Source organism: Euleptes europaea, chromosome 13 (genome assembly GCF_029931775.1).
Source record: "Euleptes europaea isolate rEulEur1 chromosome 13, rEulEur1.hap1, whole genome shotgun sequence".
Lineage (NCBI taxonomy): Eukaryota > Metazoa > Chordata > Lepidosauria > Squamata > Sphaerodactylidae > Euleptes > Euleptes europaea.
The window spans coordinates 35,388,659-35,531,479 of NC_079324.1; the positions used below are offsets into that span (position 1 = coordinate 35,388,659).

General features: G+C 44.8%; 5 protein-coding genes and 1 non-coding gene across 7 annotated transcripts in view; 3 read left to right on the top strand and 3 right to left on the bottom strand.

Moving 5' to 3' along the window:
• The window catches only part of RBMX (RNA binding motif protein X-linked), a 7,278-nt gene extending 410 nt beyond the window's left edge, over positions 1–6,868 (top strand). The window contains exons 2-8 of the mRNA XM_056859935.1: positions 191–297; positions 2,768–2,936; positions 4,124–4,243; positions 4,977–5,088; positions 5,228–5,353; positions 5,709–5,809; positions 6,278–6,868. Coding sequence (XP_056715913.1) covers positions 191–297; positions 2,768–2,936; positions 4,124–4,243; positions 4,977–5,088; positions 5,228–5,353; positions 5,709–5,809; positions 6,278–6,588 — 1,046 coding nt within the window. The 3' untranslated portion in view covers positions 6,589–6,868. The remainder of the gene's footprint in view (positions 1–190; positions 298–2,767; positions 2,937–4,123; positions 4,244–4,976; positions 5,089–5,227; positions 5,354–5,708; positions 5,810–6,277) is intronic.
• Positions 52–124, top strand: LOC130486640 (small nucleolar RNA SNORD61). The gene has a single exon (XR_008933760.1). It is a non-coding gene; the product is annotated as a small nucleolar RNA SNORD61 (small nucleolar RNA).
• A 9,491-nt stretch (positions 6,869–16,359) lies between the features above and the next one.
• On the top strand, positions 16,360–76,183 carry ARHGEF6 (Rac/Cdc42 guanine nucleotide exchange factor 6). 2 transcript variants are annotated; one of them, XM_056859931.1, is made up of 22 exons: positions 16,360–16,573; positions 21,529–21,612; positions 31,646–31,730; positions 35,971–36,098; positions 37,339–37,540; positions 40,425–40,495; positions 51,142–51,236; positions 52,335–52,430; positions 53,157–53,279; positions 53,892–54,030; positions 54,315–54,374; positions 56,901–57,047; positions 58,012–58,098; positions 61,098–61,176; positions 61,960–62,099; positions 65,200–65,325; positions 69,550–69,570; positions 70,638–70,731; positions 71,696–71,785; positions 74,163–74,262; positions 75,345–75,399; positions 75,952–76,183. In XM_056859931.1, the coding sequence occupies exons 1-22, from the start codon at positions 16,409–16,411 to the stop codon at positions 76,090–76,092; spliced, it is 2,328 nt and encodes a 775-aa protein (XP_056715909.1). In that variant the 5' UTR covers positions 16,360–16,408; the 3' UTR covers positions 76,093–76,183. The 2 variants fall into 2 exon arrangements, with proteins under 2 accessions (XP_056715909.1, XP_056715908.1); XM_056859930.1 differs by lacking the exons at positions 16,360–16,573; positions 21,529–21,612 and adding an exon at positions 27,509–27,530.
• Positions 76,184–82,258: 6,075 nt separating this feature from the next.
• Positions 82,259–94,627, bottom strand: CD40LG (CD40 ligand). The gene is made up of 5 exons (XM_056859003.1): positions 94,472–94,627; positions 90,992–91,138; positions 85,887–85,920; positions 85,022–85,084; positions 82,259–82,641 (listed from the first exon to the last, which is right to left on the bottom strand). The coding sequence occupies exons 1-5, from the start codon at positions 94,625–94,627 to the stop codon at positions 82,259–82,261; spliced, it is 783 nt and encodes a 260-aa protein (XP_056714981.1).
• Positions 94,628–105,626: 10,999 nt separating this feature from the next.
• LOC130486615 (pinopsin-like) lies at positions 105,627–115,289 on the bottom strand. Its single transcript, XM_056859936.1, has 4 exons — positions 114,968–115,289; positions 110,571–110,902; positions 109,426–109,662; positions 105,627–105,770 (listed from the first exon to the last, which is right to left on the bottom strand). The coding sequence occupies exons 1-4, from the start codon at positions 115,287–115,289 to the stop codon at positions 105,627–105,629; spliced, it is 1,035 nt and encodes a 344-aa protein (XP_056715914.1).
• A 14,887-nt stretch (positions 115,290–130,176) lies between these two features.
• Positions 130,177–141,864, bottom strand: VGLL1 (vestigial like family member 1). The gene is made up of 4 exons (XM_056859942.1): positions 141,672–141,864; positions 136,511–136,740; positions 133,430–133,843; positions 130,177–130,267 (listed from the first exon to the last, which is right to left on the bottom strand). The coding sequence occupies exons 2-4, from the start codon at positions 136,728–136,730 to the stop codon at positions 130,227–130,229; spliced, it is 675 nt and encodes a 224-aa protein (XP_056715920.1). The 5' UTR covers positions 136,731–136,740; positions 141,672–141,864; the 3' UTR covers positions 130,177–130,226.
• Positions 141,865–142,821: the final 957 nt, after the last annotated feature.

Sequence of the window (142,821 nt, forward strand, 5' to 3'; positions counted from 1 at the left end):
GGAGACCAGTACGGATCTTGCTTGATGAACTGAACAGATCTTGCTAAGCTTGCTATGATGAACTGAACAGCCCTGATCTGCTGAAATGATAGAGCTTGTTTGTCCTCTAAGAAGTTCTGAGCAAGTTTCTATAAAAGCTTGGTATTTGTCTGTCATGAGCTAGTGGAGTTACACTTTGTTCTGTCTTCAGTTCTTCTCATGAAAGATCGTGAAACCAATAAGTCAAGAGGATTTGCTTTTGTTACCTTCGAGAGCCCTGCGGATGCCAAGGATGCTGCCAGAGATATGAATGGAAAGGTAGAAGCTATTCTGTTTGCTTATGTTTTGCCTAGCTGAGAACAGTTGGATTGCCACAACAAATAAATGCTGAGAAGGTCTGAGCATGGAAGCGATCTCTGGAAATTTTGTGGTGTTTGCCTTATTCAAGCAAAATAGTTGTTACAGTTCTTAATAAGGTTAACAGTCTTATATTGATAAAGTGATTCTCTCAGGATAATCATGACTATTTTCTGAACTAAACTTGGGGGGGGGGAACATAGTATTTTGGGAAGAATGCTCAGGACCTAAGCCAAAACAAAGTTGTGATCTCTTTAAAGTTTTACAGATTTATTGTAGCATGTGCTTCTGTAAGCCAGAATCCATTCCCTCAGAGGCAGTAAATTTTACATTTAGTTAGGAAGTAATAATGCACCACATAGATACAAATAGAAGGGAATGAGGAGGGAATTACTGTAAAGGAAGAAGTTGAAAGGTCCAGTGTTTCAAATATAATTCTAAAAATCCTGATCAAGGTGACTTGAAAAGAAATTCTGTGAAAAGGTCTGTAGAGCTTGTACAGGTATTTAATTTTAAAAGTATGTGTTTGGGCCTCCTTTGAAATGCAAGATTGAAAAAATTACTTGTCTTTAATAAAACGTAACTAAGTAATCACCAAAAAAGGGATGCATATTCAGTTTTCTGTTAGTACTGTGAATACCATTGCATTAGGTAAGTGGCAGGCGATTAGATAGGCAGGTCCTCTATAGATGTCCAGCCCATGCTTCATGCAGTAGTAGCACACTTGAAATGCAGTCCACAAATTGTCAGTTGGCCTAGATTCTTAAATCACTTCAAAGCTTCTAAAACTTTAATCTCTAAGATGATCATCAAAATCCTACTGGACTTTCCTAACTTAAGCAAAAACAGTGACCAAATTCCTAGCCCAGGTTTATATACATTGCTACAGAAATCATGCTCAAGATCCTTGAAAGACGCAGGTTTGTGAAATTCAATTAGGCTTGTTATGAATGCAGGCTGAAACAGTAACATGAAGGTGGAAGAGCTGGATTCGATTACGGTAGCCCCTTGTGTGTGTGAAGCATCGTCAGGTTGCAGCTGACTTATGGCGATCTGGTAGGGTTTTCAAGGCAAGAGACTAACAAAGATGGTTTGCCATGGCCGCCTTCTGCATAGCGACCCTGGTATTCCTTGGTGGTCTCCCATCCAAGTACTAACCAGGGGTGACCCTGCTTAGCTTAGAGATCTGACGAGATTATGCTAGCCTGGGCTATGCAGCACCTTTGAAAACAAGATTTTCAGGGTATAAGATTTTGAAGTCACAGCCTTCTTCATCAGAGCTTTGTCTTGAAAGCTTATACCCTGAAAATCTTGTTTGTCTCTGAGGTGCTACTGGACTTGCACCTAGCCCTTCTACTGCAGAACAACATGGCTACCCTCTTGAAACTATCTTCATGGAGGTGGAAGGTGTACTGCATGGTCTTCAAAGACATAACTCAAATTTAGGAGCCATCCTCATTTTTCAGCCTTCAAGGTATCCTGTTTTAATTATCACACTTTCTAATTACTGGGGTGGGTCCCACCAGCTTTTCTAGTGATGAAAAAGCGGGAAAGGATCCTATTTGGTCACTCAAAAAGGTTATGGTGGAGTCATAGGACTGAACAAGACTCTCATGAGAAAGTGGCTATAGTAATGGGGAGGGGCAGGATTTAGTTGAAAGCTGGTTGGATCCATCCTGCTGCTATCACAAAACCTAACTTTCTCACAGATTCAACATGGATTTTTGAAGAATGGCAGAATTATAGGGCCTATTAATGTGCCTAAAGGGCTATCTTAATTTCAGGGAAACCATTCTCAAGATAAAGCTCTCTTCAGGGCTTTTAGTTTCCATGATTTAGGGTACATTAGCACAATAGTGATGTTATACCTTTTCATTACATAAATTCCCATCTCTCACAATGTGGAGGAAGTTGTCCTTTCCAGTTGTATCAAAGAAGGAGAGTGGGCAAGGACATCAGCAAACAAGCTATGAGAACAGGGTTTTATTTAAAACTATTTTACCTTTTGCTTCTTCTGACCTCCCTTGCCATAATCCGCAGAGAGGCTCTGCTACCTTTGGGAAGCTCTGCTCCATCCTCATTATTAGACTGGAACTTTCCTAAGCTAGCAGAGTCCCATCTCTGATCATGGCTGTAAAGGGAGTGAATGCAAGTTGTTAGAAGTGATGGCAGCTATGATTGTAAGAGACAAAAATACCAGGTGACCTGGCAAACAAGATTTGTCAAGCCTCGTCCTGGTCCTCAGTTACATGTACTAAGGGGGGGCCTTCTCAGTTCCAATCGTATCTAATATAAAACATAACTTTCAAGAAATAGAAGCAATAACTGAATGCAACAGAGATCCCATAAAGTAAACAAAGATAAGGATTAGTGCAATTGTTCTTAAAAGCAAGGTTTTCTTGCCATTAACGTAGTTGAATTCTCTGTTTAGTCTTTAGACGGAAAATCCATTAAAGTGGAACAGGCCACTAAACCATCCTTTGAAACCGGTAGACGTGGTCCCCCACCCCCTCCAAGGAGCAGAGGCCCCCCCAGAGGTCTTAGAGGTGGAAGAGGTGGCAGTGGAACACGGGGTCCTCCTTCAAGAGGAAGCCATTTGGGTATGTCTGAACGCCTGCCTGTATCTAGACAATGTATAGAGGTTGCTGGTTGGTAGTATACTGGAAAAATCATTGTGTAAACAAGGAATGCTGTGCTCACACATTGAAACTGGAGTAACACAAATGAGGAACCTTGTTTACAAAAAGAAATTCATGATACCTTGGTAAGAGATGAGTAATCCTTGCGCAAACTAAAATGGTTGAAGTGTTCCTGTGTTCACCCTGTATCATCCTGGTAGAGCCCAAGAAGAGTATTTGTGTTATGGCAATAGAACTAAGGATTAACCTCATGTTGGTTAGGCAAATCAAAGATGTTGCTTAATACAGTAAACTTCCAAAAACTTGTGGACAGTGCTCATCATGCAGAGTCCTGATCAACTGTAGAACATTGAGTGCTTCTTCATGAAGTTTATTGTGTGTATGTGAGAGAGCTTAATTCCTATAATGCTAAATAACCAAGAGCTCACTCCATCATAACATTACATCACTCAGAATAAACTCTACATGTGCTGTCACTACTTTGGGGGGGGAAGCCTCTTGCACTTACAAACTGTTGACAGATTATGCTGGCTGATTTTCATTCTTCATTACCTGCTATATGCTTCTACTGTTTTGAGCATCAAACTAAGACCCCTGTTTGAATCTGTTCATTGTCAAGTCTTAGAATTGGACGGGGTCTTATAGACCATCGAGTGTGGAATGCAGGAGGGAAAAGCTGTGGACCTGGCCTGGGCTCAGTGTGGGAAATCCAAAGCTGTTCCTAAAAGATGCTGTCTATCTTTTATTTGAAGACCTCCAGCATAGGATATCCCATAACACCCATGGCAGTTGTTTCTATTGTTATGCTGCTCTTCCTGTTAGGAAATTTCTCCTAATATTCAACCCGAATTTATGTTCCTGTAACTTAAGCTCATTGGAGCAGCAGAAAACAAGCCTTTGACCACTTCAGTGTGACAACCTTTCATGCCCTGGAAGAACATCATACCGTCCTCTTCTCAATATTCACTTCCTTTTAGGCTGAATGTACACAGTGCGTTCAATTAGTCTATTGTGTGCTCTGCCTAGTAAATTCACTGTTGCTGCGAGTTTACTCAATCCTAGGTTTTAAGAATAGAATATGTAATTTTGGTGGATTTACTCAGATCAGATTTGTGCTGTATAGTTAACCTTCACTGCCATTGTTCTAGGTTCTTCTAGGGGCCCTCTTCCAATGAAGAGAGGTCCACCTCCACGCAGTGGGGGCCCACCACCTAAAAGACCTGCTCCTTCAGGACCTGTACGTAGCAGCAGTGGAATGGGAGGCAGAGGTAAGTCTTTCCAGACATGCAAGTGAAAGGAATGTAGCAGGGATAATAAAATCTCTCATGGTTCTCTGTTAACTAGTAAAACCAAGGAGCGGCCTCAATTGATTTGATCGTTAGAGGTCCACAGCTCATTGCTGGACTTGGAAGTCCTTGCTTATTCTGTTCCTTCACTTAATTTGGTGGGTGGACTGGTGCCTTCAGTTGTGCTGACCTGTGTAAGCAATCAAACTGAAATTACTTGCTGACTCTAAGAGACTCTGAAGCCCAGTGCAAGATTGGTCCCCACTCTTGTTTATGTATCCCTTGTCCTGGCGAACCATTGTTACCCACTGGAGCAGTAAATAAACCATAATAAGCTACTGTGCTGTTTGGAACAGTCTTTAATACCTTGGAGCAAGCATGGCTTTGGTAGGCCACTTCTCCTATGCTACAAAAGCTTATGCAGCAGCTTTAGAAGTGTTGCAGAGTATAGGCTTGTGAACTTTGTCTCACGTGTATGTTCTGTGGCCCATTTTGGAGGAAATGAAACAGAAGAATGTATTATCTCTAATATGACTTTGTTAACCGCCTTTCTTTCTGACAGCATGGCTATATTAAGCCTCTTCCTTACTCCCCTGTGTTGGTTCAGTGGTTACCTGTTTTCCTTGCACAACATGGTGGCAACGGTCTATCAGTTTTACTATTCTTTTCATAAGGTTGACTTTGTAATGTTGTGCTTCGTGTTTGATTTCTTTAGCACCCCTGTCACGTGGCAGAGACAGCTATGGCCCACCTCGTAGAGAACCACTACCATCACGAAGAGATGTCTACTTGTCTCCAAGAGATGATGGTTACAGCACTAAAGACAGGTAATGTTGGTCCCTGTTAGTTAACATTGGTCCCTGTTAGTTGAATATTTGCAAGTTAACTGAGATCAGTAATCCACTATAGTTCTTTTTTATTACGATTTATTTAATAGCAAAAGTAATTTCATTTTCGCTTCTACAGTTATTCAAGTCGAGATTATCCAAGTTCCAGAGACGCAAGGGATTATGCGCCACCTCCACGAGATTATGCCTACCGTGATTATGGTCATTCTAGTTCACGTGATGAGTACCCCTCAAGAGGTTACAGGTATCTTGTGTTCAAGTGTTTATCTGTGAGAGTCTGTGATATAATGCATCTGATCAAGTTCTTGTAGGCTTGGTAGTCAGCCTTTGCAACACAGTGGGAACAAAGTAGTTTAAATAATGAAAGTTGAGGCCATCATTATACCTCACAATTATTCTTGCTTAAGACCCCATTGATTTGCTAAGTGCAGTTCTTAAGCCAGCCAGAGAATGGTGTGAAGGTACATGATCTGTGAAGTAGTCCATCTGTGCCTGGATAGGATAGTATGAAAGTTTAAGAGAGGGGTGCAAGTAGAATATTATAAGTAAGCATAGATTTGTGACCTGTTCCAGGATCAACTTGTACTAAACCTCAGTAGTTATTCCTCTTACAGTGACCGCGATGGCTACGGAGGGCGTGACCGGGACTACTCGGATCACCCAAGTGGAGGCTCTTACAGAGATTCATATGAGAGTTATGGTAAGTGCTTATTTTTAGGGTCTTAAGGAGGTTTAACATGACTTGTTTTCTACTCGAGGGGGAATTCAAATGCTGGGCTTGCCCACCACAGTGGAAAAAGTACAGTTATTTTATTTAACAGCACAATTGAATTGCAGTTCCCATAATCTATCGAAGCAAAAGTTCAACATTCATGAATTGCATCTATCACTGGAAAAAAATGGCTGAGTTTCTTCTGTAAAATTGCAAGCTGTTCTGGAATAACCCCAAAAAGAGCTGCCTTGGGAAAAACCAGCGTCTTCAAACAGCCTTTTATTTCATTCACTGCCCGATACTCCCCTGCCAAATGTCCCAACATGTGAGATTTATATAATCTCAGTTAATACAAAAAAGTAACAGAAGCCTATGATTCAATTTTTAAACTCAGATGTAAAATTGTGGTGATATGATTTATAGTGTTGCCCTATTACCTGACCATTGAACCTGCAGGTAACTCACGTAGTGCTCCACCTGCACGAGGCCCCCCTCCATCTTATGGTGGAAGCAGTCGCTATGACGATTACGGGAGCACCCGAGATGGGTATGGTGGAAGTCGAGACAGTTACTCAAGCAGCAGAAGTGATGTCTACTCAAGTGGCCGTGATCGTGTTGGAAGACAAGACAGAGGCCTGCCCCCTTCTATGGAAAGGGGCTATCCGCCTCCACGGGATTCATACAGCAGCTCAAGCCGCGGAGCACCCAGAGGTGGCGGCCGTGGAGGAAGTCGCTCTGATAGAGGTGGAGGCCGAAGCAGATACTAAACCTTTTAAACTATTGGACCAAATCAGTTTTTTCCTCAAACAAACGGAATGTGGAAGTTCTATCTTCACTCCCAGAGGACTACTGAAAAGTTGTTTTTACTTTTTTATTGTTGCCTGTTAAGTTCCCCTCCATGACTTATGTTTTTTGTGAGGAAAAAGTAAACACTTGTTGTTTCATTTCAAAATTGTTAATATTCTCTCAAAAAGCGGATGTTAATGTATGACATTTGAGCCTGTATTACTAGTGTTGTAACTTTCACAGTAAACGTTAACCCTAAAATGCCTCACTTCTCACCTCATCAATGAGACCAGCAAACCTAAGGCTCCCCATGCAACGTGCAGCCATCTAAAATGGCCATGGATCATTCTACGTATGCAAACGTGCCGTTTTTCTAGGCACCATTTTAGTTGTTGGAGGGTGGTGGGGATGTGTGCCAAACTAAAATGTTAAGTGCCAAAATGCACACAAAGCTCCCAAATACGAAATTTCTTCAGCCTTGTGTAAAATTCAAGATACCATTCAGTCATTAAATCAAAACAACAAATGGATAATGCTGAATGTGCATTGTGCCTTTCTACGTGTTTCATTTGGGAATTTGCAAGAACCTCATTCCCCTCCCACATAAAATATTAATCTGTAGTAAACAAGCTACAGAGTTCTGTAAATAAAAGGTTTGACCGGTTCCATCAAAGAAGCGACAAAACAATACTTGCTCTTACTGTTTCAAATTTTTGCAACCCTGTAGTGTCTCATTTTTAAAGGAACATCTTTGACTCCAAAGGCAAAATGGAGAAAATAAGATAAGCAAAGAAGTCTTTCTCTCCAACTTCTGAAAGGCTTATGGCTTCATATAAACAGTGAAACTTACAGCATTCCACAACAGATTTAAAGCATCAAATGCCTGTGAAACTGCAAAGATGGTAAGCAAAGCAAACTAGTTTTTCAGTCTAAGTCAAACTTGAAATCAAAACTATCATCTTCCTAGTACGGTAGGATATGCTGTACATCATGGCAATGGAAGTTCTATCTAGATATAAAGAATACAGCACCCAATGGAAAAACTGTGCTGGATAACCTTAGGCGAAGCCTTCCAAATTCAACATAACCTTATCTTGGATGAAAGTGTGTATGGCACAAAGCTTTAGAAAATGACACTTTTAAAAAGCAGCTCATTGTGTAGACAACCGTATTTCTGTAAAAGGGTTGGGAGGGGTTGCCTTTTGCCCAGTTGTTTCAATGAAGATACTTAACCAGGCTCCTCTGTATATTAAGGAATTAAAACCCTAACATAAACAGAAATTGGCTTAAGTTGCCAAAATCTAGATCATCTTGGGGAATTTCAAGCAAGCCATTATTACAAACCTGTTGTTTAGTTGGATGCCTGATCACTTTTTGTATGTAGTCTTGTGTGGGGAGTGTTGATGCAAAATGGCATGACCTGTGGCACATTTTCATGACCCAGGTGCAGCCGCGAAGTTCAAAGATGCTCTTGATAAAACTTGGAAGACCTCCAACTAAAGTTCCACTGTAGTTCTCAAAATATATTTGCCAATCAACCTATGGATTGACCATGAAAATCACCATTGGAAACGAAATAAGAATCCATAAGCCATGCAACTTATCACTAAGCCACCAGTTCATTTCCAAACCAGTGAACCTTCCACCTCAAACTAAAGCATTAGAACTTGAAACATTAATCGGCAAACCCAGGCATACCGGTTTGTTTGTTTTTTGGGGGGAGGTTATGGGCTTGGGCAGCTTGTGCTAGCTCTATTTTTCATATCTCTGTTAACTGTTGCAGGCTGACTACCTAAGAAGATGTGACCTGAGATGCAGCACTTGAATTGATGGTGGACACCATGGGTGCTGGCTGAAACCATGTATCAGGTGAATCCTAGAGTGGAGCTATAGGTTTAAGAGCATTGCAGAGCCTTTAGCTTGAACTTGAGGACTAGCACCAGCTTCGAAGTGGAATTGAAACTGAATCTTGATGCCTAGACAAAACAGAAACAAACCAGCAATCTGTGTTCTACTCCACTAGGGAAAATGTTAATAAGCTGATGATCCATTTTTTTGTACTGAAGGCTTCTCTACATGTTCTCAGTGAGCTCAGTACATGGAGAAATAGCTGGCTTTTAAAATGTGCCAGTGGCCATAAAGGGCATCACTAAGCTGGTAGGTTTGAACGGAAAAAACTGCCTTGAGCACAAACAGAGCATACCACGATATATTGTGGAAGATTGTACACAGGTGCCATTGGTGTAAACTCAAGCTGCATGTAAAATTAACCCTGACGTGAGCCTTCTGTAGAAATAGTGAATTGCTGCTGTTCTTAAATAATCTACACAGCTTCTCAAAAATTAAGTTGTGTGGCAGATTTTGCCACTTGGAATGTATTGGTTCTGTTTTGGTTGTTAAAGTACTCCTAGTCAATGCAGTTTTTAGAAACGTCTCTGATAATGATGTGGAGGCAACTAACATTGGCTTCCAAGAGTGCTTTTGTGAGTGCAGCCTGCTGCTAAAGTAGCAACGCTAACTGGAGTAATTGATGGCAGCCAGAGGGCTCTATTGGACATACAGGAATGTGTTTAAGTCCCAAGTTGAGACAGGAAGTGCTGTTCAGCATTCTGCAAAGCACTGAACAAAGTAGCTTATTGAGAGGGTGTTAAGAGAGGAGCGAAAACTACTTGAATTCTAAAGATTGTTTTGAGCTGTACTAGGCAATGCTTTTACACAAACAGCATTACACCATTACAAGGATAGTGTGTCTACTTCTGAGTGAAAAAATAGTCTTCCCAAAGTATCTCAAGGACAGAGGCGGTGGAGCATATTTAACTATTCCAGTCAATAGTCTCTTGCAAGCTTTTTTTTTTTTTTTGGCTTTGAGGATTCAGATTAATTTACTCTTTGATCCTGAGCCAGGTCATAGTTTTATAATCATCTCCTTTTCTCCCCTTCTCTTTGAAACAGTGCTGATATACTACTTTCTCTTTTTCTTTTAGGTACTTGGTTAAGAAGAGTGGATGTCCATAGAGAAGGCAGCTGTTGGGCAGGCTTAAAATATGATCGCAGTGTTTAAGGGAGACTTGTCAGAGGGAAGTCAAAATGCTATTGTGCATCTTGATTATAGGTCCAGGAAAGGGAACAGAAGCAGTCCTTAACATTTGTGGTCAAATTACTTGGTTACCTTTAACAAAGGGGTCACCTGCCTCTTCTGAGTAATGAAGAATATTGTGAACTACTTCCCTCCCCTGTTAAATTTCCAAGTTTAGGACTAGGAAGAGTTCCAGAAATGAAGCTATCAGCTAAGCATCACACAAAAAAATTACGAATCTTTTTTAAAATTTGAAAAGAAGCCTAGAGCAGATCATTTTGCAGTCTTTTCCTGGGTCTTCAAGGGGATGCACAAACTACAGCAGCTAGTGAGCTACCAGTAGTTCATGAGCTTCCTGACCATTGCTCTAACAGGCACTGTTATTAAAACCCTGCAAACAGTGCATCTCAAAATGAAGAGTTGGTTTTTATATGCCGACTTTCTCTACCACTTAAGGAAGAATCAAACTGGCTTACAGTCACCTTCCCCTCCCCACAACAGGTAGGTGGGGCTGAGAGTTCTAAGAGCTGTTACTAGCCCAAGGTCACCCAGCTGGCTTCATGTGTAGAAAACAAATCCAGTTCACCAGATTAGCCTCCGCTGCTCGTGTGGAGTGGGGAATCAAACCCTGTTCTCCAGATCAGAGTCCACCACTCTTAACCACTACACCACGCTGGCCCTGTAGCTGTTTGTTGAGTGGCACTAGAAAGCCCAAATTTGGCTCCTCTGAATTAGTGCCGGAAGTGTCTGAGACACTTGTGCTTAACTGAGTACATTATGAAATTGTAATAGCAAAGTTACATGTTCTGTAGCTTCAGGCAGATAATTTTAAAACACCATATGCAATGCAGGTCAATCTGGTTCTATCCCTTACACCAGCAGTCCCCAGCCTTTTTTGGTATGGTGAGCCCCCCCACCCCCAGTCCAAATTTACTTGATATGGTACCCATCCAGGGCCAGCAGCCTCGCAAACTGATTTAGCAGCCATCTAGTCAAACATTCTATTTTCTACAGTAACTGACCAGATGCTTTTGAGAAACCAATATGATCTGGGAGTTACTGTTTCCAGGGTCGGATCTTGGTGTCCAACATACTAAGAAGCAATGGGGAGGGGTGGTTGTTAGAGAGGGCTGGCCCATGGCCCACTTTTGGGTCCCAGCCCACAGGTTTGGAAACACTGCCTTACACCATTCATATTTGGGGAAAGGGCAGGAGTTGCAAATGGCCTGGTTTTTTAGTAGGCTTCATTAGCTTTTTTCAATAAAAGTTATATTTGAATGAAATTTGTCATCGTAATTGTGTCTGCTTTCAGCTGTATTTACCAACATTAAAAATTACATTTAAGAAACAATTTTAAATACTGTTAAACATTAACTTGAACCTTAAAATAATTGACATGAAATGAGGAAGACTTGTATTCCATGTCAGTTGCATGTGGTACTTTGGCAGGTTCTGTCTTCTGGTTGCTCTAATCACTGGGCAAGTGAACTAGTACCTCACTTCCATTTCTTCCTCTGTTTGAACAAGGCTGTTGTACACCTCGAAAATGGAGAAAGTTTCTAGCCTTTAAATGGTTGGAGATCCAAGCCCCTCCCCCTCAAGCATTTGAGTGAGATCTTGGTTCCAGCCAGTGTTAAATTTGTAGACCTTTACTTCTTTAAGTGAAGGCTAGTTTCATAGTAAGGCACAACACAGCCCATGCCAACTTCTGGTTTGATGGAGATGGTTTCTTTACCCATCACTGAGCAAGGGCATTAAAATAAGAGTTAGAGGTTTTTGCTGTCAGAACTTAATATAGTTCGTTTTTTGTTCATTGGGTATCATGGCTAGGGTTACTGATTTATTACTGTCCTTAATTTGCATACATCATGAGTTGCTTTCTGCTAAGTGTTTCCTTTGGCTAACTGGTTTCACATACTTTCTGTTACACAACTTGGATGTCTTTAAAGGATGCCTGAGGTCAGTTGGCAGGACAGTAATGACAGACTTAACGCATTTTTTAAGCTGCAGCGGGAAGTAAAAGTTCTCAATATGAACAGGGAAAGAGATAGATCATGATGGGTAGCCGTGTTTGTGGCAGGAGAAAAGAGCAAGAGTCCAGTAGCACCTTAAAGACTAACAAAATTTCTGGAAGGGAAGGAGGGCTAACAAGACTAGTGGAGGGATGGGCTGTAGTTGCAATCAATGCTTACGGGCCACTTCTTTGTATATTCTAAAGTGAGTCTCAGTTTACAAAGTAAGTCCTACTGAGTTCTAAGTATGAAGTATTGTGACATTTTAAGGATCCTTGATTTGCAATCATAATCCAATGTACTCACCCTGGTATTCTTTATGTTACCAATACTTTTGAAGACGTCTCTTCTGGGTCATTTTTCTTCAGGGGGCTTCCCAACTGGTCTGACTTCCTCCATTCCAAAAAGGGATTTCAGTTATTCAAGGCCTGTTTGAATTTCCAATCAAGTGTTCTGGATGGAAGTTCAAGTTTGGTGTTTGTAGTGGGGATTGCTAGTTATTGCATCTGGTCAAATTCGACTTTCTACTGGATTTGTCTGACGCAAGATGATACACTATATACTACTTTTCCTTAAGTTAATGCTGAATTCAGGAACACTTACAGAGACAGGTGCCTAAAAATCAAGTACACATAGGGCAGAAGTTCTAAAAGGTTTTCCTAAATAGGAAACGTCTTGGCCTGTTTGGCCCAGGTGAACCTGATCTCAGAAGCTTAGCAGGGTAGGCCCCAACCCTCACTTTGCAGAAGGTGCTTCTTGCATTACGCAGGTAAGGGGTGGCTTGTGAGAGCATAATAGGAGAATAAAGCCCTAGTGACTGAGCAGAGTTTTGCAGTGTGTAGATAACTATCCAGTAAGCAAAAAACAATTTGGCTAGTAATTTTTTGCATCCTTTTATCTAATAGTTGACCTCACCAGAGTTGGATTTCAAGATGTCTGCCACTAGGTGGAGACAATGGCCAAGGCTTTAAGCTCTCTGAATGAGGAGGGCTGCTGTGAAGCTGATTTTTTTTTGTCAGTTTGTCAAACTCCTGGGGCAAGATGCCGCAGTGGTGAACATTGGAGGAGGAGCAATGAGAGGCAAAAGGAAGATGGAGCTGCGTCAATCTTAGTAACCCATGGTTATTCATTGCTGCTGTAGATTAGATAACCTGGTCAAAAGAACCCCCCCTTCCCAAAACAAAAATTGGATAGTGCACGTATGTTTTAAGTTTTTCAGAGCATGAGGGTGGGTTTTTAAAATAGAAGGCCTTACAATAGCTTGTAACCATTTTTTTTCTCCTTGCATTACTCTCCCTTCCTGCGTGTTTTTTACTGTTAAACCAGATTAGCTCTGGAAAACTTGGACATTTGCACATGAGATATTTTGGTTAGGCCAAATAAAAGTGTTCTGTGGTTTTCCTTCATTGTTGTCTGTCTCTTGTGTTAGAAAACGGAACAGGGCAATTCTCTTCTAGGAAGCGAGTTGAATTTCAGTAGTATGTTAAGGGGTACAAGAGTCCAAAGAAATGATCAAAGCAGACCTGTGTCAACTTAAGCTCCTACGTTCAAGGCAATTGCATGCAGGACTGCTTGAAAGGAAATTCTACTGTGGGCTTATTCCCAGGTAAGTGCATAGGATTGCACTCCTGGTCCTACTGAAGCTTTATCAGCTTGCATCAATAAGATACACTTTGGCCATTTTTCATATTTCATGTGTGCCTTCAATCTTATAAATGCCCCCACAGCCCCTTTTTTAGTGCTGCAGAACCTCTTGCATGCCTTTAGGGAGAGGGAAGTCATAAGAGTTATTTACTTACCTCTACAATAACACTACAATAGAAGTAGGATTATAGAATTTGAAAACAATGCAGTCAGAAAACCCTTAAGGCATGACATACCCTAATACACAAATTGGGCTACAAAGGTACAAGGAAGATAATCCCCTGTAGACACCAGGTCATTCAAATTAGCTATATGTTACAAGCTTCCTTTCATACAGAAATTACTATTGTGTTTCGTAACATTTATCACTTTATTAATAAAGGAGATGGGATTCTATCGATTTACAGTGAAATAGTTTGAGGTGGGGAGAAAGCAGGGCTGGGAAAGGAAACCAGGGATAAACTGCATGGAGCATGGTTAGACTTCATTTTTCCTCCATGTCACATTAACAATATTCACAAAGGGCATTTTAAAAGGTGGCAGAGTCAAGCAGACGTGTGCACAAATACAGCTTGTATGTATGCACTGTACAGAACAATTTCAAGCATGCAGAATAAAACACGATCACTACTCTTCCTCCAAAGGGCTCAATGTGGTGTACACATTTCTCCTTTTTCATTTAAACCACGGGTGGGGAACCTTTTTTCCACCAAGGGCCATTTGGATATAACATCATTCGCGGGCCATATAATATTATCAACTTTAAAATTAGCTGACCAAGCCCCAAGCAGGCAGCTGCCCCAGGTGACCCCCCCGGCGCAGTCAAGCAGGCAGGCATCCAACCGGTGGTGCACTCGCCCACCTGGTAGCACAGGATGGTCTGTTGCACCAGCCGGGTGCAGCCATCCAGCCACACGCCAGAGTTGCTCCTGCTCCGCATGGTCAGGGCCAGATTCTACAGCCTGCTCCTGCTACCTCTGCCTGCAGGGGTGAAATGAGGACACACTGGCTAAAAACTCACCCCCTGCGTATTCTGGCCCTGCCCCCTTTAACCCCTCCATTGTCACCACTTCTGCCCCCAGCCCTCTTGTAGTACAGACAGAATATGTTTCTCCAAGGCCCAGGTGGGAAAGGGTTAACAAAGTTTCTTGGGCAGTCCTAGTAGCTCCATAGCTGAAGACTCTTCTGCAAAGGGGAAAAAAGGTTCCTTTTCTCAGCAAAACAAACTCACATCCACCTTGAATAGAGGCTATTCCTGTCCGCGGGAGGGGACGGATCACCAGTCTTAGATCCCTCTGAGCTAGAGATCTGCCAGGACCCACGAAGGGCCAGACCAAATGATTTCGCGGGCCTTAAAACGGCCCCCGGGCCTGACGTTCCGCACCCCTGATTTAAAACCACATTAAATGTATGCTTGGCAAACCAACATGCTACCTGATGAGTGCAAAGCTGCAAACAGATGTCTGGACTACTGTCTTTCTAAAAAAAAAACTGCATCAATGTGTAAGCAGGGAGATCGATTGGGCTTTTTGTGAGGGTGCCTTTGTGGCACCCTCTGTAAATAGTACAATTTCAGCAGTGTGGCTGCAGTTTTTGAAGAAGATGGTTTTTAATGCAGAAGTTGATTGGATCCTGGTCAGTATGCTCAAAAGAAATTTATTTACTTTATACTATGGAATCATAGTGTTGGAAAGGACCATACAGGCCATCTGCTCCAACCCCCTGTTCAATGCAGGATCAGCCTACCCTGCCTTTCTCACCAACGGGACCCAAAGGAGCTTACGTTGTCCTCTCCATTTTATCCTTGCATCACCCCTGTAAGGGAGGTTAGGCTGAGAGTGTGTGACTGGCCCAAGGTCACCCAGCACCTTTGATAGCAGAGTGGGTCTCTTATATCATAGTCCAACCTGGGTCTCTTATGTCCTAGTCCAACAAACTCTATACCACTGGTGGCCGAAGTAGAAAGGGCTTTATCTCTTTAGACTGAAAGTAGGGGATCCCATTTTAGAAAAGTAGCCATGTCAGGCTTGGCTAGAACATTTTCCTTCTGATGTTACTAGACTTGGGTTTTTGTTTGCTTGGATAGATACTGTCTATGGGCAGCACTAAAATGGCACCCTTTATAACAGTGGTTCCCAACCTTTTTTTGACTAGGGACCACCAGGACTTTTTTGTTCGGTGCAGGGACCCCAAGGTTCAAAATAAAAATTCTGAGAATTTGAAAATAAACTTTAATCATAACTGTTAGTTAAACATTAAACTTAGAATAATATTTGAATATATATTTTATAATAGAGAACTTTTAATTGAAAATATTAATTTATTATGGGTTTATAACTTTGTTTCGCGGACCTTAATTTAGTTCTCGCGGACCCCCAGGGGTCCGCGGACCCCTGGTTGGGAACCAGTGCTTTATAAACAGTCTTTAAGTGGTACAATCAACTCTTACCACCTTGTGATTTTACTAGTTCGTTCTACCGCAAGTGGAGCCCGTGTCTCCTTTCTCTTTTATAGAAAGGGTGTGGCTGAGTTGTAAAGCACATGCTTTGCAGGCAGAAGACCTCAGCATCAATCCCTGGCATCTCGCTCAAAAAGGATCTCAGGCCTGGAACGTCTAGTCTCTGCACCAAGATCTTGGAGAGCCGCTGTCGTAAATAATACTGGGTTAGATGGACCAATGTTCTGACTTGGCAGAAGGTAGTTTCATATGTTGTGAGGCCTGGAGGGACGGGGGCAACAGGATATCTTATTTACTGCATACGATCCAGCTTCTAGCACTTCCTTCCCCTGATTAAAACTTCTGCAGACCTGCTTGCAAAAAGACCAGAAATCATGATTGAAAATGCACACAGACCAGTTCCTCCAGTCAGAGCACAGTCAGTTTCTAGTACCTTGTTTTTCTGTTTTGAAGAAATCAACTGGTTTGTGGCTTTAAGTGCAGGGCAATCAGTCAATGCTAGCTCTGCTCGCTCCCACCAACCCCAGAAGAAGCAGGAAGATGCAATCGCGGATGTGGCTTAGGCCTGGTTGCACAGAAGGTCCTGTGCGAGAGACGGAAGGTCTTCGACCATGAATCCAGAAGAGCAAATAGTGACTTGGCTGATTTCGTTGGGGGCCCTAAACTCCCCCAAAATGCGGATTGGTGACCCTGAGCAGTTCCTCAAAACGTCCTTGAAGAATGGAGTAGTCTTGTGCAAGCTTGCTCTACGGCTTCTTCCAGGGTCTATAGACAAGGTAAAGTTTGTCAATTAACCCTGCTTGTTGCTCAAAGCTCCCTCTTGCAAGCTCTGTGAAAATGGCACCTGTCTGGGATGGGGGTGATGAGTATCCTGTTGCAACCATAAGCTTTGACCCTAGTAAGAAACTGAATCCCCCTTATATCGTGCTCACTCTTTAGAGACTGATTTAATGTTGGTAGTGAAAGGTAGTCACTAAGATCACCTAAGACCTTTCAAAATTACATAGAGTGTCAGTGTGTTCATAGACTTTCCAAAGCACTATTTCAGTAATGCAACGTCTCTGTAGAGTAGGCCAGGGGTATTCCCTGTATTGCAGACGTAGGAAGAGTGCTGTGAGAATAGCAGCTTGCTGACAGCCTTCTAAATATTTCTTGGTTGATAGGAGATTTGAGATAGCTCACACTCTAGCACATTTTTAGCATGTTTTTCTTGCACTTCTTTCGAATGTTCAAGGTGGCCTACATCTCCCTTCTCCCATGTTATCCTCACAACAGCCCTGTGAGGTAGATTAAGCTATGAGTGATCCAGAGTTACCAAGTGAGCTATAGAAATTGAGGTTATTATACCAATATGGTAATACTGTTGTGGCGATAGAATTAGTCCAGATGACTTTGCAGTCACATGACATCTCACTCAAACTGGCCTACCATCTGTGCAAAGGATCTAACAGCACAATCCAAAGAAGGGAGGGAGTTGTGGCCATGGCTGGGGACTAGGGTTGCCAACCTCCAGGTAATAGCTGGAGATCTCCTGCTGTTACAACTGATCTTCAGCCGATAGAGATCAGATCACCTGGGAAAAAATGGCCGCTTTGGCAATTTGACGATGAGCCACAGTGCAGTTGGGCTGCCTCCGGAGCAGTTTGCTGCGCCAAGCACAGGAAAATCCCCCCAAGCCCCATAGAACTGCTGTATACAGTTCCATGGGGCTATGCCACCATTTTTGCAGGTGCAAGCTGATTCCGGCAAAAGGGGGCGTTCCCGGGGCAAAAGGGCTTAGGGAGCTGACTAAAGTCAGCCCCTCCCCCAGGAACACCCCCTTTGGCACTGGCGCTAGCCCTTGCCCTGGAGAAATACTGCAGCCATGGCTGCACCAGCGCCCTTACATAGTGCTGCCATGCTACTCTCCGGCACCTACAGAAGTGTCCATTTGGACAGTGCAAGCAGCACTTACGCCAGCGCAGGGGTCATGCTGCCTCCAAACCCCTTTCGAGGGAGCCCTTGTGCTGCAAGTGTGCTTAAGCACGCCAGTAATTTGTAGCATGGACAATTGGCGTTGCACTGGAATACTAAGCAAGCATATGCGACTATTGCAGGGTTTAAATGTGCGAGTCCCATGTGTCAGTGTCTTTGTCTCCCCAGCATCATGTTTAAATTAGGCCTATCTCTCCTGTAAGAAAAGGGAATCTAGATTCCAAGGCATTAAATATTTAAAGGGAAGGAGGTAGCTACAAGCATGCCCAAGGATTAGGGTTGCCAGGTCCCTCTTCGCCACCGGTGGGACGTTTTGGGGCGGAGCCTGAGGAGGGCAGGGTTTGGAGAGGGGAGGGATTTTAATGTCAAAGAGTTCAATTGCCAAAGCGGCCGTTTTCTCCAGGGGAACTGATCTCTATCGGCTGGAGATCAGTTGTAATAGCAGGAGATCTCCAGCTAGTACCTGGATGTTGGCACCCTACCAAAGATGCTGTGTCATAGGCTCAAGAGCACATTGTCCTTTACAACCTCCCCCCCAAATTGCTTATCCAGACAGTAAATGCCATTAAATGCATTTGAATTGCAGCTGTTCTGTGAGTACAATTAGATCCATTGTTAGATTAAACACTCACAAGGTTTTTTTTTTTTTTTTAATGAAACCATTTACTGACACATCTTGCTGCAGAAGCTAGGACAAGCCATTGCTGAGAAATGCACAGTATGCAGAGAAGGAAGGAGGGCAGGATTGGGTAGCAATCTTTGGTGTGAGGTGCAGTAGTTAAAGAGTGCTAGACTAGGATCTGGGAGACTGGTTTCAAATCCCCACTCTGTCAGGAAGAGAAGCTCACAGGGACAGCTTGGGCTACTATCGACCTAGCCTACTGCACAGGATTGTTCTGAGAGTAAAATGGAGCAGGGGAGACCCATGTATGCCCCTCCTGAGCTCCTTGAAGAAAAGGTGGGATAAAAATTCCCTAAGAAAATAAGGGTTGGAGATACACAAGTGTCTGCTTTCAACTGTGAAAAGCTGTGAGAAGGGAATATATGGAGGGCAAGCTAAAACCAGCCTCCTTCTACATTCTGATGCAGGTGTTCTGCATGTCTAGAGGGAGTGGAAAAGTTAAGCGTTCACAGTCAGTGGGTAGGAAGTGGTACCCTTATATGTGCTTCATATCAGTGAGATGTTTGTCAAGGGCTCTGATTCTTTTACATTATGGCCAACACATGAAAGATGAATTGGAAGTCTGATTTTTATGCAGCAGGCTCTATATGGTCCTGTAACAAACAAGCAAACTAGAATACTGTCCACGGGGCATTCAAGTCTGAGAACTATCACGTGCTAAAATGGAAGAAGGTGCATAATAAAGCCTCATTGCTGAAGCCAAGCAGATCTTGGTATAGAGTTGCCAACTCCGGGTTTAGAAATATCTGGAGATTTTGGGGGTGGAGCCTGAGGAGGGCAGGGTTTAGAGAGGGGAGAGACTTCAATGCCATAGAGTCCAATTGCCAAAGCGGCCATTTTCTCCAGGGAAACTGATTTCTGTCACCTGGAGATCAGTTGAAGTAGCGGGGCATCTCCAGCCACCACCTGGAATTTGGCAACCCTATCTTGGTATAGTCAGTGCCTGGGTGGAACATGGGCCCCCCCCCTCCTGGAAACCCTTCCATGTATATGCCAGCTTGAATCCCATGATAGAAGAAGAGCTGACCAGGGCTGTTTCATGGTTAAGATGCCAGAGTGACCCCTCAGAAGCCCATGTTTGCATCCCCGCCTGCCCGTGAAGCTCACTGGCTCACCTTGGGTCAGTAACTCTCAGCCTGGTCTACCTCACAGGGTGATTGCTGTGATGGTAACCTTGTGAGGTAGATCAGGCTAAGAGAGTGTGACTGGCCGAAGGTCACCTAACAAGTTTCCAAGCAGAGTGGGGATTCAAACCTGGCTCACCCAGATCTTAGTGTGATGCTCTAACCACTACACATACCATCCACTTGCTAGATCAGACCAACATATCTTGCCCTGCTTCTTCACAGTGGCTACTGAGGAAACCTGCAACAAAGCAATATTTCCCTTCCTGCTGCCCCCACCACTAACTGTTATTTATTCCAGTGGCTGCCTCTGGACACAGAGGTTCGATTTAGCCATTTGGCCATTGTGGCTAATTGCCCCCATTAGACCTATCTTCCATGCATGTCTCACATCTCCTTCCTTTTAAAAGCTGTCTAAACCAGGGGCCAAAATCATCCACTTCCTGTGGTAGCAAATTCCATAAATAATGCATTGTCTACAGATCTATATTCTTTGGACTGTCCCAAATCTATTGCTGATAAGTTTCATCGGCTGGGGCTGGGGCTCACAGCCCCTAATCAGCAATGTTTGCAAAGCAGGACTGATGAAAGAAGAAACTATTTGAAGAGAAAGAGGAAACAGCAGTGTGATAAAAGACTGTTAGTGAAATACTTCCTCTACCCTCTAAAAAAACAGGAACCTTTTAACTGCAAAATCTCTCCATCTAGCTAAATGTACGTCTCAAGGACTCCATGCCACTACTCATATACTTAGGTGTCATTGTATAAAAGAAGTGAGGATATATAGCAGGGCAGAAACTCTCAGGGTTTTTTGGGTTTGTTTGTTTTTGCCTCCATGGCAAAAGCGGTCTTGTTCCCTCTTTCAATGTGTGAGTGGGTAAATTGCTGTCAAATCGCAGCTGATTTATGGCAACTCCGTAGTTTTCAAGGCAAGAGACTAACAGAGATGGTTTGCCACTGCCTTCCTCTGTAAAACAACCCTGGACTTCCTTGGTAGTGTCCCATCCAAATACTAACCAAGGCTGACCCTGCTTAGCTTCCAAAATCTGATGAAATCAGGCTAGCCTGGGCCATCCAGGTCAGGGCCCTTGTTTCAATACCAGAGCAATACCAGATTAATTTCAAATTCTACACCGAGGTACCCCAACTCTGGCCCGTGGAAAGGAACAGCCTATACATTTCCCTCAATTATGCAAATGTATGTTTTATTTGGAATAATGTGCTTGGCAGCTTTCAAGATTAATAAAATCATGGATTCAGATTATGACCTGCAAATCACGGGCAGCAGCAAGGGTGTATACATGATACAGCCCCAGCCCTGCCCCTGAATCACAGGAAATCTGATGCAGGGTGAAGTGACAGGAGGGGTTCCTCTATCACCTTTCAAGCATTCCTACCCAACTGTAACGGTTTAGAAGCTTGCTGCCAGTGCCACGCTCTACACTGACGCAGAAGCTAGCAGCATTAGTCCCTTCTTGTTCTGCATTTGTCACCATAAATACAGCTAATAATATCTTCCCTCCCCCTTTTCCAAAATCACAGGGAGGCACCCCTCTTACACCAATGTCTCTCCCCCCCACCCCGCAAAAAAGGGCTAGCCTTGGAAAGTCCATCCAGACACCCCCTGATATACGCTACGGTGCGGCTTTGGGCAGGGTGATCATCGAGGGCCAAGTCATCCTCTTGATATTCAAAACAAGAAGCGAGCCTCGACGTTTTCTGGTTCAGTTGTTCCGTTGGCTCTGCTCGTTCTTCCTGGCTTGACAGCTTGCCTCTGCCCACCGCACACCCACCACGATCCACCCTCTTCTAAAAATCTCTCCAGCGCCAAGCTGTCTCATTCAGTAGTACAAATACGCAGTCTAATATCTACCCAGGCTTGCTGAAAACAGAACAGGCGATTCTGATGGGAGCTGTCAAGATGTTCATCGCTGGCTTTTGATTCTTTTAGTATTGTTCGGAGCCCAAGACAGAAGCCGACTGCATTGGCAACATAAAGGAATTCTTAAATGGGTGTGCTGCGCTTAAAGTGGAGGTGAGTGCTAACATATGGAACTGCTTTGTATCGAGTCTGATCTTTTATCTAGCTCAGAAAAGCCATCAACTTTGCTGGGCAGAGAACCCCACCCTACCCCCACAAAAGCTTCACTTAAGGGCCTTTATGAGTTCTAATTTTTAATGGGACAGGTCAGGGACTTAACAAAGAGACTTTGGGCATTTTAAAAAAAACAATTGTTATGAAAAGACCATTTAAATAATACTTTTACAGTATATGTAATATTTCACTGTACAGAAAGATTATCATTAACGGTGAGCACAATTTAAAGTGTTTTAATCCTAGTTAAGTTTAGGATCAAGGCACCTGAAGGATTGACATATCCCATAAGATCTCCTGATCTTTAAGGTCTGCATTGAAGACTCTGGTCTTGGTGCTCCCAGTTCAGAAACAGGCTGCTGGAGAGAAGACCTTTTCTATGGAGGTGTCCCAGCGTGGTGTAGTGGTTAAGAACAGTGGTTTGGAGCAGTGGACTCTGATCTGGAGAATGGGGTTTGATTCCCCACTGCTCCACATGAGCAGTGGAGGCTAATCTGGTGAACTGGATTTGTTTCCCCACTCCTACACATTAAGCCATCTGGGTGATCTTTTATTTGGTCAGACTTTTAGTGGTTGGTTGGTTTGCAGACTCAACCAGCTTGCTTCATTGCTGGTTCTTCTGATTCTTTAAAAAAACAGTTGTTGCATTTCACTGATTTTGTTTTTTGAGATCCGGAAGTGGATTGGACCTTGAATGCCACTGGGAAAAGCCTTGGTGGGCCTTTTGTGGGTGGGCTTAACCAGTGCCGCATGCGGGTAGGCTTAGCCAACATCCGTTACTTAGTGTGAGGTGGGTAGGCTGCCACAAGACGGCAGCCCTCACATAGCATGAAGCAGGCACTACAGCAAGCCAGCGGGCCTCATTTTCAACCTGCCCCTCCATTGGGGAGGGGATGGGTTGAACCCTTTAGCAAGGCTGTTTGGGTCTCCCAAACCACCCGGGAGGCTCTAACAGTGCAATCTTAAGTGGGTACACCTTTCTAAGTCCATTGGTGTCAATGAGTTTAGAAAGGTATTAACTGTTTAGGATTTTACCATAAATATTTTAACAGATTGTTTATTGTTTGTGTTGCAAGCCATCTTGGAAATGAGGCAGGAGAAAATTGGGATACAAATAAAATAAGATGCAAAACATATTTTCTGTCACTGAAATAAAGGCTTCCCTTAACCCAGTTTTTCAGCTTCTCTCCATGTTAACTTCTCTCCGTTTAGCAAACACCCTTTAATTATTTTTAGAAATGTTTCAAGATTTTTTGAATCTGGTATTTGAGAGAACCAATTTAGTATGCTATTGGAGGGTACCGGTAATATTTTTTCCCCTAGGTTGACCCCTCCTCCCGGTGCCTTTCTGGTCATGGAGGAAACCAAAGTTTCCACCAAGAACGGAAAGGCAAAATTGGATCCAAACCAATTTATTTAGTACTGTTAACGTCAGATTTTGACAAAGGGGAAAAAGACAGTGAAGCCATCTTGAGCCAAGGGGGAAAGCGAGATATAAATGTTTTCATCACATAAATATTTGGAATGGGTCCATGAGCAGGAACACCCTGCCAGGACAAAGGAGAGGAAGATGGGATTGAGTTAAACCACCATCACCAAGGGCTTGGCTGGTATAGGTGGTAGGTGGACATGAGGCATCCTTGAGATTTCACACACCAAGGGGCTGGGTTGAATGGGTAGCCCAGGTGTTTAAAACAGATCCTGGGGCTTAGCCCTGGCACTGATTAAGCCCTACTCTGGTGCCCATTGAAGCAAATGTCCAGAGTTCATACATTATCGTTTTTTTCATAAGCATGGTGTAAATTCCAGCTCGCCTTATTTAGATCGTGTAGATCTGCTTGACTAATGGTGGTGCTTTCCCTCAGTGCAAAAAGTCTTCTGCCAATGTGGACACTTGAAATAGCCCAAGCAGAAGGTTTCTTGTACTGGAGAAAAGCACTACCATTAGCATAACGGACCCACAGGCTCAAATCACTTTTTAGCAATGCTGGTGTATTTTTTCCCCTGGCCTTCCAGCTGGGCTTGCAGGCATGACAGCAAGAAAGGAGAGGAAAGAGAGGAAAGAAAGAAGAAAATGACAATTCTAGCTACATATGGCAACACCCACCAGGTGCCATATGTGGGAGGGGAGAGAGGAACAGTGGATTCTTTGAACAAACTTTATTTAGCAACTTAATGTAACTGTTATTGAGGCAGAAACATTTCTGAGCATGACTAGACAAGATGGGGCCTGGAGAAAAACGGAAGCCGTTGTCTGGATTATGGCTGGCTGGCTGGCTGTCAGAAGTGGATGCCTCAGCAGCTCATGGGATAACATGGGATTCTGGAGTGGCCACTGACCCACTAAGCAGAATGCAAGCCATTGACCACGCACAGCAGCCCACAAGCTTGATAAAAGCTTTGGGTTTTGTTGCTTCACTGCCCCAGAGGTTGAGCTATGAACTATACACCATAACAAACTAATTACATTTATTGCTAGGTGTACAGAGTCCCGTGGCGCAGAGTGGTAAGCTGCAGTATGTGTGTGTAAAGTGCTGTCAAGTCACAGCCGACGTATGGCAACCCCTTTTGGGGGTTTTATGGCAAGAGACTAACAGAGGTGGTTTGCCAGTGCCTTCCTCTGCACAGCAACCCTGGCCTTCCTTGGTGGTCTCCCATCCAAATATTAACCAGGGCTGACCCTGCTTAGCTTCTGAGATCTGACGAGATCAGGCTAGCCTGGGCCATCCATGTCAGGGCAAGCTGCAGTACTGCAGTCAAAAGCTCTGCTCACAACCTGAGTTCGATCCCAATGGAAGTCGGGTTCAGGTAGCCGCTCAAGGTCGACTCAGCCTTCCATCCTCGAGGTCGGTAAAATGAGTACCCAGCTTGCTGGGGAAGGCACAGGCAAACCACCCCGTAAACATAGTCTGCCTAGTAAACGGTGGGATGTTACGTCACCCCATGGGTCAGTAATGACCTGGTGCTTGCACAGGGGACTACCTTTACCTTTACACTATAAAATTGGAATACAGGCTACATATAAAAATATCAGTTAAAACATTCTCATACACAATAAGATTTATCACAGGTTGATGTACACACATCAGGAAGCATTGTGAATTCTGTATCACATTGTGTGAGCAACTGTCCATGTGGCAAGACACACAATTTGGGTTAAGAGTTCACATCAAGCCACGCAAAATATTCGATAAAAATATCTCACAAGGTTCATTTCCAGATGTGTTTTTTTAATAGAACTTTCTAGTATTTATGACCACTGAGGAAGGCCTATTCAGGTCGAAACGCATCTGGTCTAGCATTGACAATCATTTACACTGATTGTATATCAAATGTGTATAAGAATTTTATAAGTGATATTTTTATATGTAGCCTGTTTTCCAGGCCCTGTGTTTTTAGCAGTTTTATAATGTACACCTAGCAATAAATGTAATTTATAGTGTATAGTTCGTAGCTCAACCTTTGAAGCTCTCTCTACATTTTTGGTTGAGTTTTTTTCCCATTTTTTGTTGTTCTGTTTCACCGCACCAGAAGTGGAGGGACGTAGTCAGGCACATAGCCGCTGGGTTGCATTCACAAGTTGCGCAAGCATTTATAAACTGGTGGGTTCAGATGTGGAGTTCTGTTCTGCCTGGTAGGCTGCCAGACTAACCTCATTCATGAATGTGATAGCTTGAGAAGCTGTATTCATTTTGTTGGTGTGGCATGTTTGATTATTTATTCTGCTGAGTTTTTAATGCTTTATTGATTATTGTGCTTTGCTGTTTCTGATTTATGACGCATCGTAATTGGTTTCTATTGGTGTAAGCCACTTTGAGGGCCCGATGCCCAAAAAGCAGGGCGGAAATAGTTCAATAAAGAACCTACAGTGGCATGTCTCAAGCTGGTGCAGTGTGTAGATAAACCAGTTTTAGAGTATGCAGTCCAGCAAAGATATGCTTCACGTGCTCAGATGCACTCTTTTTAAGCATTGTTATTTTCCAAGAAGAAAACATGGTTTATGTAGAGCTCCCCTGAGGACCCATCTGGGTGAAAAGGCAGAATGTAAAAGCAGCTTTAAATAAATTATGAAAATTTATGAAATAAATTATGAAAAATTGTGTATCCTGAGGAAAGAAGGTCTGTGGAAAGTCTACAAAGGTTTGCCTTTAGGACAAGGAAACCAAAAAGGACCTAACGCTGATCTGAAATATGCCTTCCAGGAGAGCCAGTACATAGAGTTGTGAGGTGCTGCTGGGCTTCCTTAGCGGCAATTCACTTTGGATCTCTGTTAAGCCATTAAATTCACCGAGTGGCTTTGGGCTTTCTCTCAGCGTAGCCTAACTTACAAGGCTGTTGTGAGAATAACAGAAGGCCAACCGTGACTTCTCCCATGAGCTGCTTCGTGCAAAGAAACGTCAGCGAAAGGGCCCTGCTTTCCACTGAAACTTCCTTACCAGCAATGAACCCAGGCAGCCAGTTTGAAACCAAAGTTTCAACCCTTCGCCCTTCTCCTGCCTGCTCGCCAGCGTGACCCCTTCCCCTGGCTTTAACTTCCCAAGAAGGGCCGGGGCTCAAACCAGCCAGACCAGTGGCGGACTGGGTCTAAAAATATTGGTTGCCGCGAGACAAAGGGGCCTCACCCACAACAATAAGGCTATTGTTTAATTTTTATAAATTTTTATTTTTAACATATTGTCTAATGCAAAGCTTCTTAAACTATGGGTCATGACCCCATATGGGGTTAATTGAATGTGGGGGTCACAAAAAATTTGGCAAAAGTAAATGGTAAAATTATATGTACACCAAAGAATTGTTTAAAAATCAATTTCTTCATGGTTTATTATCAGTAAATGTTTGATTTATAGTCCTATATACACAGGGCCGCGTGAAAATTTCTTGGGTGAAAAGGGGTGGCGGGTGGAAAAAGTTTAAGAAGCCTCGGTCTAATGTTTAAGGGGGCCCACTTGCAGGGCTGGATTTAGGTCTGATGAAGCCCCAAGCTATCGAAGGTAATGGGGCCCTTGATATATCCAGCTGTCCTTTGTCAACAACAAATTGCTGTTTTTTGGGTTGAATATATGCTATATGCCCTGACCTGGATGGCCCAGGCTAGCCTGATCTCGTCAGATCTCAGCAGCTGAGCAGGGTCAGCCCTGGTTAGTATTTGGATGGGAGACCACCAAGGAATACCAGGGTTGCTGTGCAGAGGAAGGCACTGGCAAAACACCTCTGTTAGTCTCTTGCCATGAAAACCCCCAAAAAGGGGTCGCCATAAGTCGGCTGCGACTTGACAGCACTTTACACACACCTATGCTATATGGTATTTTATGGACCTAACAGGTATCTAAAGCCATTTGCACATAACAAAATATGTATTTAATCCGAGTAATTGTTGATTTTGCAAATAGACATCCAGTTTCCCCCCCCACCCATCGGGCGAGCGGACACCCCGGCCAGCCGGCCACGGAGCCGGACTACCCGCACTCTTAATCCCCCCCACCCCACCCCGCATCCTCAACGGAAAGTCGTGGCCCGTCCCGGCAGCGAGGGAAAGCGCTCTGCACATGTTCAGGAGACTGCGGCCGCCGCCCGCCCGCCCGGCCGCCCGCTGGCAACGCGATCCCCAGAGGGAGGGTTTGGCTGCGCGCCCGAGGGACTCCCGGCGCGGTTGGAGGGGGCGTCCGGACCCTGCCCGCCTGCCCGCCCCGCTGCGGACGGCCGGACGGCCTGCCTGCCTGCCTGTCACTTCCTCGCGCCGCCCGCCCGCCCGCCTGCCTGCCTGCGATCCGGCTCCGGGTCAGAGCGCGGCGCCGCCCGTCCCTCGCAGTGGCGGCCCCGGCTGCCATGGGCCGGCCGCGGCGGAGACCCTGAGCTGGGTGAGTGGCCGCCCCTCTCCGCCCCGGGCCCCCCGCGCCCGCTCGGGGTCTCCGCTGGGCCCCGATCCCCTCCTCCCGCTTGCCCGGCGGCGCCTCTGCAGCCCCTCTGCGCGCCCCTGCCTGCCTGCCTGCCCGCCTGCCCGCCTGCCGCGGCGCTCCCGGCTTCGCTCTCGCCGCTCCTTCGTGCGCTTGGGGGGTCTTCGGGCAAGTCCGGCCGTCTGGCGTGCAGGGAGACCCCCCCCCTCTCCGCGCCCGCTGGCCTCTCCGCTGCGCCTGGCGCGCCCTTCCCTGCGCCCCTCCCCGGCCGCGAACCCCCCTTCCGCGCGCCCCGGTCCCTCCCCAAGCCCGGGCCGGTGCTGCCATTAGGCGAACTAGGCGGTCGCCTAGGGCGCAGACCTCACAGGGGCGCCGCTTTCAACGGATTCGTTTCTCGGGGGGGAAATGCAACTGACGATTTATACATATTTATTTTAAGATGAGTACCCCAACAGTGCTGTGGGATGTGACTAATTGTAACGTCTTATTAAAAAGTTTTGTGCTTTTATTTTTTTTCCTGCAAGACATCTGTTTTTGAAAATTGGTTAGCCATGGGGGGGTGGGCGGGGGGCACAAGTCGTTCGCCTTGCCTAGGGCGCAAAAACGCCTGGCACCGGCCCTGCCCAAACCCCTCTCTGGTTTTGCAGTTGCCTTGCTTCTTTCTCCACTCTGAGCCCTCCTCCTTATTAGCTTGCCCGACTGATTGACGGACTCCCCGCCCCTTCCCCACACCAGCTTTAATGCTGGGGTACTGCAGGTCCCTCTGCCTGGGGTTCCATACCAAGGTGGGCTTCTTCAGACAGATACGTAAATAAGTAATTCTTCTGCTGCGTCCCTTCCTGCCACGTTGACCTGTTCTCCTTCGCCATTATCCTCCCATCACCCACCGCCATTCTTTTTGTTTGTTGCTGCCAGCTGTGCAATGCTCCTTGCAGGGCACCCCGCTGAACTTTTTTGCTTGCCCATTCCACCTTGCCTTCCACCTGCCTCTCCGCTCTCGTAGAATAGAACCATAGAATCATAACGTTGGAAGGGACCACCAGGGTCATCTAGTCCAACCACCCTGCACAATGCAGGAAATTCCAAACTACCTCCCCCCGCCAACACACACACACACCCCAGTGACCTCTACTCCATGCCCAGAAGACGGCCAAGGTGTCTTCCTTCTCATGATCTGCCTAAGGTCATAGAATCAGCATTGCTGACAGATGGCCATCTAGCCTCTTCTTGAAAACCTCCAGGGAAGGAGAGCTTACCACCTCCCGAGGAAGCCTGTTCCACTGAGGAACCGCTCTAACTGTTAGAAAATATTTCCTAATGGTATAAGCAGAAAAGCTAGTTTTCTCCACTGGAGACCCCCTTCTGCTTCATGACTCTGGGGATGAATTTGGCATGAAAATAGAGTAAGCTGGGAGCCATGCGACTCTAAGGGCTGTAAATTCCAGAAACCTGCTCCCAGTGAAGCACGTTCTGGAAAGCTTCTGCCACAATACACTGGTTACTCTTGGAGGGTCTACAGAATTCATTGTTGTTTTCACTGGAGAGCCATTGCCAGTCAGAATTTGGGACTGATCTTGGGAATGTGTACATGCGAATTATGTGCCCTAACTCCTGAGCCATGGATCCGTCCAGAATGTGCCTTAACATGTTCCTCGTGTCTTATGTGCTCCTGGGTATGTGCCCTGAGTCCTAGGTTGACTTAGGCCACCATTCTTTGCAAGAATCCCAGCAACTAGTAGCTGCTGGTGGGCTGCAGGCTGCTCACCCCTGCTCTTCAGAAATCTTTGGGGGGGAATCTTCTGGGTTTTTTTTTAAAAAGCCATAGGCAGAGAGCGAGAGCATGCTTGCATTCACATTTTATAGAACCACAGCAGGGCTGGAAAAGAGCTCAGGGCGAGATCACGTTACTCCTTCCCAGACCTACCCACGTAAACTAAGGCCACAGTGTGTTGTGCGCGTAGAGTAAGATCTGATGAGGTACGTGGCTCCCAGTTGCCTGCAGAACACACAGTTCCAGAGGAATCAAATGTGCCAGGCCGCAGATGGTAAAGGAAGGCACAACACAGATAACCCCAAATCCAGGATCTCATTTGGGTACGAGTTGCTGGCAACTGACACTTCAGCCCTTGGATTAAAAAAAGAAATGCCCTTTTCGTTCTGTTCTGAGTGAAAATTAAGAATCTGAACTTGTGGGTAGAGGAGTGCCGTGTGGTATCTGTATTGCTCCAGGAAGGCAAAAGCCACAGAGCTACTTGGCAGTTAAGGGGTGCAATTGTAAAAGTGCTGACGTGTGTGTGTGTGTGGGGGGGGTGAGGATGCCCCCTTCTTTTCCCACAAGCCACTGAAACATCTGCAGCCTTTAGTTGCTTCCACTGACATCTCTGGTAATGGAAAATAGTTTTGCACCATCTGCTAGGTGCCAGATTGAAAAAGACCTGGTCCTTTCTGTAGGCTATAGTACTGAAGAGCTTGTACCAAAAGGTAAACCCAGTTGAACTTTGTGCCATTTACTTCTGAGTGAATTTTTTTTATTTACACACAGTGCTCCAGGCAGCTCACAACATTCATTGAACAATATCAATAGAGATTAAAAAATACAGAACCTTACAATACAATCTTAGCTCAGGCATCAGAATAAAACATGATTATTTGGCACCTGACAACCAACATCCTAGACTTCTTCCAAAAACAGGCAGCACTGCGAATAGATGGTAGAAAGCTGACCTTGAGTGTTCTGAACAAAATGCCTGGTGGAATCTAGAAAGATCCAGAAATATATTTAGGGCTGCACTGTAAGGGCCACGTTAGATGGGTTATTGGGTTATCAGCTCACAAGTGATGGTGACTGTTGAACATGGCATGTTTGCTTTCTGAGCCAATTTGCTGCAGAGTTCCCAGCATCCCTTAAAATATCCTTTTCCCAGCACCAGGAACTCAGTCTAAATTAAGCTCCCTCTCCCCCCAGCTGATTTTTAAGGCTAAACTACACATTGGAGAAATCTGGTATTAGAACATCTAGTTTGACTCTGAGACTGCAAATGTGGCAGTGTCGTTCCATGTACAATATTATTCAGGCATGGTAGTGCCTGATTATGTTGCAACTATGATCTCCATGGTAGGGGCTATTTTGTGTGTGCGGGTGGTGGTGGATTACCGGTATGTTATACACGTAAAACGTCTCCAGAGGGTTTTGTAAGCTTTGGTGAACCAAACACAAATAGGTTTATACTATGCTTTAAATCTAAAAACTGTTTTACAGTTTTTGGTGTGGTGTTTGTCTTTACAAACATCCCAGTGAGGTACGTTGGTATTTTCATTCTATAGATGGGAAAGTAAGCTAAGACTGAACAGCTTATCCAAAGCCAAGTGGTGAGTCCAAGACAAAATGGGGCTTTCAGACCATAGAAGAAAGGTAGAGTCATCCATTGTCTGAACTTCTGGTAACAACTTAAAGCTGACGTAGGCGATGATTCTTTATTGGCGCAGAGTGGCATCAATTTGGCATCTGTATGATGAAAACCCGTATACTTTCCATTGTAAGTTGGAGTGGAAAACTAGTTCCCTATTAGTCCGGAAGTATGATTTTGCCCCCAGTCCAGTTTTCTTCTTCTTTCTTTTCCTCTTAATATTGAGAAGAGGGAAAGATCCCACATCACCAATGTCAAAAGACTAAGCTGCTGCTCCTTTACAGTATGCCCAGACACATGAAAAGGGTCTGCACAGTTTGTTTACACTTTCCTTCCTATATGAAACCACAAACAGAAACCAATGGTAAAGCTTTCCCTAGGGTATGTACAACTTCATTCATGGAGGAGATGACATTTTAAAAAAATATTCCATCATGACAAGAAATTTCTTGGTACGTAGGGGGGGAATAGGTGGAAGGCTTGGCTGAGTCTCCCTGACTTGCTATTTTTCTACATGCGGTGAGCACTCAGACATTTACCTGCAGCCTCAAGAGGCACAGTTCAGGTGAGATTTGTCTCTTACGTCTACTGGATGGACCCTGGTTTTACTGAGTTACCATTGCATGGCTGAGCTGGGAAGCCCATGACGTTTCTTTTTGTCTTTTCCCACAGCTGTTTGATGCACATGATCTGTACACAGGAGACAATTTTCCCCGGGTACTGAATACCCTTGCAGCTATAAACAAAGCAACAGAAGGTAAGAAACGGTTGGGTTCATATCTTGCAGCAGCTATCTTCGCTGGAAGCACCTGTGTTAGCGAGTTTGCTTATTCTGTGCATTAATATCTCACCTTTCTTTCATAGTGGGATCCAATGCAAAGTGGCAGACAAGGGATTCCCAGGAGGTTTCCCATCTGAGCGCTTAACAGACCCAAATGTGCTTAGCTTCAGCAAGGCATCAGGTCCCCTCCAAACATGTCCTTCACTGCCCCAGCACTAGTTTTGGTATCAATTCCAAACTAATGCTTATCTTAGATCGAGTTGGACCATTGCTCTCTCTATCTGGCAGCAGCTCATCAAGATCTCAGGAAGAATTACTTGCAGTTAAGTGGGAAATGACGGGGATTGAACCTGGGATCCGGTGCATGCGAAGCAAGTGGTGCACCACTAAGCAGCTCTGGCCTCTTCTCTGTATATGGCACGTGAACCTGCCTTATATCAAGTCACTCCATTGGCTCAGGATTATTTATTCTCCAGCGCTTTGGGTTTTTCCCAACACCTGCTATCTTAGATGCTTTAATTGGAGATGCTGGGGATTATTTATACCTGGGATCTTCTGCAGTCAAAGCAGGTGACCTGCTGCCAAACTATAACTACTCCCCTGAAGAAGATGCCTTGCACTGAGTCAGACCAATGGTCCAGCTGGCTTGGTATTGTCTGGTTTGACTGGCAGCCAGGGTCTCAAGCGGAGAAGGGTATTTCCTAACAACAGCTACCTGAGATCCTTTTTAATGGAAGATGGTGAACATTTAACCTGAGACTCTTTTCCTGCAAAGTAGGTGCTCTTCCATGGAAAGGCTTCTGTATCATTATAGGTAAAGTAGTCCCATGTGCAAGCACCGGGTCATTACTGACCCATGGGGTGATGTCACATCATGGCGTTTAGTAGGCAGACTATATGGGGTGGTTTGCCACTGCCTTCCCAAGTCATCTACACTTTACCCCCAGCAAGCTTGATACTCATTTTACTGACCTCAGAAGGATGGAAGGCTGAGTCAACCTTGAGCTGGCTTCCTGGAACCAACTTCCGTCGGGATCGAACTCAGGTCGTGAGCAAAGCTTTGACTGCAGTACTGCAGCTTACCACTCTGCACCACAGGGCTCCTTCTCTGTATCTTTATGATGAAATAGAAACCACAGGGTTCCTTCTCTATCTTTATGCCCCACAGGGCTCCTTCCCTGTAACTTTATGGCGAAATAGAAACTGCAATTTGGGCAGGCACAGGTTTTCATGCAGGAGTGAAAGAATTAAAACTAGGATACAGCAGTCTATGTGCAAGGAATTCCTGACATGGGGAGCTGGGAGAATCTTGTATTTAAATGTCCCCCACCCCCATCTCTGCATGTAGAAAATGAACAAATCAGAAAGAAGGCTAGTTTAGTCCTTCTTCGGGCCGGGAGTTTCCTACCTGGTGCCTTCCACCTATACTTGGAATGGTATGATCCCTACAGGTACTTTAAATTTCAGGCTGTCAGATCAAGGCAGATTATTGATGGAAATTTTTTTTAAAAGATAGCAAAGTTAATGCAAGAGAACAACAAGAAGCTGAAATTAATTCAAGCACTGCCTTGGTATTGTTACCAGTCACTGTAATTTCTGATTATTCTGTACGATTTGGCGAGTGCCACCCTTCATATGGAAACGTCTGGCTGGTAAAGCACAGCGGAATCAATGTTGAAAGTTTAAATCGTTATGAAATGCAAACACCAAATTGTCAATGCATACCACGCTTCATTGCTGAATCGACATTTAAATTTGAGTCAAACAAGATTCCAAGAATAGATGTTGGCCCTAGCTGCTCTGCAAGCATACTTTTTCTTGCTGAGCACTTAGGAGAATAAATCAATGAGTTGTTTTGGGTTTTTTTTTTTTTAAAAAAAATCTTTGTTATATCTGTGAATTCTGCAGTCATGGTCAGTAACTGGATATTGTGATTTGTTTAGTTTCTCTCCTCTAGAGGAAATCTATGGGCAATCAAACCACGCTCTGTCCATAGCTTAAGACTGATTGCCTAGCCGTGATGTCCATGCTGAAAACATATTTTGGACAAGTGAATCACAGTAGATATACGCAGTGCTGCCTTTATGAATGAGGCGATGCTTGACCCTTAATAGTGGTCAAATCCTAACTCTCCAGCTGAGGATATGATGTTGAGTGATGTGCCATTGGATCTTCCCAATATTTTTACTAGTGATGTGAAGATCCAGAAATAAACAGTACACCACAGCCCTGATCCGAATTGTGACTATGCACGGCAGTTATCAGCCTTTTTAAAATGCTGGGAAGATCCCATTATGATACTCTCAGCGTCACGTGGTTTCTTTGGGTGGGGGTTTGGCGTTTTCTAGCTGCCTGGCATGACACAAATCTCTCTTGCTGCTAATCAGAGCTAGTTTGGTGCAGTGCTTAAACTACTTGGGCTAAGGAGACCTTAGCTCATGAAGTCTTTGGATGACCCTGGGCCAATCACCAACACTCAGCCTAGCCCTAACCTATCCCGCAGCATTGTTTTAAGGGGGAAATTGGATCACCCATTCATGTATGGCACAAAGATCCTTGGAGACATAACTTCAAGGAATAAGAAATAGTACCGAATGTTCCCAAATAACAATTTGGTATCTTAAGTCAAGCTTGCCTGCTACTACCTGTCTCCTGGCCTACCCTTCTGTATAGAGACACACCCCTGTGCCATTTTATTAGAGGAGGAAGATCTGAGAAGGGGAGAAGCTTGTTGGGGGGGGTGAGTAAGTTTCATATAGCCTTGTGTTAAAAATGTGAGATGTCCTGAGATTTGGGAGAGGAAAACAAATTACACTCAGTGGAACCTTGCAATCATATTCCCTTCTGTCTTCGCATCATGGAGGACTAGAAACATTACAGCAAGCCAAGCAACAGTAATTCCAAACACTCATAAGCACACTGTGCTCTTCCCACTCACCAAAGAGTACAAATCAGGATATGCTTGGTTATTTTGAAGAAGAATAACAAAATTATTTGGCAATGGTGAGAGGCCCCAAGTGCTGGCAAGGTAGAGCTGTGCACAGAGACAACTGTGCGAGTTCGATTGTCATTTAGCACGATACGGCAAACTGTCTTTGGCAGTCTACTATTTTGGCGGGGGGGGGGATAAAGTGGGCCATTGACATGTAAAAGGTAAAGGTAGTCCCCTGTGCAAGCACCGGGTCATTCCTGACCCATGGGGTGACGTCACATCCCGACGTTTACTAGGCAGACTTTGTTTACGGGGTGGTTTGGCAGTGCTTTCCCCAGTCATCTTCCCTTTACCCCCAGCAAGCTGGGTACTCCTTTGACCAACCTCGGAAGGATGGAAGGCTGAGTCAACCTTGAGCCGGCTACCTGAAACCGACTTCTGTTGGGATCGAACTCAGGTCGTGAGCAGAGCTTTTGACTGTAGTACTGCAGCTTACTACTCTGCGCCATGGGGCTCCTCCGTTGACATGCCGTAGCTCAAATAGCAGTTATCTTAGGGAACACCTCAGGGTGGGCATTGCGTTGATCTTGTTAGAGGAAAAGCATCTCAGAAGACGATATTTTGGAGGTGGGGTGGAATTGATGTGTGGGTCTTTTGCCTTCTCCTGTCTGTAGGGGGGGGGAGTAGTAATCCTGACTTCAGCAGTCTGCCATCTCTTCCCACGGGCCCACCAAGGCAAACAGAAAATAGCTGCGGCAACTTGCATCAAATGTCAGCGTGCTTTCAAGTTGTCTGCCTTATGGGTTTTGTGTATGGCAGTTGTACTGCCAAAATCCAGATGCTGTTTGACAGGCGCAACATGGAAGGCAGCGCTGAATGATTTTGCTTTGCTTGGGACAATCTGCCTCTACAAAGCTGCATCCACATGTTGTTGATGATTGCGTGGTCCGGTTGCAAATGACTACTGTAGTACAAGGGTAGTGCAGTATTCAATTATAAACTCCTTTCTGGTGGGAATGAACATCTCAGCAATGTCTGCAGATGTCTTCTGAAACCTCAGGTGGCTTTGCTAAGTTGAATTGAAAATAGATGCTGTGAGGATCCCCCAAGAAGCAAACTGCCTTCAATGTATGAGTACATGCCCTTGTTGTGTACAGCTTGCCTCTTTGGACTGTTTTGCATGATGCGGGACAGCAAACCCTGGTTTGCCCCTGAGTATTTGCACAATGGGAAACAACTTCGCATTTTCCTGGAGGTTTTTTTTTTGTTCTTCTTTTAAAACAGATCAGCAGTCCACCAGGCCATGCTCGCGTTTGCCATCTCCTAGTTCCCCCAGGGGTGACAGCCATCCTTTCCTGCAAGAAGCAGCTGCAAAATCGACGAAAGCAGTACAGAGGCAGTCAGGAGTGGGGGTATGTTGCAGAGGGGCATGTGCAGAGGGTGGTAGTGGGCTCAGTTCTAACTACAGAAACTTGCTGAGCAGTCAGTGGCCTGCAGGAGCGGACTATCTATTTTCCTGCCAGTTCTTGCCGCGCAATCGATCAGTGACAGGTAGATTCTCTTCTTTAAAGCGCAGCACTTCTGCTACCAAGCAGCTCAGATTCTGTTCCAGGAAGCACCAAATTCAGCAAACCCAAATCAAAGAACTGTGAAAATATGGACTGCCCACAAGAAATCCTATTCCTTGTCCTTCTGGGTTCTGGGATTGTACTGGGCATCTTTGACACATGCTAAAAACCGTCTCGCTGGATCCATGTTCACTTTCTAACAGCAGTCAGCTAGAGCCCTCTGGAAGCTCACAAGCAGGTTGTGATAATTACAACTGCTCCCTTTTGTTCACCCCCCACATTTGGTATGCAAAGGTATACTGCCTCTGCTCATGGAGGTTCCATCTTTGTAATAATTGTTGGTAGACTCGTCCTCTGTGATGTATGTCTCTCTCTTTTTTTTTTAAGCTGGCTAAGCGTGGTGTAATTGTTAGGAGTGGTGGACTCTAATCTGGAGAACCGGGTTTGATTCCCCACTCCTCCACATGAGTGGTAGACTCTAATCTGGTGAACCGGGTTGGTTCCCCCACTCCTACACATGAAGCCAGCTGGGTGACCTTGGGCTAGTCACACTCTCTCAGCCCCACCTACCTCACAGGATGTCTGTTGTGGGGAGGGGAAGGGAAGGTGACTGTAAGCCGGTTTGATTCTTCCTTAAGTGGTAGAGAAAGTCGGCATATAAAAACCAACTCTTCTTCTAAACTAATGCCCTACATCATCTGGTTACCAAGCTTACATCTCAAACAATGAGGGCTAGAAACTTTCTAAGACTCTCAGGATGCGCAGTTCTATTTCTTACATATTGCAGTAGCTTAGAATATGCACATGATAGCCTCCCTAAACCTTCACTTTATCTGATTCTTGAATAAGTCTTAGAGGGCTTTCTGGGCTCTGGATGGGACTGCAAGTCTTGGCTTACAGGATCCTTGACAGCTCCATTCCTTTGGTGCATCCCCAGTCAATTCCATTTCAGGATGAATTATGACACCTGGCACAAATCTCAGTAACTTGCTTGCCCAGAACATAAAAAGTCCCCTTATCTTCATTTTGCTGTCTGCCGGCTGCCATGGTGAATTGAACTTTCCCCCATGTTTCTTTGCATCAGGAGATGACTGAGAATGGAAGTCACCAATTGGTGGTCAAGGCCAGGTTCCACTTCAAGCAGACCAACGAGGATGAACTCTCGATCAACAAAGGCGATATAATCTATGTCACCCGGGTTGAGGAAGGCGGTTGGTGGGAAGGGACCTTTAACGGCAAGACTGGCTGGTTCCCCAGTAATTATGTCAGAGAAATTAAATCCACTGGTAAGGTGATCTTTCTTTCTTTCTTTCTTTCTTTCTTTCTTTCTTTCTTTCTTTCTTTCTTTCTTTCTTTCTTTCTTTCTTTCTTTCTCTCTCTCGTATTAAACAATCACTTGCTAGACTATATGGAGTGAGAGGGGGGCTGAAATGTGCCTGGGGTCCATGCAGATTGCCTTTGGTGGGGGTCTCTAGGGCTTCAGCTAGCAACCCCGTTGTCTCAGTTCAGGTGAGGGCCTGGTCTGTGAGCTATCGGGAGACAGAGCTAATGTGGTGTGTAGTGGTTTGAATGATGGACTAGTAAAGGGGAGACTTAGGCTCAAATTCCTGTTCTGCTTTGGGATAGTCATTCTTTGTTATCATAACCCACTTCACAGGGTTGTTTGTGAAGCTAATATGGAGGCAGGAGAGAACCGTATACAAACTTCTGTGAGGAATGGTGGGATAGAAATGTAATAGGGTGTGTGCACATGCTCAGTAGGGTTGCCCTTCTTCAGGTAGGTCCTGGAGAGCTCCCAGAATTTCAACTGATCTCCTGACTTCAGAGATCAGTTCCCCAGTTAAAATAGCTGCTTTGGAGGGTGGACTCTATGGCAGTATACCCTGCTGAGGTCCCTCCTCTTCCCATACTCCACCCACCCCAGGCTCCACCCCCAATCTCCAGGAATTTCCCAAGTCAGAGTTGGTAACCCTGACTTCCTACGCTGGGCTAACAGCGAAAGGAGAAACCAGGCAAGAAAATACCAAAGTCCTTAATGCATCAACCTTGAACTAGTCCCTAACTCGTTTATGCTTCCTTGGTCCAGGGCCTGGATTAAGAACAATAACTCACACTTGCATGTGTGAGGGTATATTTTCCTATACACAGCAGCTACCTTGTTGAGCAACTAAAGGAAATGCACACTGAATTCTTGAGGGAAAAGGTTTGATAAGTATCCCCAGGTTCATGTCTCCTTACTCAGGTTTGGGTACAGTTTTCCTTCCAGAATGGGCAAGGACCAATCCTGAGTCCTAAATTTCCCCTGGAAGCTTTGGGCAGAGAAGAGGAAGGCCAACCCCCACCTCCGAATCCTCATAGAGAGAAATTCTGCATTAGGCGCATGGTTCCCATTAAAGAGTCTGAACGCTGCCCTGAGGACTTACCAAGAACTCTGGGGGTCAGAAACCCTGGCACAATAGGGAAAATCAAAATGAACAAATGGCCTTTAGGCCCATGGTTCATTACACCTGGTTTAATTAGTGACTGATGTGGGGTATGTGTGTGTTTGGTAGTGGGGTCTTGGTTATATCGATGGATGCATTAAGTATATTTGCATTATTAATAATATTACCTTTTAATGTGGGATTATCTTTGAATTTGCCTTGGAGAACTCTGTTTGAGAAGTGGGACAAAAATCACGGAAACTGTAGCTTCACACGTTCAAGCCTGTAGAACTTCTCTTCCTCTGTCTCTCTCTTTCTTCCTCTGTCTCTCTCCATGTGTCCTTTTCACATACACAATCACAAAACTTAAAAAATAAGCCCCCACGCAGAGTTTTGAGAATTAAGATGGGGAAAATGTGCATCTAGAGAGCGGCAAATCCAAGGCAAAACCTCCCACGCATAAATGGCCTGTGTCTCTCTTTGTCTATATATATTTATTTAAAGCATACCATCGCAGACCCCTGGCTGTGCTCGTATGTTGTCTGTCTTGCACATTGTTATTCCGCAAAAGGTATTTTTAAAAAAAATTCTGTGTGTTTCCCTTAATGAAAGCAGACAGTTTTAGGCTGTCAGCTGCTTTAGAGGAAACCAGAATGAACAAACTCTCAAGACCCGGTGACCCTGAGTTTATCGTGATCATCATCGGGTCTCACGTTATCATACTGAACAGCAAGCTTTTTGCTTTCCTCTCGCTTCTAAGCCTCTTGCGCCTTTACGATAGGCTTTGAGCTATTCCTGAGCTGCCCTTGTGTGGTGATGGCCATCTCTTCTGGCACTGGACCTCTGGAGCCCTTGAGACTCAAAAGTTTAATAGCAGGCTTCAGGAATGCTTTGGGGGCTTGCTTGAAAAACCACACGGGGAACACAGGCCACGGTGAGAGAAAGTGCCACGAGGGGAAAAAAGCAATTGCTTGCAAGCCAAGCAGCGGTCACGAGCCGTGTTTACGTGCCTGCGCTTTTGCCTCGTTCGCAGTGCGCCTGGCTTAAAACGAAAGGCTGCTTTGTGAGGTAACACCTCAGGCTTGTTCTGCATTAGGTTTCTAAACTTAGACTGCCATCTCCTTGCCAGGGACCTGTCTCCTTTACGTGTATTATTCTACACATCAACAAGGCTGCAAAACTGTACATAATAAAACAGAGCTCTGTTGAGTACCAGGATGCTCAGGGCGTGCAGCCCTCTTCCTCCCCCCTCCCCCGCATTAAGGCCTTTGTGGCTAATGGAGACATCCCAGGAGTGGTCAAGGTTTGGACCAAGGATGTCATCAGCCTGCTTGGGGTGCTGTCAGAAAGTGACCAGGAGTTAGGCTGCAGCATTTGCACCCTCTGGGCACCTGCCCTGCTGCCGGACAGTGGTCCTTGATGCCCACAGGACCCTTTGCACCCACCACGTGAGCCTCCAGGCAGTACCACCAGGCAAACGTGGTGGCTCGTCGGGCTGTGCTTTTGTGGCAGTTTCCAGAAGCCACTTGCAGTACCTGTGACCCGCTGAAGTAGTTTGTCAGCCACACCAGTTCAGGCTGCAGCCCTGCAATTAAGATCAGCTTCTTGTCTATGGGTTATTTAAATTTTGCTCAAGATGCTGACAAGATCTCTTTTTATCTTTGTGTGTGTGTGCATGCATGTGCAGTTGTTTCCTGACAGAATAAGGGCAATTGTGTATAATGTCTTCCTCTGTTTGTTTCTCCAGATAAGCCGCTCTCTCCGAAAGGTTTGAAAGGAGCTGAAAGCCCCCAACTAACAAAGAATTATTATAGTGTGGTAAGTTTTAAAAGCCTCAGTTCAGTTCTGTTAATTAGAATTTCTGTTGTTATTTAATAATTGCTGTTTTCAGATTGTTAAGCTTGTAGAGAAATGATACTAATACTTATGGCACTTTCAGTGCATGCCGTGCACGTGATCTTGTTGTGCTCTGTACAACAGCCCTGCACATTAGGCCAGGATCATTTACCCATATTGCAGATGGCTGAGGCTGCGAGTGAAGAACTTGCATAAGACCACTTAGCAGAGGCAAGATCTGAAACAAGAGCCCCCCAGAGCATAGCTCATTCTCTTTTGGCTAGGTCAACAGTTCTCAATTGGTGGTACACATACCAGCAGTACTATGTGTACACCATTTTCCAGCTTTGTGGGTGAAAGTGGTTTGTTCTGGTCCTTCAAATCAGAAGTGCAAACAGCCCAGTTTAGAATTTTGGTTTGTAGGGCAAGTGCAAATCATAATTTTCTGATAGAAATGTTATGGTTTGTTTCAAATTAGAACGTAATAAGTTAGCGTGCTGTGCACAAGGTGCGGGGGGCATGGAAGAGAACTTCATGGCCACTGGCTCAGAGGGCTTTGAAAAAGGGATTGATGATTGATTTTTATGAGAAAAGAGTTCTATCAGCAAATATTAGCCACGATGTTAAGCAAGTATTAGCCACGATGACTACATGGGACCTGCAATCTCAGAGTCAGTATATCTGTAAATACCAGGTGCTGGGGGTGGCAGTAGGGGAAGGCTGCAGCCTTCACATATGGTTTGTGGGCTTCCTGAAGGTGTCTTTTAGCCATTGTGGAAACAGGATTCTGGACTAGGTGGACCCTTGGTCTGATCAAACAGGGCTCTTCTTAGCTTTCTATGAGACTTCTACAAGGCTTATTCGTGTAGTGCCAAGCTTTGGTTTGGGGATGGTTCTGACCCAGGCCAATTTTAGGCAAAGGCAAAGAAATTTATGGGTAGTATCCAGCCAGCTTTTTGTTCCATCTGACCCAACTCCTTTCCTTATTAGAGCCCCCGTCCCACATGGCTTTTGTCTAGGCAAGTCCCATGACCCCCTTTTTGTTGGTCAAAGGGGAGCCCCTAATCCCTTTTTCATCAGCCAAAAAGCTGGTTGGATCCAACCCTAAGACTTGTCTAAGCCTTTGTATTTCTTTGTATTTCCCCAAAACATGGCCATGATAGAGGTCTATAAAATTATGCATGGTATGGAGAGAGTAGACATGGAGAAGCTTTTCTCCCTCTCTCATAATACTAGAACGCGGGGTCATCTGCTGAAGCTGGAGGGTGAGAGATTCAAAACAGATACAAGGAAGTATTTCTTCACACAATGCATAGTAAAATTGTGGCACTCCCTGTCCCAGGATGTGGTGATGGCTGCCAACTTGGAAGGCTTTAAGAGGGGAGTGGACATGTTCATGGAGAAGAGGGGTATTCATGGCTACTAGTAAAAATGGATACTAGTCATGATGCATACCTATTCTCTCCAGGATCACAGGAGCATGCCTATTATATTAGGTGGTGACTGTAGAACACAAGCAGGATGCTGCTGCAGTCATCTTGTTTGTGGGCTTCCTAGAAGCTTCTGGTTGGCCACTGTGTGAACAGACTGCTGGACTTGATGGACCTTGATCTGATCCAGCATGGCTTTTCTTATGTTCTTGTGTGTGTGTGTAAAGTGCCGTCAAGTCGCAGCCGACTTATGGCGACCCCTTTTTGGGGTTTTCATGGCAAGAGACTAACAGAGGTGGTTTGCCAGTGCCTTCCTCTGTATAGCAACCCTGGTATTCCTTGGTGGTCTCCCATCCAAATACTAACCAGGGCCGACCCTGCTTAGCTTCTGAGATCTGACGAGATCAGGCTAGCCTGGGCCATCCAGGTCAGGGCTCTTCTGTTCTTAGGCATAGCTAATCCAAATGTACGAGCTGGTACATTAAGCAAATAAACATTTATGGTTTGTGAGTTCCAGACAGAGAAGGGAGTAGAATTAGTAGGTATGATAGTGAGACCTTGTATAGAGGCAGTCTGCTGTACATCCGCAAGAATCTGGGCATGTCCTTCCCTTTAAAATTCTAGACTTACCAACAAAATTCTGCCAAGCGTCCAGGAGGTAACCTCAAGCCTGTTTGGCAGCCCCAGCCATCAGGTACACACGCCACTTAATTAAGATGTTTAAGATGTTAATTAAGAGGTTCTTTTGCCCTCCCTCCTTCTTCTTTTTTCTTTCAATCTGTTTGACCTAACCATCATGACAACTTGGTGCCTTGTGGCTGAGTTGATGTATATGACACGACACTAATGTGGCAGGAAAATGCTCCAGCAGAGGGTAAAGTGAGCCTCGAGAAACAAGCAGTGGAACACGTTGGCATTTAACAGAAATAGACTCTGTTGTGAGTTTCTTGGCTCGGTCAACAGCCTGCTTTGGTAGAAATGGAGGAAAGCAGTAAACGCTGGATCTAAGTCAAGTGTCTCCTAGACTTAAAATGTTGGTGCGTGGATGCAGCCTTTGGATGCCAGCACGCAGCTGGACATTTTTAGAGATGGGGTAAAGAACTTTGCATGTAGACTGCTGAAATTCCTTAGCAGCGATGTTCCCTGGGATCTCTGCAGCTGGGAACTTGTCTTGGTCGATGAGGATGGATGACTCAGCTTTTCCTCCTTCTGAAGAAATGCTCAAGCTGGATGGGGAGCGAGAGGCATGAAAGGACTTTATGTCTCTCCTCACCAGTAACTGGGGCCTTGCGTGGTGTAGTGGTTAAGAACGGTGGTTTGAAGCTGTGGACTGGGGAGAACTGGGTTTGATTCTCCACTCCTCCACATGAGTGGCGGAGGTTGATCTAGTGAACTGGATTTGTTTCCCCACTCCTGCACACGAAGCCAGCTGGGTGACCTTGGGCAAGTCACAGCTCTGTTAGAGCTCTCTCAGCCCCACCTACCTCACAGGGTGTCTGTTGCGGGGAGGGGAAGAGAAGGTGATTGTAAGCCGGTTTGAGTCTCCCTTAAGTGGTAGAGAAAGTCAGCATATAAAAACCATCTCTTCTTGTTAGAAAGATCGTGCTTTGAGAAATTTGGGTCTGGTCCCTTCCATCGGAGTGCCAGTTGCTCAGAGCCAAGGGTTGGTTAGGCCTAGTTCCCCAGGGAATGGAGAAGGAGCAAGTACTAGAGTGGTGTTGTGGTTAGAATTTCAGACTACGATCTGGGAGATGTGGGTTCAAATTCCCATTCTGCCAGGGAAGCTTGCTGGGTGACCGTGAGCCAGTCATGCTCTGTTAACCTAACCTACTTCGAAGGGCTGTTGTGAGAATAAAATGCAGAAAGGGGGAATGTTGGAAGCCACTTTGGGTCCCCATTGGGGGGAAAAGTGGGATATAAATGAAGTAAGTAAATACCTATATCAGAAGGGCTACAGGCAGATAAATATTATTGAGGCTCTGAGTGATAGTCTCACTGTCTAGTGATTAACTGATCAGACAGCAGGAACACAGGAGATCTTGGAGCTACCTAGCAAACAGTGGCACAGGATTGCTGTCCTGATTCTCAGGATCAAGAGTATTCTGAGCTGTGATATTAGTCTCAGCTTGAACTGCATATGGTTCCTTCTTATGGCCAGCCCCGGTAGCTCAGACAGTAGGGTATAGATGCCTGACCTATAGAAAGAAGAAGAGTTCTGGGTCCTACCTTGGCTCTTCTGGGTCCTAACCTGGGTCCTACCCTGGCTCTCCTGGGTCCTAACCTGGGTCCTACCCTGGCTCTCCTGGGTCCTACCCTGCATCTCTGGCCAGAAAGGTCTTTCAGGCATGAAGACTTCTACGATACCATTTCCACAGTACCCACCTAAGCTTGATTTGTATTGCATCTCAAGCAACTCAGTTCCTCCACTTCAAAGGATTTGTGTAGGTCTGGATGCAGAATTGACTAATGTGTGTAATTCTGCAAGCAGCTCAGTGCATGCCCTTTTTTCATTAAGTTTCTCTTTTGACCTTTCCAGGGACTCAGTTTGATGAAAGGCCATTTAACAAGCAATAAAGCCAAGCATACAAAATGAAAAGTTACATTAAAGTCACCTGCTTTATTCTGGCTGTCCAAGCAGGGAAGTTTTGATCCAAGTCTAGACTTTGATTGGTTCTTGTAGGTTATCCAGGCTGTGTAACCGTGGTCTTGGTATTTTCTTTCCTGACGTTTCGCCAGCAGCTGTGGCAGGCATCTTCAGAGGAGTAACACTGAAGGACAGTGTCTCTCAGTGTCAAGTGTGTAGGAAGAGTAATATATAGTCAGAAAGGGGTTGGGTTTGAGCTGAGTACTGTCCTGCAAAAGTAATGTGCTAATCATTGTCCTGTAAGTATCAAGATAATGTGCTAATGAGGGTGTGGTATGTTAATATGGAACCTGTGAGAGATCCCCTCTCTCTGAGTTTACTTCTCCAAATCAAATGTTCAGACTTTGATAAAGAAACAAAGGATTTATTGAAGACATCAGGAGATGAGACAGGCACAGGTAGCAAGTTGCAAGTGAGGGGCTAATCGGGTTTACAGAATATATTGACTCCAGGGCACTGGGGCACTGGGGTTCACACTTATTGTTATGGGAAGTTACAAGCTTGGCATAATACAAAACATCAGACGAGTCCCAGGAAGTCTGGTGAAGCTATCACACTTCCAAGGCCGCATCGGCCTGAGGGAGTACTGACAGGAAGAACAGCGGGGGGGGGGATACTCGGGGCAATCAGGCCTGGCGCCTGAGACCAGAAGGTGTGAACTGCTTTTACGAGTTCACTGATAGCAGGTGATGGGAAGCAGAGACACATAAACAGAGACCCTCACATTCTGCCCCCCTTAAGGCCCCCCCCCCGGGGTCCTCGAGAGGGCGAGGTTTATCGGGATAAGCGAGGTGGAATTCTCGGACCAAGCGAGGGGCCGCCATGTGGGGTGCAGCCACCCACTCGTCGTGAGCGGACCCAAGGTTTTTCCAACGAACAAAGTAAAACAGTTTTCCCTTCTTCCATTTGGAATCTAAGACCTTGGATATTTCCAGATGGGTATCCCCTCCTACCACAGTAGGAATCTCATGGTCGGGAGGGGGGTGGAACTGGGGAGCGGCCACATAAGGTTTGAGGAGACTAATATGAAATACGGGATGGACTCCCTTGAGGGTCTTTGGGAGTTTCAGTTCCACGGTAACCTCATTGATCACTCTGGTAATGGGGAAAGGTCCCACATAACGGTCGCTCAGTTTTTTGCAGGGACGAAGAGAGCGGAGGTTTTTGGTGGACAGATACACTTGCTCCCCCACCTTTAGCTCCCATCCCGGAGACCGGTGTCTGTCCGCCTGTTCCTTGTACCTGCTTTTTGCCTTCTCAAGATTTTTGAGCAGCCATGGCCAGGTAGATTTAACTGCCTGAACCCACTCCTGAAGATCAGGGGTGGTTTGGAGCTCTGGCGTAACGGGGGCGGAACCGAAAGGACCGAATTCCGTCCCGTATATTACTTGGAAGGGACTAAAGCCGGTAGAGGAATGAGGCGCATTGTTGTACGCATATTCGGCGAATGGCAGCAGGTCGACCCAGTCATCCTGGTGGAAATTTACATAGCAACGCAAATAACATTCTACCACCGCGTTTACTCGTTCCGTTTGACCATCCGTCTGGGGGTGATAGGCGGAAGACAGACCCTGTTCCTCCACCCCCATGAGCTTTAGGAAGGCTCGCCAGAATTTGGCCACAAACTGGACCCCCCGGTCGGAGAGGACCTTCCTCGGGACCGAGTGTAGCCTGAGGACATGTGTAACAAATAGTTTAGCCAAACCCTGGGCTGAAGGAAGACCTGCACATGGAACGAAATGGACCTGTTTGGAAAAAAGGTCCGTGATTACCCAGAGAACCGTTTTTCCCCGACTAGGAGGTAGGTCGGTGATAAAATCCATGGCTATGACTTCCCAGGGGCGGGAGGGGTTCTCCAGCGGTTTGAGAAGCCCTGGGGGTTTTCCCATCCGTTTCTTAGCTGTGGCGCAAGTGGGACAGCTGCGTACATATAGCTCCACATCGGCTCTCATACCGGGCCACCAGAACTGCCTCCGTACCAGGTGAAGTGTTTTTATGAACCCAAAATGACCTGCCATCCTGGCACCATGTACAAGTCCCAATACCTCTTTGCGAAGGGAGGACGGGACATACAGTTTTCCCCCTTGCACCCACCAAGTGTTGGTTCGTTCCAGGCCAGTAGGGAGGAGGTGATGCTCCTCCTCCTGTAAGGAAGCGTCCCGGAGCCGCTGTTGGAAGGCTTCCGGGATACCTTTGAGCGTAGGGGGGGTCTCCGGTCGATGGGCTTGGGACCGGGTAGTGACTGCTAAGCTGGGGACCTCCCCACGCTGCTCGGGAGTGAACAGGGAGTCGACCGGGCGATCGAAATCGTTGCGATACTGGGGGAGTCGTGACAAAGCGTCGGCTAGGGCATTTTCCTTGCCCGGGACATGTTTGAGAGTGAACCGGAATTTGGCGAAAAATTGGGCCCACCGAATTTGTTTGGCGTTGAGCTTTCTAGCTCCCTTGAGAGCCTCGAGATTCTTGTGATCGGTGCACACTTCAAACGGCAGTTCGGCACCTTCTAAGAAGTGTCTCCATATGGTGAGGGCATGTTTGACAGCCGCCGCCTCCTTCTCCCAAATAGCCCAGTTGATTTCGGACTGGGAAAACTTTTTGGAGAAGTAGGCGCATGGTTTCAACCGCCCCCCCTCATCCCTCTGCAATAGGGCTCCGCCCATGGCCACATCCGAGGCATCCACCTGCACCACGAAAGGCTTGGTGCAATCCGGGTGAGCCAAAACGGGTTCGGATGAAAAAAGCAGCTTTAAACGTTCAAAAGCCTGCTGGCACTGGGGGGACCATTGCAAACGGGCTGAGGGAAGCGCGGCGCTGGCCCCCTTATCCTTGGTACGCAACAGGGCAGTGAGAGGAAGCGCAACTTGGGCAAAGTTGGGAATGAAGTTTCGGTAAAAGTTAGCGAATCCCAAAAACTGCTGAAGCTGGCGGCGGGTAGTGGGGGGTTCCCAATCTAGCACCGCCTGGACCTTTGCGGGGTCCATTTCTAACCCTTGGTGGGAAATCACGTACCCAAGAAAAGTAATGGAAGGTTGGTGGAACTCACATTTGGATACCTTAGCATACAGTTTGTGCTCCCGCAGCCGCTGGAGCACTTCTCGCACTAGGCGCACATGTTCTTTCATGGTTTCAGAGTAAATTAGGATGTCATCGAGAAATACCACCACCCCCCGAAACAGCAAATCATGTAAAACCTCATTAATTAATTGCATAAACACACTGGGAGCCCCCGAAAGTCCGAATGGCATGACTAGGTATTCAAACATTCCAAAACAGCTGGAAAAGGCCGTTTTGGGTTCGTCTCCTTCTTTAATGCGAATGCGGTGGTATGCTTCCACCAAGTCCAGTTTGGTGAAGATGCGGCCCTCCTTCAATTGTGCTAGAAGGTCGGGAATAAGAGGAAGAGGGTAAGCGTTAGACTGGGTGACCGCGTTTAGCCTACGAAAGTCAATACACAGTCTTAGATCTCCCGTTTTTTTCTTCACAAAGAAGGCTGGTGCCGAATAAGGAGCTTTGGAAGGGCGTATGAAACCCCTCGCCAAGTTGGCATCCAGATAGTCCCGTAACACCGCCTTCTCACTAGGGCTCATGGGATAGACCTTCCCTTTAGACAGCTTGCCTTCCCCCACAATTTCGATGGCACAGTCCGTCTCTCTGTGGGGAGGTAGTTCGTCACATTCTCTAACATCAAAGACATCTGCACCTGCATGGCTTGGCGATCCTCCAGCCACTGCCTGCGTTCCTCTTCCATCAGGGCCTCCTTGCGCGCCGGGTCCCCCTCAAGTCCCGTGCTAGGAAAGGCCAAACGGCGATCCTTCGCCGCGGTTCGGGAGAGAGACCAACCCTTGGGGGAGTCCAGCCAATTGTTAAAAAGTCCTCGGGGACGTCCGTCCCGGCCTTGGTCGGGGATGGGATCCCTAGGCTTCTTTGGCTTGGCACCCTCCTCCTTGGGGTCCGGTTTCTCCGGTACCACCGGTCCGTCCGGTGCGTCAGGGGTAGTAGGGGTATTTTCCTCGTCGCCTGACATTCTGTCCCAAAAGGTACAGCAGCAGTTCGAGAGGCAAGGACTTGCAACTTAATGTGAGAGATCCCCTCTCTCTGAGTTTACTTCTCCAAATCAAATGTTCAGACTTTGATAAAGAAACAAAGGATTTATTGAAGACATCAGGAGATGAGACAGGCACAGGTAGCAAGTTGCAAGTGAGGGGCTAATCGGGTTTACAGAATATATTGACTCCAGGGCACTGGGGCACTGGGGTTCACACTTATTGTTATGGGAAGTTACAAGCTTGGCATAATACAAAACATCAGACGAGTCCCAGGAAGTCTGGTGAAGCTATCACACTTCCAAGGCCGCATCGGCCTGAGGGAGTACTGACAGGAAGAACAGCGGGGGGGGATACTCGGGGCAATCAGGCCTGGCGCCTGAGACCAGAAGGTGTGAACTGCTTTTACGAGTTCACTGATAGCAGGTGATGGGAAGCAGAGACACATAAACAGAGACCCTCACAGAACCATTGTATCCTGAAGTGATCTGTTAATGTGTGTAATCCAAGGCTAATCTGCATGGCTATTGTTGACTGTTGCCTTTGTTAGTCTGGAGGTTTTCAGAACAGGAAGCCAAGCCTTATTCATTCTTAAACTCTCCTCTTTTCTGTTAAAGTTGTGCTGATGTTTATGAATTTCAATGGCTTCTCTGTGCAATCTGACAAAATAGTTGGTAGATTGTCCAGTCTTTCAGTGTCTTGAAATAAGACCCTGTGTCCTGTTTGTGTCAGTCCTTGTTCAGCCACAGCTGATTTCTCAGACTGGCCAAGTCTGCAGTATCTTTCATGTTCTTTTATCCTTGTTTGTATGCTGCGTTTTGTTGTCCCGATGTAAACTTGTCCACAGCTGCAAGGTATACGATATACTCCTGCAGAGGTGACGGGGTCTCTTTTGTCTTTTGCTGATCGTAGCATTTGTTGTATTTTCTTGGTGGGTTTAAACACTGTTTGTAGGTTATGTTTTTTCAAAAGTTTCTCCATCCTATCAGTGACTCCTTTCATAAATGGCATGAATACCTTTCCTATGGGAGACTGTTTTTCCTGAGTTTTCTGATTTTTGTTTGGTTTAATGGCCCTTCTGATTTCATTGTTGGAATAGCCGTTTGCTAGCAGTGCGTGATTTAGATGATTAGTTTCTTCCTTGAGAAACTGTGGTTCACAGATCCATCTTGCCCGGTCCATTAATGTTTTGATTATTCCTCTTTTCTGTCGGGGGTGGTGGTTGGAGTTTTTGTGTAAGTAGCGATCTGTGTGAGTTGGTTTCCGGTAGACCTTGTGACCTAACTGAAAGTTACACTTTGACTTTGTTGTAGGGAAAGGGAGTTCTACACATGAGGGTCCTCCACTGAGAATCTCTCTCTTTCTGCTTGCCCTGGGTGTTTAAAACTGGCACAGGGATTTCCTGAAGAGCAAAATTCCTTCCTATCCCCAAATTTGAGGGCATCTCAAATTGAGTTTTCCATGCATGAATATATAGTTCCCTAGGTCCATAAATGTGTGCGTGTGCGAACTGCACACAGATGCTAAAATTGGGGATAGTACTGAAGTGGGGGTCTCACTTGGAATGAAACTGCAACAATCTTTCCCCTCAAAATGCAAGTAGAAATATTACTGTTAAAGTTGATGCCTGGTTTTGTGCCGGTTGCGTATAAAAGGTACGGTAAACGTGGCAAAAACAGTAGAGTCAAGAATGCCTGCCGTGGAAATGGGTGAAAGGGAAACAAAAAAATGCATGTTTGTACCACCTAGTTAAAAGTCCCCATAATCCCCAAAGTTCTGGCATGCTTCTGAAGCTGTGTGCCTTGGTGAGAATTCAAAAGAGAAGAAACAAAAGCGAAGGGTTGATACTGTTAACTCATAAAGAAACCACCAAAGGCTCAAGACAATGCTGTTTGTTGCTTCTTGTTTTAGTTTTCTCATGTATTAAACAGTGAATTGTGTTGAGTCTCTTGACATGCTGTATACACATATAGTAAATAAATAATGGGGTTGTCATTATCCTCAACTTCATTATTAGCTCTTTGTTTCATGTGAATATCTAGGGCCATAACCTTGGGGAGGCGATTGGCTCCCCTGGGGGTATTCTAGGTCCCTTCCCAGAGTTTTCAGCTTTATTAAAAGGAAGTCTCCTGCCCTTTTATTTGTCTTGGCATAAGGAACTGTACGGAGATGGTATTCTGCTCACTTGAGCTGTCTCATCCTTTGTTCATTTGCTTACCCCTTTCAGTGTTCTAGCCAGTGTATTCAGAGACTGTGGGATGATGAGCAAGCAGCAGGCTCTTATTCCCCCCCTTTAAAATGTATCTTATTATTATTTAATACAATACAATGACTTTAAGCATATGAGATTTTTTTTAGTAATCCAGTGGTTCTGGTTCATTTTGCACCTGCCTCCTCTTGGTTTTCTTTAAAGTTTCCATATAGCAGCATTGCCAGCTGTGGGTCTGGGCAAGTTCTCAGTTAAGGGTAAGGCATGTTTAGATCCATTTATTCACCACACTCTCACTTTAGGTACTTCAGAATATTCTGGAAACAGAGCGGGACTATGCCAGGGAACTGCAGGCTCTCCTGGGAACATACCTGAGGCCCCTCCAGTCATACGACAAGTAAGGCCTACTTGTTTCAGGTTGATAAGCCTCCGTTAGCATCTGTCAATGTTGTTGCGACTTGGGTGTGGTTCCCACATGAGTTGGTGGGATGAACTGCTCCATTTCAGTCTGCAGGTGGAAGATAATGAATTTTGGCATGCCGTTGTATACATTAAAGACTCCCTTCAAATCAAAAATCAGCAAAGAAAAGGGGTAGATTCCTTTCCCCCATCTGTGCTAATTTAATATTTGCATTGTGGGGGGGGGGGTTAAATGCAAACGAACGCACAACACCTGCTATCTGATGATAAATGTTCAGTTTCTATCATGTGTTCAGCTGTACATACATTGAGTGTAACATGAGAATTACTCAACTGGCATGTAAACAAAAATCAAGTGTACACAGCACACAGACTGTATGTGCGTTCACTATAACTTGTGAACAGGGCTACCAAAGTATGCTTGTGAATGAAGTTTGAAACGTCCTTGGGCTGACTTGCAATGTATCATCCTCTGTTACCTTGCGCTTGGCACAGGTTTGCATTGACATCAGAATAGACAAGATTTGATTTGCTCTAGCAGATCATGATTTCAGACCATGCTTTTTTGTTCCCAGTTTGGAATCCTGATTTGCAGGCCAAGTACCATAGATTGCCAGTACCAAACCATGGCTTGCTACAGAATGAGTGTGTGGAGGGGGGCAGAGGGATCTTGCAAGAGAATCCAGGGCCGTTTTGGAACCATGCCATTTTCAGGGTTTGCAAAGCACGATGGGGAAATGAACAACAAGGCATTTTGGGATGGGTTGTGGCTCAGTGGTGGAGCAAGTGGTTTGCATGTAGAAGGTTGCAAGTTTAGTCCCTGATACCTCCACTTAAAGGTTGTCTGGTAGCCGATGTTGGAAAACAATGTTGGACCAATAGTCTGAATTGGGATAAAGTAGCTGTGCATGTTAATTAATAATCAGAACACAAAGGATTATAACTGAGGCACTCACCGTCTAATGACAGTTGCTTGAAACGAGGGGTGTTTTCATTCAGCTGTTGTCGGTACTAGTTATGTGCCATTTGCATTGCTCATTGGAAAGATGGCTTTTTGTTGTTGGAATTCTTCCAGGCTGAGCGCCGTAGATATTGCATCTTTACTGGGAAATGTAGATGACATCTGCTCCTTTCAGCAAACACTCCACCAGGCATTGGAAGAATGTGCTAAGTAAGTACTGGCAAGAAAAGGAGGGCCGCACCAGAGCCCCCTTCTGTGACACAGTGGTAGAGCATCTGCTTGGCATGCAGAAGGTCCCAGGTTCAGTCCCCGGCATCTCCAGTTAAAGGGACTAGGCAAGTAGGTTATGTGAAAAACCTCTGCCTGAGACCTTGGAGAGCTGCTGCCGGTCTGAGTAGACAATTTTAAGTTTTGATAAAATTAAAGGACACACACTCAGATGCTCCAGTACTTGACAATCCAGGAGACTCCAGTCCTTTCTCACTTACGTAACTACCTTAACAGGGGAGGGGCTGTGGCTCAGTGGTAGGTCCAGTCCCCGGCATCTCCAGTTAAAGGGACTAGGCAGGTAGGTGATGTGAAAGACCCCTGCCTGAGACCCTGGAGAGCTGCTGCCGATCTGAGTAGACAATACTGACTTGGATGGACCAAGGGTCTGATTCAGTATAAGGCAGCTTCATGTGTTCATGTGTTCAAACAGGCAAGATATCATCCAAGTAATCTCAGTAATTCTTACAATAGTCCTGCAAGGGTGACCAATATTATTGTCTCCTTTTGGCAGATGTGTTGTGGGGAGAGGGAGCTGTGATCTTTGCTTGCCTATGGCTCCTCCTCCTGGCTGATTTGAACTTCTCAGCTCTCAGTTCATTCTCTCAAGTGTGGCACAGTATGTCGTGTGAACATGTGCTCTGAATGCATTCTCTGTATAATTTGCAGACTTCCAGAGAATCAGCAAAAAGTGGGAAGCTGCTTCCTAAACCTGATGCCCCAGTTCAGATCTCTGTACCTCACCTATTGTGCTAACCATCCTTCTGCTGTCAACGTTTTGACCCAACACAGGTAAAAAAATAATACCAATGATAATAATAATCGAGTCTCTCAAGAAAGCATTGCCCTGACCTGGATAGCCCCAGGCTAGATCTCAGAAGCTGAGCAGGGTTGGTCCTGGCTAGTATTTGGATGGGGAGACCTCCAAGGAACACTAGGGTTGTAACGCAGAGGCAGGTAATGGCAAACCACCTGGGAACGGTTCTTGCCTTGAAAACCCCACTAGGGGACACCATAAGTCAGCTGAGACTTGACGGCAAAAAAAAAAAAGAGAGAGAGAGAGAGAGAAAGCATTGGAACATAAAAAGAATCAGATTGGCTCAGAGCAGTAGTTGCCTCTGGGTCCATGTGTTGTGTACTTGAGCCAGCATGGTGTGGTGGTTAAGAGCAGTGGACTCTAATCTGCTGAACCGGGTTTGATTCCCCACTCCTACACATGAAGCCAGCTGAGTGACCTTGGGCTAGTTACAGTTCTGTCCAAACTCTCTCAGCCCCACCCTACCTCACAAGGTGTCTGTTGTGGGGAGGGGAAGGGAAGGAGATTGTAAGCCAGTTTGATTCTCCTTAAAAGGTAGAGACAGTCGGCATATAAAAACCAACTCTTCTTCTTCTTGTGTCTTCTAGTGATGAACTGGAGAAGTTCATGGAGATTCAAGGGGCAGCCTGTCAAGGGATCCTGACCTTAACAACAAGCCTCAGCAAACCATTTACACGGCTAGATAAATATATCTCCCTTCTCCTGGAACTGGCACGGCACATGGAGGTAAACTTGGAGGCATGTTTTTCAGCTCTGGGGATGGTCTCAACAGTCCACGTTTTTGTTTTTCCCTTGTGCAAATTGAATCCATGAGGGTTTTTTTTGCACCATTTTCGGTTTCCTCATAGTGAATGGAATGGCTTGATGCAAGAGCATGGGGGGGGGAGAGCATATTGGTACTTCCCTAGTTGTTTGTGACTAGCGGCACATAGGGGTGGGTGGGCTTTTCTGTCTCTCTCAGTCTTTCTCACCCTGAAAAACTAACTCCAACGCTTCCCCCCTTTTTCTAGGAAGTGCATCCAGACCACGAAGAAGTCTTCAAAGCCGTCACATCCTTCAAGTCTCTTGTGGTAGGTCCCAAAACAGGGTCCACAAATCATAGCTGATAGAGCACCACTGATGAAATTTTAGATGAACACATGAAGCTGCCTTCTCCTGAATCAGACTCTTGGTCCATCAAAGTCAGACTCTTGGTCCACCCCTTTCTGACTATATATTATATATCTTCCTACACACTTGACACTGAGAGACACTGTCCTTCAGTGTTACTCCTCTGAAGATGCCTGCCACAGCTGCTGGTGAAACGTCAGGAAAGAAAATACCAAGACCACGGTCACACAGCCCGGATAACCTACAAGAACCAATGAACTCTGACCGTGAAAGCCTTCGACAATATCCTCTTAAGACTATTTGTTTCTCTGTTTCAAATTGAATTATGGCCATCCCTTCCTATCGCTTGGTATACTTGGTTTATTTCTATTAATTAAAATATTTCCTCACCACCTTTCCTTTGGACTTAAGGCAGCTCTAGCCCTTCCCATCACCACCACCGCTGTAGTTTTGAAGGTAGTTTGGAATTGGCCCAAAGTTACACTTCAGGAAACTTGGGGGAGGGGCACTTTTTTTTTTAGTTTGCTCCTAATTGTCCTAGAAAGGATAAGTAAGGTCAAAATGGAGAATCTGTGCTAAAAACAAATGACGCTACATTGCCCACAAGGGGGACTCTTTCCCTTGGTTTTACATGCAGTTCTGGGAACACTTTGGGGTGTTTTTTATTGTATTTTTTATTTTATTTTTTTGCTCTTCTGTTTCTTTCATTGAAACAAAGCAGGATACCCCCTTCCTTCCTCTTTTGCAGAGAAGAGGCAAAAGTTAGGGTGGGGGTGGAGAAGAACTTGAAGCTGGATAGCAAGAAGGAGATGAGATTTCATTGAAAACAGGAAAGGAACATGGTGTCGAAAACGTAGAAGCATCAAAGTGTTGGCAGAGAATAAAAGAAGAGAACTCACAAGCCACCTCAGCTGGCTGAAAACATTTTCTTAAACCATTTTTCTTGGGAAATTATTTCCTCAGTGCCAAAACCTCTGACTGTGACATGTCACCTGAAGGCCACACTGCGTGTGACAATGCATAGTTAAATTGTGGAACTCCCAGCCCCAGGATGTAGTGATGGCTGCCAACTTGGAAGGCTTTAAGAAGGGAGTGGACATGTTCATGGAAGATAGGGCTATCCATGACTACGAGTCAAAATGAATACTAGTCATGATGCCTACCTATTCTCTCCAATATCAGAGGATTATGCCTATTATATTAGGTGCCGTGAAAAACAGGCAGGATAATGCCTCTGCAGTCGTCTTGTTTGTGGGCTTCCTAGAGGCACCTGGTTGGCCGCTGGGTGAACAGACTGCTGGACTTGATGGACCTTGGTCTGATCCAGCCGGGCCTTTCTTACGTTCTTATGAGAGTTCCATGACTGGAATTCCAGATGCGTCGTTTGGCTTTAAAAGCCCCCATCAGGGGACCCAAAATGGATTGGCACCATGGTGTTGGGGTGTGTGCGCATGTGTTAATTTTTTTCTCCTTGCACCATTTCCCCCAATTGACCCCCTGAGGTTCTTTTGAACTCAAGTAGGAAAAAAGACAGACATGATATGGGTACCTTTCCTCCCAATTTGGAGCTTAAATCAGCTGAGAATGAGGTCTTTTTCAAATAGTGCTGAGGAGAAGGTTAACCCTTTCCCTAGCCCTGAGCCCTCTAGGAGTGCCCTGCCCCTGCTTCTTAGGGTCTAATATATTCATCTGGAGTTCCACTTACAGAATTCTAAGGCTACATGAAGTTTGACCCTGAATGTCTCCTAGCACTAGTTAGTCAGTGCATTTTCTCTTGTTCTGTTCAGTCTCTCTCCTCTCCTGTTCCATATTCTTCCCTTTAAACAGTCAGAGCCGCTAATTGTCTAGCTGGGTGGCGGGGATAGAGATAATACAAGCTGTATGTTTTCCCCAAGAAAGCAAATGACAGCCGGATTGGGGGACATTAGAGAGCTGAAAAATGATGAAATGTGAAAGGATCACCCCCCCCCCCACACACACACACATAGACATGTCCTTGACCCAAACCATCCCACACCTCAGTAGCTGTTTAGGAATTTAAAATGTGCTTCTCCGTAAGCTGGCCCTTAACTTGTAAGCTACTTGGGGCAGGGATCTTCCTTGTTGGTGTCCATCGGTGACCTTGTGGACCTAAACCACACCCCTGCCTTGACTCTCAAAATACAGATCACAGACCTTCAATAGCAAAGAACTCTTCCATTTTTCTTTCTACCATTTTTATGTTGGAGCGTTTCTACATGTGTTGTTATCAACGTCGATTATTTTTTCTAATTGTACTGTGATGACACATAGTTGTTGGCTTTTCTAATGTTTTAGGGAGTGATATTTGGGAGTGGGCTGTTCTTCCTGTGTCTCTGGTATTGCGAGCAAGATACGTAGAATAATTATTAGTGCATCTTTCTCTCTGCCCTTTTTCATATGTGCATGTGTGTGTGTGTGATAGGAAGCAATTTTTTTTAAACCAAAGGCTTCTTTTCTGTTTCCAGGCCCACTGTCAGGAGCTGAGGAAGAGGAAACAGCTTGAGCTCCAGATCCTCTCAGAATCCATTCAGGGATGGGAAGGCGAAGAGATCAAATCTATGGGCGCCGTCATTTACATGTCACAAGTAATGGTCCAGTATGGAGCGAGTGAGGTAAGGGAGCAGGACTTAATATCACGAGCCATGAGGACTGGAACCTTAGTTCATCACCTTCTCTTCTTTCTTTTCACCTTGTTCAAGGACAAGCAGCGAAAGATGGCTCCAAGTCCACATGTATCATTCTTCCCAATAAGAAGGCATCCAGTGCTGATCTCATGGTTTCTCAAAGCAATACACACAGGCCGAATTACTGAGTGCTGGGTGGATGGATAATGAGCCGGCCAATTCTGAAGGGGAGGGCCAGATCCGCGGCAGCCGGGAGCGGCGCAGCCGCACCACCATCTCAGAGGCTTCCCGGCCACCACGGAGGCAAAAAGAGCATTTCAAAAAGGGGGCCGGAAATGCCCCATTGAACAAAGTGAGGCTACACCACCAAAAAAGGTGGCGCAGCCCCGCCACTGCTCAAGAGGGTGTTCCCGGGGTGAAAGGGCTGTGGAAGCTGCCTAAAGGCAGCTCCACCCTCGGGAATGCCCCCCCACGCCGGCATGGGTTTCCCTTCTGGGCTTTTCCTTCTGGGAAAGCCCTGCCGGCGTGGCTGCATTGGTGGCGGGGGACGGCCGCGCCCGAATGCCGGCATGTTTGCTCTCAAACCAGCATAGGTGCCACCTTATTCTGAAATAAGGTGGCACCTATGCCAGCACAGGGTCACACTGGCTCCAAAGGAGCTTTGCACCCCCCTTCAGGAACGGGCTCTAAATCTGTGAAAAGGTTTGCAGTGCTTGGAAGCTGCACATTCTAGCTTTTCCATAACTATCTACCTCTGTATTGACTATTCTGACAGACCACTAGTCTTCAGGGTCTCGGGCAAAGAAAGGTCTTTCCCAAACCCCATTGTCCTTTAACTGAAGATGCCAAGGATCGAACCCAGGACCTTCCCCATCCATGGTAGACGGTCTGTCACTGGCCATTTTGCAAAATCTGACTGGTCTGAAGTGTGAATTGCCCTCTTCTTTTTCAGGAGCGAGAAGAGAGGTACTTTATGCTGTTCGCAAACGTTCTGCTGATGCTGTCAGCCAGTCCTCGAATGAGTGGCTTCATATATCAGGTGAGTAGAGGCTGTTTGGAATTCCAGGGAATTGGAAACCAAACTCAGAATGGTCTTGCATACAAAGAAATAATCCTTAAGAGGTACCAAAGCGATTTCTGTTTGTTTTATTTATTTATTATTTTTAGGATTTATACCATGTTTCTAGTACAAGACTATTAATTAAAAAACTGGTATAATACAGAAAGTCAATCAATAAATTGACCTTGTAAAAAACTAGTTTTTTTAAAAAAAACACAATGAAATATGAAAATGCAATAAAAGCAATAAAACGATAATGAAAAGAACTGTAGTAAGGATCCCAAAAAACATTTAACCATCAGGAGCCAAAACAATGGAAGTAGTAATGAAGAAGACAAAAGTAATGACTACAGGGGAATTGCACAACTTTCAGGGTGGCGATAAAGAAATTGTTCAAGATTTTCTTTTTTAAAAAACTTTTTATTGCTTTTTTTTAATAAAACAAAAAAAGGAAAAAATAATAATAATACAATCATAATACATAATACAACAATAACAACAATAAACAAAAAATACACAAAAAAAGATATAGAGAGCACTAATTCACTACTGGTACATTATTCTTTTTCTCTTTATAAAACCTTATAGTGCCCTAAACCCAGAAACCCAAAAACCCCACCCCCCACCAGTGTGCCCTTCACCAATGGACTTCCAGCGAAGTGTTGTGACAATATATAAAACTCTGTTATTGTAATCATTAATTAAAAATCACATTGAACTATAATTCGTTAACTATACTTTTAAGATCCGTTTTTGCCAATTTATCCCAATATGCAGCGGTCTTTGACCATGTGTATTTAAATTCAACCATATCTTTACCATGTAAAGAATCAGTAATTTTGGCCATCTGCATATACAACCATAATTTTTCTCTCCACTCTTTAATTGAAGGTTTATTTGTTTGCTTCCATTTTTTAGCAATTGTAATTCTTGCAGCTGCGAAACTATATTGACATATGACTCTGTCACCTTTATCTAAATCTTTTTTTGGAATAACCAATAAACAAAAGGCAGGATCTTTCTTAATTTTTAGTTTAATCAGATTATTAGTTTCATTCAAAACTAATCGCCAAAACCTCCTAATTTTTTTACAAAACCACCAAGCGTGCATGAATGTACCTATATCTTTACCACATTTCCAACAAAGAGCCTTATCTTCTTTTTTTCATTTTGAAATTTATATAAAATGTTTTATAGATGGTACATAACCCCAGTATTAGTAATACTGGGGTTATGTACCATCTATAAAACATTTTATATAAATTTTCTCTTATTTCATTCGTAATAGTGAATTTAAACTCCTTTTTCCACAAATTTTCCCATATCTCCAAATCTATATTATAACCTAAATCTCTCATCCATTTCACCATCACTGGTTTGATCCTTTCCTGTTCTAAATTCGTTTCTATAAGTGCTTTATAAATCCTTCCTATCAATCCTTTATTACCCTTAGATAATATAATCTCAAATTTAGATTTGGTTTGGTTGAAACCCAACCTATTATCCTTAGCAAATACATCCCTTAATTTATAGTACATAAACCAATCTTTAATCTGAAGTTCTTCACGTGATTTCAACACCCATATCCCATCTTTATATTCTATCATTTCTCTATAATTATTACAATCCAAATTTAAATGCGCTCCTCTTCTCATAAATCAGAAGTACCAAGATCAGAGAGACTCTGCCCCTGCAAGTCGGAAGAAATAGAAACAGTTGAACATGCTTTCCTTAAGTGTCCCTTTACCACCAAAAAGACAAAAGTGGGTTCTAGATTAATCAAGCCTGAACTCTCCCAAGAAGCTAAAAATACTGTAGTGGTTAAGAGCTGTGGTTTGGAGCAGTGGACTCTGATCTGGAGAACCAGGATTGATTTCCCACTCCTCCACATGAGTGGTGGAGGCTAATCTGGTGAACTGGATGTGTTTCCCCCACTCCTACATATGAAGCCAGCTGGGTGACCTTGGTCTAGTCACAGTTCTATTAAGAGCTCTCTCAGCCCCACCTATCTCACAGGGTGTCTGTTGTGGGGAGGGGAGGGGAAGGGAAGGTGATTGTAAGCCGGTTTGAAACTCCCTTAAGTGCCAGAGAAAGTCGGCATATAAAACCCAACTCTTCTTCTTCTTCTTCTAAATGGGCTATCATACTTTGGTCACATTTAAAAGGTAAAGGTCCCCTGTGCAAGCACCAGGTCATTCCTGACCCATGGGGTGACGTCACATCCTGACGTTTTCCAGGCAGACTTTGTTTACGGGGTGGTTTGCCAGTGCCTTCCCCAGTCATCTTCCCTTTACCCCCAGCAAGCTGGGTACTCATTTCACCGACCTTGGAAGGATGGAAGGCTGAGTCAACTTTGAGCCGGCTACCTGAAACCAACTTCCATTGGGATCGAACTCAAGTCGTGAGCAGAGCTTTTGACTGCAGTACTGCAGCTTACCACTCTGCGCCACGGGGCTCTTTGGTCACATTATGGGAAGACAAAATGCTAGAAAAAGCTGAAGGCAGCAGTAGAAGAGGAAGACCCAATATGAGATGGATTGATTCTATAAACAAAGCCAGTTTGCAAGACCTGAGCAAGGCTGTTAACGATAGGACGTTTTGGAGGACATTAATTCATAGGGTCGCCATGAGTCTGAAGCAACTTGGTGGCACTTAGCACACAAACAGTAATGAAAAGCAGAAGAACCCAGGCATTTGAAGTCTGAAATCTGAAATGAAAATAGATAAAAGATATAGTGTGGTTCCTTGAATTAAGTAGCAAGTCTACCCATGCAACAGGTGACTGCGGAAGGCAGATGAGTAGATAACCTCTTTCTAGAGCTGTAACCAGCAGGATTGCCTAGGAATGACAAAATCTTTAATCTTTCTACCAGTAAGTTTATTAACTGGTGAATCAGAGATATCAAATCAGTGATTGCAAATATTGCAAAATCTCAATCATGGTTGCTGGAAAAACCTTTTTCTTTTTGTGGGAACAGGGGAAGCTGCCTTTAACAGGAATGGCGTTGACAAAACTTGAAGAGATGGATGGAAATGAACATGCTTTTGAAATTGGAGGTTGGTATTGCTGCCAGTGGCTGTTATGTGCATGTTGTGGGGGATATCTTTATTGGCACAAATGGGCAACTACAGGAGGAATATAGAAGGAAATCCTGACAACGTTAGTTAGAAGTGGCAACAGGCTAATCAACAAAGGGATTTATTAACAACAGTAATACCCATATGTTTATTTACTGAGCATCAACAGTTGCTAAGGGCTGTACATGGAACAAGCTGCCACCCCTGGCCACTGTTATAAAGGATTGGTCAACCAATATATGTTATTGGTGCTTAAATAACATATTGGCACTTGCACAAGAAATGATTCAGCTATGCAAGTGTGTGCTTTTCCAGTTTCCCACATATGTACAGCAATGACTACCCAAGCCACAGTATGCATATTCAAATATTAGTGTCTTTGGGCAGTTAGGAACATAACCACACCCACATGCACTAACACACAATTTGAGGAGGAAGGCCTTGATGCTGTACTTCTGTGTGGCCAGATGTGAAAATGCAGATTTGCCTGCCTTTGATTACACTCCTGTTCAGATCAACATGGAAAATCAGCACCTACCAGATCATTTAAATTTGGCAACGTTTGGGTGGGGGGGCTGACCCTCTACATTTTAAAATGGATGTTTTCCATTTTACATGCTGCATTTAAAAGGTGGGGGAAAGATGATATCTAAAAAGACATTTATTTATGCTAGTTGTGAAAGCATCCTACATTTTTCTTTCTTAGCTGGTTCTTAGTAGGGTTGTTTTGCAATTGTAACACCGTTCATTTCCATCTCACAGGAACTGTGATAGACCGGATCACGGTACACTGTAACAGCAGCCACGATCTGCATGAATGGCTGGACCATTTGCAAAGGCTGACAAGAGGGGCTGCTTCAAGTGGCACCCTGTCCAAGACACACTCCTGGAGTGCTCACTCGGTAAGTCTATTGGATTCATTGTGCTTCATTTCCAGCAGCATAGAACATCCAGCGTGGTGGTGTGGTTAAGAGCGGTGGTATGGAGTGGTGGACTCTCATCTGGAGAACTGGGTTTGATTCCCCACTCTTCCACATGAGCAGCAGACGCTAACCTGGTGAACTGATTTGTTTCCCCACTCCTACATATGAAGCCAGCTGGGTGACCTTGGGCTAGTCACACTCTCTCAGCCCCACCTACCTCACAGGGTGTCTGTTGTGGGGAGGGGAAGGTGACTGTAAGCCGGTTTGATTCTTCCTTAAGTGGTAAGGAAAGTCAGCATATAAAAATCAACTCTTCGTCGTCTTCTTATGTGCAAGATACCAAAAGTCCAAAATGGAACAACAACCTGCATAAGGATATGACGAGAGATTCCCTCTCACATCCCATTAGAGGACTTGCACTAAATACTTTTAAAGGCTTTGCTTGAGCAAAAGTGTTTAGCAGCAGCAGTTCTCCAGGATTTATCTATTAAAGGGTGATTAACGGCCTTCAATTCTGACAGTACAAAAGCGTAAGGGGGTGAGTTCGGTTCTTTGAACTATTAACCAGCAAACCAGACAGAACACCTGTGGAAACATTTTTATTGAGATAAGAAAATATTGTTTTTATTGAGCAAGACAGAAAAAAAAATACAGGCATTAAAATGTTAAAGTCTACAATTACTGTGAAGAGAAATGCTAAAATTCTCAAGGTTTCCTAGCATTATTATAGCAAGTAATAATTTTAAAAGCAAACCAGGTTTCAGTTTGTTGTCTCACTGCTTTTAGGGATTATCAAAAGCCTGTTACCCACCAAGAAATCTCACCTAGTCTTCTCCTGAGACTTCCATCCAGAGAAATCTGATTTGCTTGTCATAGCAATGCACATTTATAGAAAAACATCAGTCTTATCTTTCTCTAAATCTGTCCTATCATAATCATGAGATTATCTAGATACCTGATTGGTTCATAACTAAATATGAGATAATCGACGTAAGTGCAAGTAAGCCAATCAGCATGTTCATATAAATTGCATCTGCTATAGCAAGATAAGAAGGCCAATCTCAACTCTTAACCTCTGTTAAAAAGCAATTCATCTAACTTTTGTGTGACTGTTTTAATTAACTGTCCAAGATGAAAGTGACTCTAAGCAAACAAAGTTCATCGACAATTTAAAAGAGCTCGAACTCTCTGTTAGCTTGCAAAGTCAGCAAAAACAGATTAGTGATATCATCGCTACTGCTACAAGGACATCTGAAGAGCCCTGCTGGAGCAGACCGAAATGTCCATCTCATCTAACATCTTGTTACCACAGTAGCCAACCAGATTCCTCCAGGAAGGCCATCAGTAGAAGGACAGAGGCCAAAGACACTCGCTGTAATCACCTTTCCAGTAACTGGTATTTAGAGGTATATTGCCTTTGGAGATGGAGGTTCTACTTTTCCATTGCTAGTTCACATTGATGGAGCAAGCTTCCATGAATTTCTCTAATTCCTTTTTTTTAAAGCCATCAGTGCTAATGGACATAACTACATCCTGGGGCAGTGAGTTCCACAAGTTAATGTGTGGGGTAACATCAGGGTTTGATGAATAAGTGGACACCCTTCTTATAGTTCTTACCGTCCCATCCCCCCAACTGGAGTTCCTCCAACTGCCTCTCTTGACCTATTTGACTTCCTTCCCTTTCCAGGTGTGCCCCAGACAGGCTGACAAGTTGGAAGAGCAGCCACTGCAGTATTGGGGTGGAAAGGGGCTCAAAGGATACCTGTCTTCCAACATTGCTTATCCCTTCCGCTAAAAGTCTGTGGCTTCTATAGTCTTTCTCTCCCCACCCCCCCAAAAAAATTAGAACTTGGGAGTGAGAATGGCAACCATTGACGTTGATGGGCAGTGTATTCAAGACAGATCTTCTCCTCTTAACAGATAATAACTTTGTGGAGCACACTGCCACAGGATGCAGCAATGACCACCAGCTACCGTATATACTCAGGTATAAGCCGGCCCGAGGCGCCTAATTTCACCCCAAAAATGGGGGAAAATTAGGCACCCACGTATAAGCCGAGGGGAAAATGCACCCCCTCCCCCTCAGGCTTACCTGACCGAGCTCCAGGCGCGCAGGCAAGCGGCGGCGGCCCCCTCCCTGCACGCAGGAGGCCCCGCAGGGTCACCTGGCAAGCGGGAGGACTGGCCTGGGTGAGGTGGGGGGGTGGGGGGGAAGAAACCGCCACCGCCCAGCAGAAGGCGGGGTGGGGTGGGGGGTGAAGAAACCGCCGCCGCCGTGCAGAAGGCGTGATCGGGTGGGGGGGTGGGGGGGAGAAGGCGGGACAGCCCGCCCATCAGCTGGCCGGCGGAAGCGCGCTGGGAGAGGGCCCGGCAGGCGAATTACCGTATTGACCCGAGTATAAGCCAAGGTGAGTTTTTTAAGCCAAAAATCATGGCTAAAAAACTCGGCTTATACTCGAGTATATACGGTAAGTTGGCTTCAAAAGGAGATTAGACAAATTCATGGCTGGTGGCCCATGCTGGCTAAAGAGAACCTCCCTGTTTAGAGATAGTGTACCTCTGAATGCCAGCGACTGAGGGGCAGACAATAATGGCGGGAGACTTTGGCCTCTGTGCTCCTGCTTGTGGGTCTTCCTGGGCATCTGGTAGGAAACAAGGATGCTGGATGAGATGGAACTTTGGTCTGATCCAGCAGTGATCATCTTATATTTTTACTACATCTATGAGGGAAGACTATTGGGAAGCCAGTTGAGAAGGAGGCAGAGCTCACCCTTCTCTGACACTGGGATCCTCCATCTCAACTATATTACCGCTTTCCAGTTGGTACTTAACAAATTATCCTTGATATAACGATTTTCCATTAGGCTTCCATTTCGCTTGGTGCTAGGGGGCCAGCACATTGGCTCACAGAGCCAATTGGCTCACTCTTTGCCCCACATATGGCTCTTTGTCAGTGAATGGCCCACCTTGGTCTCCCAGCCTCATATGGATTCAACCAAAAATGGTGGTGGTGGGGAGTAAGTCTACCAAGGCCAACCACAGCCCTTTCTGGTTTCCTCACTACCTCGTGTTTCCTCAGACCTTCAGCTCTACTGGACAAGTTCGTGGCCCTTTGGAGCCGCCCAAGATCCTGAAACCCTGGACCCTAAGTTGCCTCAGGCCTGCCCCGCCCCTCCGTCCATCGGTGGCCCTCAGCTACAAAGAGGTAATGGTCACAAAGCCTTTGGCATGAATAATCAGAATCTTTTGATTGCTTGTTTTATTCTACAGCAGAATGCAGAGCAGAATACAGAGTAGCTTAATTTACCTAGTTGGTCAGAAGAGGTGGTACAAAGCCAAGACTCACCAGTGAGGCTGGCAGATTTCAAAGGTGAGGGTTTCTAGGCCAGGGTACGCTGCTTTCAGTGGAGGATCAACAAAGGGGTGCTGCTGTTTGTCACCTTCTCCCCACCCCTTCTCGCTGTACCCACTGTTGCCAGGAGCCAGAGCATCTAACGCTCCCTTCTCTCCTGGACCCCTAGGCGTTTTTGAAGGTGGGACAACAAGCCTGGTATGTTGAAGAAGCCATACTGAGCATGTGCAGCTTGCCACGCTGTATTTAAAGGCAACCAGGCGAGGAGCATTAGCTGCTCCAGCTCCTGGATTGGGTCTGGATGGGGAGGAGCGAGGCAGGGCAAGAACTTGACTCCTTGTTGTCACCTGATCCCCACTCACCCAAGAAGGCGCAGTAACACCCTCCAGCCTCTAGGAGTGGCAGCACTGCAGTTCAGCCAAGATCTGACCTGCAGTTTCCTCCACTGGTAAGCTTTGCTGGTGGTGCAGTAGATCCCTGAGCCCCACCACCGCTGTTCCAGGGTTGAGAACCCCAGTACCCTGCAGGTACTTGAGCTTCCAGGGTTGAAAGACATGGATGTCTCCACCCCCCTCCACAAAAAGGCATGTCAGTGGGGTCCTGGGAAATGCCTTCCGTGTGCCTGGTTGCTAGCTTGATCTAGACACGTCCCCCACACTTAGGAAGTCACTCATGTAGACAGTTACGTCCTCACCGGTCCCTGTTATTCATGTAGGCCAATGATCAGTCTTGAAGAGCATAACCCTCTATACATCTGGACAGGAGGGATTGGAAGGGTTCAAATGGCATATCCAGTCATGACACCACTGCCAATCTGACCATTCTGGTTTTTTGGGCCATCAGCCTTAAATGAGATGATCTGTAACCATGCCACGAGTACAGAGAATGGTGCCAAGGCTGGATCGCCCTGGACCCTAAATCCATGAGATGGTTTTAAAAGTTATGAGAGGGGGTTTCCGCACTTTGTATTCCCAGCGATGTATTAAGAGTTTGAAAATGTTATAAAAAACATCGCTTTAAAAGGGTTTTGGGATACCATGGCTTATAAATGGTTGGAAGACGTCTTCACAGCTAAATGGGCCAAACAAAGTGCGAACAGTATTTTTTATAACATTTTCAAACTCTTAATACATCGGTGGGAATACATAGAAAGTGCGAACAGTATTTTTTATAACATTTTTAAACTCTTAATACATCGCTGGGAATACAAGTGCGGTAACCCCCAGAGTTAAGGCGAAACAAACGCATACGGGGTCTTCCTTGCTTTTTCACCCTTTCAAATGCGCTGCTAATCTCTCTTTCCTCTCTCTCTGTCTCTGTCTCAATGAGAAGTACATTTCTAAGAATTAGAATCTTCAGCTTTAACCCTTTGATCTGTATCACTGTGAGGGAAAAGAACTTGCTCTCCCCCACACACCCTTACCAAAGTTGTTATTTTTCAGTATCAAATGTCATTGTTGTTTACTGTTCTAGAAGCCAGAATTAGTGCTGGGATAGTTAATTGCTCTTCCACTTTTGGACATAAATTGCTTTAATCTTGTAGCACAACAATATGCAATTTAAGCCCACAGGAAATGGGGTGGAAGAGGGGGAGGGTGGAGTGACTTGCGTCCTACCGGAAACTTATGTCATAGCCTGTAACTGACTGAGAGTACAAATTCCACCATTATCACTTTTCAATGAATCTTTTCTTTTTAATGACTCATTTTTGACAGATCTAGCTTTAGTTCTAGAACAGATTCACTCTGGATTAGCTGATAGTGTGTTAACCCACACATCTCTTACACTAGAGGCATGCTGGTGTTCATATGTGTGATGCTAATCAGAGAGGCGGGGGAGAACAAACTTATTTTTACCCCCTAAAACATCTTACACATTGCATAACTCTGGAAAAGATTGTTGTCTGTTAATCATAAACAGTTACTGTGCATTGCAAAGTTTAAGGGGTCTGTTTCCAGTACTGAAGCTTCTTCTCCACATCTGTTTATTGTAAAGATTTATACCCTGTCTTTCAATTGCTTAGTCTTCAAGGTGGCTTACAATAGATCAGAGTAGCACAGAGAAAATAGCCCTTGACTCATCTCACACATGAAGCTGCCTTATACTGAATCAGACCCTTGGTCCATCAAAGTCAGCATTGTCTACTCAGACCAGCAGCGGTTCTCCAGGGTCTCAGGTAGAGGTCTTTCACATCACCTTCTTGACTAGACCCTTTAACTGGAGATGCTCTATGACTGAGCTACAGCCCTTTATGAGAGACACTAGGAGCATCTGACAGTAAGCCTTTCATTGCTGTCTTTATGGGGTCTCAGTGAGTCCAGGGGAAATATGCGGTCCGGGAAGGGAGCTGCCAAGCACCACTGGCTGTAAAGGCCTCCCATGTTTAACTGTCTCAGTCCCAGGTATGGTTGGGTAGCACAAGAAACAGCCACCTTGCTGAAGCATAGCAGGTTTGGGTCTGGCAAGGGCCTGGATGGGAGACTTCCTAGGATCCCTGTGTGCATTACCTTAAATTCCATGACGGGAGAACAGTAGAATATGAAAGTAACTGATTATAATAATGGTTAGCACTTCCCACCCTGCCCAGATGGAATTTGGGGCAGCTAAGAGAGATGATGGGCAGAACCTGATGTTAAGCCTTTCCCTAACTCTTCAGGATTCCTGCCATCCTGAAATGTAGCCCAATTCAAGACCCAGAGCTAGCCCATGCTGTTTCAGTGGAACGTTTCAGTCTACAAAAAATACTAGAAGTGAGTGGTTTGTCCATCAGAGATTGTATGGAGGGTTGCCAGCTCTGGGTTGGGAAATACTCCGAGATTTTTGGGCTGGAGCCTGAGGAAGGCGGGGTTTGTGGAGGGGAGGGACTTCAATGCTATAGAGTCCAATTGCCAAAGCAGCCATTTTCTCCAGGTGAACGGATCTCTGTCGGTTGGAGATCAGTTGTCATAGCAGGAGATCACCAGCTATAACCTGGAGGATGGCAACCCTAATTGTACGTGGTTAGTTGGATTTGGGGTTGCTAGATGCGTGGAAATAACGAGTCATCAATTCATTCCCTTAAATGGAATTTGGAATCTTAAAATGTGATCGGTGGGTGAGGGCTCTTTATGGGAACTGAGGAACGGGAATTGGTCCCATTGGTAGGAGACGTTTATTTTATGGCGATTCTCTTTTTTGCATTGTGAGGGAACTTCACACCTTGATCTGATCACCGCATATGTTCATGCTTGAGAAACCCCAGAATCTTGCCAACATGCTTGTTACGCCTTCTCCTATCCCTTTAAATTGGGTCATTGGGGCCATCCTAGTTGGAGCCTTTATTTGAAAATCACGCAGCCAGGCTTCCATGAACACAGACCACAATCAAGCCTTATATTCCAGTCTGTCTGAGCAAAATCCTTCAACTTCCAAACATAGCGAACCTGCTTGGTTTCCTTGGTCAGGTTGGGTGGAAAGGCAGCTGGAAACATATTTTCAGTTTGGACTGAAAGTCTAAGGTGTGGGGAACTTGGGCTGAGGTGGGTGGGCTCCATCCCTTCAGTCCACCCACTCAAAACTTTAACGCTAGTGCTTGGCATTCGTGCACATCTGGACTGCTACCACCACCCATGCCAATTCTGGAACATGTAAAGGTTTCTGTCACAAAGAGTCATTTGCTGCCATCTTCATCCAGCAGATAGGTGACATATAGGGTTGCCAACACCAGGTGTTGGCTGGAGATCTCCCGCTATTACAACTGATCTCCAGGCGAAAGAGTTCAGTTCCCCTGGAGAAAATGGCAATTTTGGCAATTGGACTCTATGGCATTGATGTCCCTCTCCAAACCCCGCCCTCCTCAGGCTCCGCCCCCAAAATCTCCAGGTATTTCCCAACCTGGAGCTGGCAACCCTAGTGACGTTCCTCCCAAGAGGCTAGGGATCGTTCTTGTGATATAAACACACAAGGAAAACCACACATGGAGTTTTTGTCTTAAGTGTGCTAGCATTTTACAGTATAAGATGAAACGGAGCATGCCCGTCTGTTTGTAGCTACCACTTTCTCATGCTTCTCTTTTCTTTCTTTGCATATTCATTGCAGCGGATGTCCTACATTTTGAAGGTAAGGTTAGAAGCATCTCTGTGGCTTATTCATTGGCAGTAGGCATATGCTTGACTACTTTAAATACAGATGGGTTTGCCTTCTCTGTGGCATTCTGCCTAGCTTCAGCGCACGTTTGTCATATTTGCCAATGCTGTGCATAGTTTGTTTGTTTTATAACAACAGCATGTTTACTCAGGGTTTTTCCACATTAGGTTTTTTTTTTGGCGGCTCAGCTTCTTAACTGCATTGGTTTTTCCCCTCCCTTACGGACAGTATTGTTTGCTTGTTGTGGGCGTTCCCAAGCCGTAACGGCTTAGGAGGCCACCTAACAGTGTCCCTGCCCCCAGGCCGTCGCCGTGATGCCCTGGGAACGCCTGCCGGGACGCCCTGGGGACACCTCCTGGGACGCCGCGACGGCCTTTGCCGGCAGAAGACTTTGTCGGCGTCCGGGCCCGGTGCTGCTGTGGCGGCGACCAGCATCTGGGCCTGCATGCCGGCGCTGGGGCCACAAACGCTGGCGTAAGCCACCTGGATACCGGTGCTGTGGGCCCTTGCGCCTGCGCAGGCCTTTGCCGGCCTCCAAAGGCCTTTCGTCCTGGCCACCGGCACGGCTCAGGAATGCACTGTTAGGCTCAGCTTAGTTGGCCTGCATCACATCCTACACCTTTTAATAACCACCGGGACATCCAGAACATTCCAAATTCTCTCAGCCATGTCTGAGTAGTGATCCCACAAACATGGGGACCCTGCATGCAGAATTCGGCTCGTTAAATATCTCAGCTTCCATTTCTTGCTCAACACTGCATGAGTTGAGTCTGTTTAGGACTGCACTGTTCCTGTGGCACGTTGAAGACAAGATGGCGTAGTGAACTAGGAATTTCCTAATTCAGATTTTGCCTCCGCCACAAGCTACTGCCTGTCAGCCTCAGGGTTTCACACTCTGCAGTGTGAGTGTAACCATATTGACCTACCTTGCAGGGCTGCTGTCATGGTTTGTGAAATAGCGTAAATGAATTACTGTGGATGATCTAAAGCCAAGTATGTCTTTTTATGACAATTGCTAAGTCGAGTAAGTACCCTTACAGGATTCCAGCAAGAGTCCAAAGACGATGAAGAAGTTCCTTCCGAAAAGGAGAACTGAGAGGAAAGCTTCTGATGAGGAATTTGTCATTAGGAAAAGTAAGTTGGGTGTGTGGTTCTGAATTTGCAATGATTTTTTAAAATTCAGTCAAAGTCTGTAGTGCCATCCTTTGTTACCTGAGATATTTTAGTTGGAGTTGTTGGAGATTGTACACAGGAACTTCTGTGTGCAAGCAGAGCAGGTCCTCTGCTACTGAGTCATGTGGCTGTATCTGTTGCTTAAAACTAAAGGACTCTTCTGCCTGGTTTTATAAAAATATTGCCAGCGTTTGCAACTCTGCACTAAAAACAAAGCAAAAAAGCAACAATCCTAGGATGCTGAAATCTGCATGCAATACAAAATGCTGCCTTGGTAGTCAAAATTTTTTAAAGGTTTTCAACTGTACTGAATTTTTTAAAATATTAAAAATAGGTTTCATGAATTCTCCTACTGCCTTTATGTTCATTGGCCGGAACACTAGAAGGCCAACTCAGGTTTATGTTTTGCTGAAAGGAAGCTCAAAATTCAGGAGAAGTGTAGAAAATCCATGAGGGGACCAGGGCCCCCCCAAGACCCCGCCCCCTGTTCCCCCTGCATACAGGGACCAATAAACCCCATAGTCACAATCCTGTGATTAAGGTTAAGTTGAGAAAGAAACCTAGGCTTGCCCAGTCCTAACCTCACACTGTAACCATTACCTCAGTGGCTCTTTAAGAAGCCTCCAATAAATCTATTTACTTCATTTATAGTCCACATTTCTCAAGGTGGGTTATAACTAAAAAGCAATGCAGTAGGAGCAGTATACTACTTACAACCCACAAAATTAGATAACATTGCACAAAAAACGCAGTATAATGCAGAGTGTAAAACAGGAATTACAAGATTGTAGAACCATTCAGTGAAATGTTATATTACATACAATTAACAATGTAATAAAGCAGGACCACAAAACTAGAGAACAGCACAGCGTAAAGACTACCTTAAATTTCTCTTGCATTAACCTGTCTTTTCAATGTTTGACAGGTACTGCTGCATTGGAAGAAGATGCCCAGATCCTGAAAGTGATTGAGGCCTATTGCACAGGGGCTGGCTTTCAGCAAACCCTTGGTTCAGGTTGGTAGCTCCAAGACATGTCTTTGTTCACAGGGGCTTTGGGTACTTGGTAATCTCTGGAGCAGAATCAAGCAAGTTATATCAGGCAAGCTTTCGAATGTATGTGCCGTGGTATTTTGTAGATAAGTGAGACGCAGCTATCTGGTGGTTTCATTTGTGGCTGTTTTTCTTGCTTGCAACGAAGAGTACACGAGTGGGAGGCATCCTGTACCAGTCAGGATGCAAACATCTGAAGCTGCTTTCTGCTAGGTCAGGACATTGGTCCATCTGAGTCAGGTTTGTCTACCCTGGTAGACTTCATAATATTCAAGCCAATCTGCTACATACAACTCATTAACTTTTTTTAAAAAAATTTTTTTTACAATTTGTGTCCTGTCTCTTTGTCTTGGGAGACAAGATGCAGAGAGCACCTGCGCCTTTTAAGAGTTGTTTCGAAGTGGAAACTTGTACCTGCCATCTCGAGTCCTGCATTCCTTTGTAGCGCCTTGACTTCTGTTGCTGGGATATCTTTTTTTTCTCCCCTCTGACTAAAAAGTAAAAAATGGAATCGTGGGGAGGGGCTGTGGCTCAGTGGCAGAGCATATTCTTGGCATGCAGGAGGTCCCAAGTTCAATCCCTGGCATCTCCAGTTAAAGGGACTAGGCAGGTAGGTGATGTTAAAGACCCCTGCCTGAGACCCTGAAGAGCCATTGCTGGTCCGAGTAGACAATACTGACTTTGATGGACTGAGGGTCTAGTTCACAGAATCATAGAGTTGGAAGGGACCACCAGGGTCATCTAGTCCAACCCCCTGCACAATGCAAGGATTTCACAACTACCTCCCCCACACACACCCAGCGACCCCTACTCCAAGCCCAGAAGATGGCCAAGATGCCCTCCCTCTCTTGAACTGCCTAAGGTCATAGAATCAGCATTGCTGACAGATGGCCACCTAGCCTCTGCTTAAAAACCTCAGTATAAGGCAGCTTCGTGTGTTCATGTGTACTGTTAGAACCCACCTCAAGCTGAGGCATAAACTATTATAGGTCCTCAACTGCCAGGGGAAGACCAGGGCTGGATGCTGGAGAGCCAGCGTGGTGTAATGGTTAGAAGCAGTGGACTCTAATCTGGAGAGCCAGATTTGATTCCCCATTTCTCCACATGAAGCCTGCTGAGTGACCTTGGGCTAGTCACAGTTCTTTTAGAACTCCCTCAGCCACACCTACCTCACAAGGTGTCTGTTGTGGGGAGGGGAAGGGAAGGCAATTGTAAGCTGGTTTGAGACTCCTTAAAGGTAGAGAAAATTGGGGTATAAAAACCACCTCTTCTTGGGCAGAGGTCTTGGCTTGGCCTTGTGACTTGACATTTTGTTGCTGGAGACCTTTTACATGCATAGCACATGTTCCTATCTGAGATTCACCTAAAACAGAGATGCCAGGGATTGAATCTTAGAACTTTTTCATGAAAAGCGTATGCTCTGCCATTGACTCTTCCAGTACAAAGCTGCCTTATACCAAGTCAGGCCATTTACCATATAGCTCAGTATTATCTACTCTGACTAGCGATAGCAGTTAAATTCCAGGAATAAGCATGAAATCATCTGCATGCCGATTATGTGCTCTGCCACTGACTCTTCTAATGTGAAGCTGCCTGAAGACCATTCCTCCATCTAGTTCAGTATTCTCTGTTCTGAATGTCAACTCTCCAGGGTGGCTTTCCACGCAAAGAAAGTTCTTTTTGAACAGGTGTTAGCTGAGATTTTTTTAAAACTGGTGAGCCCAAGGATACAACTGGAGGCCTTCAATAAGCAAAACAAGGGCTATATTATTTTTTAAACAAGTATTTAAGAAAAAAGGGTATAATAAACCCACTTACATGAGTCAAAAACAGGCTTCTGAGATAGCGTCCAGAAACAGTGAGGGGAACAGGGCAGCTAAGCAAGCACAGAAGAGGCCAAGGCGCCATTTTAAGCCAGCTTCCTCTCCCTTCCCAAGGTGGTGTGATGCCAGTCTCAGAATGAGAATTCATCTTTGTGGTTCTGGTCAAGAACTACTGCTTTAATCAGCTATGCATTTCAGTAATAGCGATTTCCTGAGAAAAACGCTAACATCTCTGAAGCTGTGGAAACCAACACATTTGTCGGTGGTGTTGAGATGACAAATGCAACCAGAGGGTTCTCAGCTAGAGAGATGGTTAAACAGCAGAGCGTCGATCAATGGTTTCCTTATCCTGAGTTTCCCCCCACTGTTTTTAATAAGCATCTGGGATTAATAAGCATTTTAAAAACTGTACATGCTTGAGGGAGGGAGACACTTATTTTGTGTTGCTCTGGTTCTAAATTGCTGAATTGCGGTTCTTTTCTCGGGGTGCCCCCTGATTAATCAACCCTTGTCAATAGGTTCCCGGAAAGACTCTGTCCCCCAAGTCCTGCTTCCTGAAGAAGAAAAAATCATTATTGAGGAAACACGAAGCAACGGTCAAACCATCACAGAGGAGAAGTGAGTGAGGCTGGGATGTGTGTGAGGAACTGTGCCCTGAGGGGTCACACAGTTAAAACCCTGCTGTAAACACCCCCAAGAGTTGAGATGAACCCTAGAAATTGAAATCTTTGGTTCCCCCCCCCCAAATTTTAGAACAGTTTCTTACAACCTTTTTTACATTTTATAGAATGCTTTCCACGTTGACTCATTGTCTGGTGAACCCCTGCATGATGCAGGCATTTCTGAGATGCATGTTTGGTCTCCTTCCATACTGTCTGGCCCGCTATTCTGCCATATCGTGGAGGACAGCTTAGGAAAAGACAGATCCAGGACAGAAAAAAGGGCATTTCTTTATACAATGCATAGTTAATGTGTAGAACTCATTGCCACAGGATGTAGCAATGACAACTAACTGAGGGCCAGACTTGACAATATTGTGTCCCCAAGGCTGCCACCACCATTTTACTGCTAGAATTCCTTCACTTTACAAATGCCAAAGGGGCCCAATCCTGCTCTGGACTGTGTCACGGGGGAGGAGGGGCTCCTGACTCCCCCACACACTTTTCAAGAGCCCGGATGCCCCTGCGTGGTGGGGGAGGAACCCCTCCTCCCCCCCCCATGCCGCACTCCCAAAAAGGATTGGGCCCCCCACCACATTTGTAAAGTGAGGGAATTCTAGCAGTAAAATGGCAGTGGCATCCCCAGGGACACCCAATCGTCTGGCCCTTAGATGGCTTCAAAAAGGGGACTGGTCAGGTCTGCCCTTACTTGTGTAGTGGTTCGTAAGTTGGCTTGGACCAGGGAGACCTGGATTTGAATCCTCACTGACACCATGAAGCTCACTGGGTCAACACAATCGAGTCCATTCCTTTCAGCGCCGCCTACCTCACAGGGTTGTTGTGAGGGGGGTAATCCCATCCATATATGTTACCCTGAGTTTCTCGGGGGGGGGGGGAAGGGAGGATATAAACATGAGGCATGAATTAATGGCAATTTCCAGCCCCTTATAGTTAGTAACAAAGCATGTGAATGGGCTGCTCTGCTTCTTAATTCAAATTCTTAACCTGGCCTTTTGCTTGGACCCCCTGATTGTTTTTTAGAAGCCTTGTGGATACTGTCTATGCGCTGAAGGACGAGGTCAAGGAATTAAAGCAGGTACGCAGAGGGCACTCTCTGTGCCAGGGCTGTGCCCAGCCTGCAGCTTCATTTTTATTTATTTGTCGCATTTCTAACCCGCCCTCCCCAGCCGCAGCCCACTCAGAGCAGGTAACAACCTCTAAAACCATACAAATGTTTTGTGGGTGTGCCCTTTTTCTATTAACGTTTGTATGGTTCAAGTGTGTATGTTCATTGCCTGCCAGCATATTCTTTATTATTTTGATTCTTTAATAAAACCCTTTTAAAATTATACAATTGCTTGTTCATTGAGCTTTTCCCCCAGGACTATCCCTGGTATACACAAGTTATCGATCCCAATTACCCACCTCTCGCTTCTTGTCTCCTCAGCTAACTTCCCCAACCAAAGTGGAGACTGCCTATTTAGGGTAACACCCCCAGACCACCTCCTTTCATTGATTTATATTGTTTTCCTTGGGGAGATACCAAATCTGTGAACATTTTTTTGTTAAAAGGTGGTCTAGAAATCCTGGAAAATGAATAAGATATTAACATTCCCTCCTCTCGCCCTTCCTTCCTTCCACACTGCAGGAGAATAAAAAGATGAAGCAATGTTTGGAAGAAGAGTTGAAATCCAGGAAAGATTTGGAGAAATTGGTCCGGAGGCTGTTAAAGCAGACAGATGAATGTGTTCGGGAAGAAGCCGGCCGCAGGTCTTCGGTTCTGGCTTGATTTCTGAACTGTGCTGCAGGCAGCTTGCCTGAGACTTCAGGTGTTCTGGCAAGGTTAAACTCTGATTCCTCTCACTCCTCATGTTGGATTTTGGTTTAGTTTTTGTTTGTAATTGTGAAAAGACGAAAGACCAGTAGGTTAGATTTTACAAGTCACAAAACAGTCAACCACATTTCTTCTGCGAAAGTTGAGCTGGGCCGGTGAATCACAGTAACTCTTCTGCAAACTCCCAATACCTCATCATACCACCTTCTTGGAATCTGGATTTTGCCACCAAACAATAGCCGTCCAGAAGGAAGTAAGCTGAACAGAAACCTCAGAGGAGAAATGCAAACGCTTTTTTCTTCCGCTCTCTTTTTTTTCCCTTTTCAAATGCCTATTACTTAATTTATTTGTGTTGGAGGAAAAAAGCATGGTTTCAGGAATTGCAATCAGGTAAAAAGCCAAAGGCAACGTGCACTTCTTTTGGGGGGAGGGGGAAATAATCAGGAAAACAGGATAAGTTTTCCCCTCCCACTGCAGAATTGTTGTTTTCTACGCTTAAGGGGAAAGAGAAAGCACACAGCAATACAGTGGCTTCCAGTGTGGCCTTTCTATTGGTGCAAATGTGCAATAGGTAATGCAGCATGTTGCATTTATTTCTCACTGGGGAAGGGCTGATTTGGAGGTGCCCTCATTAGCATACAGGGAGATAGCACTGATCCCTTGACACAGCTTTCAAGTATCAGCAAGCTGAACTTCGCTCCTGTTTGTGTGTGTGTGTGTGTCCTTTGGAATTTTGACCCTCTTGTGTTTTCCCTAGAAAACTGTAGGGCAGGCATGCACAAACTGTGACCCACAAAGCCATCCAGCAAGCTAGGTATGAAGGCCTGCAAGGAGGTGTGATTCAACTTCCCGGCTTTGCTGCTTATCAGGGGCAGAACTAGCATGCATGCGCGCATGTGTGCATCAAGCACTTGGCTGCATTCCATGTGGTGGGACACAAACTGCACAACCCCGTGTTGTAGGATAACTTTCTCTTCATCCAGGATTTTCCCTCCTCATGCAGCACAACATTTTTCGTGCCTGAATGGAATCTAAATTCAGCTTGGCTAGGATGTGTTTGTTTTCACGTGTGTGGGTTTTGTTGGTTAGTTGTTTTTAAGGCTCATTGATGTTTTTTAAAAAAATCTTTCGATGGAGCAAAGAAGTGCCCCCTGATTAATCAAGCAGCAGATTAATCGAGGCCTTTGGTCCTTCTTACCCAGTCTTGCCTGCTCTGACCAGCAGTGGCTGTCAGGCAGAGAAAGGTCTTTCCTAACTCCTGCTGTCAGGGATCCTTTAAAGGGAGATGCGAGGGACTGAATTTGGTACCATCTGTGTGCAAAGCATATGCTGTGTCTCAGAGCTGCTCTCCAGTCCTTTCACAGAGGTAGACGTAACTCTTGTAACATGGTGCCTGCTACAGCATGGGCATGCATCCTCTTAAAAAATTACATTTCCTTCAGAACAACTGTTTTACTCCTATGCAGATTTATGCACATTCAGTTGATCTGTTGATCAAAATTGGCATAATTCATCAGCTGAGATTTCTTTTAATTGATTGATGTGCCCTTGTGTTTTGAATTCTTCAAAAGAATTTTTTGCCGATCCCTTTATTGTGAAAATAGTCACTGAACATTATTTACTCAGAAAATGACTGTCCAGAATAGACTTAACACAATATGTTCTGCTAGAATTTTTTTTATCACAGAATAAAAAAATATTTCAGATATTTGCATTTGTGTAAAGAACGCTATGCAAGCTGAATGAATGTTCCATCTTGGAGAAGAAGAAATTACAGGTTTCTTTCCAAGTGTGGTCCAGAGCTGGACGGGAGACTGGCGCTCGATCTGGTAAAGAATTGATCCTTTTTCTGTGTGGACATTTATAAGGAAAATCTCAGTTCACCTTAATGGTGTGCAGATCCACCGGTTCTGCCTATAACAGTTTTGACATGCTTGTTGCTTCAAACGGAATTAGTAATGCCTTTGTTTATTTTATTTTTGCTGGCTTAGTTATCGTTCATGAATAGCTGGAAAAAGAGAACAAAAATAAGAAAAATCAGTACCAGGTTTAGAACTGTGGTTAAATGGGTTGCTGCAGTGGCTGATGCTGGCTTTCCTGAGCCATCTGGATTCGGTTCTTAGCAGAAACAGCCAACTGCTGGGTGCTGGGTAAAGGAGAAGGACTCCTGCTGATGGAGTAAGTGCCGCTCAGTGTTTTGCACCATCTTGGTGTATCAGAAGGGAAAGGAAGATGGAGGGTCTTGCTGCTGAAAGGCAGAGGAGAGTCTTGGGTGGGGAGGTTGCAGGAGATCCTGGAGGAGGGTGAGCTTGGTTGGATCAGGGTTTGTTGAGAGGCCTGTTGGGAAGGAGGCGAGCTGGAGACCTCCATGTAGACACTCCGGCTGCAGCAGGAGTAACGGGGTCTCACGGGGGAGTGTTTTTGCCTTGCCTGCATCAGGTTAAAGCAAGCAAGCTTGGAAGCAGAGATGTGCGTAACGCTGAAATCACACATTTATCCATTCCCTCAGCACCATATTAATATTTTTTAAAGACACTTACTTAAAAGTGCAAAACTGTACCAGGAACTAGAGAGGGTCTTCCCTTTGTGATGTCATAGGGGCCAACCAATCCAGCTTGTACCCAGCTTCTGGCGCACGTTTTTGTTGTTTTGGTCTCCCAGATCTCGACCCTGCAGAAGAACAGGTACGTTTGGACTGGACACTTTCAGAGCAGCCTCAGGGCTCTAAAAATGGTTCTCTGCTTTATTTACTCAGGAACGTGCCTGTTAGTCTGGGGCAGACCCCCTTCTACCAACTGGGCACAGAATTCCCAGGGAACTAAACCAGGGGTGTCGAATTCATTTGTTACAAGGGCTGGATATGACATAAATGTAATTTGGTAGGGGCTGAGCCATGCCTTGCCAGCCTAGATCAAGAGTGGCTGGCTTGCGGGCCGGATAAGAGCTCTCAAGGGGGCAAATCTGGCCCGTGGGCCTTATGTTTGACACCCCTGAACTAAACGGTTTTGGGCGCATGGTGAGGGGGGAGGGAAGTGGTGGTGCGCCTAGAAAAAGCAATGCTTCCAGGCTTCTGTGCCTCCCACAGCAGCAATGATACTGTCCTGTCTTTCTGCTAAGATATAGGTATCAATGTCATCCCAAAGGAGGAAGCCAGGACCTTGGGCAAGGGCAGGCGTTGCTGGGCCTCTACTGAGCCCCAGGTTCTTGGCAGGGCCTGCCACTGCACATCAGCCTATCCTCTCTCTGTGTGGTAATAGAGGCGGCATTGCCCTCCCCCCCCCCCCGTACAATTTGGCCAACCCTCCCCTCCTCTCTTCTGCCAGATAGAGGGGAGGCAGGAGCAGCTGTTGCATGCCCTCCCTCCTTTCCTTCCCTTCTCAAGTTGAGCAGGGGAGGGGCTGTGGCTTAGTGGTAGAGCCTCTGCTTGGCATGCAGAAGGTCCCAGGTTCAATCCCCGGCATCTCCAGTTAAAGGGACTAAGCAAGTAGGTGATGTGAAAGACCTCTGCCTGAGACCTTGGAGAGCCGCTGCCAGTCTTAGCAGACAATACTGACCTTGATGGACCAAGGGTCCGATTCAGTATAAGGCAGCTTCATGTGTTCGTGATAGCTACGAGGAGCAGCAGCTGCCTACCAGAGCAGGAGGGCTGGCGTGTGGATGGCTGCTGCAGCTCTGAGTTGCCTGCCGTGTCTTTCTGGGACATGGACATGCCTGGGAGGGGTGAAGGTAGAATGCTTGGAGATAGGCTTCATTTGGGCCGCCCTGCAGTTGCCAAGAGGATACCTAGCCACGGGGTTGCAAGAGCTGATTGTGAAAACATGCATGTGCCTCCGGAACTGGAGCTTGGCTATGCAAGGTTGAGGAGGAGGCTGGTCTCACTGTCCAAACGGAGCATCTGCTTGTAATGTATGCAGTTCGTGTTATGCATTGAAGAAGAAAAAAAGGAAGAATGTGTAGCTATCCTAAAGGAACAGAAGCCATGTGAAACTGATTGCAGTGTTCCCATATATGATATATTCTTTGTTTACAGCCCCTTTTTAAATGTGCTCTTGTTTTGCCTCTTTTACTGCCTTGCATCCCAGTTTATCTCTTATCATGTACGGTTTTATTTACTGTTATGACAACTGATGCAAGTTAAACTTTTTCTAACCTGTTTTTATTTTGAGCAATTTTTTAAATTGTGGTTTTCAACAAAATAAAGAAGGATTTTAAAGAAAAAATGCCTCTTGCTTCTCCATCCCCTGTTCTCGCACTCCTTGACTGGTCTCCCAAACTCCTTAAATTCTATGAGACCAAACAATAGGGAACACAAAAACGTATTGTTTTGTTTTCTGCCACGCAATTTTGAAAATCACCAAAGTGTTAATTCACTTTTTTTGTTCCTGCCTTTTGATTCCAGATGATCCCTGTAGTAGCTTAGATGGAACAGCCAAACACAAAATCCATTTTAAAACCATTGCGTGTATCCAAACTGTCAAAGCTGCCAACCAAGTTATTAAAAGAGAGCGTACAAATATTATGGCCAGAACAGATTATTTTTCCCCCTCAGAGAGTTTGAAAGGAAGCTCATTGCTTGTACGCTTTCCCCACTGCCTGTTAGGAATATCTCTTTAGGAAAAAGAAAAAAAAACTCATGCTCAATAGGCTGTTTGACCAGAGATAATCATGGGACAAAATAAACAGCTGTGCCCCCTGTGAGATATGAAATGCCACTCAAACCGCTTTTACATTTCTTAAAACGCCTGTCTATCTCACAGTTTGGCACAGTATGGATGACCTTTACTTCATTACGTTTTCAAGCAATGCTCAAGAATGTTCTGGAAGGTCATTTTCAAAAGGCCCTATCACTTGTGTTCTGTGGGAGACGCAGCTCATTTACTGCTGCGTGTCTGATAACCCCAGTCCAGCTCTAAGCCGCTCCTCACTGGTTCCAGTCGCAGCCCCAGATAGTGTTGCACATCCTCATCTGCACCTATACAATTCAGCGGTGTCCGGATGAACATCGATGTGCAACTGCATCAGCTACAAACATGCGTCAGTGTCAGATGAATCAAAGTGTTTGCACATGTTACTTCCTGACTTAGAGAGGGTTAGGGTTGCCAACCTCCACACCAGCCATCCGCTGTAATAGAAAGGTACATGCCTTGCATTCGGAACAAATGTTCCTTGTATGCATCATCTCGAGACTGCCGTAATTGATGAAGCAGAAGCGAAATGGAATTTTACCGGAGACCCATCTGTTCATTCGGCATCTTAGATTGACGGGCTATGCCCTTTGCTTGTATTGTTGTTATACATTTACTTTGACTGTATATTGGTGCTATTCATTCTTGACTGCCTTAGTGCCATTGTTCAGAATATATTCATACAGTCTTATTTTGTTTGGGCTTGTTCATGTCAAGTTAAGTTCTTGTATTTTGGCCATAAGTGCTTATTGTTTTGGAAACCTCCAGGTACTACCTGAACCCTGCTGTTACAACTGATCTCCAGCCGATAAGAGATCAGTTCACCTGGAGAAAATGGCCTCTTTGGCAATTGGACTCTATGGCATTGAAGTCCATCCCCAAACCCCGCCTTTCTCAGGCACCGCCCCAAAAACCTCCCACCAGTGGTAAGAGGGGTCTGGCACCCCTAGAGAGGGTACTGTTGTACTTAAGCTGCAACAGAAAACTGAGCAACTGCTTGAAGGCCGTGATGAAAAGACGACTTGGAAAATAGCTGTCTTCACCGCATTCAAACGATACAGCCAGAAAGGAGAGATTGACCTGGGTTTCTTTTGCACGTGATGCATTGTTTTCTGGTCACTGGTTTGGTTTTTGGCCTACCGAAACTGAAAGCAAAATAGGAAGCGATCCTAAGACTTCTTGTGCCAGCACAAGAGAGCTTAGGATGGGGCCTAGCCACACCGCCTCTAGCACACTTATACATAGCTTCTGACACGCGGCTTGTATATGTGTAGGTTCAGGGTACCCAGCATTATATTACATGTTCTGAGGATTAACATTCCACATACTTGTTAATAAATAAAATAAAATAGGATAAGGGCAATAAAACCCAAGAGGAATGAGGTTATAAATATTACAGATTGAAGGAAGGCACTTTGTTCAACAAAGCAAAAGATTCACAGGTTCCTCTCAGAGAGCTCAAACATGCCAAAGTATGTGTTTCCGTGATCGTAGTTCACTTTGGAGGAGTCCGTCACATTGATGAAGACGGTGTGCCCTTGCTGGAGCTCAATGACTCTTCCAAGATGAACCGACTGCAGGCTGCATATGTTGTCTGAACGGCCGGGCGTTCTCACTCCTTTCAGCAGTAGCTGGTCTGTCTCGGATGGCAGATGCAGGTACATGTACACACTGAACGGTGCGTGCAACAAAGATTTCACGCAAAAGGTGACTTGGGCATAGATATAGTATCGTCCTCCTCTGGTAACCTTTAGCTTTCCACCTTGGTAGGAAAATGCGTCATCACTCGGGGCATATACCGCCTCAGTCCATTGCAAAACTATAGGGGAAGAATAGATTTATTTTTATTTTCCTTATTCGAAGCACATTTTGCCTGAATCAAGCCAGTGGTCCATCTAGTTTGGCATTTGTTAAGAAAAATACCGCCAGTGGCTGCGTTCGAAAAGTTTGCAAGGAAAACTTGCAAAAGAACCATATTGTGGAGCACTTTATTAGGATCAACTAAAATATCCCAACCATTGAGCAAGCTTTTGAGTTCCCCAGTACTCTTCATCATCCTGAATGTTAGGCACAACAAAACAAAGTGGGAGGCAGAGATTTTTCAGGGCAGGATGGATAGCCAAGAAGTGTGTAAATTGCTATTGGCTTTAGAGGGCAGGCTGTATTATGCAGACTTCAATCGGTTTAAGATCCAGCCTAATGAAGGGTTCTGTGGAACTCAAAACTTTGCTCATTCATTTGTAATATTTTACTGTTTTTAAGCCCACCCACCCCAATTATCCAGCACAGCTATCTACAATTTTTGTCTCTTTGGGGAAATACCGCAACAGGCTTTTGCTGGGGGGGGGGGGGGGCATCCTCCAACCACTAGAGAGCACTACCCCATTGAGCCTCTATTGACTCATTAAATATTGCACTTTGCTGGAGATAGATCCCAGTTACTGCTGTCATTCAGAGTTACGACAGGAGAGCTGCCATCGTTCTTCTCTCCCAGCAGACTTCATTGCGGCTCAAGCTCTTTTTTGCACCTTAATGGCTTACGTTAATTAAAACAGAAGTCCAGTGGCATCTCAAAGTCCAACATCTTGTTTAAATAACCTGGTGTTTTTGTTACAACAGATTAACATAGAATTATGTTAATTAAGATAGCATGGCACTTCCTATGAGGACTGGAGCGATCTACAGATTTGAATGTTTCCATCATGCACTGAAACGTCTTTGACAAGCCTTCTCTTCCCCTTTTTTCTTTTTTGGTAAACATCCAGCCTGATGAAGAGCGCTGAGGAATTTGAAAGTTTGCTCATTACATATTGACTGAACCTAATAAAAGATGGTGAGCGTCCGGTGTTCTCTGTAGACTTCATGAATACAGTTAAATGTTACATAATTTATGTACTTCCTTTTTTACAATTAGGGTTGTCAACTCCAGGTTGGAAAATTCCTGGAGATTTGGGGGGGGCGGGAATCTTAGGAGGGCAGGGTTTGGAGAGGGGAGGGACTTCAATGGGCTATAATACCCATTTGGAGTCCACCTTCCAAAGCAGCCATTTTCTCCAGAGGATCTAATCTCTGTAGTCTGGAGATCAGTTAGAATTCTGAAGATCTCCAGGCCCCCCCTAGAGGTTGGCAACCCCATTTACAATGGCCCTTGATATTGTGAGGACCCATGAAATGCGTCTGACCCAATGGGTTCTAGTCCTTAAAAGTTAATGCTAAAATTAAAAAAGAAACTTGTGTTATCCATTACAGTGCCACAAGATTCCTTTTATTTGTACTGGTGTGTTTCAATCTAGTCTTTGTTGCTAATCTGAGTGGTGCCATCTCTGAAAAAGAAGGCGATCTATCATGGCTAACTGTCAGCTAGAGAAATGTTCTCCACACACACACACACACATTTATCCAGTCCTTTTTTTAAAAAGCTAAGTCTGGCTGTATGTTGGGTGCGGAACGTTTCCTTTGGTTCGTCTTGGAGCCAATAAACATTCAGAAATAGCACCGACATGATCCTTCCAGAACGGTGGTAACTGCAGAATGTAAGCTGGGATGGCTCATGTGAATGCTTTCCTATGTCAAAATTTCCATGCATGTGGAAAAACGGCATGTCAAGGAGACCACTAGATACCTTTCTTACTTCATACAGTGGACTCATCTAAAAACCTATAACTGGGTGTATTTCATGGCTTCTCTGAAAAATCCTGAGAGTCTGACTTTGATATGAGTGCTGAGTATGTTAGATAACTGATTGCTGTCACTAATGAACACCTCCCAGGATTCCCTGAGGAGATATGCTGACTATTATACTATAGATATGTCTGTACTATAGTTTATACTATAGATATGTCTTTCAGGGTTTCAGAGGGATTACATTGGCTGAAATCCAGCCAAGCACCTTGCAGATACATAATCAGTTTGAATGACATTATAACATTACTAAATAACCCCAATGGAACCCCTTCACTTTAATTTCCCATCCAGCCAAGGTGCTTGTGTTCTCAGTGGATTCTTGAAAACTAATTGCAGCTGTACAGCAGGCAGGATTAGACCAAAACCTTGCATTGACTATTCTTCCTGTATTTGATGCTCAGTTTAACTCTTTGATGAATTTAAACACAGACACAGTGGGAAAATGATGATTGCTTCCACTCATAATCACACCCTCTTCCACAAAAGCATCCATGGTAGACTCTTACAATCCATACCTGATACTGGCTGAGAGCTGTCCTTGAAACCTGCAAGGTGAATGGATGCTGTTGGCTTCTCCCCTGAAAAGAAAATGGTTCTCAGTTGGCTTTTCAGAGACTAGAGAAGGTACACTTTGGCTCAGTGGGATCCAATACCTTAAGAGCTGAGATACATTAGATGATCTAGAACTAAATGTAAAAACTAAGTTGTAAAAACTTTGGGGATCTTTAACTTTTAAGTTTGCAAACGTTGCCCTCTAACTGACAAAAGTATTTCGTTCTTAACAGTAGATAAGGCATACCAATTCTATGGCAGTATGCTGACTCATGGTGGTGGTGGCAAGTGCCATTAAGTCGCAACCGACTTACGGCGACCCCATAGTGTTTTCCAGGCATGAGACATTCAGAGGTGGTTTGCTGTTACCTCACGGGAATCTACAAAGCTGTGTCATATTGAGTCCTAGCTCAGAATTGGCTGGCCTGATGGGCAACTGTTCTGCAGAATCTGAGGCAGGGGAAGTTCTTTCCCCAAGCCTGCTATCTTTTAACTGGAGATGCCAGGGATTTCTGCACACAGAGCATGTACTCGGCCATGGGTCCATAGTTCCTTTCCTCCAACAGGTCTCTCTTCCCCCTCCCCGCAGGCAAGCTTGTCTGAGATGCAGCAAGCACAGTTGGCAGATCTGTTTGATGAACTCGACTAGGAATGGAGATCGAATCAGATTAGTTTATTGCTCCCCAGAGGTTAGCCCCATGGAATCCACAACTGATGCATGTAAGTGCAAATTAAGAAGGTGGGAGCGTAACAGGAGAAAGTTGGCTGGATCCAACCCATCTGGCCTAATTCCTGTTGAAAACTGCCATCTTAATGTTGATCACATACCTTTTTGCATGACAATGGGGCTTTTTTGAGGAACCTAGAACAAAACAATTTTTAAAAAATGTATTAGTGAAAGCACAACAGTATCTATAAGATGCACACTATACTAGACATTGACCAAAACCCAGTGGCTGCCAGAAACATTTCACCTTGTGAGAAACCCTTCTTGACTTCTCATCGAGAACATATCCCCAAGTAGGATTATGTTATCAGGGATGGACCGGTGTCTAAGGGTAGTCTGTGGGAGAATCAGAGTCTTGGGTCCTTTTTTATTTTTTTATTTTTTTTTGTCATCAAGTCACAGCTGACTTATGGCGACCCCTTAGGGTTTTCATGGCAAGAGACATTCGGAGGTGGTTTGCCATTGCCTGCGTCCACGTGGACTGAAAGAGTTCTGAGAGAACTGTGACTGGCCCAAGGTCAGCAAGCTTCATGTGAAGGAGTGGGGAATCGAACCCAGTTCTCCAGATCAGAGTCTGCCGCTTTTAACCACTACACCACACTGTAAATTCATAAGGAATAGCTATCCTTTCATACTTTTGTTCACATAATTGATCCATAGGTTCCTGGAGTAGCAAACCTGTCTGTACCCCGCCCCCCCCCCCAATTGCCCATTCCTACCCTGTGTGTGTAAAGTGCCGTCAAGTCGCAGCTGACTTATGGCGAGCCCTTTTTTGGGGGGGTTTCATGGCAAGAGACTAACAAGAGGTGGTTTGCCAGTGCCTTCCTCTGCACAGCAACCCTGGACTTCCTTGGTGGTCTCCCATCCAAATACTAACCAGGGCTGACCCTGCTTAGCTTCTGAGATCTGATGAGATCAGGCTAGCCTGGGCCATCCAGATCAGGGCATTCCTATCCTAGTAACCTTTATAAAGAGGCACCACAGGCCAGGGCAGGAACCATGTCATTGAGCCCATCCAAATGGTGCCTCTTTATGAAGGTTACTATTCCTACCCTAGTAACCTTTATGAAGAGGCACCATTTGGATGGGCTCAATGACATGGTTCCTGCCCTGGCCTGTGAGTCAAATAAAGGTTGGCATGATGAGGCATCTCTGGAGGCCCATGGCCCAGGAAAGGTTGCTTGGCCCATGCGTGCCCAACAGGAATAAGAGAATGCCCTAGTAACCCCTGCAAAGTCACCTGCTGGGAGAAGCACTTCGGGAGGCGGCAGAGTGCAACATTTCCCCAGTTTGTGAAGCCTGGTAGGGTTTAAAGACGTGCTATCATGTCACACTCCACTTCCTTCTCCAGGACTGTGTATGTGAGAGTGTGCACGGATGAGAGAACAGTATGCTAAATGGAGGGGACACTTGAGAACATCTTGCCAAAGGCCCCCTCAAAGCCTGGAGCCAGCCCTGTTTACCCCCAGCGACTGATCTTTAATGTGTATCCTGACTGTGAAAATGCTTGCTCCATAAAGGTTATCTGGGACAGCCTTTCTGCTTGCAACTCAGAAGTCTTCAAAAGCTTCTGCCCTTACTGGATTTGCATGGTGAGAATGCTGCGACAGGAAAAGCTGTTACATAAATGGAAAGTCTAAAACGAGGGCATGAAGGCAAGAATCTTCAACGAGGCGGCTGCAACTTTGCTGGCTTCCTTTTTACCACCACGAAATCTAGTTTCGAGGTGACAGCTTTTGCTTTTTCTTTGCTTGGCTGTGCTTTCTGCTGTGCAGAAATGTAGCTGGGTGAAGGTTCACTACCACTTCATCAAGAACAATTCCACCCACTACATTTCTGCTTGCCATACAGCAGGCTATGAGTGGTGAGTTAGCATGGTGAGCTTGCCTTGGGCTTAGGGTTGCCAACCAGTGAATGGCATTTGGTGCGAGATTGGGAGGGTGGAGTCATAGGGGGGCACTGCCACGTCAATGACATTATGTCATTTCCAGGCTGAACCTGGAACTGATATTCCGCTGCTCTAGGATTCAGCAGTAACTCCATGGTTTTACCATAGAGCTGTGTTGGCGAACCTATGGCACGCGTGCCACTTCCGGCACGCGTAGCCCTCTTTGCCGGCACGCGTGGGTGAGCTCCAAAAGGCCTCCTGGGTCGTCTGTGCCCCTCCCTCTCTCAGCTGAGCTCCCCCCCCCCACCGTGCATGCGTCGGCGGGTCAGCTTCCTGCCTCGCACGCACGTGGCTGGCTTCTTCCTCTTCCCCCCCTCTTGCCCCGCAACAGCTGATAGGCGGCGGGGAGGCCAGCAGCAACGAGGCGGGGCCTCCTCCTCTAGGCTCCAGAAGCAGCTCCTCCTCACCGCCTTCCTCCTCCTTGTCCCCCTCAGGCGGCTCCCAGCAGTCCAGCTCCAGGCTGCCGCCGCCATCGTCCTCCTCCTCAGGCGCCTCTCCCCCTGCCGTTTTCACCCACCTCCTCCGGGCGCTCGCAGAGGGCCAGGCGGCCCCTCAACAGCCGCGCGTCCGCCGGAGAAAGGCTTGCCATCTCCCGCCGTCCTCCCCCTCTCCCCCGTTCGCGCTCATCCCTGACTGCTGCGGTAAGCTTGTGGGGTAGCTGGAGCCACCCTCAAGTCCTCTGGCTCGGGAGTGGCTGCATGGCCTCTGCCTTCTCCCTCCCCGCCCCCTAAGGTTGCCCGCAGGCTGGCGGGGTCGCAAGTGTTGGCGCACTCGCCCTCGCTCTCACCGCCCCCTCCTCCCCTGCCCCCGACAGCAGGTGCCCAATGCCGCCGCGCCGGGGCCCAACGTCTCCGCCGTCCCGCTCCGTCGCCTCGCCGCCTCCCCAGAGCTGCCGGTAAGGGGGGGCTTGAGGCCCGACCCAGGAAACTTCCTTCCTTCCTTACATCCTTTCTTCCCCAGTTCCTTCCTTCTCTTTCCTTTTCCAGTTCCTTCCTACCTTCCTTCCTCTTCCTTTCTTCCTTTCTTCCTTTCTTCCTTTCTTCCTTCCTTCCTTCCCTCCTTCCCCAGTTCCTTCATTCTCTTTCCTCTCCCAGTTCCTTCCTTTCTCCATCCCTCCCCCTTCCCCTACTAGGGCTGCCAACCTCCAGGTGGTGGCTGGAGACCTGGCAACCCTAGCAATAATGTCCAGTGTCTGAGCAGAGGACGAGTCCTGGAGAGATGCATGCCAAATGCAAACTTTTACCTTTCAATAATGTTTGTATCATTGAAAGCTCTGTTATTGTGTTTTTCTTTTAACGCAAAATATGTGAATGTATGAGTTGTTTTTTCCAAACTAAAATCTCAGTATTCAGGTTAAATTGCTGTATTGGCACTTGGCGATAAATAAGTGGGTTTTGGGTTGCAGATTGGGCACTCGGTCTCTAAAAGGTTCGCCATCACTGGCCTAAACTGACCTGATCAAGGCTGGATCGCATTCACTGTTAGAGCATCTGCTTTGCATATAGAAGGTCCCAGGTTCAATCCCTGGCATCTTCAGTTAAAAGGATTTCAGATAGCTAATGCTGATGAAAACCATTCTCTGCTTGAAACCCAGGAGATAACACTGCTAGTCTTTACAGACAATATTGAGCCAGACAGACAAATGATCTGACTTGAAAGCATGGGCCAGGGGTCAGAGGTCAAATACATGAAGAAAGCTGCAGGTTCAAATATTAGTATACTCTCCAGTTACAAGATTTTTGGGCTCAGTGAGAAATGTGTTTTATGCCAAGTATAAAAATGCAAATTGCAACCTCAATTTGCCTAGGGACCATGCAGGGAAGGGAGAGTATTCAACCCTACAACTGCTATTTAGTTACACCATTCAAAGCCAGGCTTTGTTATTAGCATTTTAAAGGGGGGTTGTCTTTTTAAATAACATACCTTTTCTCCTTTAAAATGTTAAGAGCAAAGCTGGTAGCTTGTGTTTTTATAGGAAAACTAAGAGGAGGTTGCAGGGTTAAACATCCTCTCTTTCCCCTGCACAGCTCTGAGATAAATTGGGACTACATTGAGCCCTGTCTTGTTATCATCCTGGAGCATGACCAAAAGATGCTATGATTAACTCAACCACAGATGAGCACAGATCTAATTTTGCAGGGCTTGTTGCCTAAAGCGACACTCAAACACCTACCAGGTTGGCTCACATTCTGCTTGCCATTCACAAGCAGGGAGCCCATTTTTGTTGGGCTGTTCAGCCATCTTTGTGCAGTTCAAGCTTGTTCTTGGCTTACTTCCAGTGTATTCGAACAGTGCAGAACAGCACAGTGCAATCAGCAGTATTTCACGCATGGGCATTCTTACACAGCCCAACCATAGTCCAAGGTTTCCCTTCCCTCTACCCGTAGGGTTGCCAGGTCCCTCTTCGCAACCAGCGGGAGGTTTTAGGGGCAGAGCCTGAAGAGGGAGGGTTTGGGGAGGGGAGGGACTTTAATGCCATAGAGTCCAATTGTCAAAGCGGCCATTTTCTCCAAGTGAACTGATCTCTGTTGGCTGAAGGTCAGTTGTAATAGCAGGAGATCTCCAGCTAGTACCTGGAGGTTGGCAACCCTACCCACCCTTCCCTTTTCATGCTGCTCACAACACAATAGTCAATCTTACTGATAAACAGGAAATGCATTAATCAATCAGCCAGTCACCATAAATCAAAACCCCACTTCTAAAGGTCTTACTGTTTGGTGTTCTCATTTAGGCTATTCTCACGTGTGCATCTTTGCATAGCCCTATGGTAGTGCCCCATGTAATCTAATTACCTGACCTGACCATCCACAACCCTGAGGGCAAATTTATTTTCACTGGTGCACGGATGCAAAAGGAGCTTACAAGGAAGAAGGAAATGCAACTGAAAAGCTCCAGCTATGGTTCAGCTGCAAAGCTGTTTGGCAGCTCCTCAACACCATGTTCAAGGTTCAGCTCACCAATCATTAGGGTTGCCAGCTCTGGGTTGGGAAATACCTGGAGATTTTGGGGTGGAGCCTGAGGAGGATGGGGTTTGGAGAGGGGAGGGATTTCATTGCCAGAGTCCAATTGCCAAAGTGGCCATTTTCTCCAGGGGAACTGATCTCTGTCAGATCTCTGTTGTAATCTCCAGCCACCACCCGTAAGGTTGGCAACCCTACCAATCATCATGACTGTCAAATACAGTATATTTCATAAAGTTTGCAGTGCCTTTAGCTGCCTGTTAAAAAGGAACCAGCCACACGCTAGATGGTGTCTTACGTCGCTTGATCGGCCCTGGAGTTCCTGGAACGTGTTTAAGATGGCCGAACAATCCAGCAAAGTTGCACCAGCATCTTGTGGTTTCAGACATTTCTGCAGTCTTCTAAGGAACAAGAAGTCTTCTCGTAAATTCATCTCATCTTCCACCTGAAAAATCAGAGAAAGCAAGTTTGTTTACAGCCAAGTATAATAAATGTAACAAATCATCTTGGATTGTGAGAAAAGGCAATAATACACTTTTTAGAAAGAAAACAAATATATAAATGTCACACAGAAGAAAGCTGAATGCCCTGACACCCCCGGTCTAATTCTAACAAGTTTGGTGCGTTTTTGACTTTCTAGGTTTTCTGAATGATTCACAGAGCACAGTGAATCACTGAAGCCCTCCACTGAAATCAGTTGGCCTGAGGATTCTTGACTCTGTGTTTGATTTTGGTCAGTGAATTTTTGGGGTATAACAGCTCACCATGGGGAAAAGCAATTGCTTGACAGTTTTGCTATGCAACCAGGTCTATTTTCAACCACCAAGAAGATGCTTGTTACATCTTTTCCTTCTTCCTCTAAGGAGTTCAGGGCAGCATACACATTTTCTTCACTTTTTATCCTCCCAGCTTTTTTAAGCCATCGCTCCATAGCAGAGTAATTGCTTTCCATGCAGAAAGTCCCAGGTTTTGTCCCTCAGATCTTTAGTTAAGCAGGTAACAGGTGTGGGAAAGTACTTTCTTGGCCCGAAACCCTAGAGAACCACTGGAAGTCGGAGTGCATAATACCAAGCTAGGGCGATGAACGGTCCGGACACAGCATGAGGAAGCTTCCCATGTATTAGAGAATAGGCGTACACAGATTTAAATTTTCTGTGGACTAATCTGAAATATTTTTCCCAAATAAACATTATCAATTCCTTTCCTACAAAAGCGCTGAGAAATATACTTCTGAGAAACCCTGTGAGAAGACATTCATGGCATGCTCTGATTTTGGTCTGATAAGCAAGCAACCAGTTCTGCTTCCACACATTTGTGAAGATCAGTTGTCTGCTGTTTTCCCTTTTGCCTCTGGTCTTGTTCCCACAATAACTACTCTGAATCAGTCTCATCTGCTAGTGGTAATTAGTCCCAGTGTTACTTGGACACATGACTCCATGAGCTTTTGGAGAGTCAAGGCCAAACTAGCCAAGATAGCAGAAGATCTGTGATCTTCTTCATCCATTTTCTTAAAAGTAGCCATGGAATGGGTGGAACGATTTTATTGGGCCCAGGGAAGGGGGCATATAGAGGAAAGGTGTTGCCCATCCTACTATTACAGGACTGTTCTGAATCGTTACCCCTCTCCACAGCCACATTTTTTTTTAAAAGGCAGGCAATCCAAACATGATTTGATTGATTTAATTTAGGTAATTTAGTACCCTGCATTTCTCCTCAATGGGGACTCAAAGGGATTTACAGAAATAGGTAATATAATTTTTAAAAGCACAACTTAATCAAACCAAATAAACTGAAGTAAACAACAAGAACAAAGCCCCCACAAGTCCGTCCGCATCCTGAGCAGGTTCTGAATCTCAAGGGGCTGCTCACATGATATCCGCAAGATCTCCCGCCATCTTGTGTACTTCAGCCCTAAGACAGAATTAATCACTGGTTCCTTTGATAAATAGAACTGGCTTTTTTTTTTTTTTTTGCAGCACGTTGGAATTGGCAAAAGTTTACAATTTGAATTTGACTGTGAATTTTGAAAAAGTTGGTTTTGAATTTGGTAAAGGCATATTCTTAAAAACAGGAATGAATTTTAAGACCGTAAGACTAATTCCCTTCCTCAACATTCAAGCTTTTGCACACACAGGCCATTTATGCATGGCTGTTTCCTCGCAGTGACCCCGCCAACTACTTCAGGGCTTTGCCTTGATTATGCATGCATTTTCCTGCCATCAGAGGTCACCTTGCTCTCCCCGCAGGTTTCTGCACATTTTGCCCAGGTTTTCTGGATGCTGGCTAGACATGAATGCACAGACATTCACAGCAGCCAAGCAGCATCTACAATACAGCTTTTCCTGCACCTTGATCGACTCAGCAGTGCTACAACTACAAAAAAAAACTGGGGAAAGCCTTCCAGTTGTCCGGGGAGGGGGGTGGGAATGACAGTCACAGGAGAAGGAGCTGGGGCAAGAAAAATGCTTGATATTTCCCAAATGATCAGATATTTCCCAAATGATATTTCCCAAATGATCAGATCAGAACAAAGCAGGGGGGAAACCTGGCTAGTGGAAGATTAGGGGATGGTGGCATTTGGATGCTTAAAAAAAACTTGTTCCAGGCATGCCAAGCCAGAGTAAAACCTCCATGGGGAAGCATCCCTAGTCCAGCATCCAGCCAGATAATTCCAGGAAGCCTAAAAGGAGGCTATAACAGGTTAGGACTCTGCAAATGTGGGGAACTAATATGATCTTAATCTTCGTATACTGGCTCTGAAGATGGAGGTTCTGTTTAGCTCACAAGGGTGAACTACTACTGGAATGGTCCTCCATTAATTTTTGTTTTAAAATCATCTAAGCTAGTGGCTATCTTATGTCATGGCAACAAATTGATTCACATTAACTGCACGAAGTGTGAAACAATACTTCCTTTTGGTCTGTCCTGAATCTACTGGTAGAGAAAAGCAGGGTATAAAACCCAACTCTTCTTCTTCTCTTCTTCTTAAAGGATTTCAGGTAACAAATGCTGGAAAAAGACTTTGCTTGTGATCATACGGAGCTGTCACCAGTCGGAGGAAACTACACCCATACACACATATGAATAGATATGAAGCTGCCTTATACTGAATCAGACCATTGGTCCATCCAGGTTAGTATTGCCTACTGAGACCGGCGGCAGCTCTCCTGAATCTCCTATCACCTACTACCTGATTCTTTTAACCTTCTACATGCCAATCAGATGGCTCTACCACTGAGCCACAGCCCTTCCCTAACGCGTTAAAAAGCAGCTTCATATATTAGAATTATCTGTAACAAAGTATTTGGAAAGGGTTAACTTGGCAATTATGGGATGCACATTCCAGCATCCACAGTTCTTTCCTCTGACTTTTGCTTTCCAGTTGTCCTCTTTGAAGGCTGCCCGCTGGTTGCCTGAATACCAGAAACCCTGTTAAAATAACCATCATTGTATCTGTGCTTAGGGAAGGAGCACTTAGCGGTCCCAAGTATAATATTTTCACTGTGGCTCAAAGGCAGAACACCTGTTTTGAGTACCAAAGGTCCCAATTCCTGTCACTGACAGCTACCAAAGGATCTTGGGAAGCAGGTGTTGGGAAAGATCTTTCTCTGCCTCAGACACTGAAGAGTTGCCACCGGAGTCGACAAGCCGAATGAGGTAAACTCACAGTCCGGCTCAGAGTAAGGCAGCTTTTTACGTCTGCGAAACCTTTCTGTCGTTCAGCAGTTAAAACCATTCTAACTCACTTAGCAGCACCAGTCAGGGAACCCAGTCTTACCTTGTCCAGCTTCATGTGAAGATATAAGCCATAAAGCACCACTCCAACTAGCTGAGCTATCACAAACGTGATGGTCAAGTACAGGAATGTTTTCATGGTGACGGTTGTGCCCGCAGGTCTAGGGGTTGTCGGGGAATATGGCTCGTTCAGGTCCATGTGTCAACCAGCGTCCGATGCCCAATGTGCACCCAGCATGAATACCACTTTACTCTTACTTTGCGCAAGACGGTGATGAGAAGCTTGCAGTGTGCTGCCCACAACTTCCTGGGGAACAAACTAGTCTTCCAACATGGCATGCTTGTTTGGTGTCATCTCCTCAACAGCAGCATAAACAAAGTCATTGTTTGAACTGTCTAGGATGCTTCACTTCCAGATTGTTTCCTACTACTATGTCAAAAGCAACTTTTTTTCTCCCAGTGCATTTATACATTGCCACCCACCTTTTTCCCCCTATCACGAATAGCTATTTTTGCCTCACTGGACTTCAAAGAAAGGAAGAATCCATGACTGAAGTAAATTTTGAACATGTTAACCAGCTTATAGGAAAGCATCTTTTGCTCAACTGCTGGACTTGAAAATGAGGAGAAGATGTATTTAATGGTTTGAAAGAAGGATGCCGCCACATATTAATGCTAACTGCTGCAACACGAAACAATGCAGGACTGATTTGTGAATTACAAGTGCATGGGGAAATCTCCTGAAATCTCTTCTCATGGTGGTTGGTAGCATGTGAATTGGCCATTTTTTTGCCATGTCAATGAAAAAAAAGTGTGTTATTTGAGATGGTTTAAAAATAAATCGCCAAATTTGTGGGTCGCTAAGCTTGAAGCCCTAACCTCGATAGCCCAGGATTGCCTGATCTTCTGAGCTGTCAGAAACTAATCAGGGTCTGGTCCTGGTAACTATTTTGGGTGGGAGACCACCAAGGAATACCAGGGTCACTATGCAGAGGCAGGCGACGGGAAACACCTCTGAATGCCTCTTGCCTTGAAAACCTGGCAAGGTTGCCATTAGTCAGCTGCAACTTGATGGCATAAAAAATGCTTCAGTAGTAATTGCTGCTATGTGAAACAAGTATTACCACTGTCTGTGAGGTAACTAGTGGTAGAAAATGCCATTAAGTTACAGCCAACTTATGGCAACCCTGTAGGGTTTTCAAGGCCAGAAATAAAGAGAGGAGGTTTGCCAGTGTCTGCCTCTGCATAACAACCATAGAGTTCTTGGTGGTCTCCCAATTCAAGCACTAACAAGGGCCAACCCTGCTTACCTTGCAAGATCTGATGAGATCAGGCTAGCCTGGGCCATCCAGGTGAGGGTCCATGAGGTAACTGGCAGGTGTTTGAAGCAGATTAATTGCTGTGATAGGTGGCTATGTTTCTAGATCTTGTATTTTACTAAAAATATGTTATCTTACTTAACCAGCCACTTCAAGCAATGACACAATTTTGAATTGTATTAGAATTCATTTTTATTGTTAATGCTTCAATACTATTAATGAAAGTTAAAAAATTCACTAATATATATGGAAATTAGATTACATGGAAAAATCTAACAGATTCTAACAAATTACTACAGATCTGAAATACAGTAAAAAAAATTACAATGAAAAATACAATAGAATTACATTCCCATCACTGTGCCATGCCAGGGATAATTCTCAGACAGACAGCATGTAAGCATGCCTGGGAGAGAACATCCAATCTCTTACAATCTTAAGTCCCTTTATATACCCTTCGAGAGGTCAATTATTTTGAGAACCAATTAAAATTGCTTTGAGAATCAGTAAAAAATTGTTATGAGACTTCTACAATATTCTCAGACATAAAAAGACAAAATATTCCTTTAACAAACATCTTTCCCTAACCTTGATTTCATGTCAAACAAATAGATGACATAGGAAATATACTTTCTCATGCAGGTCCATATTTGAAACCTAAAATCATTACTTGGAGTTTAAATCAAGGCTGCAGGTTGTCAATTATCTATACTTTTAACCATAAATGTATTGAAAACTACAACATGTTAAATTAGCTCTCAGTGGATGACATTCAAAGGCTCCTTCCATGTGTGCCCAGTGGAGATTGTGAATGCTAGAGAGACATATGGAATGCTGCAATCTGCTTTTGATGTGCCCCTCAAATTCAAAAAGGGTTTGGCCATACAGTGTGAGAGGCTGCTGTTTCAGACAACGCCAGCCCGACATTTGGTTGTATAGAAAAAGTCTGCATAGTTCTTTAGATCCTGGCCTGTGTGAGACTATCCAACTTTCTAATAAAAATACTTCATGGAGAGCATTCAATTGCTCGTTTTTGGAAGAACCCAAATGAGGCTGTATGAAACTGGAATGTTGCGAGAGTAGGAGGAGAGAAATGTTCTAAAACAGGTTACACATCCTGTGTACCGGGCACTTTCTTTGAAAGAATAAAAAACATTCAGGAGATTGTGTAGAAGAGTTCCAGGTGGGTTTTATTCAGCAAAAAGGACTATAAGACAATGTAAAAATTTTTACTGCAAGTTCATAAGAGCTAATGCTAACATTAAAATACGGTAGGGAGGAGAGAGAGAGAGAGAGAGAGAGAGAGAGAGAGAGAGAGAGAGAGAGAGAGTTTATTTACGGCCCTTGGCTAGATAAAACAAAATACATGGACTAAAATGGTCTTACAAAGGTTTACAGTCCGAGTCTTAAATCACTTAAAAAATAAAAATAAATACCATCCAAGTTACATCTGAACAAATTTTCATTGCTGCCGTACAAAAATTTTGCTACCTGAGAGGTGATTGAAGGATTATCTCCTTGTAGGAGCTTTTCGATCTTTTCTCTTTTTCTGTTGGGTCCCATTCTCAGTATGAGGGGCTCAATAAACTTAGAACGAGGTATTGTGTAAAAGTTACTAATCAGGAGAACATGTTCAGTGGTTTCTAAATCCCCAGATTTACAGGGGCAGAGTCCGCCACGGTAGGGAGTATTTTTTCTATACACATGAAATGTTTTATGTAGTTGAATAGTCCTTCTTCAAGAAAGTGATCTTTCATGTCAGGTTGTGTGAGAAACAATTGCTGTGAATTTCTTTCCTTAGGACCCTCACAGATAATACAAATCAACTCAAAGCATTCTTCAGAGGAGGGACACAAGACAAAACTGCCTCCATTTTCTTTTGCAGTTTAGTTACATGTATTTTCTCTTCCCTTCTTTCAAGGAGCTCAGGGAAATGTATGTGTCTCTCCCCTCCTCCTCTACCTTCACAACAATAGCTTAAAGTCAACCAGACACTTTCATGGCAGAGACAGTAAAATATCAGCAATTATAAGTTAATAGCCCAATTAAAGGAAAGTGCGTGATAAAAATACAAATTGGTTGTGTATGAAGACAATGCCCTGACCTGGATGGCCCAGGCTAGCCTGATCTCATCAGATCTCAGGAGCTAAGCAGGGTCAGTCCTGGTTAGTATTTGGATGGGAGACCCCCAAGGAAGTCCAGGGTTGCTGTGCAGAGGAAGGCACTGGCAAACCACCTCTGTTAGTCTCTTGCCATGAAAACCTCAAGAGAGGTCACCATAAATCAGCTGTGACTTGAAGGCACTTTACACACGCACATGCAGACCATGCTTATTTATTTATATATTTATTTACAATATTTCTACCCCACCTCTCCAAAAATAATGCCTGAGACAATGAATGATAAAACCCAATGAGTGATATAATTTGTTTAAAATAATATTCCAATAATAAAATTATCAGCAATAAAACAATACTCAATAAAATCATCACGCTGTAGAGATAGAGTTAAAATACCCAAAGTTGGTTTGAAAAAATATCTAAACGCCTGCTTTTGCACTAATAGACCAGCTAATTTCTTAAAAGAAGTATTAAGCATTACAGATTGGTTTCATGTTATAACTGTAATGGGGGGGAACTCAGAATTATTAGGTTGAATACAAGACTGTGTTTTAATTTCTAGCTGTTGTTCTGCTTGTCCTATAAAAAGTTTGCAACACAGGTTAAAATGTTGTCCAATATCAACAAACTGTTTAATTTAAATTATACTGAGGACCCCAAAGAAAGATTTACAGTGCCATTATAAACAGAGTTACACTATTATAATCTGACCTTAATGGATTTAGAAGGGAGTAACTCTGTTTAGGATGACAATGTTAGACACTGAACACTAGGAAAAACTTACATTCTTCTGGACAGCAGGGTTGGCAACTCTGAATATGAATTTCTTGTCAAAATTGGCATTTCTATTAGATTTTTATCCAACCCTTCCTCCAAAAAATGTCAAAGTAGCATGTATTCCTCCCTACTTCTGTTTTCTCCTCTTGAAGTAGGTTAGGCTGGGTGTGTGGCTCAAGCACACCTAGTGAGCTTCATGAATGGTGATTTGAACTCAGGTCTTCCCAACATTCTAACCACCACACTTTCTTCCATTAAGGATCCCAAAGAGTAAGTTACTGCAACAAGGAGACAGATTTTAAAGTTTATAAATGGCACAGAAAAAAGTGATCCTTGAAATTTTACATCCAAAAGTCTTGTAAGGGAGACTGAATGTTTCAGATATATCGAATTGTTTAGCCATGCAAACCATAGAAATGGCAGGTTGTTTTTTAGAACTTTTGGGGAAAATCCTATGCAGATTCACTCCATTCTAAACCTATTGTAGTAACTCTGTGTAGAATCATAGAGTTGGAAGGGACCATACAGGCCATCTAGTCTAACCCCCTGCTCAATGCAGGATTAGCCTAGAGCATCCCTGACAAGTGCTTGTCCAGCCTCTGCTTAAAGACTGCCACCACCTCCCTAGGTAGCTGATTCCACTGTCGAACAACTCTTACAATAAAAAACCTTTTCCTAATATCCAGCCGGTACCTCTCCGCCTGCAATTTAAACCCATTATTGCGAGGTAGGATTACCTTCCCAGCATCCTGGATGTGCCATTAAATGCTTTATTATAGTATTTAAAAAGAAGCTGCCCAGAACAGATTTATTACTGAATTGGGAGGGGGGAGTAACACAGGACATGGCACCCATAACACTAGCATTTAAAAACAAAGGGTGGCTCTCAAAGCAGCTTAATTAAAACTAACACAGAGATCAATTAAAATTTTCAGTTTTACTGTCATTCCTTGCTAATGGGAGGAGGCAGCTAAAGCTGAATCCAGGCACTAGAAAGAGCTGCCTTGCTGGTGCCTCTTTTTCATTAAGTAATAGGCATTTCAAAGGGAAGACGGCATGGTACAGCCCAATCTCGTTAGATCTCAGAAGCTACACATGGTTGGTACTTGGATGGGAGACCACTAAGGAAGGCAACGGCAATCCACCTCTGCTTCTCACTTGCCTTGAAAGCTCCTTGCTTGGGACTCCACAAGTCAGTTGCAACTTGATGGCACGTATATACATAATAGGCATTTCAGATACATGTTGGTGATGGGCCAGACTAAATGCTGATAGTCTGTAGATGTGGTGGGATTAAGGTTGACAAACAATGGGGGGAAAGAGTCAGAAATTATCAGAAAAGGTACCTTCATAATTGTTCCTTATATCTCCAGTTAGATTTTTGCTTTCGTTTAAACAAACAAGGTTCCTTCTCTCCACATGGAACCTAAGGGTTGAGCTGAGAACTAAAAATTCTTTAGAAGTACTATATTTATATAGGTATACACAATACAATGGATAAAAAAAACTGGGCCTGGACTACAGGCTACATATAAAACCACAAGCATAAACCATTACAAAAATAATCAACACCATTGATTATTTGTAAAGTATAAATGACCAATAGACCATACGTGTTTCGGTGTTAATTATTTTTGTAATACTTGTGGTTTTATATGTAGCCTGTAGTCCAGGCCCAGTGGGGTTTTTTCCCCGTTTTATTGTGTACACCTAATGAATATATAAATATAATACTTTTAAATGATTTTTAGTTCTCAGCTCAACCCTTAGGTTCCCTGTACTTTTTTGGCTGAGTTCTTTCCCTTCTTTTTTGGTTGTCCTTCTCTCAACATGCCATGGTCCTGATCCAAACTGGGGTCCCACACACCTGGGAATTGAGTTCCCAGCACAGAACTCCACACATTTGAACCCAAAGTCCTCATAATGGATTCTAGGTGCCTGGTCACCTAGAATCCATTCTTAGTCATCACAGGCAGTCTGGTAGGTGTATGAGTAACCACAAGTCTGCTATGATCTGGTGGCCCTTGAGGTCCACGTACCCCATCGCTGCCAGGATACGATGAGACTGCTGCTGAGTCAAGGCTGAGAAGATCAGAAAAAGTTGCGAACCACAGCTGAAGAATTTTCTGGGAAAAGAAGTTGAGGTTTCACACCTCAAGCTGTCTAAATCCTTGACTGATGAGACCCGCTCAGATTTGCTCATGGGGAGTTCCATTTACCAATGCTGTGCTGCCTCTAAGTGAAGACACGGCCACTTCAATATTGACGCATGTTGGAAAGAAGGAGTAATCATTATCAGCCAATGAAATCTGGAATCTCAGCACTAAGAATGAGATTGGGAGAATGAGAGAGCAAGAGAGAGCATGATTTTCCAAACTGATAAAAACCAAAATCAGGGTATCATGTGAATCCGCTCTCACCAAGTCTTAGCGCCACAGTTTGCTCTTAGCACCGGAATATGTGATAGGATCAGTTTCTTCAATTCAGCAAACTCTAGCATCCACAAAACCCACAAATTTCAAGCAGAACCAAGTTCTGCTTCTCATTCGCTGTGTGGGTGTGAATTTTTACAAATGTTGTCTGCAGGTTAAAACAAGATTTTAAAAAATGATCGCAAGCAACTCAATCATATGTTGTCTTTCAAACATACAACTTTAGAATATTGTCAAAGGCTTACCCTTCGGATAACAGCCCGGATAACCTACAAGAACCAATACAACTTTAGATTTTCAAAATAAGATGTGTGTAGAGTCTCAGATAGATTTCACAGCACTAGAACTGTGCAGATTCTTGTTTAGCCGTTGGGTGCTCTGAAATGCGCGTCCTTGGATAATTATTGATTTAGAAGATTTGTAATCCTGCATTTTACAAATTCTGAAGTCAGTTTATGAGAACATGAAGAACAATAGTACAAGCAAACTTTAAAATTTTTTTTATTTAAACTACAACAGAAAGCCAAACGGGAGGAGGTCACCAGCCGAAAATGTTCTGCCACTTCTACCAACCAGCCTTGTATGTGATAAGATAGTACGCATACATCCAATTGCATACCACAGAGCCTAAGTGAGACCATTGGGGGTCACTTAGCTCGGAATTGCCTCCTCTGGCTGGCAGCTATTTTCAGGGGTAAAAAAGGGGTTTTCCTAACACTTTCTACCTGACAATGTACTTTAAGACTTTTTTTGGCCTGCCTTTCTCCTTAAAAGGACTTGAGGCAGGTTACAATGATTTTTAAAATGCACCAGAATAACACACCATTAAAACCTACGGATTAAAACAGCTTCAGACATCAGGAAAACCTTTATTTATGGGAAGGTCCATTTAAATAATTTGGTCTTGTGCTGCTGTTGAAATGTGAATAAGATGAGGCTTCTCCCGACCTGCACATCCTGTTATTACACCCTGCAGGCGCCACTACTGAAAAAGCTCTGGAGTTATCACATGCAGATCTAAGTAGGCCTTGGTTTGAGGAGAAAGCAAACACCCTGAAATATATTTGGTGATCCTGAAAATATGTGGGTCCTAGGTAGGGTTGCCAACCTCCAGGTGGTAGCTGGTGATCTCTGGGGATTACAACTGATCTCCAGGCAACAGAGATCAGTTCACCTGGAGAACATGGCCACTTTGGAAGGTGGGTTCTATGGCACTGAAGTTCCTCCCCAACACCTGCCCTCCTCAGGCTCCACCCCCAAAATCTCCAGGTATTTCCTGTCCCAAAGCTGGCAACCCTAGTCCTAGGCCATGAAAGGCTTTTGTAGGGCATAATTGGACCTGGAAACAAATAAGCAGCCAATGCAGTAACTTCAGCACTGGTATGTGAATTGCTGCCAACTCCAAATAGTAAATGAACTAAAGCATTTCACACTAGTTGCTGAAGTTTCCAGGTACTCTCCAAGAACAGATCCACGTAGAGCACATTACAGTAACCCAGTCTTGAGGTTACTGTAGCAGGGATCAGTATGGCCAAATAGGCTAAATCAAGATAAAGAGCCAATTTTTGCACCAAATGCAGATAGCAGAAGGCACTTTTAGCCACATTAACCCCTCTCTTGTTAGAAGAGCATAGTCTAACAACACTCCCCAATCTCTTCATGGAATCAGCCAAAAATAATTGCTCCCTATCACAAGTGTGGAGCGCTGTACCCTTCAGATATCCTTTTTAACTAGAGATACCAGGGACCGAGACTGCAATTTCCTTCATGCATAGCTTATCCTCTACCCTTCGCTTTAGCTTTAGGATATACTGTTGCCACAAGCAAAAGCTCTGCAGAGTCTCTACACGTGGAGGTCCACATGAGCGGGAGCTCCGTGCAGTGTTAAGGTCACCTCAGCCTTTGAATTCGCCCCAAAATGGACCCTACCAGAAAACTGGTGACTTGGATAATTGCTGACCTAGTTAAGCGTGTTTTTGCTGATGTGCCAATTGCTTGGTTTGTTTCCTACGGAAATGCTTATCAGTTCCCGGGTGTTTATGACAAACATTCGTGTAGCTTGCCGAAGAGCAAAGCTGAAGAAAGGATGTGGTTGCTTAGGTAGTCAACGCTTGGGTTGACTCGGCTATTTCAGACAAGGACTCTTAGGCCCACTGGCGCTTTCCATCACCACCCAGGGCAGCCATGCCACATGTGGCAACTTTACTTGGGAGCTGCAGGTGCAGCATGGCTGCCCTGATGGAGGGAGGTAGTTCCCAAACTCTGTCAGGCGACATGGGCATGCTCAAGAGAAGGGCTAGCACAATACCCAAAAATATATTTTAAAAAGGTCCCATGAGCCCAAAGAACCCGCCTACAGACAAGACTGTGCAATCCTCCTCTGCATGATTCACAAGCCTCTGGTCCCACCTCTTGATTGAATAATTCTGCCATGTCTCTGCATCAGGTATGTGACTGAACCAATCACTCTCAATGGGGAGATACAACAGATTTCCCCACACTAAGTACCTGCTGCACCTCTGCATGAGCCACTGCTTTGGACTTTCCTCCTTCCCCATCAAGTCATGCTCAGAGTAGTGACTCATGTAGAAACATTGGCAGCTTTAGGTACATTTAAAACTACTGGTTTTTATGGTCATGAATCCTTTGTTTGTATTCTTCCTTTCTTTTTCAAAAGAAAAAGGTGCCTAACAAATAAATACAAATTTTAAAAAATGATTGTCGAAGGCTTTCACGGTCAGAGTTCATTGGGCTTTCACGGTCAGAGTTCATTGGTTCTTGTAGGTTATCCAGGCTGTGTGACCGTATTCTTGGTATTTTCTTTCCTGACGTTTCACCAGCAGCTGTGGCAGGCATCTTCAGAGGAGTAACACTGAAGGACAGTGTCTCTCAGTGTCAAGTGACACTGACAGACACTGTCCTTCAGTGTTACTCCTTTAAAAAATGAATTGGCAAAACAGGACGCTTGCTATCTGGCTCTCCTTCTCCTGCAGAGCGGCTGGCCTCTGCTGTTGTCCGAGAAAGGAGGAGGTGGCCAACAGCTGTCCGGGCAGATTGATGGAAGGAGCCTTGGTCTTCACTGCCAGTAGACTCATTGATAGCCACTAGCTTTGGTGGCTTTAGAAAGGGATTCGGCAAATTCACGGAGAAGTCCCACAAGGGCGAAAGAGAACCTGCATGCCTGGAAGCAGTATAATTTTGAATGCCATTCTGACCTAGAACTAGGGTTGCCAACTTCCTGGTGGTGGTTGGAGATCTCCTGGGATTGCAACTGATCTCTAAGCAACTGAGATCAGTTCACATGGAGAAAATGGTGCTTTGGAAGGTAGACTCTATGGCATTATACCCCCATTGAAGTCCCTCCCCTCCCCAAACCCTGCCTTCCTCAGGCTCCATCCCCCCAAAACTCCAGGAATTTCCCAACCCAGAGCTGGCAATCCTACCTAGAAGTCTTTATGAAAGTCAGGGAGTATCATTCTCTCTCGAAATTAAAGTTTTATGGAATCTCAAACACAGAAGTCTCAGAACCCTCGTCACCCTACAAATTCCCAGGATTATTTGGGAGACACCATAACTGTGACACTAGTACAGTTTTTTTTTAAAAAGCTGATAGAAATTATTATAATATTAAGAACTTTATGCAGTTCATTATATTACATTGTTAATATATGATCATTGCTTTTTTACTTAACTGTGTATTAAATAGTCACTTTGTAATACATTGTCATCACTTCTTTTTTTACCTACCTGTGTATTAAGTAGTCATTTTGTAAAACTGAGATGTAATTCAAACAGATTAAAGTCTACGATGGAAACAGGAACTCCACAGGCACACCTGGAAGAGCATGGCAGACAATGACAGCTATGGATCCGTCTGCTCTGATGGACCATGTTTGAAAATTTGAAAGAATTCTGGGACTCTCACCCACACATTCAAGATCACCACTGGTCACTTGGACTTTGTTTAGGAGGCTAGTGTTTGGCACATTTGAATTGTTGGCTGACATGGCTAGATAGAAGGTTCTAGATCAATCAATCATTTATTTTACCGTCATTTGACCAAAAAAAGTACAGATCTAATCAGAAGTAACAGAAATTTACAATAAAAACAGTATTAATCAGTCAAAGAATGAACAAAGTAAAATATATCAATAAAATCCCATAACGAAAAAGACAAATTAGCTAGTTTCTAAAATGTTAATCAGATTTCATCTATTTATAAATTCCATCCTTTCGGGCCTTATATATTGCAACACAAAAATCGGCCACACATCTCGAAGTTTGTGGGTTACTATCCTCCAGTAGTCGTTGGATGCAAATTTTATCAGGTAGGCCGATATTTTTTCTTAAAATTTCTTGAATAGTGTTAGCTCTTGACTCATGATGGAGAGGGCAGTATAAGAAGACATGTTCACGGGTGAAGGTTCTAGGTCAACGCGCTTCTATTGCTTCACCAAAGTGTTTTAGGAGTCTATGCGCAAGATTTTAAACAATGACAACGGCAAATAAACATATCAAGCTAGAACTAGTAACGATGAGCCTCTCCTTGTTTATTGCCCTGCGTTTGAAGCAAGTGGGTTTCTTCTGCTCTGCCAGCTGTGTGAAAATCTTGGCTCACTTTTGAACTCAAAAGTGGTTTCCATGTGCTGAGGCGGAGGCCCACATTTCACAAGGATTGTGAAACACTCATAAAACTGAAGAGAGAAAAAGGAAACAAAACCGTTGCTGGAGCATGCTGGCAGTTTGAGAGAAGCGTCACGAATTATTTGTGAATATCTTGCCTCTTTGTTTAGCTCTCCACAAACTCACAATTTCAAGAAGACAACCAGTGTGTTTTCTTTATTCCTCTGGGGAAAAATAATCTACACTGGCTTGTGCTTAAAACAGTGAAGACTTTGACACTGAGCTAAGGAGATGTTATAGAATGCCAGAGAACATTTTATTCATTTAAAACATTTCGGTGCCGTTTTCCCACCCAAACAGGGTTCACAAGGCAACAAACACCAAAAAACATTAAAACATTGTTTAAAATAATGTATATATGAAATATTTAAACACTTCAACAAAAACATATAGACATACAAACAAAACATGATCGGGAGGAGGGCCAATAACAGTTACTGGGGGTGAGCCAAACAAAACAATAGGTCAGAGTCAACCAGAGACGGTAAAATATCAGCAATTATGAGTTAATAGCCCAATTAAAGGAAAGTGAGGGATAAAATGCAAATTAGTTGTGTATGCAGACAATGCTTATTTATTTATTCACAATATTTCTACCCCACCTCTCCAAAAATCTCGCCTGAGGCAACGAATGATTAAGAAAACCCAATGAGTGATATAATTTGTGACTAGCCCAAGGTCACCCAAGCTGGCCTCATGTGTACGAGTGGGGAAACGAACCCAGTTCACCAGATTAGCGTCCGCCGCTCATGTGGAGGGGTGGGGAATCAAACCCGGTTCTCCAGGTTAGAGTCCATCGCTCCTAACCACGGCTCTTAACCACTACACCACACCGACTCTAGACCCAGAAGAGGAACCTATGCTTTAAAGAAGTGTATAGAGGGACAATTATGTGTGCTGTGACCTCAACCACCATTGCACCATTGCAAACCATCAATTGTAAGGGGGCAGTGAGGGCCAGGATGTGGTGGAGGGCTGATTTGCATTAGCCAGCCAAGACTTGGTTTGCACGCTTCTGTTCTCTTGCTGTTGTCTCAGAGCATGGGAAAGGAGGAGAGGGCGGAGGGTGTCGTTTATATTTGCTTATTGGATGCACTTATATACTGCCTTCCTACCACTGCGGTCAAGGGCAGTTTGCAACTCAAGGTACCTGCCTACAAGTTAACATACACAATGCAAACGGAAATGAGGGGAGGAAGGGAAGAGGAAAACAAGCATATTGAGGTATAAACTTCCATAATTGTTCCATCATAACAAAACTACATAACCAACAATGATAAATCTGGTAAAGACCTTGCAACACCTGCAATAAATAATCAGTATTATTTTTTAAAATTATCAGCAGCCCACTACACACACGTACACACAATCCATATAACAACAACATGACTGGGGTCTTAACACAGTGCCAAAAATTCAAGACAGTCAGTGTCAGACGGAGTGAAGATATTTCAAAATTGAGGTGCCACAGCAGAGAAGGCCTTGTCCTCATACCAGAAGGTGGGGAAACAAGGACAGTGCCTCTGTAAATGACCTCAAGTGTCAGGCAGGCTATTATTGCAAGCATGTAGTCCTTTAAGTCCTAAAATGCTTAGTAGTAATAACCTACTCTTTGAATTTGGCCCAGAAAACTAATCAGCAGCTAGTGCAATTCTTTTAAGGCTAGAGAAATATGGTTCCTAGAATGAACTCCAATCACCAGTCTTGACTACCACGGAGGGGCCGTGGCTCAGTGGTAGAGCATCTGCTTGGCATGCAGAAGGTCCCAGGTTCAATCCCCAGCATCTCCAGTTAAAGGGACTAGACAGGTAGGTGATGGGAAAGACCCCTGCCTGAGACCCTGGAGAGCCGCTGCCAGTCTGAGTAGACAATACTGACTTTGATGGACCAAGGGTCTGATTCAGTATAAGGCAGCTTCATGTGTTCATATGTTCAGGTTCTGTGCCAGTTGAAGACTCATCATAATCATCATTAACCTTTAATAGGCATAGTTCAAAAGACATCCCATACAGGTTCTCAGTCACGATCAAAGGTTGAAGACTCTAAATCATCTTCAGATGTAGCCTCACATCAATATGGAAGCCCCCTCTTTTGTATTGGACTTGTGAGGGCTCCTTCACACATGCTGTTTGTGCCTTGACATCATAGTCAATGAACTAGGCTATCATAGGCTATGAACACGTAGGGGTGACCTACATGACAAGTACAGAATCCTGTCGAGGAACTGGGCAGACTGTATCAGTTCCTAATTACATGTAAGAAGGCAAAAATGGACTCTCCCCCTGTTCTTTACTTTATGCAAAACAGAAACATTAAAGGACCTTTTGTCCCTCTGGGAAGCACCAGCTCAACCTATTGACCCTAGCCTATAGTCATCGCTATAGTGGTGGCCAAGAAACTGCACACAATCATGCTCTGTTGCTCACTGCCACCTTGTGGCAACCTATGGCTTTATATGACCTTGATTATGGCTGTTTGCATAGATATTTTTCCCCAAGTGAAATGCCTTGCTTTATTTGGGAGCTTCCATATGACCCTATTCTCTTTCTGAGCTTTGAAGGATTCTTGGTAAGTTGTAATCGTGGTTAGCTCAACAGGTCTGTAGTGCTAAACCTCAGTTTTAGAAAACTTTGGACACCTTCTCTCATACAAACCTGCCCTTCAGTTGAAATCTCTTGCAGAGGCTCTGCTTTGTGTGTGCCACACCACTGGAGAAAAGATGGATGGCAACCAGAAGTAGGGCCTTCTCTGGTATGGCACCTCAACTTTGGAACTCCCCCACACACGATTCACCTTGCACCAAATAAATTGAATTGATTTTCATATACCAGGTAAAAGTATTTTTTTCCCTTCCCAATAAATTTGTTGATTTATGGAGATATTGGTTTTTTTGTCCCAGCTGGCTTTGGCATCTCGGTTAGATCTGAAGCACCTTCTTCTAACAAAATTACTTGCTGCATTTTAATAACGTGTTCATTTGAATAAGCACTGCTGATTTTGCGATAGGAGATTATTTTATGTACTGCTGTTTTGAACTGGTTTACATGCTGGTTATTTTATTTTTCAACTGATATTTTGATACACCGGGGATTTACATCATCTTGAGAATTTTATATAACATTATTATATATAAATAATAGCTATATATATACACACACACACATATATATTATATATAATAAATAATAACATTATATATAAATGTTATTTTATATAACATTTTATATAATGTTATTAATATTAAATAACATTAGCAGCCAAGCCCTGGGATGTTTCTAGAAGGCTTGTCAGTTTATCCTCCATTGCTGCTAAAAACAACAAAACAAAGAATCTTGCCGTTTTAAAGAAGGGGAAAATACAGATTTTTTGAAAAACGGTTTCCCCAAATGAACTCACATGAAATTTTGCCAAAGTTTTGCCGTCACAAGTAACAAAATATTAAATCAAAGTTATATCAGCAAAGCTATCTGAGGTTTTCCTGGGCTGACTTTCAACCAGTTCCCATAATGCTCCTAGCTGCTAAAATATCTTAATTCAAACATAGTCTTGGAAACCCCATGCCAAAAGCATACAATTTTTCTGCTAATTCTTGCAGCAGCAACCTGCTGATCATGAGTGGCAATGGAATTTAAAGCTTTTCTGTACAAGACCAAATGTGAGCCTTACCTGTTTGTTCAAAAGCACATAAAGGATGGGGTTAACACACGTGCTGACCTTTGCCAAAATGGAAGGGACGAGGCTCACTGCTGGTGTGATCATTCCAGGCTTGCCAAATGTTGCAATCAGAGAGACTATCCCATATGGCATCCAGCAGAGGAGATAACAGATAACCATGGTCACTACCATAAACAGAATGTGATGTTCCCTTTTCTGAACAGATGTCTGGTGAAACCTAGAAACCTGCTAAAATAAGACAGCACAGATAACTTATTTATACCCACACATTTCCCCCCCCTCACTGCTCTGCACTCTCTTTCACAAAAAGCACACTACCCCTAGACTTTCTCTAGATTCCCTTTAGTGCCATCTAGTTCCTTAATGGTTAGATTGTTCATGAGCATTCCGTGTCACCTGTTTCACTAATAAACATAAATGTTCAAATCCTTTCCACTATCCTAGCCACATGTTTGAGAGTCTGCTTGACTGAAATATTGCACCCAACGCAGGTAGGCTTTGTCCCAAGCAGGCAGGGGGCAAATCATACTCAACTTCTTATAACTGTAACAGCTTCAAGTAAAGGAAGGCACTCTCCACATTTAGTCCTTGCTCTGGATTTGGAGAAGGCCTTCAACAGATTGCATTGGGATTACTTATGGCAAACCTTGGCTCAGATAGAATTTCCTGTTGAATTTATTAGATGGTTAGAGTTATTATATAAATAACCTAAAGCTCAGGTTATTACTAATGGATTAAGGTCTACCTTTTCCCCCAGTTTTTAGAGGGACGAGACAAGGTTTCCCCCTCTTTCCTCTTTTGTTCGCTTACGCTGTCTGTCAAAGGACAGGTATCCCAGGCATTAAATTCTTTGAACAAAAAACTAAGTTAGCCTGATTTGCCAATGATGCTCTCTTTTTTGTACCAAATCCTGAAACTTCTGTTCCCAAACTTATCTATTTGACAGAGACACATGGCCAGGTTTCTGGTTATAAAATTAACTGGTCAAAATCATTTGCCTTGCTTCTAAGGTAGGTTGTTTTTAAACTATAACATCAGCACTTGCCCAGATTTAAATATTGCTGTGCTACTCATACAACCTGGCTAAAGCCAAAAGATTATATAATCAGAGAAGCTGGAGGGGCTATTAGCCTTACCATTCTGATGGCTTGCAGGATTCTCCCATAACAATACATCATTGTCAGGAGAGGGAAGACAAGGCAAAAGACAAAGAGGCAGATGATGTAAGATATGTTGTTGGGAGTCCTGAGGTGCCAATTGACGGAGCAGGAAATGCCAGGCCCTTCAGGGCCGTAGCTGCTCCAGCCAAAGAAAGGCGGCAAGGTCCAGATCAAGGAGTAGAGCCAGGAGATGGCTATGCAAAGCCAGGACTTGTGGTAAGCAGACACGTCCGCCTGGGTGTGTCTGTGCAGGACAATCACGTAACGTTCGTAGGAAAGGAGGGCGAGTGAGACCAGGGAGACAACGCCTGACAAGAGAAGAAAGACTCCGTCCCAGTTAACAGATCCACAGCCTGCATCTGCCCAGACACCCTATGTCAGCATGTACCATGTGTAAAGACCATCATATCTGATCTATTGTAACAGGAATGCTACTTGGGGTGTCATGTGATGAGATAACCATCTTCAGGCTTTTCTATAACTCATGGCTACAGACAGGTTCCTCTAATGGCTTCTGATGTCTGGCAGCTGTGAGCTACCAGACACACCCCACGTCCTTGAGTCAGGGCTGGAGAAAAACAACTTGGCAGCTGACAAAGAGCTTGCAAAGGAGGCCAAAGCCTATGTTTTGGAGAGGGCTGATGAGAAGCGGCCTGTGTGAGAGATAGGCCCAAGGGCTGTGGAGGGCTTGCTTTGATGGGAAAGTGATGCTACTTTAAAGGCCACTGCTGGATGCTTGTTTATAAATAAATATTACTCATAAGGCGCACCCCCCCCCAAATTTCACCCATTCTGGGCAAAAACTTTGCAATTACCATCAACCAAAAGTTCCACTTGATTACTGTGTACCCAATTAGTGCGGAAAGGTTCAGCAAAAAGAACTCTGATCCCCCCCCCCAATGAAACTTTAATAGTGAAACCCGTAGGGGCGGTACACGACAATAAAGCTTTCACCAGTCACCTTGCATGGTGTAGTGGTTAAGAGCTGTGGACTCTACTCTGGAGAACCGGGATTGATTCTCCACTCCTCCAAATGAAGCCTGCTGGGTGACCTTGGGCTAGTCACAGTTCTCTTAGAACTCTCTCAGACCCAACTACCTCACAAGATGCCTGTTGGGGGGTGGGGAGGAAAGTCTAACTACTTCTTTAAAAGAAAAGACCCTTTCAGGAAAGACCGCCCCAAAGCTTGTTCTTACAGCTTTTCACATTGGGAGGGATGGATGGTATTTTAAGAAAACAGATGGTAGAGAAGAGGGAGAAGGAAAAGAAAGAGTGTTCCCTTGTAAAGTGATTCAAGCCTTTTATGGGATAATATGGTTGTTTTGTCTAATCATGTGGATTATAGTAACTTCATAATACTGAAGTTATACCTATCAAGAATCTTGTAGTGGTAACACAGCCTGTTAAATTTCAAGAAACTGAAGTCATTTTATTCTTGTAAGTTTTGGGGTATACATGATCAACGGGTTATAATATCAGAGATTTTCAACCTTTCGTTATCGGTTTAGTTCAGTATCTGCTCTATCTAATATTTGTTATGGGGGTTTGTTATATTTATTGCTACTTGTTATTGATATTAAATTAAGTGCTTTACTACCTTAATGCTACTTATCTTATTAATAAGGTTAGAGGTAATGGGAATATTGCTATGGATTTAGAATACTACAGCAACTTATCTACTGTGTGTGTGTGAAGTGGCGTCAAGTTGCAGCCGACTTATGGTGACCCCTTTTGGGGTTTTCATGGCAAGAGACTAACAGAGGTGGTTTGCCAGTGCCTTCCTCTGCACAGCAACCCTGGTATTCCTTGGTGGTCTCCCATCCAAATACTAACCAGGGCTGACCCTGCTTAGCTTCTGAGATCTGATGAGATCAGGCTAGCCTGAGCCAGCCAGGTCAGGGCTAACTTATCTACTACTGATAAGCAAAAGAATAGCTGGCAAAAAGTCTGCTAATGGGGGAGGGAAGGGATGGAAACCCATTTTGGGAATGATTTTTCAGGAAAGGTTATACCAGACAGGTCTGGGGAAGCCTGCGGTGGAACTAGGGGAAACCTGGAATGGGGATAGCATCATGACCGTCTCATGCAAAAGCCCTGAAAGAACCACACCAGGAAAAGGGCCAGAACTCCGGGAGGAAGCAAAGTGAGACTTTTTCTATTTCTGCTGCTACATTTTGCTGTTTCGAGAGGGGTTTTTTTAAGTGGGGGGGGGGTTGGGGTTGTTTATATATCTTTTAGCTGGTGATTGTGGGAAGAATTTTCCCTTTACCCTCTCCCTCGGTCCTTGATGTAAATGGAAAATCTCTGCTAGCCTACTCACCAAAGCTCAGCTTAGAGATGGGACAAGCAGAACAGGCCATTCATTCCTACACCACCCTCAAACATCACATTGAACATGTACCAGTAAAACATGCAGGTTTATTAAGCTTACAAGAGATATATAAGGTAAGAGAACAAAAACCACAACAAATTACTTTAGTAAATATACAAGACAGAAAATAATAGACCCACATAAAATAGACACACTAACAGACAGACATCAGAGCGCTCTGGGTCATCCCAAGGAGAGAATGGCAAGAACTGAGAAGCCTGATCTCTTTCCCTAGAATGACAAAATACAGGGATTTTGAGAGGCTTTTTTATAGGTTAAATCGTGGGAGAAAGAGTTTTACAACATCCCTCCTTTCAAGTTTTCCTGGAGATGGGCTTGCCATATTTTTGCTTTGAAGCTTTCTGTTCCCAGAGTTTCTGACAAATGTTTACCTGAGAGGTCTTGTGTATTTTAACACTTTCCCCCAATCTAGCAGATAGATTGCTGCCGGACCAAATGTCCGTTCTCTCCTTAAACAATTACAAGCATCCTGGTGTGTTTTCTTTTAGGTAAACTAGCTCTTAGCCTGCAATTCCCTCTAAGATCAGAAGCCCTAATTGGAAACTGGGGTCAGCTAAAAAGTCAGGTCCTCTAAACTGGAGACTAATAATAAAGCTGGTTCTTATTAACCCAAATATTATTATATTTTTAATAAAAAGAATTCAAGGAATTCTCGCGACAGTGATCAGTTATATCATAAGCTTTGTGAATCAAGGTTGGTTAAGACAGTGGGGTGTACAGGCTTAAAATGAATACATTAGGAACATAAATGCTTTGTTTTCTTTAACATGGGAATTGGGGATTGCATGATTATTTCTGCCATCCTCAGAGCACAGCTCTCCCCAGCTTTATATGCAAAACTACCACAAATTCCTAGTGGGAAATGCAGCTGGGAAAAGTAGGGCCCTTGAAAAGAAGGGGGAAGCTGCAAAAGGGAGAATTCACCCTTTTGAAGTATCCCGTGGAGGCAGACAAATTGGGGCACTTCACAGCTGAAGAGATTGTGTCATCTATAGATATCAATGGCTACAGATGCGATGGCTGCAGAGACATGCCCTGGAGAATGCAGAAAGCACTGCATACATATGCTAAGTACACACAGACTTAGTCCAAGGAGGGACCCTGCCTCAATCAGTCCCGGCATCTTCCTGGTAGCGGATGTTAGGGGTGATGAAGAAGAAGAGTTGGTTTTTATATGCCGACTTTCTCTACCACTTAAGGAAGAATCAAACCGGCTTACAATCACCTTCCCTTCCCCACCACAGACACCCTGTGAGGTAGGTGGGGCTGAGAGAGCTCTAACAGAGCTGTGACTAGCCCAAGGTCAACCAGCTGGCTCCTACAGGTGTAGGAGTGGGGAAACCAGCCTGGTTCACCAGATTAGTGTCCACCGCTCACGTGGAGGAGCGGGGAATCAAACCTGGTTCTCCAGATCAGAGTCCACTGCTCCAAACCACCGCTCTTAACCACTACACCACACTGGATCTCTACGGGCTTTCTGCTTGAGGGGGGCTTTCTCTGCCTGAGACTCTGGAGAGCTGCTGTCACTTGAGTTAGGACAGACACCCCCCTCCCCCAACCCAACCCAACCCTGATTCTCTTTTGTGCAGGTTTCAGGTAGCAGCTGCAGCAGCTTTGATTGCACAAATCAAGAAGAAGAAGAGTGGGTTTTTATAGGCTGACTTTCTCTACCACTTAAGGGAGCCTCAAACCGGCTTACAATCGCCATCCCCTCCCCTCCCCACAACAGACACCCTGTGAGGCAGGTGGGGCCGAGAGCGCTCTAAGAGAGCTGTCACTTGCCCAAGGCCATCCAGCCGGCTTCGCGGATCAGACTCCGCCGCTCCTAACCCCTGCACCCCGCTGCCTCTCCGCACGCCCCTCCAGCCGGCCTTTCCCGCGTCCCCGAGAGGCGCCTCGCTCCCCCCGGCAGCCCTCTCCCCCTCCGCGTCCCGGCGCCCAGCGGGGACCCCCAGCCGCCCCCCCCCGGCCCGCCCCCTACCCAGGAGGGCGTTGGCGAAGCCGGAGCAGCGGCCGCGCAGGCTGGCGGCGAAGCGGAGCGGGGTGCCCAAGAGGCAGAGCAGCAGGTGGCTGAGGCTGATGTTGAGCAGCATCAGGTGGAGGGGCGTGCGGAGGCTCCGGGAGCGGGCGAAGAGCAGCACCCCCAGCAGGTTGTCGAGGCAGCCCAGCAGCAGGATGACCCCCAGGCAAGCGGCGGGGGCCGCCAGCCCCGGGCGACCCAGGCCGGCCTCGACGCTGCTCAGGTGGCCGATGCTTCCCCCCGCGCTCCGGGTGAGGCTCCCGGCGCCTAGAGCCAGGGGCATGGGCGCGGCGGCCCGGAGCTGCTCCGGCACCCCGTGCGCCTTGACGCGCGCCCTCCGGGGCAGGGCGGCCTGGCCCAATGCAAAGCCGGGGGATCGGGGCTCCCAGGAGAGGGCTGGCGGGGACTCACGACCCCCGGCCGGGGAAACACGCGCCCAGCCTTCGGTTGGAGTCCGACGTGGGCGGGGACGCTGCCCCCCCCCCCCACCAACCTCCCCCCCAACTCCTTTTCGGGGAAGCACAGCCTGAAACGCACTGGCCGAGGATCCGCTCGGCGCTGGACGCAGGGCCGGTGCCAGTCATTTTTTACGCCCCAGGCAAGACGGACTATTGGAGCGCCCCCCCCCCACGCATTGTTCACCAGTTTTCAAAAACAGATGTCTTGTAGAAAAATACAACACTTGCAACACACAACCCATAAACATACTATACACATAAGAAAACCTACTCTTACAACGATACAATACAAAACAAAACAAAGAAATAAGTCCATAAACTTGAACAACTAGCATTTTTTCAAGGTTGCAATTCTTTTGCTGACAAAATAGCAGTTCTTATGTGTATAGTATGTTTATAGGTTGTATGTTGTAAGTGTTTGCACATTGTAATTGAAGATATACAATACATGTTGACAGGTTTAGTCTAGTGCTGGTTTATTTTTGTTGCATAGGCTGCATACAGCACTGGTGAATTATTCTTTTGAAGTACCTGGAGGTTGGCAACCCTATTCATGTGTAGGAGTGGGGAAACAAATCCAGTTCACCAGATTAGCCTCCGCCACTCATGTGTAGGAGTGGGGAATCAAACCCGGTTCTCCAGGTCAGAGTCCACTGCTCCAAACCACGGTCCTTAACCACTACACCACGCTGTGGTTGTGCAGTTTCTGGAGAGGATGACATGCACAGGCATCGCTTATGGCCGTTGTCGCTTCCCACTTCACTGGCTTCTAGGAAGTCCAGCAGTGTTAGCAGCAGCACAAAGGCTCACTTCGGACCTGAGAGCCAGGTCTGTGCCGCAGATGCCTGGGAGAGAGTGAGGCCCCTGCAGAGCCTCCTTGTACCTTCCCATCTGCCAGCCCCAGTAACAAGATTCCTGCTTATTTCTGTGCTCAAATCAGTCCGTCAGTCATGTTTATTGTGCATGGCCAGAGTCCCTTACAATCAAGACAAAATTACAAGTAAATCAGCACACGATGTGTACCCCTCTGGATTTGATTTGATTTATTCAATTTACAGGCCGCCCTTTCCTGGCCGAAGCCGGGCTCAGAGTGGCTAACAACACTCTAAAACAATTTAAAACAATTCATGTTACATAAAATTTGCAATACAAACCAGGCGCCTTAAAATGTCAATAAACATCACTACTATAGCAACCATAACAACTTCAACCATTTGCAGGAACATAGCGGAGAAAGCGGGGGAGGAGAGGCCAACTAGATGGAATACCAATGGAAATACTGTCGCTGTCCTCAACCATATGCCTGGTGGAACAGCTCAGTTTTACAGGCGCTGCAGAATGCTTTAAGTCCCACAGGGCCCAAACTTCACTAGGCACAGTGTTCCACCAGGCTGGGGCCAGAGCCAAGAAAGCCCTGGCCATGGTTGAGGACAGCCAGATATTTCTTTGGCCAGGGATCACCAGTAGATGTTCTCCAGCCAAGCAAAGTGCTCTTTGGGGGGTGTACCAGGAGAGGTGGTTCCACAAGTACAGTGGTCCCAGACCGTTTAGGGCTTTGAAGGTCAATGTGTGTTATGTGTGTTAAGTGCCATCAAGTCGCTTCTGACTCATGGCGACTCTATGAATCAATGTCCTCCAAAATGTCCTGTCTTTGACAGCCTTGCTCAGATCTTGCAAACTGAGGGCTAGGGCTTCCTTTATTGAGTCAATCCATCTCTTGTTGGGTCTTCCTCTTTTCCTGCTGCCCTCAACTTTTCCTAGTGTGACTGTCTTCTCCAGTGACTCTTGTCTTCTCATAATGTGACCAAAATACAAAGGTCAATACCAAAACCTTAAACCTGATCCAGTGCTCAATCTGGAGCCAGTGTACCCGATGGAGCACTGGTTGGATGTGTGCCCTCCAAGGTCCCTGTAAGGACCCATGCCATGCCAGTTGAAGTTTCTGGATCAGTCTTAAGGGAAGTCCTGCATAGAGCGAGTAAACGTAGTCTAGCCTGGAGGTGACCATTGCATCAATCACAGTGGCTAGGTCAGGTCGAGAGAGATAGGGCACCAGTAGCCGGATCTGGAGGAACTGGTAAAATGCCATCCTGGCTGTATTGGTGACCTGGGCCTCCCTTGTAAGGGAGGCATCCTGCACCCCCATCCCCCCAGCCCAGCCACAGGACCTCTCTGTCTTCGATGGCTTTAACTTCAGTCGACTGGAATTTTTTTGAGTTTTCAAGATCTTACCCTATTTTAGAAGAAGAGTTGGTTTTTATACCCTGATTTTCTCTACCTTTAAAAAGACTCAAACTGGCTTTCCATTACCTTCCTCTCCCTACAACAGACACCTTGTGAGGTAGGTGGGGCTGAGAGAGTTTGGAGAGAACTGTGACTAGCCCAAGGTTGCCCAGCAGGCTTCATGTGTAGGAGTGGGGAAACAAACCTGGTTCGCCTGATTAGAGTCCCCTGCTCATGTTAGGAGTGGGGAATCAAACCCAGTTCTCCAGATTAGAGTCCACCACTCTTAACCACCACACCACACCAGCTCTCTGGCCACTACACCACATTGGCTTTAATCAGATACTACTTTTGGAGGGGTTGTGGTTCAGCAGTAAAGCAACTGGTTGGCATGCAGAAGGTCCCAGGTTCAATCCCCAGCATCAGTGGAAAGGATCACATAGTAGGTGGTGTGAAAGACCTCGACCTGAGACCCCAGAGAGCCCCTGAAAGCCTGAGTAGACAATATTAACCTTGATGGACCGATGGTCTGATTTGGTATAAGTCAGCTTCATGTGTTCATGAGTCTCCCTTTTGTTTTTATCACGTTTTCCTCTGTTTTCATCTTTTTGTTTTATTGCTATATTGTTTTCATAATGAGCTGCCCTGGAGCTGTTTATCTGGAGCAAACAAATTATGAATTAATATTCACATGGCCCAGTTGAATTGGTTTCTGGATCTGTTGGGTAAAAAATGAGAGCTATGACCCAGCCAAAGTTATGTTATTTTGAGGAACATTTTAGTCAGTAGCAAGTGTTTAAGCATGTGCTGAACTCTACCATTGAAACCAGTGATGTTCTACAAGGCATGGCTTTGTGGCTAGACTGTGCCCTCAGAGTTTGCTTTTGGAGAGCCAAAAGCAAAACATATTAGGCTTGACAGAAGAAACATAAATCAAAAGTTTTATGTGCCTATAACATCCACAATGGAGTAAGTGTGATACAAGTTTTCTAACCAGATACTATAAGCCAGATATTATGTTATTGCACAGTTCTTTTACAGCAATCCCTCATTAATCTCATCCAGTTGCTTGTCTCTTGAGTTGCTTCTGGTGGAGACAGTTACTAGCATCACCTTGGGCTTGTCTACTGAGTCTGCATTTGCACCAGCGCGTTCCCCAGAGAGGTAATCTATGCAAGACAAGCCTCTGGCGAACTGTCAGGAAGCTGAAAGCCATCAGTCCGCCCGCCAACAAAACCCAAGGGCCTTGTTTATTCCCGCTGGCTGACTGTTCTCTGAAGTGCAACTGTAGATCTTTCCCTGTCACTGCTGTGGTGAGGAGACCACAGACGATGCTCCAGGGTTCAATATCTGTGCTTGATTTCTTTGTGACTCACCTTGCACAGCAGCTAGACGTATCCACCAGAGAAGGTGGGTGGGAAACCAAGTAGGCTTTTGCTCATCGATGCAGGCCAATGCAGAGGCCAATCCCCACAGAAAGGCCTGGAAACAAACATCTCTCTCTACCCTAGGACCACATGATCATAATGGTGGCACAGTTGAACCCTCTCCATGTGTGCACCTTGCCAAGCTGCAAAGCCACCAGAACTGAGTTGTGCTTATGTGGAGCACTTGATGCCTAGTTCCACAGCAGCCATCAGAAATTAGTCTAATGGGGCCTGGCCTAGGATTGGGGGTCTCCAGGTGGGGCCTGGAGATCTCTCAGAATTACAACTGATGTCCAGGCAACAAAGGTCACTTCCACTGGGGAAAATGGCTGCTTGGGAAGGTGGACTCTACTGCTTTGTACACCAATGAAGCCCCTCCCCAAACCCAAGAGTCCCCAGGCTCCACCCTCTTAATATCCAGGTATTTCCCAACCCAGAGTTGGCATCCCTAGCCTGGCCACAGGGCCCAAAGTGCTAAATGGGATCACTCCAAGGAAAAGGGGAGAGTAGAAGCAGCCCTGGAGCTAAAGACTCTTCTAGGCTAAGCATATTTCTCTTCACTCTCTCTGGTATGCCTGTGTTGATAGGTTTCTACCGTACAGAAGGAAATGGGCACGTTATTGGAAAGGTAATGTAGAGCCCCGTGGCACAGAGTGGTAAGCTGCAGTACTGCAGTGAAAAGCTCTGCTCATGACCTAAATTCGATCCTGACGGAAGTAGTTTTCAGGTAGCCGGCTCAAGGTTGACTCAGCCTTCCAGCCTTCCGAGGTTGGTAAAATGAGTAGCCCGCTCACTGGGGGTGTAGACGACTGGGGAAGGCAATGACAAACCACCCCGTAAACATAGCCTAGTAAATGTCGGGAATGTGACATCACCCCATGGGTCAGCAATGACCTGGTGCTTGCACACGGGACTACCTTTACCTTTAATGTCAGAAGGCGATGGTAGATGTATGCCCTGTGCCGTAAGAATGGGGGACACACAAGCTAGGAGGGAGGTTGGTTGGTCGGTCAGGGCTCTTGCACATGTCTGGCCAGTTCTTTTTGCTGGAATGAACTGAACCTGCCCTTGGTTAACCCCCACCTCTTCAACCCTAGTCACAACAAAGTTCAAGTCCACATCAGTGCATTTGGTGAGGTTTGTTTCTTGGTACCTTCGCATCCCTCTGCTTAATGTCCAGCTTTAAAAATTAAACTTCTTGGAGCAAAGAGGTTTATTTGGGTGGTTGTGACATGAAGTGGCCTGATGATGCAATATTAAGAATGACTAATCCTCTGTAATCATTTTTGGGTCAGAAATATCAGCTGGAATGCAGCACCGGGACATTCTCCTTCTTCAAAACAGTCCACATACCAGTTTTTGGTGTCATGGATGTGCTGGGCCACACATTCTTTTAGATAACCTCATTTCTCTAGATCTGGGTACTGTAGCTTTTATGATAGGCAGCTGAACGTGCAGATTGTTGCCCTTAAAAGCACTGGTTTGAATCCTAAGCTGCTTTTCTGCAGTAGACATCTCTGTCCACAAAAGTCACCTTGAACCATGAAGAAAGGTAGGATTTAAATCACCTTCCCTTCCTCTCCCCACAACAGGCACCTTGTGAGGTAGGTGAAGCTGAGAGAGTTCTGAGAGGACTATGACTGGCCCAAGGTCACCCAACAGGCTTCATGTGGAAGAGTAGGGTATGAAACCCAGTTCTCCAGATTAGAGTCCACCACTCTTAACCACACTACACTGGGTTTTTTGCTGATTGCTGATGGACATATTTGCTGATTCCCTCTCTCACTGCAGCCCCCAACTATGATCCCCATGATGTTCCTGGGATCTACTGGCCCAGGAGGACTGGTTTTGAGGGGCATAGATGAAGCCAGCTTTGACCTGGATGGCCCAGGCTAGCCTGATCTCATCAGAACTTGGAAGCTAAGCAGGCTAGTACTTGGATGGGAGACCACCAAGGAATACCAGGGTCACTATGCAGAGGCAAGCAATGGCAAACCACCCCTGTTAGCCTCTTGCCTTGAAACCCCTATTGGGTTTCCATAAGTCTGCTGAGAAATGGTGACACCTTATACACACACAGATGAAGGCAGTGGCAATGTGGAGAGCTATTTTATGTGCAGGACAGCTGTGCTCATGTTGTGCTTGCAGTGATGCAAAGCAAATTCTAGCTCTACACAATTCATCTGTGACCCTACAAGCCCCTGCTGGATATTGCCACTATCAAATAACAGACATGCAATTGTGAGCAAGCTGAGATTATTTTATTTAGCTATTTAAAGAAAGCGTTGCTGAAAGGAGAGAACAGAGGTGGTCCTAAAAAATGTAATGTTTGGAAAGAACAAAAATGTTGTGAGTTAGATGCAGACGCAGACGGTTTTTTTCATTCCATCTTACCTAATGCCTAATCCCACGTAACACATGACTTTTGTCTATGCAGTCCTGTGATCCCCAGCATAGCCTTCTGGGTGATCAAAGGGAACCACTCCTCCCTTTTTCATCAACAGTAAAGCTGGCTGGATCCATCTAACCCACAACATTTTTGTTCTTTTCAAGCATCTTGGATAAAGTTATGTCAGGCAGTCCAAATTTTTTTTTGCAAGAAACGAAGTTTCACCTGGAAAAAAAAAAAGATCCATCTCTTTTAGGGTTGCCAGGTGTCTTTTCACAACTGGCGGGAGGTTTTTGGAGTGGAGCCTGAGGAGGGTGGGGTTTGGGGAGGGGAGGGACTTCAATGCCATAGAGTCCAACTGCCAAAGCGGTCATTTTCTCCAGGTGAACTGATCTCTACCAGCAGGAGATCAGTTGTAATAGCAGGAGATCTCCAGCTAATACCTGGAGGTTGGCAACCCTAATCTCTTTGACAGATAAGTTGATGAGATAGGAAGAAGTGTGGGCAATGGATGGGAGTCACCAATAAATCAAGTGCAGACAAAGAAGCAAGATAGAGGAGTGGCTGAAAGCCACAGTGTCTTCCAGCACGCACAAACTAGGCCATGGACTCCCAAGAGATCAGAGTGCACCCTTTGCTGGAGGGCTGCTCTTTGTTTATTCCTGTTCCTTTAGCTGCACACACAGTCCTGATGGGCCTTTTCTTGGGCAGGAGAGGATGCGCTACAGACTGAAGTGAAATGCCGCCTTTGTGTCTACATGGGAGTGGGGGAGGAAACGAAGCTGGCAATTTAGGAGCTTTGCACTCGGATTGCTCAGCTTCATTTGAGCTATAAATTCTCACCATGAGGCATGTGATACTTCTTAGCAAAAGCCTGCAGCACAAAGGACACCATCCTCATTAGCCCATCTGCATCCAAGCCTTTTCCCCTTCTTAAAAAAAAAAGATCATCAAAATCGGCACCAAAATCCTTCCAGTAAGAACTCTATTCTTGCCCAGTTAAGGGGAAAGAACATTTTAAGAAAGTCTTCACAGTAGGGTTGCTGACCTCCAGGTACTATATACTATAGAGGGAAGCAGCACGAGGCTCAAATTAATAACCAAATGTATGAGACCAAGCTTATGAAAAATAATAATAAAAATTTACTAGTTCAAAAAGGGCAACGAAAAGCAACAAGATCAAGTGCCTCGCAGGGCTTAAAACAATAGCTGTTGCATGTTAATTCACACATTCATTAATTCACACATTTAAATGCCACGCAGGGCTTAATAACAAAAATAAATTTATCAAAGCTTACAACAGCCAGCTGGGGCTATACAAGTACTTAAGTGGCAAAAACACTAAAGTTCAGACTGAAAATGTTGTGTTGCCACGTAGTCCTAATCATGAAGAAACAAGTCGGAACCACTGGTCTAGTCAAAAGGTCCCAGGCAAGAACGCATTTCGGGTATCCTTCATCAGCTTGCCGAACCGATATTTAGTGGGGGAACCACCCTCTATAGTTATTGTCAATTTCTAAAGTACAGCAGACAGTGTACTAATTAACCAAATTACAACGTAAAGAATTGCTTTGAAAGGATCTATGTCAAAAGGATAGCTTACCCACAGCTTCAAGTGTAAAATGACAAGAAGTGAGCTTCAATTTTTTCTTTCCTTTATATGTAGTAAATTTCTAAAATATAACAGATTGGTTATGTAGCATTAACAGTAAACAATAAACAGTGAAGTAAAGCATGAGGAACCTGGCATAAGGCTTACCCACTGCAGAAAGAAGGGACTTCAGGTGTGTAAGGAGTTCTTCAGAGTACTGACAAGGTGAAAGTATGATCTTAAAATACATGCAGCTGAAACAGCTCAAGATTGAGCAGTATGAGTGGAAATTGCAGTTAAAGAGACAGCGCAGAATTTATAGAAAGCAAGAAAGATCAAAGTCAGTATTACGTTCAGATGGAGCTAAAGTTTTGAATAAAAATATGAAGCTTCTTTCTTGGCAATTCAAAATTTTCTTAACATCCTGGGCCTGAAAAGGCTTGGGCTGGTATTGCCACAAGACAAAGAATTTTAAATCTTTATCACTATGAAGATGCTCAATGAAATGGCTGACAACTGGCGTATCTTTTACTTGCGCCCTAATCCTCGCGCGATGTTCACCTATGCGAAGCCTCACCTGGCGAACTGTGCAGCCTATGTACATTCTTGGGGTGGCACAGGAACAAATTAAAGCATAAACGACCTGTGCAGAGGCACAATTGGAAAAATGCTTTAAGGTATAAACAAATTTACCATCCGTGGAAGTAACCTGCTTCACTGGTAAACTGAAAGGGCAGGCAGAACATCCATTACATTTAAAGTGGCCACAGGCAGATATTGGTGTTTTCGGGTCCAGCATGTCAGTTTTAATAAGTTGATCTCTAAGAGAAAAAGTTTTTCTTAAACCTAAAATAGGAGGTTCAGTGCAGCCTGAAATGTGGTTAATGATATGCCAGTGGTACTGAATGATCCTCTTAATGTCATAAGACAAATGGGTGTAGTTGAATGAGGCTGTTAATTTGGGAGAAGCAAATCAAGAGTGTTTAGAAGAGATTAAATTGCTACGGTCCATGTTAACAGCTCTTTCAAAAGCAGATGAAAGAACTGAGTCAGGGTATTGACGAGATCTGAGATCCTGAGTTAGGATTTTAGCAGCAGAAATAAAATCTTCTGACTGGGAGGAGTTGCGCTTAAGCAGTGCCCATCGACACGCCCTTAATCTGAAGATAGAATTGTTGACCATATCTAAAATAATTATGTTGAAAAATGATATCAATTAAACTAAGAAGAAAATGCTTAGGTGGAACTTGTGAATTGCGGCCCAAAAGCCGACTTTCTATTATAGTTCTGACTTCCTCCAACGGAATAAAGGGCAGCCACATCTAAGGTGGCAAAGACTGCTTCTGTAGGAATATCAAGTCCTTCCACTTGTGAAATAAAATCTTTGGTGTCAGCTACGTAAGACGGCGTGTCAATGGAAAAAACATGAAGAAAAGACTCAACATACCTAGAAATAGGCTCAATGGCTGAACCCACTGCACTGACGATCGGTCTTCCAGGAGGAGAAGTTAAGGATTTATGTATCTTTGGAAGAGTGTAAAAAATAGGCACTCTGTATTGTAAAGGAATGAGAAAATCAGCAGTTTTTTGGGAAATGTAGTCAAGAGCCAAACCTTCATTGACAGTAGTTTTTATGAGAGATACTACCGAGGGGGTAGGATCATTCTTGATTTTCCTGTAAAAAGATGGGTCAGATAATTGTCTGTTATTTTCAAGGTCATGTGCAAATTTATTGAGCACAACTAACCCCCCACCTTTATCAGCCTGTCTAAAAATGATGCAGTCATCCTCAGAAATATTGCGAAGAATTTGATGTCAGAAAAATTGTTATAGTTTTGCATTCTGTTTGCTTTCCTTTTTTCCAGCTTGTCAATATCTTTAAGCACTAAAGATTGGAAGGTAAGTACTTGATGGCTGGGATTTTGGGGAGAAAAAGTAGATTTTAGTTTAAAAGGCGTCTGTACAGCTTCTGAGTTTTGGAAAAATTCCTTTAGCTTGATGTTTCTAAAGAATTTAAAGAGGTCTACACAAGTTTGAAACCTGGAATAGGTGGGAGTGAGAACATAACCAACACCCAAATTTAAGACATGCAATTCCTCTTCTGTAAAGGCACGACTGGACACATGTTCAAGACAAAAACTGTGGGTCCATAAAAGAAAAATTGGGAGATACACGTACCTCTTAAGGAACACGTGAATTGCCTTGCTGGTCCAGAATCCATCCAGCCCAACCCTTTGTGCCTAGCAGCAAGCAGGGTGTGAAGACAGGAGCTTCTCCTATCAATCATCTCCAGCATTTGGCATTCAGAGGTACTACTATCTCTGTACATGGAGATAATAGCCCTTACTTAACCATACCCTTCCATTAATGTCTCTACAATTTCCCCAAAGGTCATCATAACCACATTTTGAGGCCAGCAAATCCCGTACGTTATTTCTAGATTGAATCATTCTATATTCTCTTTTGTCAATTCTGAATTTACTCTGAGTCAGCTTTGTCAGATGATCCTGAGCTTTAGCATTATGAGAGAGGGATAAATTTTTCTCTGTTGTGGCAGCAGATAAATATCTGATGTCTTCTCTCTCCCCCATTTTTGCTTTTAAGCTTAAGATGACCCATATGCTTTATTTTTCAAACTACCTTGCTCTCTTCATTTACCCATCCTGTCTCATTGTTACCTTTGTCCCTATCTCCTGCCCTATCACACATTCTCTGATCTTCCTCCACCCTTGACTACACTGCCTAATGCAGGGGTCCCCAACCATGTTGAGACACTTTTGGAATGTTGAGAAACAGCAGTGGGTATGACCACAAAACGGCTGTGGTGGAGGCAGAGCCTATTACAAATGGCTACCATGAAGAATGGGGTTAGGCTTTCCAACAGACCGAAAGAAAAACGCCCTGACCCTTTAACGTGTGGAAATGGGCAGCAGAATCTTTGATGGTTCTCAGGGTTTGCCAGACTATATCTCCTTTACATTGGTATAAACAAACAAACAAAAACCTCTATACATTGGGTAACCACTGAAGAAATATAATTGGTGCAGGAGATGCAGTATTCAAGCACAGCGAAACCCAAACCCACTGTGGAGTCACTGAATGAACTGGCACTAGGGTCTTTTTAATCCCTTGCGGCCCCAGCCCTATGGGGGGATGGAACAGGGGTGGAAGAGGGGGGGGGCCACGGCCACCCAGGGGCCACCCCTCCCTAGTGACGGAAAGGAGTGTTCTTACCAAGAATGACTAGTACTCGATAGCTGGTGTAAACAGGCCACAACTTTATTGATTACAGCGTTAGGCATTGGCAAGCATGGAGGGTGGGATCCAGGGATCAGCTGACCCATCTGTCAGCTGATCACACCCTGCGCCCAACCCGCCTGCTGGGCGCAGCCTGAGATGGCAGTATGCTGGGACCCATGTGGGCGGCAGCCAACCGTGTGGTCCACTGCCACTTGGGAGGAGGCCAAACCACAGCCCCCCAAGACAGGCTTAACCATTCCTGGCCTCCCCCCAAAACCCCTTATTGGGGTCCCCAGAATGGGAAGCGGGGCACGCAGGCCATCTTTCCCCCAAACTGGATCCGGCCCCATGCCCAAACCGCCACAAGAGGCGACCGGAGATGCCTGCCCACCTCACGGGCGTCTCCCGCCAACGCCTAATGCTGCAACCACCAGCTGAACCGTAGCCATATGTCCCGCAGCCGTGATCCGCTGAGACCGGTCCAAGCGCCGGGTCACGGCTCCTCTTGAGGCAGGCCTCGTTGCACTGCATCCGGCCCACCGCCTGGCAGGGCATGGTACCCCGCTGGCCTTCTGCCTCGGCCTGTCTGACAGCCAGCGCCGTCCCAGGCAGCCACAAGCTCAGGAGCAAAGAACAGTCATCTTTAGGAATCCATTGATGCAATTGGTGCAAGATTTTCCAACTGAAACACAACATCAAGTAAACAGGTTTTGGAGAACCTAGCCTTTTCTGGTATGTGAACTGTATGTGAGCACAAGGGAAATACACATTTGGGTTGTAACAACACAGCGCACGGGGGATGGGGGTGGAATCTAGTCAATCTACTGGTACATTTGAGACATGGGAATTCACAAAAATAAATAAATCTCTTCCATGCTCATCAAATATTTCAGAAAAAAAGAATTACAGGAAGTAATGGATGTTGCCACTTGAGACATAATTATAAAGTATTTGTTGCTGATAATTCAAAGATGTCTCATCAAAATCTGTGGTGTCTGCCTAATAATTTTATTCTTTGTCCTTCAGTCTTATAAAGAAAAATCAGAAGTACTTGTAAGAAACGCTAATGCAACCCAGAGAATTAATAGTAAATAATCATATTGCTTTGATATTACTGTAAATCGTTGTTTTACAGAATGTCTATAGATTCTTGTTGCTTTAACTAGTAGATATGTTCTTGCAGTTTATGGCTTTTATGGGAAGCTAATTCCCTACCTTCTCTCTGAAAATTAACCCTTCTGCCCTATAAAGATTTGCTGAATTGCAGTTACTCTGAAATGATCTTGGAGCAAAATATAGGTTAAGCAGCTTGTGGTTAAACTAGCCAGGGCTCAGAAGTTTCTTCTTGGGGGTCTCTCTATATAGCCTGCCTGGGAAGTAATAGTTTTATTAACTGATTTGATGAATTCAACAAATAACTGTTGGCTAAGCAACACACAAAATGGGATCTGGAGATGGACTAAGAAGTCACAGTGAAGCTAGCTAGGATTGCAAGGCTTACTTAAACCAGAACAAGAGTCTAGTAGCAACGTAAAGACTAACAAAATTTCTGGCAGGGTATGAGCTTTCATGAGCCACAGCTCACTTCTCTAGATAAAAGCTCATATACCGTCACGTTAGACATTTTATTAGTCTTGAAGGTGCTGCTAGACTCTAGCTCTTTTCTATTGCTACAGACAGACTAACATGTCTACCCAACATGATCTTAAACCAGAACCTCTGTCTGCCCTCCTTCTAGTTACCAGTTTGAGATGTGCATGTGCTCCTGTTCCAGGAGTTAGAGATTAAACTTCCAGTTTTGAAACTATTCAAGGGTATCACTTGCATTTGGGGTGGTGGGAAGGATAATGTGAAGAAAATCAGTCCTTGATTGACACTGCTAAGGAACCCATGAATACAGTCAGCATCCCTTTGGAAAACCCAATGATGCCGTTCTACTCGCAGGTCGCAAGGCGGGGGTGCTTTCTGTTGATTTTTTCACCTTTTTGTGGTAGCTTGGGATATTTAAAGACTGTCTGATCACAACACAGGTCTGTCTGGAACAAACTTATTCTAGGAAAGTAGCATGGGGGAAAAACCTGCCTTGTGGACATGCAAAAATTAAGCAGTGCCACTATCCAGACATTTGAGGGCTAGCAAGTCAGTGAATACATGCACATACATATACATGGTGCCATTTATTTAAGTGGTTACAAGTATATTAAGCACGGTACAAACATTTAAGGATAACAACAAAGCCTCACAGAAACAATTTGTAATATGAGGCATGCAACAGAAGCAGGGAAAGGGAAGAAGCAGCTGTGCAATAATTCAGGGATGCTTGTTTTAATTACAGATGTTTGCACATGTCAAAAGCAAGGACTGGTGGCATACCTGGGGAGCCTGGCATAATTTTGGGCACACCTGCCAAGCCATTGGCCATTACAATTTTTGATAAAGGCTATCCTGCCTCAGAGAGAAGAATGCAAATGTAACTTTGGGATCCTCTCCCAACTCTGATGGTAGGGGTCATTTAGGATCCAAATAACTGACATTATCAGAAAAGAGCAGGCTATACAGCAGTACGAGACAGTCATTTTCAAAAGGAATTGAACCGATAGAAAAACAACTGCAACACCAGATGGTAACCGCTTGATAGAATGCAATATTTTGTCTTCACTCGTGAAAGAAAAGCACATGGTGCCCAGGGGAGCTGAGTCACCACCAGCAAGTACAGGATCACCTCAATGTCCCAAAGAGGCAAGTATTGTTTTTCCCTTAAGGGGGGACCTCCAAGAAGTGCTATTTTCTGCTCATGCTGGTTGTTGATGTGGAAAAGCCAAGGAATCATCTCTTCCTCGCTCCTAGCAAAGCAGAAATGTGCGATCTTGATGGTGGTACTAAAAAGACCAGAACAAAAAACAACTCCAGTTTCTGAAACCAGAAAATCTAAATTCTTATGCAAACTATTTGACTTTACCGGCATATGCCTGTTTTCCGATATGTTCCAGTTGCACTGCTTGCCTCGAGAGAAGATCTCGCAAATACCTTGCCAATGTTTGTCTTTTCTTTTACAAACAGTTTAGCGCCAGGCTCCTTCTTTGGGGTTGGGAGTGGGGGGAGAGGCACAAGGATTTCATAACCAACTGAGTTGAGAACATTCTTAAGGAAATCAGAAGCTGCAGTCCTGCAGGCACATGTTCAAGATCAGAAAAGCTTGTGCTGAACACCACAAGCAATGGCCCAACCATCCCTAAGGTGCAGTATTGTAACCATCAGGAATCCTCAGGGTGCGGGACCCCACCTCCCCTGTCCCCAGCTACATTGTCACCACCACTGCACCGGAAGAGGAGGCTGGCCTTTGTCCCCTCGGATACAAAGTAGGAAACGTGCTACTTCCAGATAGTTTTAAGAAGAAGAAGAAGAGTTTTTATATGCCAACTTTCTCTACCACTTAAGCGAGACTCAAACCCGCTCACAATCACCTTTCCTTCCCCTCCCCACAACAGACACCCTGTGAGGTAGTGGGGCTGAGAGAGCTCTTAATAGAACTGTAACTTGCCCAAGATCCCCCAGCTGGCTTCGTGGGTAGGAGTGGGGAAACAAATCCAGTTCACCAGATTAGCCTCCGCTACTCATGCGGAGGAGTGGGGGAATCAAACCTGGTTCTCCAGATCATGCATAGGGCATGCAACGAGAGTAACTAAGAAAGCGACCACAAGGAAGACAATACAATGTGTGTTATATGAGAATGTCAATGTCTGTGTAGACATGTCAAACACATATGAATTTGTGTAACTCGTGGGTGACTGAGGGGGAGGACAACTCAGATGTTCTTCAAGCTTCTCTTAATCACAGGTTTTTTGTTTAAAAAATCCACTGGGAAGAATTAATAGGCGAACATGTTCATTTTCTAAAAGTACAAATCTCTCCTCCCATCACTAGTCTGGATACCTGGAAGACACAAAAGATACCAAGGATGATATTAATAATGCTAGGGATCGAAGTAGAGAAACGACTACTGCAGACTTTAGATTTGAGGTGATGTGTGGCCACATATACCTGCTTTGTCCATTTGTTGGGGCACAACTACAAGTGGAATGAAACATAAGTACCAGTTCGCTTCCTGTTTACTAAAGCTTCCTTTCCTGGTTGCCTGGAGGCAATGCTTCCTGATCAGAAGTGACCAGACCAAGTGGTTGCTTAACATGGTTGCACTATAATGTTCTAATCCATGAATACAAAGCCCAAATAGATGAAAAGCAAGCATCACATGTAACTATATATGTGATTACAGACAAAACTCATGTTTAAAACAAAAAACACATAAACATTTTAGGTTTAAGTAAGGGTTCCTATAAGGAGATGTTGTTTTGTGAAAGAGCATAGTTGCAATACCCCTCTTGCTAAAGGGGACAGGATCACACAGTATTCTCAGGAGCCAATGACCACTTGGGAGAGGAGGAAGATCCTCCTCGATTCCTAATGCTCTGAGCCAAACCTGGGGAAAGACAAGGAGCTCCTGTACCTTTTAAGGGCACTGAGGCTTCAGTTACTATAAACAGGCCATAATTAACCCTTTGCAAAATGGGCAGGCTGCTCAGAATGTCTCTCAATAATCCACAAAAGAATCACAGTCCGAGGCACTCAGGAATATCTTCCTACCTGCCTGCTAGGAGTTTAAAGGGGTCGTTTCTACCAGGTACAAAATTGGTCCAAGGATAAAACCTCACATAAATCAAAGTTGAGAACCCAATCCAACTAAAACTAGTCATGGGGAAAAGCCCTAGACAGACATGTAACTAGGATAGAAATGAATGTATAGACTGGGGAGGGAAGAGCATAACGGGCTCAAGTCTGATGGGCCTGTGCTAGGGTTGCCAGGTCCCTCTTCGTCACCAGCAGGCGGTTTTTTGGGTGGAGCCTGAGGAGGGAGGGACTTCAATGCCATAGAGTCCAAGGGCCAAAGCGGCCATTTTCTCCAGGTGAACTGATCTCTATTGTCTGGAGATCAGTTGTAATAGCAGGCGATCTCCAGCCACCACCTGGGGGATTCAGTACAGGAGCGAAGTGTATACAAAGTGCAAAAAACTTTATTAGCTACCAAAATGACATAACAATACAGCTATACACACTATATACACTACTAAGCTGAAACACACAAGCTAAGACAAACAACGTGACTGTACAAGGTGGAAAAAAGTGTCAAAATGACACAGCTAATGTTCATAGAGTCTCTCTCAATTGTAGGAGAAGTGGTATCCAAAGGATTTTCAACGAGGTTCCCAATGAGGAGACGATCGTTTCGAGTTCACAAGGAACAAATCTTCATCAGTCCTTCAATGTCCTCTTATACATTAATTCATTCAAACATTCTCCCATAACGGGTAAGATTTTAAAAAATGCCAAATCATTATTATTTCCCACGAAGGGTAAGAGACATCACTTCCCACTTGGGGTAAGGATTATGGTGTAGCCATAATTCTCCCGTTATGGGATGAATATTTGGTGTAGCCATAATTCTCCCGTTATGGGATGAATATTTGAATGATGTCATGCCCATTCTGAATACAACTCACGGCATTCCCAGGGCTTTCCCCATTCTTGTGCCCCCATGCGGATGCAGCCAATGTGTCATCAATACCTTCCTATATTTGCAACATCCAGGTGATGCATTCAAAGAATATGAGTAGCCTCGCTCTCTCCAAGTTCTAATCAAAGTGTGGAGGGTCAGAAAATGACCTGCAGGCATATGCAATCCTCATTTCTATTCTGTTTGAATGTCAGCAGAGGGCATAAGCCACGGTGAAACCCATTATGCAAATATGCCTTAACTAACACAGCCCATTTTCTAGCCTAGTTTTAGCTGGATGGGGGCCAACAAGAGCTAAGAAGGTTGTGACAATGGAGATATGGAATGCTGGCCACAAGCAACCTTTTATAAACGATATGGAGATAAATAATATGGAGGCAGAATCATAGGAACCTAGCACAGGGCACAGCACCATCTGCTCTGGTTGGCAGCAGCTCTCCAGGGTTTCAAAGCAAAGAAAGGTCTCTCCCAGCACTTGACATCTGAGAGCCTTTAAATGGAGCTACCGAGGACTGAACATGGGACTTTCTGCACTCAAAGCACGCACTCTCCCATTGAGTTCTGGCCCCTAAAAAGAAATGCTTGTTTGGAAGCGCCTCCCAATCATTCCAGTTTTTGTGGATATCGTGATTGGGCAAGGATACAAGGTATGAACAGGGTTAAATGGAAGGATATTCTGCACCAAGGTAACCTGAATTCTGCAACCAGAAAAAACCAAGGGTTGGATGGGGGAAATTTTTGCTGGTTGCTTCCCTTCTGCAGCAACTTTCCAATTCCCCCTTTATGCTGTTCTTGGGGAGTCCTCCATCCACCCCCACCTGAGAAGCATTTCAGAGGCATTTCAGGATGCAGCAGGAGAGGGGAGGTGGCAGGGAAGTGAAGCTTCCATGTGAAGATCCAACACAAGTTCAGCAACCTTATTCACATTTTGTAAAATATGCACATTACTCTATATCGTGCTTTTTGTAATTTTTACTAGTCTGCCAAATTCTACTAATCACAAGGAGGCCAGAAGCTAAGCTGGATAAGATCCACACATCATCAGATATTCTATGATTATAATAATTCGCCTCCTGTTTTTGGTACACAGTTGAAACCTCATCTGCACATCATTGGATACTGCACTGTTGTAATTATTAACTGGAGAGAATAGTTGCAACAGCACAACACCCAACAATGTGAAGATCCTGTTCAGGGTAATGAACCCCCATTCTTTGACCACTAAAAATCTATCGAGCAAGTTCTATGGTTTCTGAAATCTCATGAGGCGTTTACCCACATCTTTCCAAATATATCTTCCCAATCACAGTGACCAAGAAACTCCTCAGTTTTAGGAAATCCTTAAATCCTTACCCACATAAACAATTTCACAATCCTCTTCCCCCTAAACTTTAATTTCCAAGCTGCTCTAAACCAGTATATTCGCTTTAAAAACATATTCTTCTTTCCAGGAAAAGAAAGATTTTTTGGTGTGGGAATATGTAAAGAAAGAAGTGGTCAGAAGCAGGTTAATATTTACTTACCTCCCCCAGAAGTTAAACTGTGGCTCATGTTTTGTAACCTTGCAGAGCCAGAAAGACAAGCTGTGCTGGAATCCGAAGACTCTTGCACAGACGGTGGACACCTTTCCTGTTGCAAAAGACCTAGCAAAGAGCCATATTTCCCATCCGATGTGGATCCATGTGCCATGTGCAGGTCAGGCACAGAGGAAGAGTATTCCGAAGGAGCAGTCAAATTGGGATGGCTCATGGAAGGCAAATGCCATAGATCTGAACCCGGGGGAGGAATGCCCTGTAGAACGGAGGGCTGGAAGGGATCTGTAGCCACAGGAGCTGCCGCATGTAGGTCAGAGCTGGAGAGGTTTAAAGGAGGGGATGTTTGGTACGGTCTAGCCCAGGGAGGCGAGAAATTCCATTGATGGGGAGTCAAGTGGCTGTCTGGTTAAAAAAAAGAAAAATACAGATTCTGATGAATGTGCTTCAGAATTCATGAGAAGTGACAAAGGCACCCAATGGGCTTCTGTTTTCTCTTTTCATTTTGTTACACATGGACACATGAAGCTGCTTTATACTGAATCAGATCCCTGGTCCATCAAAGTCAGTATTGTCTACTCAGACCGGCAGCGGCTCTCCAGGGACTCAGGTAGAGGTCTTTCGCATCACCTGCTTGCCTAGTCCCTTTAACTGGAGATGCCGGGGATTGAACCTGGGACCTTCTTCATGCCAAGCAGATGCTCTACCACTGAGACACAGCCCCTCCCTAATTACACCCTGCCTCTCTACCACCATGAATTTCAAGGTGGCATACATAGGTGGTTTGCCCAAGGTTTCCCAACCAAGCACAGACCAAACCCAGAGTTGCTTGGCTTCAGCAAGGGTGAGGCATTGTGCGCGTCCTCCAACCATTCCCTTTCAATCCCTCTATCCATATTTGTCCTGCCTTTCCTCCAGGGAGATCAGAGCAGTATCCATGGTCCTGCCCTCATTTTGTTTAGTGCCACAATAGACCTGTGAGGAGGTTATGCTGAGAGCAATACCTAAAGAGCCCAGGGCCCTGAGGCCAAGACCCAGGCAGGCTCCAGCTTAGATTAAAAATCCAAGAGAGCGAGAAGCATGTGTTAAAATGCCACCCCAGAATGACGCAATGGAAATGAAGCAAGCCCCTCTGTCCCTGGGCTTGTCTTATGACTCCATGAGATCATCCCAGTTCTAAAGAGCAGCACCTTCTAACGAAATCACCCTATACTTAAGCATACCTTCCATCAGATAGAAGAATCTAGCCATCTTCCTGAGTTAATCACAAAAGATAGGCTAATTTTGATGGTCCTAAGCCCCCAGAGTAGGTCCCCCAAAATGGAAGGATAAATGGGATAAATATTTCCCATTCCAGTCACCATTTTAGGTTAGGGTCTTCCTCCAAACTTGCCTCCAGCATCATGAGAATATGCTTGCACTTCAGAAGAGGCAGGAGAGAGCTGTTTTGCTCTCCCTCCTTCTCCCCCATGTCTTCTTTCTCACCCAACAGCCAGCTAACCTGACCCTGGACTATCTGTGGAATGCCCCTCAACGGCTCCTATCCTTCCCCTCCAACTTTGTTGCTGCCCCTATCCTGGACCTGCCCCTGCTTTGGCCAAATGCCTCAAATTATTCCATGCCATTCCCGGTCTTACCTGCTCAGCACTCTGCTTCCCTTGCTTGGAAAACCTTGCTGGCTAAGGACTCTCTCTCTCTCTCTCTTGTTCATCTCCCCACCCACCCCACCCTCAGCTAATCATCCTTCTCGTCCACTTTGGAAACATGGACACAAAACTACCCTTTCCCCTGGATGGGTTCCCCTTGGACTAGCCACAGGTGGCACATACATATTATATATTATGTAATTACTGTTAAGAGCAGAAATTGTTTCATTTACATTTGCCAAGTTATTTTTACTATTGCTCACCCCAGAAATGGCCTTCCTTTCTTGCCTTTTTTTCTGCTCACTTTATAGTCAATAAAGTCAGCCTGGTTAAGCAGAAGTCCCTCCTTTCTTTTCCTGGGAATATCATCCCAGCTGTTATCCATGTATACATGAAGCTATCTTACACTGAATCAGACCCTTGGTCCATCAAAGTCAGTATTGTCTACTCAGACCGGCAGAGGCTCTCCAGGGTCTCAGGCAGAGGTCTTTCCCATCACCTTCTTGCCTAGTCCCTTTGACTGGAGATGCCGGGGATTGAACCTGGAACCTTCTGCATGCCAAATAGATGCTCTATCACTGAGCCACAACCCTCCGCTTGGGATTCTGAAACCCAGGTCTGGGTCATGTAGGGATAGTTACATGGGTAACCTTGGGTCTGTGAGTAACAAGAGCACAACTAAACCAAAGTCACCAAGTGAACGTGGGGATCTGAACATGGGCCTCCCCAATGCTAGTCCAGGCAATATGTCACACTGACTCTCAAACTTGGAAGCTAACCAATGAAGAAGAAGAGCTGGTTTTTATACCCTGTTTTTCTCTACCTTTAAGGAGTCTCAAAGCAGCTTACAATCACCTTCCCTTCCCCTCCCCACAACAGACATCTTGTGAGGTAGGTGGGACTGATAGAGTTCTGGGAAAACTGTGACTATCCCAAGGTCACCCAGCAGGCTTCATGTGGAGTGGGGAAACAAACCCGGTTCACCAGATTAGCATGCGCTGCTCTTAACCACTACACACTACACTGGCTCTAGCCATTATTCTTATTCAATACACTTTGTCCTAGGATAACTTCCTCTACTGGCAGGACTCTAATTTTGCTCTGTATCAAGTGGGGCAGAGAGGACAAGCGGAGCAATGGAGTAAGATTTGAGTTGCTAGACTGTCTGCTTACTCTACAGTGTGCAAAACGTACTCCGCACAAACCCAGAAGCACACCATCCCAGGCTTAGCAATACCATTGAAAATAGTGCTGAAGTCTGAACCATAACTCAGATTAAGCCCAGTTCCTTATGTTGTCGGCAACTTCTGCTCTGCCACACTACCATTGTGCCTGCAGAAACTACCAGTCCACTGTGTTAAATGATTCCACAGTCCCTGCAGTATGTAACATGGCAACTACATCTGACGAAGGAAAAGAGACTCACCATTTTTGAGGATCACATCCTCACTCTTGTTCTTCCTACTCAAATCCTGTGGGTTTTTAGCAGCACTCAAAGCTCTGGAGAAATGTTCATCTACCACACTGTTAATGTCTCCTTGGAAGTAAGTAAATACCACATATTGGGCGCCCCATTCTGTTTTCACCGGCTGTTTGCTTTTGCTCAGTTTTGAGGAGTTTTTCTTTTCTTCCATGTCTGGGAACATTTATCTGTGCCTAAAAATGAATATAGAAACAGTATAACAAAAGCAGATTGGTTTGTCAGTTTAAAATGGGGAAACTGAATCTTATTTTTACCTTATATGGTATGCTGGATACACAAGTCTAAAATATATTTTTCCCAATATTTTTATACCCCATGTTACCATTCTAGCAAATGTCTAAAGCAACTAACCAAAGTAGATATGAATAGAAAAAAACTTCAGTCAACTAAATCTCAAAAAAGTTTGAAACCACAATCAAAAATATCAAAACAACAATTAAAAGAGCTGCAATAAAGAACAGAAAATATTTAGCAACTGAGAGCTAAAACCAAAGAAAACAATAATAAAATGTAATAAAACAGCAGCAATCTAATAGCATTTGGCCCTAAATAGATGGCAGAAGCAACAAATCAAGCCACTTACAGAAAAATCTCTAGATTCTCAGGAATACCCCCGGTATGCAGAACAAATGACTTTGCAAATTAAAGACCCCCCAATACAATATGAACAGAGTATGCTCCATGATCACAGAATGCTGACAATGGCTGTGAGCCAGTTAAAGGAACAAATGGGAAGCGGTCAGCCTGCTCCAGCCATTGACAGCTTAAGAATTCCCAGAGGTAGGGTTCCCAGGTGAGGCCTGGTGTTCTCCCAGAATTTCAACTGCTTTCCAGGCTACAGAGATCAGTTTCCCTGGAGGAAACGGAAGCTCTGGAAGGCAGAGTCTACACCTCACATCCCTGCAGAACCCCTTCCCCTCCTGAAACTCTGCCCGCCTAGACACTGCCCCCAAATCTCCAGGAATTTCCCAAACCAGAACTGGCAACCCTTCCTGAGGCTAGAGTAGGGTTGCCAATCTCCAGGTACTAGGTGGAGATCTCCTGCCATTACAACTGATCTCCAGCCGATAGAGATCAGTTCACCTGGAGAAAAATGGCAGCTCTGGCAATTGGACTCTATGGCATTGAAGTCCCTCCCCTCCCCAAACCCCGCCCTCCTCAGGCTCCACCCCAAAAACCTCCTGCCGGTGGCAAAGAGGGACCTGGCAACCCTAGGCTAGAAGCTAGATACTCAGGGTTGGGTGAATGTGATTCCCAAATTGTTCCCTCCCCCACAGGTGTGTGATTCCTTCATGGGTCCCTAGTCTGACAATGTCTAAAGTTTAACATGGAATGGCAGATAAAAGATGAGTTTTCAAATGACTAGAACAGGATCGGCCGAAGAAGTGGACCATAAAGAAGAGGACAGGGAAATATCCGGACAAAGGGAGCACTGGGAGCAGTTCACAAGCTGGCAGCATGGCGGGGTTAAATGGGAGGAGCTGAGAAAAGCAGAAAGCAGGCAGGTGAGCTTTGATTAATATTTACAGGATTTACATATTGCTACATAGCTCTGATTTCATAGCAGTTTGCAACATACGAAGAATTAAAAACATAAAACCATCATAAAAGACAACACAAAATTAGCAGTGTGTGCGCACGTGCGCACAGGCACAGACCAGCAGCAAAATTGCCTAGATCTCATCAGTGCACATCATAAATACTCAGCAGTAAAAACCTCAGTCTTAAACGGCCTCCAGAAAGGACCAAACAAAGGTGACTGGCGATCATCAGGGACAGGCGTGGAGGAAGCGTTCCACAACACTGGGGCAGCTTTTGAAAAGTCCCCGTGCTGATGGTGGATAAGAACCTGGCCTGCATCCAACAGCAGGATTTTATTGGCAGATCTTCAAGAGCAGGGTTAATCAAGGAACAGATGCCCCTTCAGATATGCCCAGTTTTATTTCGAATGTTTCTCAGCTTTCCACTGGCAAGAAAACCACCAGAGCTAGGGTTGCCAACCGCCAGGAACTAGCTGGAGATCTCCAGCTATTACAACTGATCTCCAGCCAGATCTCCAGTTCACCTGGAGAAAATGGCCGCTTTGGCAATTGTATATGGCATTAAAGTCCCTCCCTGCCCTCCCCTCCCTCCCCAAACCCTGCCCTCCTCAGGCCTGGCCCAAAAACCTCCAGTCGGTGGCAAAGAGGGACCTGACAACCCTAACCAGAGCAGAGGCCATCTTAACGCATGGACACGCTGGGCAGTTGCCTGGGGTCCCCACAAGCATAGGGGCCCCATGCTAATCTATGTATGTTGTGACTTGCTGTCAATGAATAAATAAATACTATACTAAACTATAAATATTTGTTATTGGAAAATGCATATTTAGCATATGTTTTACTAAAGATAATGAACAATATTAATGTTAATTTGGGTTTGGATTAAGAATAAATACTGAAGTATATGGAGATGGATATTCCATGTAAACCCAAGATATTCCTGTTAAATCTGGTACCTAACCTAACTAAAGACCAACTTTGTATGGGATTGCATATGATAACTGCTGCTAGAACAACCTTTGCCAGTCATTGGAAGCAAAAATCAATTCCAAAGATAGAGGAATGGCTGGTTAAAGTTAAAGAAAATTATGTTTTAATTAAGCTAACAGCATATCAGAAAAATAGAGATACAATAAGTTTAGATGAGTTATGGTCACAAACTATAAATAAAATAGAGAGTTTTATAAATAAGGGTGAGAAAGGGGAATGCATTTTGCTCAGTCAGGACAAAACGATGAATATGAAGACAAAGAAATAAGCTGTAACATAGGAATCCTGTTGTTATCGTGTATATAGATATACTGTATTTTAAATCATGAAGATTGTCTTTTCTGCTTCTTTCAGTTGCTGTTATTGTTTATTGTTATTGCTATTATCCAATAAATTTTAATAAAAAAAAATACTGAAGTATAATGTAAGAAAGGACTTGTTCATTATGGAAGCATCAATAAATATATATTTAATTTTATCGACCATTTACGTTTTTATTCCTGTGAGTGGTTGTGTAGGTAGGGACCCCTGTGCGCTGCTTTGCCCCGGGGGCCTATAATGCTATTAAGACGGCCCTAGAGGAGGCTGCCCCAAACTGAATGTTGCCTGGGGTTCACATATGCCAGCCCACCAAGGACACCTTAGTTTTGCTGCCTGTATATGTGTGTATTTGTAAGAATTTTTTTAAAATACACCGCCCAACTCTGCCCCTTCCAAGAATCTGTAAACTCTCCAAGGCTTGAGCAAGCCAACTTTTCCCGTCACTGGTTCTCAACTGCTTTCAACAGCCAGTCCTCTTCAGACAGTTTGGTTGAGTGATGGAGTTCGAATTACCGGTAGTCTGGTGACTAATTTACAAAAGCTGTATTTTTCTGCGTACCTTAGAAATCCTTTTAGTATGTAGAAAACCTTACCTTGTCAGAGGGTGGTGAGGCTTAGCTGCTTTCGTAATTGGCATGAGCCACTCACTTACTATCCGAGATGCTCATGACATTAAAAGCCCTGGGTTGATAAGGTGCCTTGAAATGTCCCTGTCATCACAGACTTTTCACAAAGAAAGCTGCCCAGTATCGAAGCAGACCACTGACCCATCTAAACCTGCCTCAATGCTGACGAGCAGCTGCTCTCTGAAGTCTCAGGTACCGAAGGGTCTTTTCAAACACCTTCTACCTATCATTTACCGGGAGTGCTGAAGGTCTGAATGCGCGTGGAAAACATATGTCCTTTCACTGAGCCACAGCCCTTCCATTAAAGCATACTGTTTTTTAGATTAACCGATCTGATCAACAGCCTGCTTGAACATCGTTTGGGATTAGACTATCTTCTATATATGAGGTCTTCAACATGCTGCTCACTGGCTGCTGAAAGTAGCCTGTATGACACATGAAGCTGCCTTATACTGAATCAGACCCTCAGTCCATCAAAGTCAGTATTGTCTACTCAGACGGGCAGCGGCTCTCCAGGGTCTTCACATCACCTACTTGCCTAGTCTCTTTAACTGGAGATGCTGGGGATCGAACCGGGGACCTTCTGCACACCAAGCAGATGTTCTATCACGAAGCCATGACTCCCCTGTGTATTGGTTGCTTGCCCTGGGGTGCCACCTAGAACAGTAGCTCTCAACTTCTTCTGTCTCACTTCCCACCAACCACTCTGTAAAAAAACCTGGGTCCCACCATGACAGAAATTAAAAAACCCAATTTTTCCAAGAAAGACATGTTTATTTTTTCCATCCATTCACAGCCACTTTATGGCAACCCCATAGTTTTCGAGGCGAGAGACATGCAGAAGGGGTTTGCCATTGTCTGCCTCTGCATAGTGACCCTGGACTTCCTTGGTGGTCTCTAAATAGGGCTGACCCAGTTTAGCTTCCAAGATCTGATGAGATCGGGCTAGTTTGGGCAATCCAGGTCAGGGCATGTTTATAGGCACTTATATTTATCATTTACAGTAAGTTTTAAGGACAATAAAAATGTGCAGAAGCACAATGGATACACCCTGGCAGGGAGGGTCGGCAGGAAGCATCACTTCAAAGGCATTTGCTGGTAGGCAGGGTGAATGGAGGATTAAGAGAAATGCCAGGTGCCCAAGGCTATTACTAGCATGCCAAACAGACAAACATGAATAATCTGTGGCAGGTAGGGTTGGCGGGAGACAGCATGTCGCACTTGCAGGCAGACATGGGGATTGAGGGAGAATGAATTCTTACTAATGGGTATGAAAACCCTGCATCCTACCTAGGATACTTCTCTGTCCCACTGGTGGTACACATTTCTTATTAAGAACAACTGCCCTAGAAGACCCGCAACATGATCTACTCTGGGTTTTCTTTTCACGGGAATTTTCTCTGTGCAGTTTAGCTAATAGCTTAATTTCTGGTACTTTTCATCATCTATGTTCCATCCCTAGGACAGAACAAAACTTGTTAACATGCTTGGGTAGGGGGAAAGCAGCTCAGGTTGTTTTTTCGTTGCTCAGACGTCGTTCTTGTCTTTTACAAAAAGTCTACCAGCCCATTGTGTAAATGTAAGAGCAGTTATTGGAAGAGACAGAACACATCCGAGCCTGCTTACCTTAACGTCCTGCCTTTTGTTCTACAGCCCCGGAGAATCTCTCCAGCCCTGTGCAGCTCATACTGCAGCCTTCCAGGTCTTGGCCCTCACACCGATACCCAATTCTGCAACGATCCCCAGTGTGAAGCAAGGGCTGAGTGTGATCACATCACTGCTTTCTGTCCCTCCAGCTGCGATCGTACTAGGCGTAGCCTTTAGCCCTGCTACCAGGAATGTGCAAAATGCACTCTGACAAGTCAACCAGGTTTGGAGGTTTCAGGAATGAGGATGCTTTTTTTTTTTTAAGACAGCTTTTGGCAACAGTGAACACACAAGTGAAGCGACTACTGTCTATATCTGAAACTAGTTCCCAGCCTCATCAGGTGTACAGGACCAGGGCCAAAAATGCAATTTTCCTCTGCAGAATTATTCTGTGCAAGTTTTCTGTGATAAGGGTAGCCATTTCTAAGCCTAGAAGCCGCTATAAAATCTTCATACAGCTGACAAGAGTCTTGTCTTCTTTTCCTGGAGTGCCTGGCTTGTCTTGGCAGCAGCAGCATTGTCAGTTTCATTTATATCCAAACTTGCAGTTTCTGGGGACTGCATAACTTGAGTTCTTGCAGCCATACACAAATTTCTTAACTCCACGTCACAAGGACTGGTCCAACTTTGGCCTTTTCCCCAGAAGCCCTCTTACCTTCTCCAACAGCGCCCACAGAAGAGAGTAACCCTCATGGTTCCTCTGTCATGGTTCCAAGTGGAATAAACACCCCGGATGTCCAGCAAAGGATTATGACTACAGTCATGCCAGGAAGCAGTTTAGCTTAGGCTATGCTCCTGGCTCTGGGAGATGACCACACCAGGAAAAGGTAGCGCCGCTGTAATCCAAGAATATTACAACCCCAACAAGATAAGTTATGTTTGAGTCCAGGGCTGACCTGTCCCTCACAAATTTTATGTAGGAATTCACTTCAGTGTCAACCCTCACCCCCAGAGCCTATTGCTACCTCTCTGCAAAAAGAATACAGGGTTCCTCAAAGAGAAACTACCAGCTACCACAAATTGGTGAATAAACCATTTATCCTGGGGCATTTGAATGGAAAACATTTATATCCATGTATAATAATTAGAAAATAAATTATCCCAAAAACAAAAGATCGGGATTAAAAGT

Bases quoted from the DNA above. Each gene is read 5' to 3' on its own strand.
- VGLL1 (XM_056859942.1), bottom strand. From the start codon at position 136,730: ATGTTCCCAGACATGGAAGAAAAGAAAAACTCCTCAAAACTGAGCAAA. The intron at 133,844-136,510 runs GTGAGTCTCTTT...TTTTTTAACCAG, and splicing joins GGATGTGATCCTCAAAAATG to ACAGCCACTTGACTCCCCAT. The intron at 130,268-133,429 runs GTAAGTAAATAT...TGTGTCTTCCAG, and splicing joins CAGTTTAACTTCTGGGGGAG to GTATCCAGACTAGTGATGGG.
- LOC130486615 (XM_056859936.1), bottom strand. From the start codon at position 115,289: ATGCCCCTGGCTCTAGGCGCCGGGAGCCTCACCCGGAGCGCGGGGGGA. The intron at 110,903-114,967 runs GTAGGGGGCGGG...TTCTCTTGTCAG, and splicing joins CTTCGCCAACGCCCTCCTGG to GCGTTGTCTCCCTGGTCTCA. The intron at 105,771-109,425 runs GTAAGGCTCACA...TTCTCTCTTCAG, and splicing joins ATGTGCTTTTGAACAAACAG to TTTTATGAGTGTTTCACAAT.
- CD40LG (XM_056859003.1), bottom strand. From the start codon at position 94,627: ATGGACCTGAACGAGCCATATTCCCCGACAACCCCTAGACCTGCGGGC. The intron at 91,139-94,471 runs GTAAGACTGGGT...CTGATTTTTCAG, and splicing joins TTCACATGAAGCTGGACAAG to GTGGAAGATGAGATGAATTT. The intron at 85,921-90,991 runs GTAAGACACCAT...GTTTTGTTCTAG, and splicing joins TCCAGGGCCGATCAAGCGAC to GTTCCTCAAAAAAGCCCCAT.
- ARHGEF6 (XM_056859931.1), top strand. From the start codon at position 16,409: ATGAATCCAGAAGAGCAAATAGTGACTTGGCTGATTTCGTTGGGGGCC. The intron at 16,574-21,528 runs GTAAAGTTTGTC...TGATTCTTTTAG, and splicing joins TTCCAGGGTCTATAGACAAG to TATTGTTCGGAGCCCAAGAC. The intron at 70,732-71,695 runs GTAAGTTGGGTG...AATGTTTGACAG, and splicing joins GGAATTTGTCATTAGGAAAA to GTACTGCTGCATTGGAAGAA.